A 114640-nucleotide genomic window follows, 5' to 3' on the forward strand; every position below is an offset into this window, starting at 1 on the left:
TTTCTACTTTCTTTGCTGGTTTCGGTCTGTACGGAAACTGGGTCTGCACATGCTTCCACTCTTCTTTCGAATGCTTCGTATTATCTTTTATGCAGTCCAGCCAAATGCATGTTTTGGTTAGGCTACCTGCGTTTTCTGGTCTACCTGTTCCACCTGTTTAAGTGCTCGTTTGTCACTCGTCATAGTGAATCAAGACCCATATAAACCCATGAAATATTTGGGGGATATAATTAAAGACCACGAAATACGTATTCAAGTAACTACTCATGCACCTCAATAACCTTGCACCGTGCACTTTCGTTTATTCACATTACCCTCCTTGACCAACTTCTTATTTCAACCCTTAAATTTTCTCCTAATCGAAAAAAAGGACATAAGAATGTTTATGTTCTACAATATTACCATTACTGTCAATGTTGTTTTACAAATAGTTCATTAAACCAGGTTTAGAAACGGCCAAAAAATGAGATGTATGATGGATTTTGATTTACCCATCAAGCCACATAATAAAAATCTGTTTTGTACCCTTGTCTTAACAGACAAACTTTGTTTTGAGTTAATTATGGATAAGGTTTACACCAGGACGATATTTCTAGAATGTTTTCTGTTCGATGATATATGAAGATTCAGTTTACAACGGAGAACATCTATCCATTCCTAACGATCGAGATTCTCACCCAAATACCTTACGTTCATCTGATATCATATTAGTAGCCATGAATAAGAATTTCCAGAAGAAAAATAGAAAAAATCTCGTTGACGTGGATTTTGGGACTCGGGACTCGAGAGCCGGAATCTAAACGAGCTACACAACTCGTGCTGCGGCTGATGGTCAGATACTCTGGTGCTGGAACACACTAAGTACGTTCTTCAATTCTGTCGTTCCTCAATTTGTCACAGGCTTGGGACAGTTACTGAAATATGTCCTCATTCACGTGTATTATTAATAATGTTATATTGATTTTTTTTTCTTTGGAGTGGGTGTACATGATTTGTTTACGGAACGGCGTCATTACAATCAAAACCCAACACGAAGAAAGGAAAATATTAAACCTTGCTGATACACAGTATTGATACTCTGTGCATGTCATGTATTTTGCACGGGAATGAGTTATGGAAGGTGCAGTCGATCATGGCAACGGTTATCTTTAATGAGAAATGCCTGCAGCTTGAAAATTAATGACTAAGATAATTCTTTAATGGCGCAATGGTTTTAATCTTAGCCATGAATTCGTTATCATGTGCAGAAACTCGTTTATATGTGCAGTGGTCGCTATAAAGAATGTTTGATTTCATGATTTCGAATTACCTTTCTGATGTTTGTTCAGGAGTATTAGGTTCAAATTTATTTTTCCATTGATTAGATTGTACGAACGAATCAACCAAGTTATTTAACATTCCTTGATGTGATTATTGCAAGTCTAATGAGATCTGTTAATGGCAAGGAATCCAAGGATGGATTTTTTTGTTGTTGATCATGATGTTAAAATTGCTGCATCCACAGATGAGAAGAAACCTAGTTATTATGCCAACTGGTCGGCAAAATATACTCATCACAGTTTGCTTACTTGTCGGTAACCTAACCTTTAACTCTAGTGTCGAATATATGGCATAATTGGTTGAAACACTATTTTGCGAACTAGTCTGCATCTATGTCAAACGTTATATTATTAATGCATGCAGTACAATAATGCTTCCCATCATCACTTTTCCTCTAGCTGAACTGGACATAATATGAGTTGAGTTGTGGGTAATTCATTAGAGAGTAGGACTTTTAATTAGTGGGAAATTATGGAATAAAATGATTTTGTGCTGAGTGCTTAAATGTCATGTTATTTCATAGACGTTTCATAATGATTTTATGGGAAAGAAAATATTTGTAACAAATAATTGTCTTCTCCCATCTTTGCCCTATAAAAACAAATTCCAGTTCCTGTTGGATGTTCTATACATTCAAAAAGAAGTTATTTCATATCAGTATAAAACCAGCATCAGATTACAAAGAAATAAAGGCGTCAGGATCTATTTGAAAGGGTACACATGGTAATAAGAGAGATGTCAGCCCTTATAACACTGGTCAGTTTGTCTGTGTTTTGCTCTTAAAACCCATGATGTTTAGTCACCCACAAGATTTTATTAACATGAGCATGTTTGCCTGCATATTGCAAATTTTGTCATCTTCATATTATTTTTTTTTTTTTTTTTTTTTTTATACTTTGTCGCTGTCTCCCGCGTTTGCGAGGTAGCGCAAGGAAACAGACGAAAGAAATGGCCCCCCCCCCCCCCCCCCCCCATACACATGTACATACATCCACACACGCAAATATACATACCTACACAGCTTTCCATGGTTTACCCCGGACGCTTCACATGCCTTGATTCAATCCACTGACAGCACGTCAACCCCTGTATACCACATCGCTCCAATTCACTCTATTCCTTGCCCTCCTTTCACCCTCCTGCATGTTCAGGCCCCGATCACACAAAATCTTTTTCACTCCATCTTTCCACCTCCAATTTGGTCTCCCTCTTCTCCTCGTTCCCTCCACCTCCGACACATATATCCTCTTGGTCAATCTTTCCTCACTCATTCTCTCCATGTGCCCAAACCATTTCAAAACACCCTCTTCTGCTCTCTCAACCACGCTCTTTTTATTTCCACACATCTCTCTTACCCTTACGTTACTTACTCGATCAAACCACCTCACACCACACATTGTCCTCAAACATCTCATTTCCAGCACATCCATCCTCCTGCGCACATCTCTATCCATAGCCCACGCCTCGCAACCATACAACATTGTTGGAACCACTATTCCTTCAAACATACCCATTTTTGCTTTCCGAGATAATGTTCTCGACTTCCACACATTTTTCAAGGCTCCCAAAATTTTCGCCCCCTCCCCCACCCTATGATCCACTTCCGCTTCCATGGTTCCATCCGCTGACAGATCCACTCCCAGATATCTAAAACACTTCACTTCCTCCAGTTTTTCTCCATTCAAACTCACCTCCCAATTGACTTGACCCTCACCCCTACTGTACCTAATAACCTTGCTCTTATTCACATTTACTCTTAACTTTCTTCTTCCACACACTTTACCAAACTCAGTCACCAGCTTCTGCAGTTTCTCACATGAATCAGCCACCAGCGCTGTATCATCAGCGAACAACAACTGACTCACTTCCCAAGCTCTCTCATCCCCAACAGACTTCATACTTGCCCCTCTTTCCAGGACTCTTGCATTTACCTCCCTAACAACCCCATCCATAAACAAATTAAACAACCAAGGAGACATCACACACCCCTGCCGCAAACCTACATTCACTGAGAACCAATCACTTTCCTCTCTTCCTACACGTACACATGCCTTACATCCTCGATAAAAACTTTTCACTGCTTCTAACAACTTTCCTCCCACACCATATATTCTTAATACCTTCCACAGAGCATCTCTATCAACTCTATCATATGCCTTCTCCAGATCCATAAATGCTACATACAAATCCATTTGCTTTTCTAAGTATTTCTCACATACATTCTTCAAAGCAAACACCTGATCCACACATCCTCTACCACTTCTGAAACCGCACTGCTCTTCCCCAATCTGATGCTCTGTACATGCCTTCACCCTCTCAATCAATACCCTCCCATATAATTTACCAGGAATACTCAACAAACTTATACCTCTGTAATTTGAGCACTCACTCTTATCCCCTTTGCCTTTGTACAATGGCACTATGCACGCATTCCGCCAATCCTCAGGCACCTCACCATGAGTCATACATACATTAAATAACCTTACCAACCAGTCAACAATACAGTCACCCCCTTTTTTAATAAATTCCACTGCAATACCATCCAAACCTGCTGCCTTGCCGGCTTTCATCTTCCGCAAAGCTTTTACTACCTCTTCTCTGTTTACCAAATCATTTTCCCTAACCCTCTCACTTTGCACACCACCTCGACCAAAACACCCTATATCTGCCACTCTGTCATCAGACACATTCAACAAACCTTCAAAATACTCATTCCATCTCCTTCTCACATCACCGCTACTTGTTATCACCTCCCCATTTACGCCCTTCACTGAAGTTCCCATTTGCTCCCTTGTCTTACGCACCCTATTTACCTCCTTCCAGAACATCTTTTTATTCTCCCTAAAATTTACTGATAGTCTCTCACCCCATATATATATATTATATATATATATATATATATATATATATATATATATATAGTGTGGTTGAGAGAGCAGAAGAGGGTGTATTGAAATGGTTTGGTCACATGGAGAGAATGAGTAAGGAAAGATTGACAAAGAGGATATATGTGTCAGAGGTGGAAGGAATGAGAAGTGGGTGACCAAATTGGAGGTGGAAGGATGGAGTGAAAAAGATTTTGAGCGATTGGGACCGAAACATACAGGAGGGTGAAAGGCGTGCAAGGAATACAGTGAATTGGAATGATATGGTATACCGGGGTCGATGTGCTGTCAATGGATTGAACCAGGCATGTGAAGCGTCTGGAGTAAACCATGGAAAGTTTTGTGGGGCATGGATGTGGAAAAGGAGCTGTGGTTTCGGTGCATTACACGTAACAGCTAGAGACCAAGTGTGAACGAATGTGGCCTTTGTCGTCCTTTCCTAGCGCTACCTTGCTCATGTGCGGGGGGAGGGGGGTGCCGTTTCATGTGTGGCGGGGTGGCGACAAGAATGAATGAAGGCAGAAAGTATGAATATGTACATGTGTATATATGTATATGTCTATGTATGTATGTGTTGAAATGTATAGGTAAGTGTATATGTGTGGAACCTTGATATGTGTGACAGTGGCATGATGTTGCTTTTTGGCCAGACACATATGATACTGTATGATACTGCGTGGTACATCTGTATCTTTTTGCAGCAAATATATCCTCTTTTTCTTCAGGTTAGCAGTCCTTAATCTCCACAGACATGGCAGGGAATATGATGCCAGAAGATGTGAAGAGGCTTCAATGGTTTATTAATGCATGCCGTTCATCCCCTGAGATTCTGCATCTTCCTCAGTTATCATTTTTCAAGTAGGTATTCATTATAACAGTAGACATACTGTGAACTCTGGTTATGATGTCATTAATTGTTGTGAAATCACATACAGATATGAAGCTAGGGATAACTGAAAGTGAATATCGTCAGTGTTTTGCATGAAGTGTCGTCATATGTTTGCCTCCTATTTGCTTTGCATTTTGACTTGATAGTCTGTAGGTCACTACTGTGTTATTTATTATTTCTTGACCAGCAATGTACTATCCTCTTCCCACACTTTTATCCTTCCACTGGTTATACTTTCTGAGATTATTATCCTTATTAATGCATTGCTTTTTATCCTAGGGTAGATTGTTGTAGTAGCCAAAGTAACTTGCAAAATGAGTTGGGAAATAATTCCAGCATTCTTTTTTACCCCAGTGTTAACTAAATTATGTGTGATAGATATTGCATGACATCATGTGAATGAGGAGGATGACATCCATTTCGGATTTTAATGGGTAGTAACATTAACCATAGATAGTATTTTCCTGTATTCATCTTTGATACACTGAATTCATATGATATTGGTTAGGGACTTGAAAACTTTGAGTTACAGCATATTGCATGAAAGTTAGTTTGTTGTGAGTTTTATTGGGAATATAGCTAGGTTGGGACCAGAGGCCAAGAAATGGAAAAGAAATAAACATAACACACATTGTTCAAAAGTAGTTATCTGTAAAGGGAAAAGGATTCTATAGTTAAAAATTAAATAGAGTTGTCAGACTCTACACCAGAGAGGGTGTTGTAACTCCAGACTGCTCTTATAGGCTTCCAGTTTCACTGCTACCACTTATTGAAATTGAAATTAGAGCAAAATGTTTTTGTTAAATAGGCTCACTTTGTATGAAGTCATGCACAAAAAACAATGTTAACTCACACCTACATCTGGTTTTGTTATGCCTACTTGCTTTTGTCACCTTTCCACTCTGTACCTTTTCTTCCCAACAAAATTTAAACATCTCATTAAGGCTTCCTTTCTTACTCTCATAATTCACATTTTTCAGATTTAAAAATGTATTTAACTTGAAGATTACAAAGATATCAATATGGGGAAAAAAATTAGTATAATCATTCATTACTTTCATTCTGATTGTGTGTAGAAGTTTTGTAAATGATTTAGCTTGGTTCGAGAGTAAGGCCTGTGTGTCACTTGCTCTTATTTTGCATGTTTTATTCTCTAATGTAACCCAAACAATACAGAAATAATTCTTATTGACAATTAGCCTTCTAGCATCCAGATTTTATCTCTACTTTTTTCTTTTTTACTACCTATGGTCGGGCTACTACTTCACTACCATCAAAGATAAGATTGGACAGCAATGCTTTCAATAACCAATTTGTACAATTTATTACATAATCATATGACATTAGAATTTAGGTTGTGTTGCCATAAGAAGCAGCAGAGGAACAATTGAACGGAGAGGTTCATTTGTTCCCCCACTACTTATGATGTCAGTACAATTGGAATTCTTACTTGTTAATGTGTATATTTTTGTTTGAAAACATATCTGCTGCCTCATGAATGATCTTGTATATATTCTCCGCATTTACAGTTGATGAAAATAATGATTTATGGCACAAAAACTAAACCAGTCCCATAAATTAGATTTACAACATTTGTGGAGACATTGCTGGCAGAAAAGGTGGGAGACGGCTAATGATCTATTCTTTTCCTTTGATAGTATATTATCTTTACGTAAAGAGGGTATGATAAGGCTTCTTGTTTATGTATGTTTTAATGATGGCAGAGTGAAATATTTATGTATCACACCAGCAATGATGAAGGGAATTAAGATCTTAATGTTTTGCTCAGGATTTGGTGGAAAGACAAGAGCACCTATGTCCGAAGGTGCCAGTTTTTAGGCACATTTTGGCCTTAAAAAAAGGGCAAGGCATAATTTAATAATCAGAAAAAGGTTGCCTTCCAACCTGAAACAATTCATCCATTTTCCAATTCAAGCATGTTTTGGTGTTTGTTTACAGCATGAAATAGGATTGCAATGGTCATTTACAGTGTTAGACCTACAGTGTTAGCCCCTCCAAAGTACAGTAAACTCTTGTAGATTTATCTGGTACATGGCACTGTCGATACAGTAGCCTTTTTCAAAATTTCCATGGACTTCTCTGGTGAATTTGAAACTGGTGATATTCGGTAAATTGATTGAGACAAAGCTATAACTTATTATAATCAGATGATCTCCCTACGAGTATTCACATCTTAATCTGGTGATCTCGCTGCAAGTATTCCATATCTAATCTTTCACAATTTCTAGTGCCTTATCCTTGTGCCATTTTCAAATTGTAGTTTGTGAGAACATTATTATGATGTAAATATAACCAGTGTATCCTTATCTGAAAAATCTGCACATCTCTCGATATTTTTTTTTTTACTTATGTAATCTTATAAGCTATTTTGTCAAAAGTTTTCCATTATACATTTGGCAGATTTATGCTTACCTGTGCAGTATTTTAGGACAACTTTTAGAATTGCTCTCACTATAGTATGAAAGTGGTGAATAGTAAGTTTTCCTTTTTTCAGTTTTAGTTGTTACTTGGTCCCCTCTTGAAGACTTCACAAGCAATGCAAAATCACGTAATCTAAATGAGGTGTAATGCATGCCATGTGAATGAACTTGTATTGAGAATATTCTGACATTCTCACATATGTAAATTTGTTAGGGAATATCTGCTGAGTCTGGGTGCTACTATTCCTACCCCTGAGGCAAGTTTTAAAGCCCCGTCTTCAACCAAGGAAGAGCCTATGCAAGAGCCCACACCAGAACCAGAACCGGAGGAGGAGGAGGAGAGTGATGTTGAATTGGATAATCAAGGGGTGATTGGTTAGTGTTTTTTCTATAAAAATCAGTCTTATCTTTAGAATGTGAGAGTAGATTGAGATAGTGAAATGATACAGTATTTTAGTAATGTTATTATTACTTGTTTTAGTTGTCACAGGGCTCACTTTGGACAGTTTTAACAGCTTGCTGACTGGCTTCAAATACTAGTAACCTGCTTAGTGAAATTTTATTAAGAAAAGCCTTAAGTTCTGTGATAATTAGTAATCTAGATTATACTTTGTTAAACTTAGGAAGTACAGAAGTTATACTTCATAGCACCCAGGTTTAGGTTTTTTCTTGAAGTATGTACCTGAATATCTCCCGAACTTTTAGGTTACTATTTGGTGCAAACTATTTTTGCTTGTAAAAGTAAACCCAGTAGCTTCATCTCTTTATGTGATGAAAACTGTAGTGATGTATATGTGTATGTACATTTTTTTTTATATAATTTTGTTAATAGTTGCTCTAAAATTAAACTAATCTGTTACAGAATTTGAGGGAGAGGCCCCTCCTGAAATGGGAGACACCAGCAAGGTGCCAACAGAAGAGGACATGGATGCAGCTGAAGAAAAACGTTCTGAGGCAATGATGGGCATGTCTGATGGTGACTTTCAAAAAGCTGTTGACTGCTTCACACAGGCTATAAAACTTAACCCAGGTATGATGGATTAAAATCATCATTGTTATACCGGGTACTTTTGTTTTATTAACATGATATAGTTAATGATGTTTTAAGAGATAAGAATGTTGACATATATGTGGAACTTCTGACTGAAACATCTTGACATTAACTAGAATCACTTTCAACCTATCCTTTATAAACCCTAGCCATTAATGTCTCATTATCCTCACATGAAGTTTTGAATGATGGACTTTTGTTGCATGTAAACAGAGGAAATTCCCTATACTTTATAACAAATGTGCTCATACACGCATTGGTCTTGTTCATGCAATGGTCAGAGGTGAAACCCACCTGTCTCACAGTTTGAGTCCAGTAAAGTAGCTCCCAGCTGTTCATCTTGCTCTGTGTGGTTGTTCATTGAGTAAATAGTACTAAGCATAAGATGGGATATATACCTTAACCTTGCAACTCTTTTTGGGGGCTCCTGCAGTTCTCAGGAAGTTGGTCAAATCTGGTTCGGACCAAAGCTCACGAAGTATTGGGGTGGTATGTGCTTGTTTAGGAAGGATAAGTATGGGGCATTTGAGTCATAGTTGTTTGGTGTCTTTAATATGGAAATTGCATCTTAGGTATGAGGGATCCTGTGATATGTTGAATAAATGTTTGTAGTGTTGAAGAGATGGGTTCTGTCTACATTAGTGATAGAAAGCTGAACTTCTGTTTACCCAAGGAGCGAACTTTCAGATGCGTGTGTCTGATGGATTAGAGATCAGAACTTAGTTGGGGGAATGATTTTTTAGTATTTGTTGAGTCATACACACATACACATATGTATTCCAGGATTCGTATGATTTATTGGCTTTATGTAAGTATTGGTTTAGGCTGCTGTTAAGCAAGCAGCTTAGTGAGGAGTTTTAATTTTTTGTTTGGTTTTTCTTTAGCATAGTGATATTTTATTGTGGTGATTTGTGTTACTTTTTGTTGTCCACTGGTTACCTTATTGTGAGGACTGGATCATGACAGTTTTAATCTCTTGATTTTTTATTTGATATAGGTTACTCATGTATTTTATATAAATGTCTTTGTAGTTGATCTTTTTTAGACTTTTTCATATGTTTGTCATTTCCCACATCAGCAAGGTAGTGCTGGGTATAGACAAAGAAACAGCCTCATTTGCTCATATCCACACACAAGCTGTTATGTGTAATGCACTGAAACCAGAACCCCCTATCCACAACCACACCCCACAGACCCTTCTTTGGTTTCCCCCAACATCTTCATATGTCCAGGTTCAGCCCATTGACATTATGTTATTCCCTGTACAACACATCACTCCAGTTTGCTCTGTCCCTGCCCTGAACCTTCAAAGCATCTTTCACTCTATCCTTTCAACTCTCCTTTCTTTCCCTCATTTCCTTATTCTTTCAACTTCTGAGATGTATATACCTTCTTAGTCATCCTTTCCATATGTTCAGGTTCTTTCAACTCACCCTTTTCATATCTTTCATTTACACTCCTCTCACACTTGATTATTTCTTATTTGATCAACCCTCCTTGCACTACATCCTATCCTCTAACATTTCATTTCCAACACAGTCATCATCTTTACATTTTTGCACAAGGCCCAGGACCTTTGTCCTCTCATCCTTCCTCTGGCTCACTTTAGGTCCCATTTTCTGTCATATCCATTCCAAGGTATCTGAAACTTTCAGCTAAGTCCAGGGTCTCTCCATTCAAACTCACACTCCAAATAACCTATTCCCTTCCCTCCCAAACCCAATAACCATGCTTTTACTCAGTTACTTCCTTGTTTTTCATAGGGTCTGCTATGTTATATGCCAAGCGTGCAAATGCACTTCTGAAGCAAAAAAGAGTAAAGGCAGTTATCAGGGACTGTGATGAAGCTCTCAAATTTAATCCCGACTCAGCAGCAGCTTACAAGTACAGAGGACGAGCACACAGGTAATAGCAAACTTTTTATTTCACTGACCTTGAGTGGTTCCAGGTGAAGGTGGGTTTGTAGCATGGTTGTTTGATATCACTATGGCTCTTTAATTTGTTTATAGGTCGGGTGATGAGGGAGGTTAATGGAAGAGTCTTGGATTGAGGAGCAGGTCTGCAGTCTGTCAAGGGTTAGGGAGCCTGGGAGGTGAATTTGTTTTTTTGTTGATGACTGTGTGCCTGTGGCAGATTTGAGTGAAATAACCTGAAGAAGTGTGAGATGTTGAAAGGCATATCCTTATCAGGTTGACAGTTGCCCTACTAGTCTTCCAAGATGGACAAGACCCAGCTTTTCAGGGAAAGATGAATCTAGAAGGAAGCCTAAACAAATGTGTGGATGATGGACTTGACCTTGTTTTATAGCTAAATACCTTGCTTGCAGACATATTTTCTTGCTAATTAGCAAGAATATAGGCATGTTCTTTCTTGTACAGCTTCCTAGGACCCATGATTAGTTAATGGTAGAGGAAAAATATTATCCAGAACAGATATAGCAAAAATATCACTAAACACAAGGATCCAGGGTTAGTTAATTGTAGAGGAAACATATTACCCAGAACAGAAATAGCTATCATTAAACAGAAGGACACAGAGCTAAAGGTGCATCTGTCCACTCCCAATAACATATGGTAATTGAGGTGGCTGATCATGTTCAGCTGACTTTAGAGACTGTATTAAGATCCTTTTTCATACAGCATCCCTACCAGAAATGAGTAAATGGATTTGTTTCTGTTTGAAAATCTTATTCGACAATCACTGGATTTTTTTAAGACTACTTGTTACTCAAGTAGTTTGGCTGAAATTAAATGGATATAGAGCAATATATCCCTGGGGATAGGGGAGAAAGAATACTTCCCACGTATTCCCTGCGTGTCGTAGAAGGTGACTAAAAGGGGAGGGAGCGGGGGGCTGGAAATCCTCCCCTCACTTTTTTTTTTAATTTTCCAAAAGAGGGAACAGAGAAGGGGCCCAGGTGAGGATATTCCCTCAAGGGCCCAGTCCTCTGTTCTCAACGCTACCTCGCTAATGCGGGAAATGGCGAATAGTATGAAAGAAAAGAAAAGAGCAATATATGAACAAAAATGTGGGTCTGGTAGTCTATTGAAATACATTAGCTTGTGGATGTTCAGAATTTTTGATCCAGTAATTCTTCTCTGTGATATGTAAAACATTTGTAAATTCAGATTGTTGCTGTAGTGTCACATTGCTTTATCATTTGATGAAATTATTTGAACATTTTCATAGATCATATTTTTTTAATTGAGATTTCTCCTTATAGGGGAGTCATATTTTGGTAATGCTATATCTTTTTCCCATTTAAGTCGTGGTGATAGCTATGTATATTTAGGTTTATTTTTTATATATCTTGTAAATTTTGATAGGCTGTTGGGCAACTGGTTGGAAGCAGCAAAGGATCTGAGGCTGGCCTGTAAACTAGATTTCGATGAACAAACAGATGAGTGGCTAAAAGAGGTGCAGCCAAATGTAAGTATTTCTTAAACTATATTCAGTACTTGTAAAATTGCTTAAAGATGTCTTCATCACCAACACTGCGACCTTTGGTAATTCTGGTATTATTTTACATCTGTTGACATTTATGTGGATAGTTTTGAAGTGAAAATTTTGAGTCACAGCCTCAATTTGGTAGAAATATACAATGCAGTAAGAAAAAAAAACTGTCCATTTGTAAGTTCACTCATTCATATCTGTTGATGTAATTTCTGATGTCTTCAGATTAAATATTCATTGTGTAAATGCCTAGTGCTAGGTTTTCACTTGCGATGCTGTTGTTATCACTTCCAATGACAGTGCTGTCATTTCAACTTTCAAGGTCCTTGTGTGGGCATTAGGAAATTAAATGTGATTTATGGGCACTCTGCCACGAGATATTCAAAAGGATCATTTTATTGCAACATCTGCTCACAGATAACATTACTAGATGATGTCATTGTCACCAGGTAGTAACTTGAACTTCCTTTGGGAAAATATGGGATACTTTGCTATGAGACAGAGTTGAATTATGCTCCAGTCCCATCCACTTCACTTCCTAAAAGTAGGAACAGTAGAAGGTACAGGTGAGGATTTCTACTCCAAGGCTCAGTTGTTTGTTTTGGATGTTGCTTTGCAAAGGAGGAAAATGTCAAGTTGGTATTGAGGACAATATATGGTGTGAGGTGGTTTGGTTAAGTAATGAAAGGGTGAGAGAGATGTGTGGAAATAAAAAGAGTGTGGTTGAGAGAGCAGAAGAGTGTATTGAAATGGTTTGGACATATTGAGAGAATGAGTGAGGAAAGGTTGAGAAAGAGGATTTTTGTTTGGTCTCCCCTTATCATTGTCCCCTCCACTTCTGACACACATTTCCTATGTCAACCTCTCTCCACATCCTCAACACACACACACACACACACACACACACCCCACCCACCCACAAGTCTCTCAGCCATACTTCTTCCACCACCACGTCTCTCCTCCACCCCATCACACTTAGTCATCTAGTCATCACCCCCCTTACACCACACACCATCTTCGAATATTTATTTTATATCTTTTCCATACATTCTTATCCATAGCCCACACTGTACATCTATTCAGCACTGTCAGGACTACCATACATTCAATCACACCCATTTTTTGCCCTCCCAGATAGTGACCTCTCTTTCCTCACATTACTAAATGCTGTAGTATCCCCTATGACTCATATTAGCCTCAGTGGTTTACAAGTTTTTTTTCTAGGCCACAAAACTGGAAGAGCACAACCGGAAATATGAACGTCAGCGAAAGGATAAGGAGATGAGAGAAAAAAGGGAGCGTGTACATAAAGCTCAGGAGGAAGCACGGAAGGTGTGTCTTTTTATAATGTTTTACTTTTATCCGTATCTTTGACCTTTCTTTAAGGCAATCGAATTGCCCAGTGACATTCTGTGTGTGGTATATTTTCATGTATTCTAAAAACACATCTCCCATAGTTTATTATTATGATTAAATGCAGTTTTCAAAATTAAAAGGTAATCAGCTCAACTTGGTAAAATTATTCGTGTCTGTTATGCATCATTTAATGTATTGTGCTTTGTTGTTGGGCATATGAAGTATTGTTCAGGAAAACAACACAAAATATATTTCATGTTTTAAAAAAATTTCAGGCACAAGCTGAGCAGGAGAAATCGCAAGGATCCTCATTCTTCATGGGAGGTGGTGGTCCTGATGATATGGCGGGTATAGGAAACTTGTTCAAAGACCCAGAAATTTTGGCAGCAATGCAGGTGAGTTTAATCTTTGGTTATCAATATTATTTGTTAGTTTGTGACACTTAAGTGAATTATTGTTAGGTGTAAGATACTATAACTGATGTTCTCTTGAAGTATATAGGTGATGCCATTGCACTTGAAAACTAGTCGGTTACCATGATCCTTAACTCTTTTTTTGCCATCATTGTTTAATGAGAACAGCTTAGAGGCCTTAGTAACTTTTAAGTAAGAATGAGGCTAGTTGTGCACAGTTTTTAGGGATATACCATGGGTGATACTTGTCTGTAACTTGTATTGTATTCATATCTGCCTAGTTTGCCCTCCTCATAGGGTAAGTCATGCCCCCATTTTCCATTCTTGTTTTCCAATGCCAGTTTCATAATGAAATGAACAAAATTAAGAAATGGCTTCATACACTCACATTCACTCTGAAGCTTTCATGTATAATGCACCAAAACCAGAGCCACTATGCACAACCAGGCCTTGTATACCTTGCTATGGTGTACCCTGACTGCTTCATATTCCTTGTTTCAGCCCTTTGACAGCATGCCCCTTGTATATCAGATAGCCTCAAATTGCTTTATCCCTTGCATCCTCCATGGTTTCCCTCTTCATTGTTCCCTCCATTTCTGACATAGATATGTTGGTCACCCTCTCTATAGGGGCAGAATGTTTTGGCACACCCTTTTCAGTACTCATACATACTCTTCTTTCTGGCACTACTCTCTCATACCATATTTTTCATACCCTATTTCTTACTTGATCAACCTTCCTGACACTGCATATTGTTTTCAAATACTTCATTTCCAACACTTTTAACCTCTTCTGTTTTTTGTCATGTAGAATCCACACCTTGCAGCCACATAACACCATTAGGACTCTTGTGACATCAGTTATACCCATCTTTTCACTGACAGATGGTAACCTCTCTCTCTCTCTTCATATATTCCTCAATGTGCTTGGGACTTTCACCCCGTCAACCACCATAAGGGTCACTTTTCAGTTCATTCTTTGTGTCACTCCCAGGTATCTAAAACACTTTACTTCCAAGCTCTCTTCATTCCAACCCATGGTCCAAATAACCTGCCTCTATTTTATGGTAAATCTAATAAGCCCTGCTTTTATGCGCATTTATTTTCTGTTTTCACTCACAATCCCAAACCAAATACAGTTTCTCACCTGAATCTTCTCATTCACTGTTCTCACCTCCCCGAATATAAATAGATTGAATAGCCAGATAGCATCACGCAGCCCTCATGACTTTTTTAATATTGTTTTTTTTTCATTATACTCAATCACCGTCTCCCACATCAGCAAGGTAGCACAAGGAAACAGATGATGAATGGCCCAACCCACCCACATACACATGTATATACATAAACGCCCATACACGCACATATACATACATATACATTTCAATATATACATACACAGACATATACATATATACATATGTACATATTAATACTTGCTGCCTTCGTCCATTCCTGTCACCACCCCACCACACATGAAATAGCATCCCCCCTCCAGCAAGGACATGTCAGGAAGACAAAAAAGGCCATGTTCGTTCACGCTCAGCCTCTACCTGTCATGTGTAATGCATTTTTTAATATATCCTTGTCTTTTCATTTGTCTACCCTGGTATTTGTATCTTGTGTTCCTTCTTTTATAGGACCCAGAGGTTGCTGCTGCATTCCAGGATGTCTCTTCCAATCCATCTAACATCTTCAAGTATCAATCTAACCCCAAAGTTGCATCTGTTATTAACAAATTGGTCTCAAAATTAGGTGGTGGTAGTTGTGGAGGTATGCCTGGTGGGATGGGGGGATTTCCTAATATGGATAGCTTCCCTGGAGGACCTCCCAGTCAGAGTGGTGGTGATGACCTTGATTAAAGCTTGATGGAACAATACAGTTTTGAAATGTGATATTTGATGGAAGACCATTACATGCCAAAAGTGTTTGTGGGATTCAGTGAAACATGAGTTTTCAAGACTTACCTGGCACTAGGTATTGCTTAGAATATATATAGGTTATATGCTACATCTCATACAAGTTCAGATATTAGTGAAATCTAAATGATAATATATTTTAGGTGGGTTAAATTAAGCTGTTGCGGGCCTGGTTATATAAGATGAAATTAGTGTAATGGCTCATGAGGTTTTATTATAATACCATTATTTTTAAATTCTGTGGAGAAGCATATTTTTTTCTGTAAGTAATGAAAATCTGATGGTGAATTTGTTTCCTATGTTGCACTGAGATTCCTTCCTCAGAGGTGTTATGAAGAATACAGTTTGAATTTTCCCCCTTATACCACACAGTGTATGAAAGCAGCCATAATGAAGAATTATCATCTTTGTAATGAAAATCTTTTGTGTATAGAAGTTATCACTGAACGTTATTGTTTTTTTTTAAAAGGTATTGCTTTTCTATTTTTTTTTTTTTTTTTTTTTTTTTTTTTTTTTTTTTTTTTTTATACTTTGTCGCTGTCTCCCGCGTTTGCGAGGTAGCGCGAGGAAACAGACGAAAGAAATGGCCCAACCCCCATACACACGTACATACACACGTCCACACACGCAAATATACATACCTACACAGCTTTCCATGGTTTACCCCAGACGCTTCACATGCCTTGATTCAATCCACTGACAGCACGTCAACCCCTGTATACCACATCGCTCCAATTCACTCTATTCCTTGCCCTCCTTTCACCCTCCTGCATGTTCAGGCCCCGATCACACAAAATCTTTTTCACTCCATCTTTCCACCTCCAATTTGGTCTCCCTCTTCTCCTCGTTCCCTCCACCTCCGACACATATATCCTCTTGGTCAATCTTTCCTCACTCATTCTCTCCATGTGCCCAAACCATTTCAAAACACCCTCTTCTGCTCTCTCAACCACGCTCTTTTTATTTCCACACATCTCTCTTACCCTTACGTTACTTACTCGATCAAACCACCTCACACCACACATTGTCCTCAAACATCTCATTTCCAGCACATCCATCCTCCTGCGCACAACTCTATCCATAGCCCACGCCTCGCAACCATACAACATTGTTGGAACCACTATTCCTTCAAACATACCCATTTTTGCTTTCCGAGATAATGTTCTCGACTTCCACACATTTTTCAAGGCTCCCAAAATTTTCGCCCCCTCCCCCACCCTATGATCCACTTCCGCTTCCATGGTTCCATCCGCTGACAGATCCACTCCCAGATATCTAAAACACTTCACTTCCTCCAGTTTTTCTCCATTCAAACTCACCTCCCAATTGACTTGACCCTCAACCCTACTGTACCTAATAACCTTGCTCTTATTCACATTTACTCTTAACTTTCTTCTTCCACACACTTTACCAAACTCAGTCACCAGCTTCTGCAGTTTCTCACATGAATCAGCCACCAGCGCTGTATCATCAGCGAACAACAACTGACTCACTTCCCAAGCTCTCTCATCCCCAACAGACTTCATACTTGCCCCTCTTTCCAGGACTCTTGCATTTACCTCCCTAACAACCCCATCCATAAACAAATTAAACAACCATGGAGACATCACACACCCCTGCCGCAAACCTACATTCACTGAGAACCAATCACTTTCCTCTCTTCCTACACGTACACATGCCTTACATCCTCGATAAAAACTTTTCACTGCTTCTAACAACTTGCCTCCCACACCATATATTCTTAATACCTTCCACAGAGCATCTCTATCAACTCTATCATATGCCTTCTCCAGATCCATAAATGCTACATACAAATCCATTTGCTTTTCTAAGTATTTCTCACATACATTCTTCAAAGCAAACACCTGATCCACACATCCTCTACCACTTCTGAAACCGCACTGCTCTTCCCCAATCTGATGCTCTGTACATGCCTTCACCCTCTCAATCAATACCCTCCCATATAGTTTACCAGGAATACTCAACAAACTTATACCTCTGTAATTTGAGCACTCACTCTTATCCCCTTTGCCTTTGTACAATGGCACTATGCACGCATTCCGCCAATCCTCAGGCACCTCACCATGAGTCATACATACATTAAATAACCTTACCAACCAGTCAACAATACAGTCACCCCCTTTTTTAATAAATTCCACTGCAATACCATCCAAACCTGCTGCCTTGCCGGCTTTCATCTTCCGCAAAGCTTTTACTACCTCTTCTCTGTTTACCAAATCATTTTCCCTAACCCTCTCACTTTGCACACCACCACGACCAAAACACCCTATATCTGCCACTCTGTCATCAGACACATTCAACAAACCTTCAAAATACTCATTCCATCTCCTTCTCACATCACCACTACTTGTTATCACCTCCCCATTTACGCCCTTCACTGAAGTTCCCATTTGCTCCCTTGTCTTACGCACCCTATTTACCTCCTTCCAGAACATCTTTTTATTCTCCCTAAAATTTACTGATAGTCTCTCACCCCAACTCTCATTTGCCCTTTTTTTCACCTCTTGCACCTTTCTCTTGACCTCCTGTCTCTTTCTTTTATACTTCTCCCACTCAATTGCATTTTTTCCCTGCAAAAATCGTCCAAATGCCTCTCTCTTCTCTTTCACTAATACTCTTACTTCTTCATCCCACCACTCACTACCCTTTCTAAACAGCCCACCTCCCACTCTTCTCATGCCACAAGCATCTTTTGCGCAATCCATCACTGATTCCCTAAATACATCCCATTCCTCCCCCACTCCCCTTACTTCCACTGTTCTCACCTTTTTCCATTCTGTACACAGTCTCTCCTGGTACTTCCCCACACAGGTCTCCTTCCCAAGCTCACTTACTCTCACCACCTTCTTCACCCCAACATTTTTTTTTTTGCCTATTTTTATTTCTCTAGAAAAGTAAAATTCAGAAAATAATAGCGATGAGATTTTTTAACTCGGAAAAGGTGATCTCTCGCCACCTTTCCACTAATCGGTGAATTCAGAACTAGAGAAGTTGTCAGCTAGATTGACTTCTGAACTAATTCTAACCTTGACATTTAGAAAAAATTGCGGTAATAAAGATTTCACTTCGTACGTTTACTTCACCTTAGTTTACTATATTGTTGCTGGCAGTGGAACAGTTGTCTTTAATGCAATCAAGACTTAATTATGAAGTGTTGAAAAAGCAGTGCTTTCATTGGCCTCTTTTGTATGATTGATTTCTTTTCATCGTTTGCATTGTATTCCCATGTATAGCATAAAAACTTGTTCCATTTTGCAGTGTACTATATTCTTGTTTTTGTCCTTTTAGTTATGTTTGAACCTTATGTTAAATGGTTACCATATTTAAAAAAGTAAAGTACCAGCCTTTGATAGACTTGTAGGCCTGTTAGTAAGAACCATGCCACTTAACATTTACACCCTCATTTAAATAGTTGAATTTCAAGCTTTTAGGTGGCTAGGCTTGTCTTAGCTGTGGTACTTTACTCCTACCAAAGTTGGTACCCATTTATCTACACTGTACACTGTCAGTTCATAACAGGGATTGAACATGGGCCAGTGGATTAACAGTTGAGATAATCACAAAAGACCTTCCAGTGATTAAACATTTGGTTGAAAATATTATAATATGGATCAGTAATGCAATTCAGAACTATTGCTATTTGCTTGCACCTTTAGAAAAAATAACGAAATTGTTCCATATGAAAGTAAGCCTACATGAATAAAAAGGCTTGCCTGAAAAGTCAGGCTTTTAGTGAAGACAGTGTCAGGGAATGTGTTGCAAGTTACAAGCAGGGCTTGCATTTTCAAATTATAAGAACAAAAACTCCGACGCTGTTTTGATAAAAATGTTACTTTTATATCCTTAAATACATGCCTTTTTCTGCAGTTTGACCAACGTGATACGTCCAGAATATTCTCCCATACAGCTTTGAAACTGACCATGTCCACATTTACAAGTGTTGAAGACCTAACTGCAACACAGAACCCCCATTCAATAATTGTGTATATTGGTTTGGCTATCACTTAAATAAAATGGGCTCAATGAGTTTACAGTAACAAGCTTGAATGTGCAATGATCATGAGGGTTTCCTCAGCAAGTACACATAAGAGATGAAAGTAAAAATAGATAAAGATAGATGGATATATATGAAATGTTGAGAAAAATAAGAAGTGGGGAAAATAAGAATATGAAGGATAGCAGTTTTATACTTCAAATAGTGTTTTGAGAGGCTGATACTGCTAGTTTCATATATATACATACAATATATATATATATATATATATATATATATATATATATATATATATATATATATATATATTATACAAATTCCCCATTTCCCGCATTAGCGAGGTAGCATTAAGAACAGAAGACTGAGCCTTAGAGGGAATATCCTCACTTGGCCCCTTCTCTGTTCCATCTTTTGGAAAAGTAAAAACAGGAGGGGAGGATTTCCAGCCATATATATATATATATATGCTACATAATGATTATACCAGTTTCTGAATTTTGCTAATACCCTGAGTTTCCAAAAGTGGCATTATCATTTCTAATAGGAAATATTCAAGAATTTTCTGAATTTTGATATAATAACTTAAAAAAGTACCCATTTTGCTTAACAAAGGGTAGCATAGAGTGAAATATTTATATTTAGCAAACTCTGATACATGATTATGAACGAATGGGATGCAAGGAAATGCCCTCTGAAAAGTCGATGCAGACTTTACATTGAGTGTGCATGTAATAGGCTTCACCTGAAGTTCATATGATTTTGGCTTGACGAATATGAAAAAAAAAAATCACTATGAAGCATCCACAAGGCAGTTCATGGTGTGCGGCATCATTATATCTGATGTAATAAACATCCTAAGGAGAGAAAAGAAATTTTGATCTTGTATTAAATAGCGCTTATGCTGCATCCTTGTTTAAACCAATGTAGTTATTTGTAATGAGACTTTTATTTGATTTTTCTGCTTCAACGCACTCTTATTGATAAGCTCTTAATTTACTGATAACTAATTCAAAATGGTGTCTGATGAGAAAACCAGTAACAGTTTAATATTTGGAGATAATGGTGCTCTACACCATTTGTTAAGAAGCTAATATAAACAAACATACAGTTTTTTATATTAATGATTTAAAGAGGTAAATTATAAGCTTGTTTATATTTCATTTAATGTAATAATGAAATAAAATCTGCCCAGCTGGTTATGTGTGCACAGGTACATTTACTGATGTCACACCACTGTCATCAACTCTATGTTTGGGAGGTCATCCACAAAGATTTAGAAATGTACTCAAGCCCTGTATGCTCGATCATTCATATGATTTGACAAATGGTCTGCTCGCATGTGGCAGACCTTATACTAGCAGATCCTGAATTATGAAACTGCTGAAAACCCATCTTTTGTGTTTCACCCAGTTTAGCTTCCAAGTTCTTCATTTATTCCCTCACCAATAGCATGTAAAACAAAAGGACCTAATTAGGAATCTCTGTTTAGTGGAATCATGATGTCAGTTTCAAGGGATGAAACATTGTTTTCACTACTTTACACAATTTGTGGGGGAGAAAGAAAAAACAGTGGTGTTTGTCATTGCGATCAAAATTCTGTGGAAGAAACTCATTATGTTTACTGATTAAGTTTAAGTTGGCATGTCAATACAGCTATCTGCAACCACCAATTTTCACATATTTAACTTGAGGAAGAAAGGTTTTATTTGATGATACTAGAGAATGACAAAAATGAACCATTTAGAAACCAGAATTGTATGTAAGCATGTACTTTTAGCAATTCTGGACTCTATGATTAATAATTGTATCACTACCAAGGTCATCAAAAGGTTTGTAAGGGCCTTATCAAAGTTGGCAGTTTTTTTAAATGGATTATTGAATAGTTATATGAAAAAGGAATGTGCAGGGCTAAATTATGATGTATGGAAGCCTAGAAATAACTGCTTTGCTGTGTTATGGAAGGAGGCGCATTATGTAAATGCTGTAGAGGCCAGCCAGGTACTGTGGGGATTGCATTTGATGATAATCAGGTAAGAATAATTAAACATTTTTTTCTAAAGAATGGTTGAAATTTATCATCAGATGAATAATACCCAAATTTATTTCCCTCCCAGATTGGTTGAGATTTATTTTTGGAAATTTTAAGAACTTGTCATATCCTGGAATCTTGCAAACATATCAGAAAGAATACAAAGAAATATTGCATGGTTTGTTTCCATGTGTGTAAATTAAACTGATCTTGTGAAGGCACCTTTCCCAGGTTATACTTAATGCATTAGAATAGGTAATCCTATGATAAAACTAGTGTGGAGTTGTGGTTATTAATGAATACTAATTGATTATTGAACATTCCTGGTTGTTGCTTATTGTTTTAAAGGAGAAGTTCCAGTATTAATCATGAAAGGTGCGCCTATAAAATCCGTTAAATAAAAACAGCCATATGCAAGGGTCTAATGAAAGTGCACTTGAAAGTGAAAAGTAAGCAATTACACCAATTTGTTTGTCCTAACCCTAGAGGAGTCCAGCTCTCAGGTTAGAACCTTTTTTTTTATTTTAGCTTTGCTAACCATTGAAAAAAAGTTTTTGTGCTGTTATTCTGTTGTTAAAACAGCCATCATTTATTTTTTTTGTCCATAATTATTTAGTAATACAGTATAGTGTTAAATATAAGTCTGATCAGAAAGTAGTGGCCCTTGAAAATATTGGTGTATCCAGTACAAAATGCATGAAAGTGGTGCATATAATTTACCAAGTCTTAAGTAGTGTTAGAAATATAAAAGTGATTTTAATTTACTCTTTCTTTTTGATAAATGGCCTAACTTGTCAATTCGGAAATATTTTGCAGTTTTATATTTTTATACCATGTAAACCATATCCTCACATTCAAACCAAGTGAAACCTATGAAAAATTCAATACTTTGTCATCAGCATGTGTTGAAACCAAACACTACTAATAGCACAGAAAATTTGCGTGTTGGTAATTGTTTGCAAACTGTGTCATTTTGGTGTAAAATGTGAGATAAACTAAATTCTTTTGCTTTATCTTTATGTTGTTTTCCTATTTTATTTGATGTTGTACTGACAGAGTGAACTGTGGGTGCTGATTGTAATGAGTCCATATTGCTGTATTTAAGATCAGCAAAATATATTGAATAATAATTGCTGCTGTTATCCTTTCATTAGATGTGTGATTTAATTCTGGAAATAACATAATAGGTTTTTTGTATCCCATTTCTCACTATGCTTTGTCCTTTTATCAAGATATGTATATTTACTCAGCAGCTTTACAAATGGTGTTAGTTTGTTTTGCTTTGTAAGTTTTGTAATAGAATATAGGTCTGGCAGTCCTGTTGAATCTTTGAATACAAGTGGAATCCAGTGTAATTTGAATGGATTTTATGACGTGGTAATTTGCCCAGCTTTTTGAAATTGCTATAGGAGATAATGTTAATAGGCATGTATGTACTTGTAAATAAAAAAAAACAATGTCTTCCTCTGGGATTTTTTATTTTTTGGAGGAAACCTCTCCCATATTTTACCTGTAAAGGCCAAAACTTATTTTTGTCTTTTTAAGGTGGAAAATCTGAGAGCAAGATGATTCAGAGATCTATCTCTGTTATGGAGTCAACAAGAACATTTGCAACATTTAATGCTACAACAGTAATTAATTACACATGATACTGCAACAGTAATGTCTACTGCAGATGCTGCTGCATTAGTACTCTGCTGAAGATAATGCTACATCAATACTGTCCTCTGGACATGATGTTGCATCAGTACTATTATTACAGATGGTGCTTTACCAGTAATGTTTACTACTGATGGTAATGCATCAGCAATGCTCTTGGACATGCTGCACTAGTACTCTCAACCGCATACTATGCATTAGTAATGTCTACTGCAAATGATGCAGCATCAATGCTGTTTACTGTACATAGTGTTCCATTAGTAGTCGACTGTGTGGTACTGCATCAGTACTCTCTCCTGTATGTGGTGCTGCATTGGTAATTTATTACACTGCTGCAACTCAACTGCCAAATGTACTTGAAGCTGCATCACTGCAGCCAACTGCAAATGATGTTGCATTAGCATTTTCTACAGCACATGATGCTGCATGTAATGTGTAAAAGACAATGCAGTTTATTGACCTGTTTGTTAGGTTAAACGGCCAGCGACCCAAAGTATGAAGGTCTTTAGGCCTGCTTCCTTGCACAGTAACTACCGGTTTCACATGGTTGACCTTCATATTAGCACCGTGCGTCAAGAAAGCTTTATTTATTTTTTTTATTTTTCAACGAGTTAATTGTTAAAGTTAATGAAAAGGGTTCGGCAGTAATGATACCCTGAGGTGAAAATGATTAAGAATTTATCTAAACAAAGATTTTTTTTTAACCAAATCATGGTAAATAAGTCCTAAAACGATCACCCATTTATCACTGTTTTCACGGTACTTTTACAGTACTGCTGACATAGTGTAGGAGGCCTATCTCTACGTTGTCCGTCATTTCGCCGCACAGCTATTCACAGTTGTGTGAACTCTCGATCCCGAACGTGGTCGACCACCATCCACATAGCAACTATCATTACACTAAAGGTAACGCGTCAGAAATGTCAAGACTTTGGAACACTCAGCGGAAGACCTTCCATTCGGATTTTGTTTAAATATGGATAATGTAACCCAACCGTGTCGTCTGGGGTTGAACGAGCAGGGAGCTAACGATGTGTGTAACATGAGCTCGAAGATACACGGAGACCAACAATTTAGTGTAGTGTGTGCAGTGCACCCGGGTCAAACGCCGATCCAAGTTTTTCAGTTAGCACCTCACTCATGTTCATAATGTTCCACTTGCAACTTACGACAGTGAAGGCGGTGCTATGGAGAGAAGAAAAGACTACACCAGAGAACAATGAATTCACAGCACTAGTGGAAAGCCAGGAAATTCTTTGTTACCAAAATGGAAAGAAGAAGGATTTAAGATGAATTTGCTCTTGTTTTATAACCATGCAATCCTCAGCCTCCACCGGCAAGAGACGGCGAGCTAATTTCGGTGTCGGTGGTGATAGTTCTAATTCAAGAAGTGGTCATTTAGGGTAATTATTTTTTTTTGTAAGATAATAAAGAGTCAACGCCATCCTGACTCACCATTATTCAAGATGATGCTAATAAATCTATCTTATAAAATCATTTACATAACATGAGATGAAGGTCATAGGTTACATATGCAGCTGTCTCCATAATTAGTACTTCAATAATGTACGAGGCAACTTTCGAAGCCAAAGGCTATTTTATTAGAGGGTGCCATGAATGAAGATAAGAAAATATTAATCGAAAAAAAAATCTAAAATCACTTTCAACTGTCAACTACACATACGTTGGAAATTCACATTCTCTGCATCAGCTGCAAATAAATTTATAGAATATTATGTAATTCTCGAAGCGTGAAATGTTTGTGTAAGGTCCTCAGGGTTACATCATTACGACCGACCCTTTGCCAGCCCAAATGTGCGAGACACGGCCTTTGCCAAGATAGCCCACGTTTCCGTCTTAGAATGCGGTAGACGGTGATACGTGCACTTATCCCTCGCCGGGGGAAAAACACTGAACCAGCCAGAGGGCTCACATTCACAAGTGTCTTCCATTAGGTCCATTAGGTAAACTAAGCCAACGTCAGGAGCGCCAAGCGAAGTGTTTGCTGGAGTTACAACAATGTTCAGCCAACTTTAGGAATGCTAGGCGAAGTGTTTGCGTGAGTCACAGCAATGTTTTGGAAAAGGCTGTACCAATGGAATAATAAAACTAATATCGCCGACGATGTTATCTATCTATCCACCTAAATTTACCCCACGACCAGAGATCTCTCTTGAAAGAGTCCTGGTGTAAGTTCAGGATCCCTTTTCCAAGGGCTCTTGCAGGCTCCAAGGCTGCACTGCTTCCAGTATCAGAGAAATGATGGACTCCTTTGGGATCAAAAATTCTTCAACGAGACTGTACCGAGTTTTGTCAACAACTACAGTGGAGGCTCGCAGTCACGGATGAAAGTTCGTATCAAGGCCGGGCCTTAGCTGAAATCTAAAGAGGTTCGAAAAAGGAGAGAGAGAGAGAGAGAGAGAGAGAGAGAGAGAGAGAGAGAGAGAGAGAGAGAGAGAGAGAGAGAGAGAGAGAGGAAAAGTACTTACGAACTTTGGAGGAAGTGAAAAGACATGTCTGTAAATTGCTAGGTAACAGTTGCTGGGAGAGACATGAAACAGTATAGAGTTTCCAAGGTTTGAGGTGTAGATAATTTTTTTTTTTATCCAAACGGCCCATATATATATATATATATATATATATATATATATATATATATATATATATATATATATATATATATATATACTCGTATGTATACAGGTGCATATATTTCCATCCTAGATGCAGAATGCAGACATGCATTGCTAAATAACACAGTATTACACCGCTGACGGAATACTGTGATAAACATATTATCTAGTTAACTAACTATGCACAGCAAACATAACGTAAACATAACTAAACCAAGGTGGCTCCGATTTTGGTGTGCCAGAATACAGGGGTGTCAAGAGGGTGCTGATACCTCCGGAAACTAGACAAAAATATATGAATTTTGGTGAATCTTGGGCAAGGCAAGATAGTCATTAGAGACACGAAAGCTTGAATTATTCATGACGAAACATGAGACTTGAGTCTCGCATAATGTTGACAGTAATGTTGAAAAGCACGAAAATGTTTGCTTAAGAAATTGGAATGATGGGTGATACGGCAGGCATGTCATGATGGTGCATGAAGCTAGGGGTGAAGGAGGAGCCGCAACCCTCTCGCTACCACGGCATCAGCAGGTTACCAACACCAACGCCGGTCGAGACCTGTGGCTTCCCTCCCTGGACGAACTCGGACGCAAATTTACGCCAGGGTCACGGGGCGGTGTGTACAGGAACTTCCCAGTCCGTGAGGGTGTCGTTTTCATAAGGGCTCGAACCTGTGAACGTGTAGTGGAAAACCACTGCTTAAATCCCAGGTGAAACCATGTAAACAAATGATAGCGGAGGAGGGGCTCTGAGAAGTTGAAGGTGAGAGTACAGTAGAGGGATTATGATGGGGGTGAGTGTAGGAGGGAAAGAGAGGTGACACTTTAGGTGAGAGAGAGAGAGAGAGAGAGAGAGAGAGAGAGAGAGAGAGAGAGAGAGAGAGAGAGAGAGAGAGAGAGAGAGAGAGAGAGAGAGAGACTTGGGGGTTAGTAAAAGAGGCAGGGATGACTTCCATGTCAGATTTTTACCTCAGTGATGTACTCTCTACCAACCCTTTCCCATCACGAAGGCTTTACATCTTCTAAGTTTAAATCTGCTGCAGCTTGTGTACGTCCCTGTCAAGCATTTCGAACTTTTCCCATCATTTTAGCTTCAGCAAGCATACGAAGGTATGGGCCCCTCTCTTATGGCAAATATTTTCCTGTACAGTTTAGGAATGTGATCACCTATTTGCACTGTACGGCGAGGGAGTTTTACACTCGTGGGGCTCCATCTCGTAATCCTTCTCTGTTACCACACAACTTTTTAAACTACCGTATTCTGTCTGCATTTACTATTTCTTCGGTCATTTTATTCCACTCATCCACCACTGTTATACCATAAAAACACTTCTTCACATCTTTTCTAACAAGTTCCTTGCGATATTTCACGTTATGTCCTTTGGTTGCTTAATGCCCCACATCCTTCCAGAAACTCTTCACCGCTTTTGTATCATCAATCTGGTTTAAAGGTTGTGATCAGGTCACGCCTCACTCTTCTCTCAAGAGTTCTATGGTGGGGGATATATCTGAGGCTTTCTCTTGATTCTGGTATCATCTTGGTAGCCCTCTTTTAGACCTTCTCCTTTAGCATTTTGTGCTTCCCTAGCTGCGGAGACCAAATTTAAGAAGCACGTTCCTGTTTTGACCTAATGCAGGACGTGAACGGTGGTTTTTTTTTTTATTAATATTTCTTTATTGGTGAACTTATATATGCAATTCTAATATCTGCCTGCAGACAGTTGGTCTCCTTGAATGTTCTCCAAAAGGTGGAACTTTAAAGACAGGTTAGGGACGATGTTGGCTCCCAAGTGTCTCTAACACACGGATTCCTGCAGCTCATTTCCTGCTAGATGGTGTGTGTGTGTGTGTGTGTGTGTGTGTGTGTGTGTGTGTGTGTGTGTGAGGTAAGTGTGTCTGGGTGGTGGCGGCGGTGGTGGTGGTGGAGAGGTCAACGCACATGACTAAAAGGACAGAGGATGGGCCCCTCCCCCCCCTCACAAATCTAACCAACCAACCCCACCATACCCCAGCACAACCCCCCCCCCCCGGCCGCCCCCCCCCCTCCCGACACCCCCAAGTGATTCGCATCCTCATAACACGTGCGCACGTAACTTCGTGGCGTGCTACGTTGACACGGTGCCGTGACGAGCACCGTAAGGAGGTTACGACGCCCTGCTGCTATAGATAGTGCGGGACAGGAACACGTGAAAAGTGCATTACGTATGGGAATCAGATTCCAATGGGGTCCAGATTCCTCGAGAGAGAGAGAGAGAGAGAGAGAGAGAGAGAGAGAGAGAGAGAGAGAGAGAGAGAGAGAGAGAGAGAGAGAGAGAGAGAGAGCACCCACCTGAACTGTCCGGTGACATCTCCCCCTCCCTCCCCCCAGCAAATGGTAATAGAGCCATAGAGCCAAGACCTCTCTTGTCCGCGTCATTTTGGAAGTCACTAAAGTCTGGTCGAGCAATTATATATATACATTTACTTATTTCTGATGGAATTAACTCGAATGACCTCTGTAGGTTACATTAGATTAGATTATATCTGAAGGTAACATTAGATTAGGTTAGACTCGTAGGTTACAATGGGTCAGGTTACAGCCGTAGGTTACATTAGGTTACAGCCGTAGGTTACATTAAATTAGGTTACATCCGTAGGTTACACTGGACCAGGTTACAGCCGTAGGTTACATTAGATCAGGTTACATCCGTAGGTTACATTAGATCAGGTTGCATTCGTAGGTTACATTAGATTAGTTTACAGCCGTAGGTTACATTGGATTTGGTTTGGTTACTAAGGACCACCAAAACTCACGATTCACTTTACGTTGTCCTTAAACTCAGTCCGACTCGGCCAGACTCCCGGAGATCTATAAAACTGACACTACTGCCCAAGGGATGACATGAACCACGAAACTATCGAAGGTCACAACGGACGAAACGTTTCATTTTGTATGAAGCTTCGATATTTTGAAGATGAAACAGCGAAGAGTTTCGATCTCCTTAATAACAATAATAATGATAATAATGATAATAACATAAACATATAAATGTATGATATTTACTTATAACTCTACTGACTTCGTAAATTTTTTTTTTTTTTTTTTTTTTTTTTTTTCCAAAAGAAGGAACAGAGAATTGGGCCAGGTGAGGGTATTCCCTCAAGGCCCAGTCCTCTGTTCTTAACGCTACCTCGCTAATGCGGGAAATGGCGAATAGTTTGAAAGAAAAAGAAATATATATATATATATATATATATATATATATATATATATATATATATATATATATATATATATATATATATATGAAAATCAATAACGATGTTCGGCTCTTACATAAAACCATTTAGTCATAATTACATAAATGAGATTCATAAATATGGGTAGGTCACTCGGTAACAGTCTACAAGACGTAAATATACACATCATGAAAGATCTTTCCTCTTATTTTACGGACAAGACGCAAAACGTGTGTCTATGATGGTGGCCAGGGTCCTGGACACTGGCTGGCTAGGTTGAGGACGACCAACATCAGGTCACTGAGGACTTCAGGCTGGCTGCCCAGCGTAGATCGTTGGTCCCCTCACACATACGGCTCCGACCCAGTGCCACATATTTTCGACGCCGAGAGTTACGTAAAGGAAAATAAAAAAAAAACGAAGTTTCCAGCACAGTGACGCGGGGGGAAAAATTACAATATCGCTTGTTATACAACATGCTGCCGCCTGGGAGAATGGAGTTTACCACATACCCGCTAAAATCATTCACTGATTTCATTCGGTTATGTCAAGTTATTACGCAATGAGCTAAATATCAGTCCAACTCATGGGACTTGCATTTACTGCAGTCGCTGCTTAGATAATGGGAGTAGATAACAAGGCGGGTAAAACCTGAGGGGATTGTTCAATGACTTTTGTGTAACGCGTGAGCGGCATGCTTGCCCCCTGAAAGTACGGGTCTTCCCGCACGGTGATGGGGATCTAAGAGCCTCAGAATATGAGTTTTAATGGGGTCGGATCGAACCTATATGGAGGATCGAACAGTGAGTGACGGCTTGCCGTGCGGGTAAAACGCAAAGTAAGGGTCGGTGAGGAGAGGCAGGTGTGGCGGCGTCGGCGGAGGTGAGCGCAGGGAGCCACCAAGGCTCGCCATACCACCGGTGGTGAGTCCCAGCGGGCCTGGTGACGTAATGGTGCTGGCAGGGTAGTGCCGGCACCGGTGCCAAGAAAAGGTGGAAGGTGCCTGGGGTAGGCGGGCAGGCGCTAGGAGCGGGCCACTTACAGTAGTGGCGGGTGTGTGATTGTGTGCGGAGCGAGGGGCATCATCGTAGCTTCCTCCTTCTCCACGACTGCCGCATCTTAGCCAGCAGTTGCCACGTCAGCAGGTCAGTGTCATCCCCTGGGTGCTCTACGCCTTGGATGTCTGAGCTTTTATCTGTCGTCAGGAAGGTGTGCGTGTCTTACCCTAGGACAAGTCCGGTACAGCAAGTTGGTGGTCACCCTGGATGTGTACATCCACTTGAGATGTTAGCAGTGTCCACTAGTACAAGCACACAATGTCCACTGGTCCAAGCACACAATGTCCATTGGTAAAGACACACAATGTCCACTGGTCCAAGCACACAATGTCCATTGGTAAAGACACAAAATGTCCACTGGTACAGGAACACAATATCCAATGGTACAACCACACAATGTCCAACAGTACAGACACATAATGTCCACCGGTACAGACACACAGACCCCAAGAGATGGTGACAACCATTGCCAAGTCTGCCATTCCATCTTCCACTGCACTCCCTCATCCACCCTATTACTCACAAACATATAAAAAAGGAAACATATTTATCTCATAGTTTTCGCCAGAACCAATTTATCATTTTCTTATCTGCATCTCCTTATGCTGTCATATTTGTAAGTAGTTTAGCTACTGAGGTCGGGGTGATGACGTAAAAACAAAAAATAAGTAGATAAGAACAAAAGATCCAGGTTTTAAATTCAAACAATTTTCAAAAAACTGGTGCATCAGTTGGTGTAGTAATTAGGAGAGTTTCCATATTCCCTTACCAGATGGCACTGAAAATTCCTCGACCATCATCCCTCTCCAAACACCCTCACTAACACTTTTTCATTTCTTAAGGACCAGGAAGTCCTGCCTATATTTTTCCTTCCCATAATCAAGACCGTTTTCTTTTTTCCTATGTCGGCGATCACACAATAAATATGTGACCAAAATCATCAGCAATCAACACTGTTCCCATCCAGTGCCAGCGACTGCATATGACCCCCAGCCCTTTCCAAGGGCACATACTTTAATACTATTTTCACAGGAAGTCTACATTTCCTTATGCCATCCATTGTGAATTATGCTTTTGAAAAAGTCGCGTATTTCTGTTGAGACGAAGCCTCTCTCTCTCTCTCTCTCTCTCTCTCTCTCTCTCTCTCTCTCTCTCTCTCTCTCTCTCTCTCTCATACGGCCTAACTCCAAGGTGTTTAACACAACGTTCAGTAAGGAATAGGAATTAGATTAGTGATCATAATTACCGTCGTGCGTACAATGATAAGCCGAGGGAACCATTTGGTTCTCACGAAGAACCATATCTGAACCAGAGGGAAGCCCTTGGCTCATACCAGACCTACACCCTGAGATTCTACAGTTCGAAGTTGATGTCATATGAAGAAATTTCTTTCGCGAGCAGAAGGGCATGACCGAAGGCAGGGCCTGGCCCAGAATGCCCTCTCGTCAAGACAAGACCCCAATACATGGTAGAGTCCTCGGGGCTGACCCCGTCCCAGGACACACACGCTGAAAGCACCGAACTTAAATAAGATATATCCTCAGTTGACAATAATCTGGCTAGCTACCGTGATGCTTGGCACGGACGCTCCTCTTGAACCTGGCTAACCACAATTGATGCCTGGCATGGACGAACCTCATGTTGAGAGAGTCAAATGTATCACGATGAAGCGCGACCACATAATGGCTACGGGCTGGGTCAGAAACACCGGTGAGAATACCATTTCCACAACGCCATAACAAGACTGTATGTAATCTGCCTCATACGAGCACCCTGGTACCTGAAACAAGACTGTATGTAATCTGCCTCATACGAGCACCCTGGTACCTGAAACAATATTCTTTATTCTAAGACCGAGTTGTTGAGATTCACGTGAAAGATACCCGTTTCTGAACGGACGAAGCGAATTCCAAGTTGGGCCATCATGACGTCAGAGGAATCAAGTTGTTTTCTTTTTTTTCACAGAAGTCTTTCGAATCACCAATGATCTCAACCCCCCACCACCCTCCTCCTCCTCGTATATAGGGCACCTTGTTTAATCTATACTTGCAGTGGAGATTCGAGGATCCCTCAGAGGGCACCTAATTCAATACACACTTACACTGGAGATTCGAAAATGTTCGCTCCTTCAGCATAAAGGAATCAGCTGCACCAACCAATACCTGGCATGGAGCATCACCTCCCCTGCCCCATCGATAAGGTTCCGCTTATTTCATTTATATCTACTGACTCGCTTTGCATAACCTGACGTTTAAGCATTCGACCTCTGGTATGTCTCTCAAGGAAAGAGCTGCAGCCTTGTGGGTATTCTGCCTTACCTTCCTTGCCCCGACAGCCGTGCCAACTGAGGGGGTTTCTCGTACATTCCCTGCCCACAGCCAAGCCAGGGGCTCTCCTGACGTTCATTACTGACGCACAGGTCAAATGAGAGACTAAGCTCGGCGTTGGGGAAGATAGAATAAGAAAACATAGTTTCTTCCCATAGTTAAGTTACTTTACTTTCTTACATTTCCCGTCGATATCCAAGCTAGTATCTCCTTACATTCCTTGCCCATACCCAGTATCACCTGAGGGTTACCTTCATATATCCTACAAATAAGCAAGTTAACTTAGGGTTGTCTTACATTACATGTCCATCATGTTTTGTACCAACGAATTCGCTTACGTAACCATACAACGGTCATGCCTTACTATGCTTCCCACGGATCTTACCATCGCCAGCCACACCGTATATAATATATATATATATATATATATATATATATATATATATATATATATATATATATATATTTATATTACTAAACGAAATCCCGGGATCCTGGGATTGCATGAGTCTGAAATCCCGTTGTACACTGAGATGGGGAACGACCGGGATATCTCGATGAACCTCTAACTCGGACCCGGGCCTGTTAGATTTGTAGGTCGGTCGCTGTCCACTGCAGCTCGGAGTGTGTGTGTGTGTGTGTGTGTGTGTGTGTGTGTGTGTGTGTGTGTGTGTGTGTGTGTGTGTTCAGTCTACAGCTGGAGGTAAATCTGAGCGAGGTAACATATAAACTACTGTCCAAACACGAAGCGCAGAGATTAGGCAGTGACCCTTCGCCCAACAGACGCACGCCATATATATATCCATAAACGACCGAAATGCAAACGAAATATACGAAGTTCAGACCTACACCGGAGGTTAAGGCAACGGGAAATACAAGCGATAGCTCGTAAATGCGAGCAGCGGACGCGTTCACTGCTGGCATGGATTCAACGCTGTGCAACGGGGGGTGGTGGTTCAAGACATGCACGGGGACTAGGCTACAAATCATACTTACTTCCTGCTCTTCACGATCCTCCTCCTCCTCTTGTGGTGCGTCCCTTGCGGAACGAGTCCCGCTCATTACAAACAAGATAATAATGCCAATCAAATTACACACTACTAAACAACAAGTTTATAAAGTACAAAAGTTGGGGACTGACCTTTCATCAGTACGGGACACCACTGTGCGATACCGTCACCTGGAAAAAAAAAAGTAATAATTTAGAAAAAAAAAACTCGTCTGTTTACGGGTCCGTAAAGAATGATCAATACATGAATGGTACTACAGACAGTACTGCTTCTCAGTACCCTTCGCTCCCTCCCTCAAATAACCAATATGCATTTATCTTTATGGCAATATAAGCCAATGGATATCCCTAGGCCACCATTTACAGGCATATGGGACTGGGTAAACCCCACTCCTTCCGCTGTACAACTCGTGCTTCTGTGAAGATGCTGATAATTCTGGAGGATCGCTATAGCAAAGTTTGTAGACACACAATATATAACCGGGGAAGTTGTGTTTAGTCTGTTCCTGTTGTGATACTCTCATGTGGCCAGCCAGAGTGGCATGTTGGAATACAATCATAATTATTATTCTTATTACATTATTACTATTATATTATCATGTAAACCCAGGAGCCCTTCTCCTGGGGTATCATGCAGCTTCAAGGCTGCCCTACAATACGCAGCAGAGAAAGGATGAACTCCACTGGAGCGAGAAGTCCCCCAAAGGAGACTGTACTTTGATGACACGACTTCGCCCAAGGTGACTCTTCACTCACGGCGTAACCACAAGCAGGTTGAGTCCAGTAACGTCTGGTCGAGTCGTGTAGTACATGGGATTACAATACCCGAGAGCTACGAGTGTACCCTCTGCTGGACTGTTAGTGAAGCACCCACGTGCAACGTTGTATAATCATCATTCCTCGCAGCGTAGAGCTCTTGACCACAGCACAAGGCAGGGCTAAACCACGTGTCTGGGCCGCAGCACAAGACTGGGTCTCTCCTTAAACCACATGCCATATAATACTTCACACCTGCCACTATACGAATGCATAAAAAAAAATCAAGGTGCCACATACGTTATGAATACATTAAGGACCAATATCATGAAGGGGAAAATCAGAGACAAAAAAAAAAAGAAAAAAAAGAAAAAAGAATCTAGCCATTCTATATGAAAAATAAATATCTGAAGGATGAAAATGTTAAAAACAAACCTTTGCTGGATAAAAATGAACGGAAAATGGAAGCATAAACGTGTTCAGCGCAAACATCAAATGTGATATGAACTTCGTTAACCATGCAGATTATATACACTATGGAACGAACGCCTAGCGCAACAAAAATACGAGCTATCACTAGAGACGAGGACACAACGAGGGTAGATTTGAAAGCTCTCTTGCACGAGGCATAAAATCCTGGATGGCAAACACACAAACACCGTCAGCACAGAAATTCTTGGCCGAGGGTGTGGAAAGAGGCAGCTGCTCCCACATGCTGGCCTAATCTGTCCCCTCCCATCACTCTGCTCTTGCACCTCTCACACTGTCTGAGGCATAACAATCTTGCGGCAGTGTAGGCTGGAGGTGGTCACCACGGGAGAACGTGACGCACGCGGACGGGCTATGTGTGTGGGTGTGGGTGTGTGTAGCGAAGACCTCTCCCGTGGCCGTCAGTGCTTCGAGTGCAAGACAATAGCCATCAGGGCTTCCAGTGCACAACCGAAAAAGGGAAGGTTAAAACTAACTACAAATCACGTCCATGATTTTGAATATAGGCAACTGGATGTTTAAGTTACGACCAAGTCGACGATCGAAATCAATGCTATCAAATTTGAACGGAGCACCGCAAAATGATACGAGAACTGACGAAAGTGAAGGCCAAAGCCAGGGTAAGGGAGAGGCATCGAGCGGTTCGTCCCACGCTAACAAGACTTCGTCTGAGGAACTGTAACTTGTTTACGACCGTCGCAACAGCATCCTCCGGTAACAATGATCATTCTGGTGTCTGCAAATGTCAGCCTGGAGGTAAACTGCTACATAATGATTGTTGTTGAACGGGGTCCTACCTCTTAAGGTCTGTAGAGCAGGCAGGATCTTATGCTTGGGTTATAACAGCTGCACCACCATCTACCTCCTCCCCCAGGTAGATATGATGGACGTGCAAAAAGCAGCAGCAGTTGATTACGACAGCTGGAACACACCTCTGAGGTTTGTGTCGCTAACACTGTTCACTGGAACGTAATTATCAATACAGGACACTGGCATGAGGCTGGAACACGTTTATGATCGGACTTTGATGCGAACTGCGAAGGTCAAGACCCAAGGTATGATAGACTGAGGTCAAACCATATCTTCAGTGCCATTTAAAAGAAAGTGGTGGTCTCAACTGCTCTATGGGGAAATGGGGTGTCCTTCACCTTCCTGGTGACTGCCTACTTAAATGTCCTGGTCTGAGAGGCTGTGTCTGCGAGGAAGTCTCCGTGGCAGCTGTGGCTAGCACCAAACATCGGCAAGCAACAGGAGCAGAACCGTGCTTAAAGGACGACCAGGAGCGGGGCCTTACCCACAGGAGGAAGAGAAGCCCGGATTGGAGGGGGGGCCCACCCAACGGAGGATGAGGGGCGGGGTCTTACCCAACGGAGGATCAAGGAGCGGCGTATTACCCAACGGAGGTGGCGGTGAAAGGTAGAGACAGTAGCAGTGGCAGCAGACGGTGGGCGGCGGGTGTTGGCAGGCGTGCCGACCCGCCGCCCTGCCGCCCACCTGCTCCTGATGATCCTGTTGCTTGACAGTACCAGCTGAGCAGTGTGGCGCACAGGCTGATGCCTGACAGTAACAGTTCTATGGTCCACACCACGACTAAGACCGCTATCTGTCCCGCGCCTCCTTAAAAACACCTCTCTCCTCTGTGGGGGTATAATGACCCCGACTGCTGTACATCAACCATAATTACAAAAATATGTGGACTTAATGGATTGCCATACGAGACACAGTGGGCAATATCCGAGCTGGAGCAATTAAACCTCTCCAATGCAGAGCGTCGTTTAATTTGGGACTAGGCGTGAGCTACCACGCGCGGCAGTGGGTGTGAGTTACTACACGTGGCATAGGACGTGAGTTACCACAACACGTGGCAGAGGGCGAGATATCGCACGTGGTAGAGGGCGTGCGTTACTGCGGCTGGCAGAGGGCGTAAGTTACCACACGTGGCAGAGGGCGTGAGTTACCGCATGTGGCATAGGGCGTGCGTTACCGCAAGGAGGGTGACCAATATTAGTGAGTAGGGATGGTTGGTAGCGGGTGACGGTGCGACCTGGGTCGGCCGGAGGGTAGAGGGCGCCGGCGGGCCACAAATACCCTGGCACGGGAGCGGCCAGGGCCGGCCACCTCCGCCACCGTTGCTATGCACGCCACAAACCTCGGCAACCCACCGCAACATCCACACTCACTCTACGAACACCCTACCACACACGAAACAAACAAGTGTGAAGAGTCCTCTTTATCCTCTGAGACACAATGCTTTTTTACAGAGCGCTCGACGTAACAGCAAAAAACAAACTCGTTTACGATAATAAACCTTATAGACACCAGAGAGAACTATGATATAAATAACACGAAGACAAACGAGAGGCATTACGCAAAGGATTTGAATAAAACAGACGCCAGAAAACTGAATCTAAAGAAATCAGATGTGGTCATGTACTAGATCAAGTGAACTAGAAGTCGTAATGTCACATAACATAAATCTATGATTAAATCAATGATTAAAGTCTTCATGGAACAAATAGTATGAGAAATATCAAACAGTTCCAAAGAAAAATAGAAGATATAACATTGAAATATTCCTACCCCATCGAACACATATTACGGTTCGAGACGCCCTTCTATTAATTCCAACTTGGACAAGAGTGCCTGGGGGTTCCATCATGATCAGCGGGTGTGCTGCTCCTGTCATGCAGAGAACGTTCCCAAGCTGTCGACACCTGGCACGGTAGCCAGATGTGGCGACACCACCACCAGCACACCGGACATGACTCACACACCTGACGCCTCTGTTTACGCATGTAATTCGACCGTGGTCGGATGAACACGTGTTCTAACAGTACAGATGTTGAACCATGGCGGTGTTCCGCTGTTCACGACCCCGTCGCTACGATCCTTGAGCACGACGGTACGATCCTTGAGCACGACGGTACGATCCTTGAGCACAACGGTGCAAACCTTGAGCACGACGGTGCGATCCTTGAGCACGACGGTGCTGTCTTTAAGCATGCAGGCTGTACAACCTCTAGGGTATGAAGAATTGACTTCTGACCTTCTAAGAGTTAGGTCAAAAGTCAGGGCAGCATATCCAAGGGCAGTGCTGCCCTGTTCACATAGGTCAACCTGTGTCACAGATCACATGAAAATTCGTAATACTGTCTCCAACAACGTGAGCATCACAACGGCAACAGGAGGGAGGTCACCGACTATAGTAATACTCTTGACTTTTTTCCCTATAATTTCCACTGGAGTCTAAGTGATCCTGAGGGCTGGGCAGGTCAGGTTACAATCACGTTCAGAAAATGTATGATATTTGGTCTTCAAAACAGATCGGTCGGTGTCAATTTCCCTAAAGCGCCAAGAATCGCAAGGTTCTCTCCACCACATTGCTGAAGTCAATTATGTATAAAGAGCAGGAGTGACTAACGTCTCCCACGTCTCCTGTGTATCTCCTGACGCTGGTCTCCTTGTGTTCAGCTTTCAAGGGCGTCCCGTGTAGACAGCGGCTACACTGCTCGCTCGGGAAGGCAACCCGGAATAACACGGTAAAATGTTTTGATAACAAGATGTTGTTTTCGCCGTTGCTGGTGGAGGCTTTCGTGCGAACCCAATGCTATTCTATTGAGAAATATTTCATCGTCATATGTACGTATATGTTCTTTCCTCCGTCAGGCGACGCATGTATTGAGGCCATCGTGAAAATGACGTCGGTATTGACCGACAACCAAGAGAAGTGCTGCATGTTCTATATTCCAATCGTCAACCAATCCACAGAGGCTCTGCGGGTATTAAGCAAAATGAAAATCAGTCATTGGCTGATACAAGTCTTAAGGTTTGCCAGTAGTCAATACGGGTTTGGCATTAGACTTATAACAATCTTAGACGAAGACTTTAAAACTCGCTGAGAGATGAGGAATATTTGCAAATAGCTTAAGTTCTTTCAGTCGCTTCCAATATTCATACAGGAAGTTTCATACGGTGCAAGCCTTCATCGCCCGTCGCAGCACGCCGCAAGCGGCCGCTACCAGCTCTGAGCACCATAACCCCTATACAATATCCTCGACACTAATCCGATGATAATTATGGTGGTGATGAGTCTGGGGGGAGGGAGACGGCGTTGTGTGTGCGCCAGATATGGCGTGAGCTGGGATGTTGGCGCGCGCCCAGCAACGTCCGCCTACCCCCTCCCAAACTCCACAGCCCTCACCAACCCCGCCTCTCACAGAGACATCTCCAGCTTCCTGCTGTATCATCTGGTGTTGTTTCTCCCACTTCTCATAAGTTATAATTCAGATATGAAAGATTATGGTATCATTTAGTTATGATAATTATGATAAATGGGCGCTTCCGGACTCCGCCTATCAGCGGTTACACCGCGAGTGAAAAGTCGCCTTCGTTTAGGCTATATCGTCGTCTCTAAAGGGGGTCCATCATTACCCTGCTACTGGAGGTAACGCAGCCTTGAAGCTGCATAGCAATTATGATGATAATAATAATGATGATGATGATAATTATAATAACAATGAATTAACTTAAATCGTATTTCATTCCAATGTTGTGACTGGGCAACTCGGTCGCCTCACCCACACACACACACACACACACCTCCCGTAACTGTAGTACAGCACCACACACACTGTGGCACGTAACATGCATGACTTATACATATAATCTGAACATTATGTTTTACGCCAGCACGACCGACATTCGTGCCCAGAGCAGACAGACACACGTCGGGGTGCGGTTTGTGTGTGTGTGTGTGTGAGAAGAGATAGATAGATAGATAGATATAGGTAGATAGATAGATAGATAGATAGATAGATAGATAGAGAGAGAGAGAGAGAGAGAGAGAGAGAGAGAGAGAGAGAGAGAGAGAGAGAGAGAGAGAGAGAGAGAGAGAGAGAGAGAGAGAGAGAGAGAGTCAAGTGGACAAAAATCTGACGAGGGAGTGAACAAAATTGCCTTTCCCATTGCAAGAGGCTCCGCTCAGCAGTAACCATCAGCACAAGACGCCTTATGTTTCGGACGAACAGTTGAGAAGAATCTCCCTATTTGGCATGGAAGCCCAGGAAAGGGCCACAGGTGATCTCAGGGGCGTGGCCCCTCACCTCTGGCCCTGGAGAGGGCCATAATGACCCCTAGGAACACGAGTTAACATACAAGACTCCCTGTGTAACAAGGGAAAAGCTTCGTGGTACACCTCAGTGCATGTGATCACATACCACGATCCTTTAAAAGAACTTATAGAAAACCGAAGACGAGCTGCGCCCTAAGAAGAGTTTATACAATGTGTCTATCCAACCTGGGACTACGTAGATACTCATCATTTACAAAAGTCGGTTGAACTGGGAACGGGAACAAAAGTGACCCTCCTGACGAAGAGGACGTTTCCATGCTACGCTCGGTGACTTCTCATCAGGTCATTGTGCAGAAGCAACGGATGCATATCTGATGGTGGCCTAATCTTCATAGGAAAGACTTCGATCACCTGTGTCTTTATCAACCTATGAAAAAGCCTTAGTCACTCAACACCTTCTTTTCTTACCTGTGACGTGAAATACGTAATGCATTAGCGAATATGGTCGGTGGTAGACTTGTTTAGTATTTCTTCGACCAGGTTGCCAGTGTTATGTTTTCCTTATACTAATGAGAGGCTTTCCGAGTGGTCGGCTCCAATAATGACAATATTAATACCGGAGGATAACCGAGCCGAGATACGAGCAAAGGTGGTCAACACAAGAGGGAGGCAGAAGGCCCGACTGCTGGTTGGTCTGACGCAAGCGTCCTCAGGTGGTGCAGGTCAGGATTATGGTACCGTCATGCCTAGGGTCCTCAGGCGGTGCAAGTCAGGAACATCGTACCGTCATACCACCAGCGTCCTCTGGTAGAGCAGGTCAGGAGCCCAATTCCGTCACGCCACCGCTACCGCCAGCAACAACATCCAAGTCCCACCCCAGTATGGGTAAGGCCTCCTCAGATTCCTCAGTCCCTGTACAGCAGGAGGAGAGGGCCGTGGGAGGAGATGCTAGCACTTCAGACCCTCCTTCTACAGCTCCAGGCTCGCAGGAGCTCTTAAGTCTTGTACCATGTGTACATCTGGGACGTACAACTCCGGCCTCTGCAATCTTTCACCCCTGTTGCCACTGATCTGATCACAATTACTGCACAACGTTGAAGGCATCGTTCCTTCATACACCATATACGTGTTGCCACCGGGCACAACCCACTGTAACGAGTGGCGGGAGAGATCGCCACGCGCTACCTAGTGTAGTAACCAATACACCCACAGACAGACCCCCCTGGAGGTGTGGCATCGTACAGGAAGTTGTAGAGAAAGAAAAAAACAATGTTTCTACGGCTTGCGTAATTACTGGGCAGCCGGGGTTGATCTGGACTAACATGGTGGATCCAGCTTTGCCAGTAGACAGGTGGCGATGGTGATGTTGGCGGAGGGAGGTGCAGAGGGAGTAAGTCTCCACGTCCACGGTTGGGAAGTATGTTCTGTGATGCAACCACATCTTCCTCCCTCCTCCACACCCCTCGGGACTAAATTTGTAGAGGTGGTGAGTGTGGCGTGAGAGGTGACCCTGGTATAGAGGTCACACCGTTGCTAGGGGAGACATGTCTTCTCCCCCCACACACTCCCGACATTCCCCAGCGTTACCTAACAAGCTGCTAATACCTTAAGCACGCAGGCACAGGTCGCCCCTGCCCCCCTCTCACCCCCGCGCGCGCCTCCCTCTTTCCCCAGCCGCTATTTACGAGAGTAGGACACGTGGAGACGTTGGCGGGACTGTATCCTGACACATGACGTGCCACACGCGATTACCGATTTTGTCTCTCGCGGTGGTCTTCACGCCCACCTACCGCGGCCAATATATCCAACGACACCAGTACCACCGACCCAGCCCACGCCCTGCCGTATGCCTCAAGATTCTGTCGGAGTTTTAGAATACCCAGGACCACCTGAGCCACACCCTCGTCAGAACAGGCGACGACCACACGCACGTGGGACCAGCAAACGAAGTTTTCAGCGGAGGTGGACATGGACGCGACATACCACCAATCACTGAACACACACACACACACACACACACACACACACACACACACACACACACACACATGTTATAGCGGTGAGACTGCCGCTGGCCGGGTCAGCAAAGGGCGGGTCCACTGCCAAAATATACCCACTTAGCGCGCCGTTTACCGCACACGTCGCCTCCCTCCTGGGAATTTGGACAACTATGCAAAAGTAAAACACGAGAGAGAGAGAGAGAGAGAGAGAGAGAGAGAGAGAGAGAGAGAGAGAGAGAGAGAGAGAGAGAGATCGTTACCGAACAGGAAGCTGTACGTACACGTAGGCAAACCTAACACAGAGAGGCTGACCCCCATCAGATCATTATTACGTACACTTGGGCCTTCAATACCGAATTACATATACTGTTATACAACCTCTGGATCCCTCGTCCCCCAGCCAACAACTGCACTTGGTCGTAAGGAGAGGAAGAACTGCCCTGAAGAGAGAAATTCTCTGACGACACAGTATTCTGTTTGGCCAACTGTCACCAAAGGTGACCTTTCACTCGCGATGCAACCACAAGCAGTCCGGTAACATCAACACACACACACACACACACACACACACGCACACACACACACACACACACACACACACTCAGAGCCAACGGGGGAGTCCATGGCTCATGACTTCCACGTAAACCCAGTAAGCTTACGGAAATTCGTATTCTCTGAACAGCTTAACTGATCGTACCCACCGTGTGTGTGTGTGTGTGCGTGTGCGTGTTGGGGGATCAATTCATCCTCCGTACTTCATCAACCTCTCATGCCGGGGGAGGCCAAAAGTATCTCACTGTGATGAAATTAGTACAGGCTTAATTTATCTCCAGGTAGTCATTAGACATATTTCAGGTACGATCGGTGAGGTGTGTTCACACCAGCGAATGCCATTCCTTCCTCCTGACTAACGTGAGGTCATGTTCTTCTCTTCCTCCAGTGGTTGTGGGTCGTGACCTGCGGCTCGGGGCAAGATGATGCGCCGTGGTCTGGGGCTGGCGCTGGTGGCGGCGCTGCTCCTGGCCGCCACGCTCCTCGTAACTGGTGAGTCTTTGTCGACGACGACGCTCCCTCCTCCCTTCCCTTCATCCACCATGCTCCTGCGGTACTACGTGCACGCCCCCCTCATCCACCACTACGTGCACGCTCCCCTCATCCGCCATTACGTGCACGCTCCCCCTCATCCACCACTACGTGCACGCTCCCCTCATCCGCCACACTCCTGCACTATAACGTGCACGCTCCCCTCATCCACCACGTTCCTGCATTAGTACGTGCACTCTCCCCTCATCCACCATGCTCCTTCATTACTATGTGCACGCTCCAATCATCCGCTATTATCCAAGAAGAACTACTGTTAACCCAACGGTTATCTTTATCACCCGTTATGTCCAATGTGTTTCATGTAATTCCATCCATAACTCTAATTATGATAATAACGCCATGTAAACTGTGAATCTCCACATCAACGCCACACCGTCACAAACGTCCACATCAACGCCACACCGTCACAAACGTCCACATCAACGCCACACCGTCACAAACGTCCACATCAACGCCACACCGTCAAAAACGTCCACATCAACGCCACACCGTCACAAACGTCCATATCAACGCCACCACCGCACTAGGCCTCCGCTAGCCCACAGTAACATACAAACAGTGAACACGTCTTTCTGTGAGGCGTCGGAACACAAGTGCCGGTGATGGTCCAAGTTTCTGCTTCTATAGTTTTAATATATATATATATATATATATATATATATATATATATATATATATATATATATATATATATATATATATATATTTATATATATATATAGTTGTCTGGACTACGAACCTAAACTACGAACTCCCATTATCGTCCACGACTGTGACGAACTAGATTTTCTCTGTGAATGAAAGACAAACTGGGATGGTCGCTGTGATGAGAAAGATGACGGAAGGGGAATTACCGTATCTTAGCTTCTGGTGCCCAGAGGCGTCAAGGTTTGCCAAGCAATCCTCATACATCTGATCCCGGCTGGTGTTACTGGGACTACGGGCAAATCTGAAGGAAGCCTCAGACAGCCCTGGTGGGGACAGTGGTCTGGGACGTTTCCTACAAAGGGACGAAAGTAAGCCGTTAAGCAATCAAAATGATCCTTCACTATTCGGTAAAAACCCAAACTGAAATCGTGTAAAACTTTACCCATCTTCCTATGTGATCCAACACTTCCACAATGCGTTATGTTTTTGTTTGTTGTGTCCACGATGACAACTGGCCAAGCCTCTATGTATATTACAAAGAACATCCACAGCAAAGACAAATAAAAACTACTATTCCCTCGATCCAGTTTCAACCAAATATTTCTTCTGCCGCCGATACTGGGGGAGGTGGGGGGCCACACCTGGAATAACACTCACCCTAACAAGTTTCCAACGTTGTACCATCCTGTACAGGGAGGTGGAACACCCCCACCCCTGAGGTCTGCTCTCAAGCCAAGCCCTGCCAGTGTTCCTTCCACAAGACAGCATGGGAACAGCTGCAGAGTGAGGAGGCATCTGAGGCCAGCCTTCTCACTATCTCACTTCATGTCTTGTACCTCGTTTATAATTGTACTGTCGCGCACACACACACTCTCTAATATATATATATATATATATATATATATATATATATATATATATATATATATATATATATATATATATATATACACATCGTGTTCAAAACTTATCTTTCGACGAGAATCATTAGGACCGTTTTCTTAACATACACTGATAACTGTTCAGCGATGGTTTAGCAATGCGCCGATAGAATGGAGAAGATGCCATCGTTTCGAAACATGGCGAGCGAGGAACAAAAGGGACGACAGAGGGGAGCGGAAGGCGATGCCCGTGTATAGTGCTCGCTCACTACACTACACACAATAGCCTGTGACTAACTGACGAGAAAGACATACCAAGCGCTGTGTGACCCGCCTCTCCTACGCACCTGAGCATCACTCAAAGCCACTGTCCAGTAAAAAAAGACGTGGACACCATGGGCGATTCATCATCCCCTCCCATCACCTCTGTAAGAGCCATGATATATGTGCTGGAGACAACACCAAGTAACTGAGGCCAACAGGTGCGGCGCGGTGGCAGTGTAGCAACACTGCGAATTCTGGCAAGGCGAAAATTCAAGATGAAAATGACTTGAGTTAGGCCCGAGTGAGGAATCTTGGGGTGTCTTGATCAAATATCTCATCTTGGCATCAGTTGGTCTGTTGTTCACTGTATGAAGAACACCTTGTGGACCCTGAGCACTGGTGTGTAACCTACTAATGGCCATAGGTATTATCACAGAAAAACATAAGAATAACGACAGCCGATAATATAATCCCGTTCCCTTTTCTTCAGAAAAAAAAAGGTTAAAGGATATTTAGAAGTAACTGTGACCTGAAGCAGCAACTTGGCCACACTCACCAGGAACCAAGAGCGCAACGTAACATTCCTGACACATTCACACAACGTTTCATTTGCCTTCCAACTCACGCAAGTCTTCTTAATATCAAGGAAGTGAAGTGACGCTCATTTTCTTGGGAGGCTGGGTTTTTTGGGGGGATGAATATCTTGCTCAACAGTGGGGAGGCTCGACCAGTGAGTCCCGGTACCTGACGCTCCAGCTGCTCCCACTCAACAACCACTGGATCCAGAGCCAACCAGTGGGTGCAAATATTCTCCCTGTAGACACTGTTGTGGATGTCCGCCCTCCTAATTAACCAGGTGGGTTAGTCAGGACCTTCACCAGTGGTGTGTGGGTTGGTAGGCAAGGTGGTGGGTGTACGCCCTCATAGTTAACCAGGTGGGCCAATCATGACCTCCCTACAACTCGTGTGTGCGGGTCGCCATCCGCCAACCACAAGGCAGCAATATACCTCACTCTCGAGTCTTTAATACCTCAGTACCATACACTCCAGCAGCAGCTGGGCTCCAGTGGTACTACCTCTCTAACTTTAGTGTGCACATAAAGTTCTCTGGAAGCAGCAGCTGGGCTCCACCGGTACTACCTCTCTAACTTTAGTGTGCACATAAAAGTTCTCTGGAAAGCGAAGATTAGAATGTTGTTGGAATATATTCAAAGTATCATATAAGCCATTAAATGTATACTTACAAGATATGAGAGTATGTGATTTAGCAGCAGATATGTGGTACATATTCACCAAATGTGCTATATAACATATGACGAAAAATCAAATACACTACACGTCATCTAATATCAAAGTTGTCTCACGTAAAGCTTAATAGAAGTGTTACGTATATTTACCACAAGAAAACTGCACATCTTATTTCGTTCACGTACAGTCACGAAATGAGACCGTCATGGCCTCCGAGATATTAGTAAAATCAATGTGATATTCAGTATAATAATACAATGATGGTGTAATACACCGACGCTTATAATACTCTCGAACACTAGTGTGGTCTTGCCGTGGTTCCCCCACGAATATTCGACATGTATACCGACCCGTGGAAAGATTTCGCAGTTCGAGCACAGATCTCTGAAAAACAGTTAATCGCGAAACTTTGTAACACAAAACAAACGGATCGGTGCCGCGGGCAGCGCATGGGCTCAGTTTTCAAAAAAATCCTGAATGGTGAAAATAGCAGTTACTTGTTAACCAATGGCATCTTAGATTCGTCTCTTTCCTGAATATCAACTACTGTTCTAAGTCTTCTATTTCCCCTGACGATGTGATCATTACACGAAAGTGCACTTGGGAACTTATCGCGTTTCATTTTCCAGATGGTTATCAGCAAACACACAACCACACACACACCCATATATATATATATATATATATATATATATATATATATATATATATATATATATATATATATATATATATATATATATCACACTGGAGAAATAAAAGAATAATTCTGGAAGCTCTATATTTCGGCCCATAACCTTGAACCCTCTTCAGGAGAGACAGTGACAAAAATCAGATACATCAAAAGTTTGGCAAGAAAAAAGTGACTCTAGGTTGGCAACATCTCACTAGATCACATGACCCAACATATGGGGGCTGGACGGAGATGGCACCTGGCATAATCCTCTTACTGGCTGTTAGCTTTATGACATCTAGCATCCACACTGACCGAGTGAAAGATTCATATTTTCTCTACAGGCCATAGATGCGGGATTCTACATTTTCCTTTGGTAACTACAGTTCGGTTCATAAAACACCGAGGCATTACTCCAGTTCGCTGTATTGTCTTCCGTGCGGATACGATTGAAAATATTGTTTTCTTGGTCGCTTTTAAATGATCTCTTGTGTTTGGAAGACCTAGTATCTAAATCACACATACTTTGGTCAATGTCTGCCTTGTTACTCTGCTTATAAAGAATTCTATAAACCCCAGGATTACTTGCATGGGATGTCAAAGGCCAGTTGACAGGTCCGCCGACCTGTCTACCTTTCTGGAATAGATTGGTGTCTGTTCCATGCACTGTACTGCAGCCGCTGTACAAAAACTATACAGACAATGTATAGACTCGAAGCTCCCAGAGCCGAGGTAGGATACATCCCTAATCAATGATGCTAATGTTAGGTTAGTAAACTGTACTTGACCCAGGTTCGGCCCTGCATTACGGCAAAGACAAATAATACTTGAAAAATGCAAAGTGAAGCCTAAAGAATCATACATGATTCTCTAAGGACCAGTGAACAGCTCAAAATGCAGAAAGAATTAGGTTTACCCAGCGTGGGGAACACAGAATATCTTAAAATTCAATTTCATGACTGGACTGAAGCTTCAAGTTTAATGATCAAGGTGAAGTGGTCTGTGATGAACTGTCAGACCATCTACACCATAACGCGAGCGACTCTCAGTGGATCCATGATAACCGCCACGTACTGGACGATGTTTGGTGTACACTTGATGTACAACATTAGGAAGAAACTGCAACTTCCGCTGCCCTGGCAGACAGCTCCCTCTGAGATCACTATACCTACCTTCCCGGTTAGGTTGAGAGACTAACGACTCAAAAGTCTCACCTTCAACACTATGCCAAGACCAGCGCTCCTGAGAGAGAGAGAGAGAGAGAGAGAGAGAGAGAGAGAGAGAGAGAGAGAGAGAGAGAGAGAGAGAGAGAGAGAGAGAGGACTCTTCAGACTAATAACCTGACGCAGTATAAACTAAACTGACACGATTCCCTCAGCTCTGCCGCTGAGAGAGCTGGAAGCGCTGTCGTTGAAGTTCAACACAGCAGTACTGGAACAGAGAAGAATGATAGGATGAATAACAGAATCTACCTTGCAAACTGATCCGTCCGCCACAATCGTCGCCCTTGAACTAGCCAAGGACTACAACCACAGACGGCTACAATCATCTCTAACTACACCCTCATTACCTGCCACTACTGACCAGGGACTAGAATGCAACACGCTTTTCCCGTGAAGCCAGATGCAAATATGCCAGCATAACTGGTAAAGGGATCCAAGCCAAACTATTAGTGGATTCCCTATCCCGTAGATCTCCGACGGCATGATAAAAGTTGATGCCGATGCCAAACTTACACTAGATCAAAGGACTGGTGATCAAGGGCAACGTTTTAAGTTAAAGAGTGCAAGCAGGTACAAGCAGATCCATTTTCTATCATAATAAAACCTATCAAGTAAGTCATGTGTCTATGGAGAAGGCAACTACGTACAGCAGCAGGCTACAAAATGTTGTCACCGCCTCGATTAAGGCTAGGCTACGTCTACCAATGGCGCTTTATCTTTGGATTTGTGAGTCATATGAACTGTAAAGCGTGCTGGCAGGGGATATGGACACACACACACACAAACACACACACACACACATACAACAGCGATGTATCTTACACTAGGAGAAAATCAAATATTTCAGAGACATGTCTAGAAAACATAAAACTTCAAGAGATGGTCCAACACCTCATTGTTAAAGCACGAGACCTGAAATTTCTGCGACTTTATCCACTATGGGGATCTAGCATGTGTGCTAACTTTATGAAAAGACTGTAGGTTAATACAGAAAGCCAGTTGACTTTGCATCATCTAGTGTTTAAATCTTGTAGCGGCGGGAGTCTGACGAAGACACACACTTTGTTGATCTCAACAGTCCTCTTGCGCTACCTCGCACACGTCGAGAGAGGCCGCTACAGTCGACTAGCCGGTGTTTGCGGCAAAACTGACTTGCGAACTAACCGGTCTGTTACCTCCCCACCGGATGATGTGTGACCTGGTGACACAGTCGACCAGCCGACTCCTGCACCAGGTAATGTGTGACCTGGTGACACAGTCGGCCTGCCAACCCCAGAAGCACCAGGTAATGTGTGACCTGGTGAAACAGTCGGCCTGCCAACCCCAGAAGCACCAGGTAATGTGTGACCTGGTGACACACTCGGCCCGCCAACCCCAGAGGCACCAGGTAATGTGTGACCTGGTGACACATTCGGCCTGCCAACCCCAGAAGCACCAGGTAATGTGTGACCTGGTGACACACTCGGCCTGCCAACCCCAGAAGCACCAGGTAATGTGTGACCTGGTGACACACTCGGCCTGCCAACCCCAGAAGCACCAGGTAATGTGTGACCTGGTGACACACTCGGCCTGCCAACTCGCGGAGCAAGAGCGATGGGGTGGCGTCGGCCAGGGCGAGGCAGGGGTTCCGGGGGTAGGTTGGCCACCTGCCACCCACCTGCTCCCTGGCTAGGCCAAAACCCCTCCAGCTTCACAACCAACGACATTCCCACCCAGTACAGCAGCATAACCTTCCTGGACTTCACTGCTACTGTGCATGGCAATGTCTAAAATCTCTCTGGTACTGCAAGTGATAATCAGATCATTACGCGCCGCCAGGAGAGTACTGCCGGGGGTGTCTGCCGGTGGTGTGGAGGGTGGGTGGGTGGGTGGTGTGGCAGCAGTGTGGGGCTATATTCTGCGGCGGGGAACTCTACAACGCCCACTTGCTCGGCTCCACCACATACTTGGACGGTGTGTGTGTGTGTGTGTGTGTGTGTGTGTGTTTCCCGGGGTTTGCCCTACTCGCTCCGTGCCAGCCCTCTCCACCATCATCTCCACTTGGCCCACGCACAGTAATCTGACTCCTCCTCACGACAATTAGCACTCAGTCCTTAGGACATTTATCTCTATATATCAGGACTGGGGAGGCCAGACACCCTTCCGGGCAGTGTCAGAGGTCAGAGAGTGAGCCGATCGAGCAACTCTAGAACCAACCTCCCCTTCAGTGACCAAAACAAACGTACTCCAGTTTTCTGTAGAGAAAGCGAAACAGAAACTTACATCGTAACACTTTTGTTGCGTTTTTAGTAAACGTTTACGCCGAGTTTTCGTTCGAACGGTGGCCGCACGAACAACGAACGTTCTAGGTGAGAAGATACCACAGGCAGCACGACACAGGAACAGCAGACGAAAGTTGGGAGCAGCCAAGATAACGATCAGCTTCTAACCTGGACACTGTACCCGACCATCGAGTCGCAGGTTGCATGACTACGACACTTCACGTACGACGTTAAAAGTTAACTCTTACGAAAACTGGTGACAACAGTTCGCCAGTCCCCCGTTGCCATCAAGGCATGGTAACGGTGGACACGGAAACTATCCTCAATACTATGGTCTCACAAGCTTGGCTTATCTCTGACGAACCCCATCCGACCAACATTTAAGCTCTCCCGGGGCACGATATTCCCTTTATAAAAGCAAAGTTCGAAGCCCCACCCAAGCCAGATTCTAACCCTCAACCGGGCAAGCAAGATTCGAGTCATCACGTGTCAGGATGTGTCATGCCAAGGAGCGAACTCATCCTCAACAAGATATGATTCAAATCCATCTCAAGCAAGTTTTAAACCTCGTCCGAGAACTGCTCGATCACACCTCTCCAGTACGAGTCCACGAGTGAGTTTGAAGCAGCTCATGAGTTTTAAAAAAGGAAAAGAAAAGGGAAAAGAGAAACTATAAGAAATAGTTATATTCACAAGCCTTTACATTATGTTATTCAACGGAAATTAAACAACTATGTATCACTATGAAAACCCTGTCTCCAAGGAAAATCTTATCAGCCATGTCCGCTCAACCTCGTATCCTAGCACGACAGTATCCTTTACATATACACTTACTTCACTTATCTACCTATCTATCATAATTGCCATTAGCGTTTCATAACGGTGGCGTATGAAGCTTTTCTTAAAGGGTGACTTCTTATGTCCATGAGAGTTCTTCGAAAACGCCCGCTACAGCCATCATCACCACCATCATCATATGCACGGCAGTCAATAGTAGCTCCGTCCGCACTCATGATGAAAACATCAGCGGCTGGTGGTGCTGCTTCACGCTCGGCGGCCTCAAAGCTGCGTGCCAACACCAGTCATCTTGGCACACCATGGCTGCCTGCAATACCAGGGGGATCGTCCGCCCTCCTCACTCAGTCTACTGATTCCTTGAATCTGCTGTTTACAAACTCCGGGTAACGCTGTCAGGTTCACGCAACACACGAATTCAGGGTTAATGTGACGGTCTGACGGTCAATGCTTTGATTGTTCTCATTTTTTTTTTCTACTAAACATAAAGAGAGAGAGAGAGAGAGAGAGAGAGAGAGAGAGAGAGAGAGAGAGAGAGAGAGAGAGAGAGAGAGCTAGGTTTGAGCCTATCACGACCATGATTCTCAAACATGCCGCTCAAAGTTCCTCACGGTGCAGAAACAAACATTATCCTGGTCCTTCGACTTACGCCTCGAGCTGTATAGAACGTAACATACCTAGTAGTTAGCAAACATCCCAGTCCCGCGTTCAGCTGCACCTCAGCTGGTGAGGGAGGAGCTCCTCATATTCGTCAGCTGTCATGGCAGGTATTTTGGGTTGCGACGGTGCCACTGGCTCCTGCCAACCACAACAACGACACGCCTTATTTGTTGCTTCGCCTTCCACCCAACCCCGGGTCACACAGCTGTGTCGTGGAACAACTTTACTCAAACAATCCTCAATCCTGCATCAGTGAATCGTCGTTCTGACCACAGTTGGTGATTCATCATTACCAATAGATACGAAAGCAAAGCCACTGGGGCATCTCATGTTATCTTGAACAACCACAACGACCGCTCTCGATGACGAAACATTCCTTAGGTTCTTTGCTCCTGCACGCGATCAAGTAATACATAAACAAATGATGAGAAATGTCTCGAGGTGTTGAACCTTACTTGTTACTAGCTATCGCCAGACTAACAACCCTCCTTTCCACTACGAACCGTTATTTACAGTTTCCTAGACCCGCGTCTCGTACAACGCTACTATTTAAGACGACTTTAACCTCCTAAATTGCTAGAAAACATTACCCAGAAAAAACAGTGTATAATATAAACATACTGATACATACAAATGTCTCGTCTATTCGGATCTGGTTCAAGCTAACTGTTTCACTGGTTTGATGACCTTAAACGCCAGCCACCGTGACACAGGCCTGTGATAAAAACCTAAGCTGTCCTTCGCTGCTTATCAGTAAATAGCGCCCTACCTGTGCGACATCTGGTGAACGATATGAATCTAAGATCTTGTCTGCTCTGCTCCACACCTTGTTTACAGAACGATCCGTCTACACCACCACCTGCTTAACCACCATCATCCATATACCTTTTTTTTTTTCATACATGAAAAAAAAAGAAATATGGAAATGCGAACTTCTAATCTGATGACAGGAGCCCTTGATATCAAGATGAAGCATCTCTAGAGACAGCACCAGGTCAACCTATTTCAAATGAGAGATCGACTTGGGGGGGTATCATGTTTCCTCGGTACATATACGTACGTACGTCAGCAGCATTGGAGTGCCGGGAGCAGCTCGCTCCCCCTAACCCAGCCTGGCGTTCTAGAATAGCTGCAATAATGACAGCACATGATTTTGTCCTACGGTGGATTGTTACAATTTTTAGTCATGCGGACTGAACTAGACAATAGATTGAAACTCAAAAATGCTAACTGCTGACGTATATCGGAGGGGAAATGATATAACTTACCATTGCTCCAATATATCCTGAATCGAGGTTACGCTTACATGACTTTTACATCCAAACTCCTGACATCAATAACATGTTTTTATGTTTCAAGTGACCGATGGAAACGTCCGTTAATGCACGTCATTTGAAAAGGAGTCTCAAACGATACACAAGTTTCTTTTGAACTAAATCTATCACATGCTGCAGTTAGAATGACACACATACCTTTCTTGAAGTCGAGAAAATGAATGACTGCAGGAAGAACAGAGGTAAGCTGCGTTCCAGTATCATGATCACGGTCGGATCACTCCGAAGCCTCGAGCACAATATTGTTGTGGTAACTCGTCCGAATGTGCTCCACAGTTGCGAGTAGTTCTGTTTTTATTTTTTTTTTTTTTTACTTTTAAACAAATTGCACAAAACTCGGTTAGGTTATGAACGTCATTTTAGATGAAGTGATCGTTTTCTTTGTTATGCTATGAGGATATCAAATTTCAAGTATTTCAAAGTGAGTGCTGAACACACAGGGGGTTAATCCTAATCATCAGATTCGCTGGGCGGCGCTGGCTTAAGCTCCGGCACACAGTAAAACTACACAGGGTTACGCCCAATTTCGACATTTAATTTGTGACTCCGTGAAGGATGCATTAAATGGATATGTCATCCACAGAATCCTTGAACGGATGTTTACTTGCTTTCCAATTCAACTGGCCAAATTCAGCATATATATGTAACACGATAAGTTCCCAAGTGCACTTTCGTGTAATAATCACATCATCATGTGATTATTACACGAAAGTGCACTTGGGAACTAATCGTGTTTCATTTTCCCCGTGGACTCATAGGAATATCTTGATCACGCGCAAAATTGTGATCCTTCCAATATATATATATATATATATATATATATATATATATATATATATATATATATATATATATATATATATATACCAGCAACCGCAAACATTAACTCTAAACTAAAAGAAGAACAAAAGAGAAAATATATATACATATTCTCCAGAGTCTTTTTCAACTCTTACCAGATCTTTCTCACGGCTGTGGAGTGTTTCTAGACTGTCCAGCCAGCCTCCTCAATGGACGACCATTCAGAGGAGTTTCTAACGCCAGTTCCCAAAGAAAACTTTCTAAAGGACTACACAGACTCTCGAGAACCCGCCGTGAAAAAAGAGGAAAAGAAAAGAAAGAAAACATTTATCATTTTCCCCGAATTACCTATTATCTATTGTGTCCTGGACTGGGAGGGGTTGGTGCTTTGTTGACGGAAGAAATCAATAACGAGGATTCTTTAAGTAACAGAAGAGAGCAGCTTGGTAATCTTCCAAGGAAGACATATATAATGCACGACGTAAAAATACGAATCAATGAAAGACAAAGGCGGCTTCTTCCTCCCTCCCTCCTTGCCTCCATTCCTCCCTCCCCCGTCACTACAAGGGAACGCTCCTGTCATGTCACACCCGCCTCAACCGCTCTGGTAAATGTTGCCTTACACACGCACTAGCTAGTGCTGCCTTACACACACACTAGCTAGTGCTGCCTTACACGGACACTAGCTAGTGCTGCCTTACACAGACACTAGCTAGTGCTGCCTTACACAGACACTAGCTAGTGCTGCCTTACACAGACACTAGCTAGTGCTGCCTTACACAAACACTAGCTAGTGCTGCCTTAAACAGACACACGTTGATGGTGATTTACGCTGCAAGATGTATTTTCCCTTTTGCCATCTGAAGAAAACACCCCACTAGCGCTTTTAGGAGAACGTTTCTCTACCCTCTGAAGTAAAACTTACACGCGTGAATGCTTGTCCTAGGTACAAAAACTTTGCAGCCATTTTATGGACGAAGCTTTAATGAAATCTTCAACAACAACAACAACAAGACTGCCTCAAACTAAAACCATCTCAGGGAGAAGCACTTCGATAATGAATCATGTACAACATGATCCTGCCCCTGTGTATCAATCATGCCGCCTGGAAATACGTTTAGATGCTCCTCCTTAGCAAAGACAATGTAATGGTTCCTTAGTAGTATGATACGACCTTTGATCACGATGGTACAAGAGACCAGTTATTCATACTGAAGGGTCGTGTTCAAGGGATGCAGCGTCTTGCTCAAGGCTCGTATCGTCGTGCTTAAGGCTCGTACCGTCGTGCTGAAGGGCCGTATCGTCCTGCCGGAGTCGTATCGTCGTGCTGAAAAGTCGTCCGGTCGCGCTCACGGCTCGTCCCGTCGTGCCGTAATAGTGTCATCTCAAGCAAAGACACAAACCTCATCCCTAATGTAAACTCGCCTCTCTCACCTCACACTTTTAGATCTGATCACTTCCTGACACGTAAAAATGAAGTTAAATAATGCGTGAAGAACATCAGAGGAAGGTACTTTTAAATAGCCCCATCTCAAGACCTCATATGACCGCTTATTTAAACCCCGGCAGCATACTACCACTTATGTGACCCAAGGCAGCTTATATAAACCAAAGCAGCATACTGCTGCCCATATGAACCAAGGCAGCATACTGCTGCTCATGTAAACTACGGCAGCATACTGCTGCTCATGTAAACTAAGGCAGCATACTGCTGCTCATATGAACCAAGGCAGCATACTGCTGCTCATGTGAGCCAAGGCAGCATACTGCTGCTCATGTGAGCCAAGGCTGCATACTGCTGCTCATGTGAACCAAGGCAGCATACTGCTGCTCATGTGAGCCAAGGCAGCATACAACTACTACCACTTACGTCATCCAAGGCAGCTTATGACTATTACCACTTACGTCATTTGAGGCAGCATACTACTAATACCACTAACGTCATCCGAGGCAGCATACCACTACTTATGAAAACCAAAGCAGCATACCACTTCCCATGCAATCGAAGGCAAGCATCTCACTGCCTGTGTGAACCAAGACAGCATACTACTGTTCATATTACACAAATACAGTTTTCCCCCTGATATATTCCGGCCAAGGTCATGCAATGGTCCGCAACACACCCTTCTGCACACAGCTACTGTGTCTGGCCTCATCCTCAGCTCAGCATGAGATGGGGAGGAAACACACACACACACAAAAAAAAAGCTTCAGTTGTTTTTATTGCTGCGTTGGAATAACAAATGATCTGGTGTCCAGGTAAACAAGATGACTAACGTCAATAAACAGCAGGTGGAGCCACCCTCCTCTGTTACTACTACTACTACTGCTACCTCCAAAAAAGACGAACAAACAAATAAACACCAACCACACACATATGTCCACAAACAAGTACATACATACGAACAAACACATACATACAAGGTTAAGAGACCGGGGGGCTGTGTAGATCTCCCCCCCCCCTCCCTTCTCCCCCTCTTCACACACACACACACACACACATACACACGTACACAAACAGGGAGCGAGGCACAAACACACGCCGCTCCTCCTCCTGACAACATTTCAGGCGAAATTACCATCATTATCGCCTTGCTCCCCCGTGAGTTGTCGCCAGCGATGATGACGTACTCGCCTGTAGTAGGGAGGAGAACCTGGCGCTCGGCAACCCTGTCAACACCTCGAAAGCAGGTGGAAAGCAATTACACTTCACGTGGTAAAGGAGTTGAAGATCATGATATCAAAATGAGAAGTTATGGATGGCCAGAAAAAAAAATATATATATATGTACAATAATATATATATATATATATATATATATATATATATATATATATATATATATATATATATATATATATATATATATATATATATATATATATATATATATATATATATATATATATATATATGTATATATATATATATATATAATAAAATGAACTCCAAAGGCGGGACTGACCTGGGTAACCATATGCTCCCCAGAGTCACATCTCACCTGAAGGTGGATGGGTTGACAAGTAAAGCATACATTACGCCTGGGTTATGTCAGAGTGTACGTGCAGTGGTTGGCACTTGTTAATAACACTGTAGGACGTGTTCAGTCATACCACTCTTCCCTGTATGATGGGGACGCGTGTCGCTCCACCCGAACGTTGCAGTTTACCGAACCAGCGCACTGTACAACGAAGGCTTAGGTAGCAGCAACTGTGGCTGGTCTACATGGGAGTACGCCGGTGGCCATTAGTAACCTGGCCATCAGACCTAACGCTCCAAGTGAGGAGATATAATAACTATGAGGAGTAGAGCGAGGAGAGTATGGTGTGGCCCAGCGACGGGTGGAGGGCCCTGGCAGCCCAGTTCCCGGCTGACGTCAACACTGCACCTTTTTCTTGTGCTGAGTCTTTATTTTTAGGTCTTGGCTGAATACGTGAGGAGCCGAGCATCATAGCCAAGCAGGCAGGAGGCGAACACCGCCCCACCGCCGCCCGCCCCGGGGGCTCCACAATGAACACCTCGGGCGAAGCGGGACCAGTGGAGAATGCGCCTACACACGTTATATAGGAATGACGCACACGATCCGCCTACGATGTTCTGAATGGAACATTCCCGCCGGATCATACAAGCAACAACAGCCCAGGCAAAGCAACCACAGAGGGTTGGGTTCTGACCAAACAGACAACACAGCGCAGCCTAATGATGGGACGGACGCCTCACCCGTGAGAGATGTGAACACTAAACACACACGAAACCAAATAAGTGCATCGGGAAATATGATCTGTCTCCACTGCCGTTATCGATGTAGATATATAAGAATTTTTTTCTCATTGCATCTCAGAATATCTAAGGTGTCCATCATGTTGGCCAGCAGGACCCGGCTCATTAACAGCATAGGTTCGCAAGGTACCTACCCAGCTAGTCCGACACGTCCCACCACTCTAACTGTGTCGAGATACATGCGCATCACACGCGTGCACGACGATACAACCTTTGATGACGTGATCATTACTCTGAAGTTCAAAGTGATAAGGAACGTGCGTAACATTCACACGTACAACACCTTACGTCTGCCGGAGACTTGGGAGAGGACATTCTGATAGGGACCAGTTTCCTCACCAACTTAAAGTTTATTGTTGCTTTTATGAGCTCTTTAATATACATATATGTTGTGTCGGGGCGTAGCGTTGGGGAGAGGATGCTAGGGAGGGGCCTCCAAGGCAACTGGTGCCGTCTATGAGCGCCGCTCACACTCGACTCCTCCTCCCACTGTCTTGACGGGAACTAATCACCAGTACCTGACCTACACCTTCGGCAACTGACACCGTCGAGCGTCATGTGTCATTATGGTTCAGCAAGACACCAGGGACACAGAGTCGTCTATACAGCATACACACGGTGGTGGCAGCCGCACCCTGGTGGTCAGGTAGCTACAGGGGAAGGTGTTGTACACCTTGGGTATATCACGTCTACACCTGCGTCACCATAACTGGTGTCGCTCCTTACAAGGGGCACCGCCTCACCCGCGTCTGTGGTAGTACCCACTTTAACAAGGGGCTGAGATGCACATATTTTGCCTTCTTGGTGCACAACACCGACGATGGTCATGGCTAAAGTTACTATGGTGTACTAACACACTATTCTCTCGCTTAGTTAATGCTAATACGAACTAAATCTAACCAAGATTAAGTTGGGGTTTCGCTACCGTGCAGTGTGGCCAGTAAAACGTTGGAGGGCTGATTTCACTCCTGGCGTGCACCAGGCCAACACACCCGAGCACGACTGTCCTCCATACCACCACGAAGGCACGACTCCCATATCACCGTCAGACCGAACAGCGACGGTATGGTTCGGTGGAACTCCTTCAGCACGAAGGCACGACCCTTTAACGTGTACCTACGTAGTCAGGGTCACACCGTCATGATCAAGGGTCGTACCCTCGTGCTCAAAGGTTAGACAGTCGAGTTCCAAGGGTCGTGCAGCGGACGCACCTCATTCCTGCATGTGCTACAGATGTCTTGCCAGATAATGAGAGAGAACAGAGATAAATGACTGGCTCACGGGTGAGAAGAAGGCTTACCTGCTCTGACCTGCATTCTGAGCCAAGGCTTAAACATACATGAAATGCCACTAGTGCCACACTGCAATGTTCATAAAACGACACTGGTGCCACACTGCAATGTACATAAAACGACACTGGTGCCACACTGCAATGTACATAAAACGACACTGGTGCCATACTGTAACTCACATAAAAAGACACTGGTTCCACGGTGTTGCTTACATAAACCGGCACTGGTGCCTCAATGTGGCTTACACACAAAAAGAAAAAAAAAAACAGAGCCATTATTTTGCTCGTGTGTTGCATAAACTGCCGCTGGCGCCACAGAGAGTAGGTGAGGCTCCTGTTGCCATGTGATGCCAGCCCGAGTATAATTTCTGTTTACTTCACACCCCGGCTTCCGTCATTCCTAGCAGACAAAGATGTAGTAGCGAGCCACGCAGCTGGTGCGTCCCTCGCTCCCTGCCAATACAGTACCTACCGCGTCCACCGGCCACAACCGATCACTCTTACGCAACATACGTTCACTAACTGTGTGCCGTACGGTTCAGCTGTCCGATGCCGTGGGAACATAACGCTGTCCACTGACGTAACATGTTCTTGAGACACTGTTCTGAGATTGAGATTGAGATTGAGAGAGAGAGAGAGAGAGAGAGAGAGAGAGAGAGAGAGAGAGAGAGAGAGAGAGAGAGAGAGAGAGAGAGTGTGTGTGTGTGTGTGTGTGTGTGTGTGTGTGTGTGTGTGTGTGTGTGTGTGTGTACGTCCTCCGTCGTCCGATAATCATCAACAATTCACCTTGTCCAAGTGTTATAAAGGTTCCCTTTATTACTGAAATCTTGTCAAAACGTATTAGCGACTTTTTCATTGACTATCTAAAGACACACAGACCCTGCATCGCCACTCTCGTACAAGACATTACTACATATTTCCTTTTTCCTACACTATGTGAATTTTTTGACTTGCAAGACGAATTTGATATACTACTCTCCAGCACACGTACACACTCTTTCTCTCGTGTCCTAATGAATCGTGTCGTCTTTACAGCGTTACCTGGACTCCTGCCACACGTCTGTAGTTATAATCGTAAAATAAAAGTCATGTAACATTCCCCGCCTGTGTTACGACAGATCTCATCCACGGTTTCATATTTCAAGCTCTTAAGTTGCTGCCTGCCTCCCTACCCCCTGCGTGCTGTACCTCACGCGCAGTGTCTGAAACTTGGGGAAGAATGCAGACTTCACCAGGTTCTCTGGATGTTTAGTGTCCTGGTACATGAGAGCAGGCAGGGCGTCGCTGCTGGCTGGCCAGGATGACCTTCCTGTGTCCCAAGGACACATTCACGATGCACGTCTATGGGACTCGTTTGTTTACCCTATACCTGGCTGGCCAACGTCAACGCACAGTCCTGGAGTTTCCCTCCTGAAGCCAATTGTCGAACAGAGGGACAGATCAGCGTATTTTATTATACCTTTAAAGTCACCTACATCTGACGGGTGGGTGGTTAAAGGTGGTGCATCATTTGTTATGGTGCGTGCGTGTGTGTGTGTGTCCATGGCAGCACCTCCGCCGCTGGCGGCCACTTGCTTTAGTGGTGGGAATGGGTGAGTATTGTGAGGAGGCGGGAGGCCGGCACCCGCGGACTGTGTACCCTGCAGCTGTGGTTCCTCATCAAGCCTAGCGCACTCTTCATACAAAACCGCGATGATCAAGGCTCTGGTCTTCATGCACTGGCAGCAGCCACAGTATCACCATTATTTTTAACCTGACATCGTAGTCTCACTGGGAGTGAATTCAATACTAGGAACTTGGCAGGTGCTGAGCGGGCCGAGGTAACAACTCGTACATCATGTCCCGACGGCACGGGCTCTCACCGCGCTGGTCGCGACCGACCAACACGTGGGTGTGGTGGAGTTGATGCCTCGCCAGTCCTCCTCCACTCCACCCTCACCGAGCTGGGTCCAGTACAGCACTGACCAACTCCACCAGTTCATCCTGGGTCATCCCAGTTCGCCTGTAACGGTCCCCAGTGCACGTGTCATGACACAGTAACCCCAGAACTGTTCGGTGTAGCGCGCCTCACACCACTCTCTCTTGGCTGTGTCCTGGAGCTGTGTGCACCACACCTCTCGGTGTTAATCTAAAGGGATCACGTCCCGTCCTCTCTCTCCGTGCAGCATGTATCGCTTCCTATGTATCTAGCGAGTCTTGGGACCTTCTATATGTCCAGGGGCCTCTAAGGAGGAGGTGAGGAATTGCCACTCAGCCCCACTCCCTCGGTCCTGCCGCATCCTCCACTCCCTTCCTGATCTACACGTACATTAACGATTCCCTCACACGGGTCCACGACCACAGCTCCTCCATCCAGCCAGCAGTATACATTTCCAGTTTAATCTGGAGGCCAGGGACAGATCCGGTGGCACACCGGTGTTTTCATTCCCGGGTGGTTGGCTCTGGTGGAAACTTTAGAGAGTATACCTGACGTGTTGGTGTTGGGAGTGTGGATGTGAGTGGTGTGGGGGTGTGCAAGAACCAGCGGAGGCCGAGATGCTTGCCAGGCTGCCTGTGACCGTTCACCAGGAAACACACACACACACACACACACACACACACACACACACACACACACACACACACCTCGCAAACAACGGTCTAACTAATTAGCTGGATGGTGTCTGAGATGTGACAGCGTATCGATGGTAAAGCCCTCTGGCACCAGTCTATAAAGCGAAATAATATTTTTGAGCGAAATAAGATATATTCTAAGATAATCAGCAAACTACAGGAAATTCCGACTATCACTATATACACATAGTTTAACAAAGACAACACAGTTTGATAGTAAACGTTATCTTCTCCGTATAATATAAATGAAAACGATTAATAGAAAATTTATGCCGAGGCCTAAGAAAAAGTATCTGCACTCAAAAGTTATCTTTTAGATAAGAAAATCGAGCAATGCGTTTGGGCGGAAAGGGCCGGACGCTGTCCTGTCTCACCAGAGCAGCGCGGTCTTGCCGGGTGGCTGCGTCACTCCCCTCCCTCACCATACCCAACATCACCTCACTGAACACTGCAAAACGTGCGAAGGGAATCGAACCGGAGACTCGTTAGCAGCGCTCCATGACCGTCGAGAGAGAGAGAGAGAGAGAGAGAGAGAGAGGGGGGGGGGGGGAAGGAGGTCGTCGATGAGCTTCAGGGGCGAAGAGAACCAGACTTAATGCCGTTGCGGTCGTCCAGATGGCACTGACGTCACTGTTGACCGTCACGCACCAGCCATCAAGGGTCTGGCTGGGGGTAGTACACCTGACGCTGTCCCGTAACTGAGCACACTGTAAAGGCAGTCCTACCGTGAGCGCCTCCTGTGTCCAGGCGCTTGGGGATATCGGGATCCTGGCCAATGACACGACTTCCCAAGTCGAAAGTATTACATCATAATAATGTCTGGTCACGCCTCAGAAATAAGGATGAGATAAGCGAGAGTGGAGGTGGAGCTTTGTGCTGTGGGGGCAAACTGACCGACCTTAAACTCGGTGGGTGAAAATAGTGATCCGGACGACTGCCACCCGACCTTACAGCAACGAACGAGACATTCCGGGCGAGGCTGGGGACCAGGTGACGTGCTGAAGGTACACTTACACTCTGGTGTTCCGGGTCCATACGACACACTGAGCGTACCCTCTGTTGCACTGTCGTCGATCACGCTGTACACTGCACCTGTGCCAGCACACCGCCCCTGGCGAGTATCATTATTTCGTGATGCTGAAGAGTACATGAAGCGGTGAAATGTCTAATGCTGAGAGAACATCGCTTTCTTTTGATTCACAAAAGGAGGAGGATCAACGTTAGCAGATTAACGACAGGAGAAAGGCCACTTTTGACCACAGTGGCCAGCATAGAACGATCGACAACATAGCCAGCGTAACATGGATGGAGGAACATGATCAACAGCAATATGGCCAACGCAAAATGATTGTTAGCATGGCCAGAACAGCAGGCATCGCCCACAGATTGCCATAAATATTGATATGGTTAACAACAGCTGGGATGGGGGATGTTCTGGATGGTCTTTATGAGGTTGTGGTGTCCAAATGCAACCCGGGGACGAGGGATCTCTGACGGCAGGAGGTGATGGTGACGAGAATGGTGTAGTAGCTTCTCGTACTGCCAGAAGAGGTTTAGGTGATGATCTGAGTGAGAGAGGGGGGGGGGGGGGGACGAGTGTATTATGCGCCTCTAAATAGGCGGTGTAAGATGGATCGAGGATGCTCTTGCGTGCCCCGTTTTGTGCCATTTCTGGTAGTCTTTGTGGTGTGATTGTTGGGGAAGAATCGCACAAATGGGAAGCTTATGCGCGTGTGAGAAGAATGAAAGTTATGCAGAAGTTCTTGAGTTCAGACGCTGGGAGTCCAAGTGACTCGATTCCACGAATGATAGAGAGACACCTGCTGAGGATTTGATGATGGCCCTGACTTGTTCTTGCCAGCTTAGTTTATCGTTTAGAAACCGGACTGACCGAACAACCCCGGTCGGGGTGCCTGCTGAGAGAGGAATTCGTGGGGCAGGGTTGGCAGCACGGTTAATGTGCATGACTCCGGGCTCAGCCTGGTTGTTGGCAGCGGTCTAGCTATGGAGGCTGTTGAGGGAGTCAGAGGGCGGCATGGTCAGGAAAGCAGTACAGCTGTCCACGTTCAGAACTTCCATCGACCTGGCGCACGAGTGAAGACATCATACATATGGGTGAGGGATGGTCCCATCTTTGTTCCCAGTGGGACGGCAAAGCCAGAAGCTGGAGATGGCTTCTGCCTGACGACACTCACTGAGAGAGAGTATGTAAAGCACGTCGGAAATATATATATACGGAACACCTCATTACACGATGGAATGAGCGTGAAGTATGTGGGTGGACAAGGCGTGGGCGACGCTACGCCTTGGGGTCCCACTAGACTGACTCCCCTCAGCACCAGCGAACACGTCAGCGATCGCTGGTAAGGTTGTGCGCCGGAAATATCAACAGGCGTTATTCCTGGGGGAGTATTCACTGGCAATAACGGCGGCGGTGGGGCGTTGTGGGGTACCTTCCACACGGACGTGGGCAGCGAGGCTCACCAAATTCCACCTTACTCATGGCAACAAATTTTGTTAACCAAGATATTAGCGAACTAAAGATCAGCTGGTAAATCATTAATCTAGGACAAAGATTATATAAAAATAATCATACGCTATAAATATAAGCTGAACGGAAGTGAGGTAAGGGTGTTGGCAGGTCCGGCGTGACCTCACCGTCCATCTCACCAGCAGCTTCCTCCACCCACTCACAGTTCTGTTCTCTCACGCAGCTCAGGATATGCTGACTTAAATGATTCTCATTCGCTGAATATCATTGAATGATCGACAGGCTACGCAGTCACCAACTGAAAACCAAAAACAGATATTTTTTTTTCCTTATCATTTCCGTTCTAAACTTGGCTGACAATACTAATTATCCGACTACACAGTCTACCAAACTGGCCAGTACAGACGAAACGAGTGTATACAGAGTGGCGGGTTTTGTCCATCCCACACCTTCACGCCTCCCTGTGGCTGGTATGCAACACCTCCCGTCGACTCGTGGGCTACATCATGACCAGGGTCCTACCGTGACTGTACTTCCCATATACCAGAGAACTGCTCACAGGGAGATCCCCTCAACGAAAACTGAGAGGAAATTAGAATAAACGAAAGGGTCAAGTAACCTCAAACAGCGATTTCGATGTTCCTCAGTGAATATCTAGACTCTGGTGAGGAGTCCTCCTCCAGTGGTGTGTGGTACAGGTTGGTAGCGTTACTCGGTGGTGGCATGACGCGCAGCTGGGTGTCCAGGTGAAGATTAACCACAGGGAATCGTACGGACTGCATAATCAAACTGCAACTCCAAAAGTCTATACATACTGCAGGACATTCTTTGTCATTTCCTGAGTGCTGCGCTTTAGTTCATAATGTATTACGTATAAAGTGATGATGGTTGGGACCACTGGACTGAGAATTCTTGACGTCCAAATACAAAATCACAGTACAGTTAGGGTAGGTTACAGCTACCTCCTGCCAAAGTGAACGCGAGTGAGGTTATTATATTACTGCGATCAGCTGATGGCACCGGGGCAGATGGTCCGGCCAGCCGGCTCTGCCAGCACCACCTGGTATGGGCGAGTCTCACGAGGGACGGATCCTGGCACACCTCATGACCACAGTACGTACCCCCAGGGTCCACACCTCATGACCACATTGGGGAAGTACCTGCCCGGCCTCTGGCACGCATCCCAGCTGCTGGTAACCGACCCAGCCTTAAACATGGCGTGATAAACTCATGTTTCAAAACATTTGCTCCTTCACTTCAGGATGGGAAATGAAGTATCATTAATCTCCTACGTGAATGAGATTGTATCCGCTGTCCAGCTGGGGTAATCATGCACACACTGCCCGCGTCCCACTACCCAGATGAGGGAGTCATGCACACACACACACTCCCCTCCCCCACGCCCCCCCACGACTAACACCACACTCTCCCTGTGTCAACATGGCTCTCATCCGGGCCCCACCTCACCTCTGGCCTCACCTCACACTCCCCTCCGTCCGTCCTGCCTCTCACCGACCTTCGCCTCACCTGATACTCTCTTCCCCCACCATCGCCACGTCCAGCCATTCCATGTGATCATTCCCTGACACAACTCCATCCTTTACCAAGCAATACCTTTCCTTTAACTGCCCACCACACACTCCCAACGTGATACTGCGCTATCGCTGCCCATTTTCTCCCTCCTCCTCCTCCTCCTTCGACAGTCCACCTCTATCACCGGTATGTATCTCCTGGTCTTCAATATCCTGCCCCCTAATCATCCTGGCACACAGGGACGTGGATGAGGAATGGTTATAACCAGCATCAAATCACCTGTAAACTCACCCTCTTGTTCCTCATATTTCACACGGCAGCAACAGCTAGGAACCATCAACCTGTCAACACTCCCTTTAGTATCTCACCGTCCGCTCCATCATCCTCACTGCAAACTCTCCAACAGGTGCTCTCCTCACCTGTATGCAATACTGGTCCCTCACTAACCTCCCATCGTCGTACGAAGACGATCTGTGTGACGGTCCACATCGGCATCTAAGGCTATGACTGTCACCTGCTACACTCACATACCCAACTCCCTCCACTTCACTTATCAACACAGTATTGTCTATGTCAGCGTCACCATCCTCCGTTACCTGTCACACTTGTGCCTCCACCATCCTTACGTCTTCATCTCATGGGCAGTAAACAAACCTAGACTAGCCTCTCTCCAGTGCTAAACCTAGTAAACAGTGCTTTAACTCATATCTTCTCTCAACTTTTTTCCACTCCCAAACTCAGAGACCAACTTCTGCAGTTTCTCACTCCAATCCGTCACCAGCAAATGAAAACTGATTCACCCAGTACCCAGGTATCCCCCACCCAAGACAGACTGCAGATCTGCTCTTCTCTAGCAGATCCTTACATCAACCTCCCTCACCACCCCATCTATAAACAGATCAAACGGCCATGGTACCATCTCACACCCCTGCAGAAGACGCACCTTCACGTGCAACCATTCACACATACATATTCATACACATCTTAATTTACTGTGATCTAAAGACGGCCAATAGATAAGACTGATAAACATTATATGTGTATCTAATGAAGTGACAGATAAATATATATATATATAGCACATGCATTTGCCACAATTTACCATAATTGAATAATATAACGTGTGTTTGATATCCATTTAACTCCCCCCAAAATAAGAAATTTAATTAAATACGCAGATGTTGCATTTGCCATGTTAACTCCCCCTCTCCCGGGTCATGTGATGTTATCTTCCCCTGCCTGTTGCACTGCTCGCCCCCCCCCCCCCCAAGTCATGACAGTGCTCCTTGCTAGACACTTGTCCCCCCCCAACACCCCCCTCCCCACCACCAGCACAGAGGCCCTTTAATCAGCCCGCATGATCTGACCCTAGACCTTCTTCCCCACACAGGTGAGAGCCCGACCTACTCAGAATGCCGGCCCTACATTGATGCCACCATCCGTGACCTGGCGGCGAAAGCCATCGTCTCCGGGGAGGTTCCTTCCAAGAGCCTGCGGCTGAAGGACTACGGTACGATGTCGGGGGAGATGAGCAAGGGGGGTTTCGTGCGAATGGTGGTGTGAACGACGGTGGCGATGGGAGCCAGTGATGGGAGATGCTATATTGCTAGGTGTGCCAGGCTGCTGGACTGACCGAGTGGTTGTGTTGAGTGATGATGATGGATGCTGGTGGTGCAAGAGTACGTGGTGTGACCCGGTGAACTGTTGAGACGCTGGGTGGTAGTGGGGAGCGACGAGATGTGTTTGATTGATACAAGAAAGGGAAGCGGGATAACAATGATGATGTCTAAGGATAGAAAGAAGATGTATTGTTCTGAAGAAGAGGTCTGTCATGAGGAAGGCATACGTAATGTCTGCTGACCAGCAACCCTAGGGAGGTGAGCGGTGCCCGAGCCGCTCTCGTGAGCGCCTCGCCCAAATGAACTTGGTAGGAAGCGGTGGGCAGGTGAGGGTGATCGTGCAGGCCGAGATGGAACTTTATAAGTAGAAACGTGTTTCCCCTTAGGTGGTGGTGGTGAAGGGGAAGAGGAGGTAAGTTGTGTGTTGGCATGAGGAGTGATATTGTGTGTCGGACTGATGGATCACATGTTGTGGGATCAATGGGACATGTTACATTTGAGGGGGAGCCTCCCTATTCTGGTGGAAGACGTCAAAAAATGGGGCCTTATGAATCTGTGACACAGTTTCCGATATCCTGTGGTAGGTGCACGTCGGTGCTCCTTTCTCACCGCCTTAATGCCTCTGATTTTCATCACTCAAGAGATTTTGATACAACTGCGACCAGTGATCGCCTGTCGCGGACTGTGACGCATCTTAAAGTGTTGGGTCGGAGGAAATGTCCATCTGCAGGAACACCCCATGTTGGCCACAGCGTCAATCCGACACGTGAACGGCTGGCCGCCTGGCCTCACATGGTAACCCTGGACATGAACCGGCTAGCCTGCCCTGCATGGTGACCCTGGACTTGTGCTAAGCGTCCTGCCCTACAGGATGACCCTTGAGTGGGTGGTTTCACCTGAATGATGACCCTGGACACGTAATGAGTGGCCTCCCCTTTATGATGACCCTGGACACGAACCAGCTGGCCAAACCTACCTACACCATAACCCTGGACACGAACAAGCTGACCTGACCACCATGATGACCCAGGACACGCACTGGCTGACCTGGCCGACATGATGACCGTGGACGGAAACCGGCTGACTTGGCTACCATGATGACCCTGGACAATTACCGGCTGACCTGGCCACCATGATGACCCTGGACAAATACCGGCTGACTTACCCACCATGATGACCCTGGACACGCACCGGCTGACCTGGCCACCATGATGACCCAGGACTTGTCTACGGAGCATCAACATACCAGCACTAACTACGACTAAAGACTTGACGTCAACTATGATGATCGTCAACCTCATACTCTCGGCGGCTTCAGCCATAAAACAAATCTACCCTCACATTTAGTACCATTTACTGCTAACAGTATTCACCAAATTTTGAAACGTAACGACAGACTTATGAAGACTTCGGTATTCAGTGATTGGTGTGAATTTAATACCTATGGATATAATAGAGTGATACATTTACTGCATCAAATCACTCTGGTTGTCAACAAGTGTAGTATGTATCCTTTCCCTAATAACTGAGTGCGAAGGTAACAAAATTATAATTTTCCTCTCGTCGAAAGATCCTTGCACAGGATTATGATGTTGTGATTGGCTTGTACTACCCTCGGCAGAATTGATTTTGCATCTGAACGAATAAACTGCCTTTTCCTGAAGGGAATCGAGATCTGTGCTTGGAAGGTGTGCCGCTCGATCCTCACCACATCCCTTCAACGAACAGTCCTGTGCACAGAGCCTGCCCGCGGGTGTATACTTCATGAACCTGTCTCGTTCATTTGTGCATGTTCCTGCAGCCCTGTGACCAAACTGGATGTATTGAGTTGCACCTCCGTCGCATCAGAGACGTCCCTACTCCCAGGCCTCCTCACACGATGTACAGACCCTCTCCATGTTAACATGTACCCATAACACTTTAACCGTTCACTATTTTTTGTTTCCCCCAGTAACTTCACGTTGTGTACCCCTACCATGTGGCTTCCCCATTACTGTGTAATTCCTCCTGAGTGAATGTCAACCCCTGCGCTAACTAACCCTCCAGTGAGGACGACCCAGGCGAGTTTTGTTACCTTATGCGAACCAATATTCGCGTCTGACCTCCACGACCTCGAACACGCTGATGACACCGAGGTTCCCCAAACCCTTCAGCCTCACCCACTCGACGGTATGTGTTGTGTGTCTCTCTAACTCCTGCGGGTGCCGCCGGCGGTGTGTTAACCAACCGAACTGAGCCTCATATACATGATCGTTTTCCCTCACCCCTTCCTGACGTACTGTATGTGCCTTTCCAACCCTCCGAGCGCCGCCAGTCTTGATCTCTTCTCCAATGATGAAAGATAACTAAGTACGAACGACTGCTCACTGGGACACCGTCCTCAGGCCCACACCCCGTTGCCAGCGTCTCCGTGCGCGATTCAAACGAACACTCGTTGCGCGATCCTGACTACGGCGCTGCCTCCGTAGATGAGAAAAAAAAAAATCTCTTTCGGTGACAGGTATTCGTTCGGGAAAACTCGTACGCGACGATTCCATCAGTCACGACCCCATTAATGACTCGGTCTTTGATTCTTAACCCCACACCCCAAAAGTAAGACATTACCTGCCATGTAATCCGGCAAACCTCCTCACCCTCCCCAGGTCTGACAGCCGAGAGCGCTGAGCCGCCTCCCAAAGAACCCTTACCAGGCGAGCATGATAAACCACCTGCAGAGCCAGCAGGTGCCGGCCAGCCTGACGTGCCTGCTGGGCCCCCGGCCGCTCCAGAGGTGAAGGTGGAACGGGTACCACAGGAGGAAGTTACAGGTAAAGGGAAGGGCACCATGAACGTGGTGGTGTCCCCAAAAAAGAGAAATAGATGAAAAAAAAAAAAAAACACCAACCCCCCCTGACTGTGACCCTCATAACTACTAGTGTCATAAAACAATGTGGACAGTAGTTCTAAAATATCATTAAAAATTCTTGACGTGTTCTCCGGCCAGAAGGCACATCTCTCACCTTCTGTGGCTGCAACGCCAACACACCATTTCTTTGGCAAAAAAAAAGAAAAAAGAGAAAAAAAAGGAAAATCAAGATCTTCAGTTGTGTTGCAGCAGGAGATGTGCCCCACTAGCTGGAAAAATAAAATGGTCTTATAAACATTCATATGCTTGTATAAAAATATCTCCGCTCAGTTGCAGTTTGACGTATTCCAGACATCATACATATATATATATATATATATATATATATATATATATATATATATATATATATATATATATATATATATATATATATATTCCAAAAGAAAAATAAATTCGGGTGCGTTCAGCCTCATGCTTGTAATGGGTCAGTAGGTCAATATGGCACTGGTGGTATCGGGGAGCTTAAAGCAAACATTTCTAACTCAGAAATGAATTCCTCAAGTTCACGTTAGCGAGCGACGCTCTCGACCTCACCGTAACATCCAGAGGGCTTTGATGGGAACATGTCCTCCTCAGCCTTCGGGTGCGCACGTCCCTCGCGGTGTTAACGCCCTGCGGTTGAAACCATTGTATTCTTTTTCCCCTATCCCACACGGTCCGCCTTGCAATTAGACCATATGATCTGTTATAGAAGAGGTGGGACTCATGCTCTCCGAAGCAATGATGGAAAAAAAAAAAAAGAATAATTAAGGTCAAGAGCTGCCACTGAGAGAGGAACAGACTGGGGAAGCCACGAAATTATTTGGTCACGATGCTTCCTTCATCTTCATTTCATCAGCAATCTGAGTTCAAAATCCTTCTAGACCGCATATGAATGTTCTATACGACGTGTTCTATACCGTATTATTGTCTCCCATTATAGCCAACTATACCGTTATAATCAAGTAACCTTTAATGGTTGTTGAATTCCTTGCATGGTAAAACATTTCTTAAAACCTTTCATAGGCAACCACGTACTGTATACTACTTATTGTCAAGCAATTTTATTACTTTAGAGTTTAACACTAGGTTACAGTTCTTATTAATAATTAATAAGTATTCACATTAACCCTCTAGATGTTGTCCCTCTAATTTTAAGTTATATACCAGGGCCAGACTTACCATGATCTATTGTAGAATTACTGTCAATTCTTATCTTGTTGCCAGCCGAGGTTCAGGAAGAAGAGGTAGACAAGTTAAAGGCTCAAGAGGAAGCTGACGAAGACGAAGGAATAATATCGAAATTTATCACATCATTGATGACGAGTGTGGGGAAAGGGAAAATAGAAATGGGTGAACATGAGGAAGCTGCTGAGGACGAAGGTATTATACCCGATCACGAAGAGGAAGTAGAAAAGGTTGAGGACAGGAAAGAAGAGGACGAAGGATTGCTCATGAAAATTTTCGATGTACTCCTCAAGATCATGAGTCACAGACAGGTGGCAACAGGTGATGATAAGGAGGAGGATGTAAAGATGGTCACGAAGGATGAAGAAAAGCAAGAGGGATTAATGATGAAGATTGTGAAGTTGATAATGGGCATAGGCCAAGACATGACAGAGAAACGTGAGAAGCATCAGCAGGAGGAGGAGGATCAAGAAGAAGCGCGGTTAACCAACCAGACGGAAGTGGAGGAAGGCCTGGACGAGGAGAGAGTGGACCAAGACGATGCCAGGGGCAAACCTGAGGAATACGAGGGGGAGGAGATGAAGATCCAGGAGCTCAAGGTGGCACCCCAAGAATTCGAGGAGCAGCAGCAGCAGCAGCAGTCTGTCGCAGCCGGAGATCATGGCGAGGAGGTTGAAGATGATCGCAAGGATGACAGGAAAGTTAAAGACGAAAAGGAAGTAGTCGACGAGGAGGGCATCCACAAAGAACATATGGCTCAAGCGGAGGATGCCCAAGGAGAAATGGTTACGGTTGACCTGAATGTAACTGAAGATGTGGAAAAGGAAGAGATGGCTGAAGACAAGAGAGTCGAGGTCTTGGAGGAGGGAGATGGATTCATGGTTAAAGTTATGAGAATCCTGTCTGAGGGTATAGGTCAAGATAAGACACAAATACCAGATCTAGAAGGCCTAGAGATACCTCTCAAGGACCAAGAAAAGGCTAAAGACGATGCAGAAGAGGACGAGGGAGTAATACCCACAGCCATAAACTATCTGACTAAGATATGGGGTCTAGATACGCCAGAAAGGCGTGAAAAAGAGGAAGTTGAGCAAGAAATGGATGTAGTCGAGAAGGCTCAAGAAGGCAAAGAGAGGGAGGAAGTTGAGGAGGATAAGAAAACTGGGAAGGAAAAGGATGCGGAAAAAGTTGAAGAGAAAATGGAACCTGGGATGGATAAAATGAAAGCGGAAGCTGAAGAGCACGAAGAGAAAGACACTAGAGAGACTATGGAAGAGGAGAAAGATGAAGGGAAAGCAGACAAAGGGAAAGTAGCTGAGTCTGAGGAAAAGCTGAAGGAAGACAAAGTTACAGAGGAAGCAAAGAAGTATGAGGAGAAGGTTGATGAGAGAGATGAGCCTAAGGTTGAAGTAAGCCGTGAAGACAGAGCCGAAGAGAAAGCAGATGAACTGTACATAGATAAAGATGACGCCGAAATAACTGAGAAAGATAAAGACGTGGAGGAACTCGAGGTAATGGCCATATGCAAGGAAGAGAAAGAGGTGGAAAAGGAGGAGACGCTTAAGGAGAAAGTAACAGATGAAAAGGGAGAGGGAATAATGCTTAAAGTTCTTGAAATATTCAATGGCATTATTAGTCAGCTGAAGGAAAGGAAAGAAGAAAAAGAGTATAAAGAAGACGTGGAGGTCCAAGATATAAAGGATGAAGAAAAGGACGAAGGAATGTTCATCAAAATGTCCAAATTCCTCACGAGCATTCTGGGTCAAGGTCCACAAGAAAGACCTGAAGAAGACGGCTCAGCCACGGCAACTGCTGACAGAGATGGAGTTGAGAAAACTGAACAGGACAAGAGGAGGAGGAGAGGAAGGAGGATGTTAAGACTGAAGAAGACAAGGTACAAGTAGAGGTGTATGAGGACAAGGGGGAAGCTGGAACCGAGGATGTACACGATAGGGAGGACAGAGTTGAAAAGCACGTGGAGGCAGCCTTCGTGGCTGAACAGCCTGAACGCGAGGAAAAAGCCGGAGAGGTTGAGGGCGAGGCGATCGCTGAAGAGCACAAGGAGAAAGAGGCGGTATCCGAAGTTGAGCCCAAGGAGGAAAAGGAGAGTAAAGATTTAGTCGAGGAGAAAATCCGAGGTGAGGAGGGTGTTCCTGCTGCAGACGGACGTGAGATCGAGGAAGGACAAGACGTGGCAGTAGTGGACAAGGATGTTGATGAAGGCAAAAGAGAAGAGGAGAAGGTTGAGGAGGAAGGCCATGAGGATGCTGGAATAATAACGAGAGCTACTGAAGCCATCATGTCGATCATTGCTCCAACGGAGAGAGACGGATGTGAGGGTGGTCGAGAAGGATGTGGCTGAAGACGAAGAACTGGAGAAGGTTGAAGGCGAAGAAAGGAAGGATGAGGGAGTTATGGATAGATTTGTTCACATGTTCAAATCGACCTTTGGTCTGGGTAAGACAGATCTCGAACTTGAGGATGAAAAAGTAGTGATTGTTGACATGGGAGAAGTCGAGGACACTGATGACGACAGGAAGGAGCAAGATCTTGTCGGAGAGAAAGACAAGGAGAAGGCTGAGGAATATCAGGAGGAGCAGCTAGGTGATACGGTAGAAGAAAAGGAGACTCTTAAAGAGTATAAGAAGGAGGAAAAAATTGATGAAGTTGAAAGAAAGGAGACAGTTGAGGAGTATCAGGAAGTAGAGAAACTTGATAAGGAGGAAGACAAGAAGGAAGTTGTAGAGCCTAAGGACGAAAAAGTTGCAAGAAAGGAGACAGTTGAGGAGTATCAGGAAGTAGAGAAACTTGATAAGGAGGAAGACAAGAAGGAAGTTCTAGAGCCTAAGGACGAAAAAGAAACTGAACGTGAGCGAGATGCCGTTGAGACAGTTGAGGTAACTCAAAAAGACCAAGATATGAAAGTACTGGAAAAAGACGCAGTGAAAGATAAGGAAGAAGAAACAGAGAAAGTCAGGGACGTAGAAGAAGGAGTATTTGGTAAATTCATTAATATGTTTAACACCATTATTCGTCCCAAGGAGGTAAAACATGATGACGAGGAAGTTGAAACAGAAGTGGAAGTTACTGACAAACATGAGGCTGAGGAACGTGAGGAAGCCAAGGTCAGTGAGGATGTTGAGGAGGATAAAGATAAGGTGGAAAGTGACAAGTATGAGATGGGTAAGGACACTGAGGAGAAACATGATAAATATGAAAAAGAGATAACTGAAGATAAAGAGAGGACAGTTGATAAAGAGCTAGCTAAAGAACATGAGGCAAAGAAGGAGGATGTCAAAGATGAAGTCAAAGAGTATGAGGAAGAGGTGCCAGTTCATATGAGTGAGGACCATAAGAGAGTTGAGGAGCACAAGGATGTAAAGATGGTTATTGATGAACAGCCAGAAAAAGCTCAGGAATATGAGGCTCAAGAGAAAGTTGAAGAAGAAATTGAACACGAAGAAGACGATGTTCAGACATCAACTCCCGAAGAACAACACAAGGAAGTACTTGAGGGAGACATAGTTGAAATTAAAGAAGAAGAAACAGAGAAAGTTAAGGATGTGGAGGAGGAAGAAGGGGTATTTGCAAAATTTGTTGACATGTTTACCAGCATTATTCATCCCAAGGAGGTAAAACATGAAGATGAGGAAGTTAAAACAGAAGTGGAAATAGACGACAAATATGAGGCCCAGGAAGGTCAAGAGGTCAAGGTCAGTGAGGATGTTGAGGAGGATAAAGATAAGGTGAGGCGTGAGGAGTATGAGATGGAGGAAGATACTGATAAGGAGGAACATGAGAATATGAAAGAGAGATAACTGAAGTGCTTAAGGAGAGAAGGCGGAGAGAGTTGATGAGGGTGAATATAAGGAGATAACAGAAGAGCATGAGCTCAAGGAAGAAGTTGAAAAGGTTGAGGAGAAGGAGGAAGTTGAAGTGATCTTGGAAAAGCAGGAAGAGAGCAAGGTAGAAGTTAAGGAGCATGAGGAAGGAGTAAAGAAAGTGGATGAAGCTGAAAGAAAGAAGACTGTTGAGGAGTATCAGGAAGAAGAGAAACCTGATAAGGAGGAAGACAAGGAGGAAGTCCAAGTGTCTAAGGACGGCGATGTTAGGCCAGTTGAGATAACTCCCAAAGAGCAAGACATGGAAATCCTCGAGGAAGACGAAACTGAAGACAAAGTCAAAGATGCAGAGAAAGAAGGAATATTTGGTAGATTTATCAGCATGTTTACCAGCATTATTCATGCCAAGGAGGTAAAACATGAGGATGAGGAAGTTGAAATAGATGTGGAAGTTACTGACAAACATGAGGTCGAGGAAGATGAAGAGGCCAAGGTCAGTGAGGATGTTGAGGAGGATAAAGATAAGGTGGAAGGTGAGGAGTATCAGGTTAAAGTTACTGAGGAGGAATATGAAAAAGAGATACCTGAGGAGCAAGAGAGGAGAGTTGATGAGGATGAACATAAGGAGTCAGCTAAAGAATATGAGGTAAAGGAGGAAGCTATCAAGGATGAAGTCAAAGAGTATGAGGAAGAGGTGCCAGTTCATGTGAGTGAGGACCATAAGAGAGTTGAGGAACACAAGGATGTAAAGATGGTTATTGATGAACAGCCAGAAAAAGTTCAGGAATATGAGGCTCAAGAGAAAGTTGAAGAAGAAATTGAACACGAAGATGTTAAGACGGTAACCCCCGAAGAACAAGACAAAGAACTACTTGAGGAAGACATAGTTGAAGTTAGAGAAGAAGAAACGGAGAAAGTTAAGGATGTGGAGGAGGAAGAAGGAGTATTTGCTAAATTTGTTAACATTTTTACTACCATTATTCATCCCAAGGAGGTAAAACATGAGGATGAGGAAGTTGAAATAGATGTGGAAATTACCGACGAATATGAAGCCGAGAAGGACAAAGAGGCCAAGGGCAGTGAGGATGTTAAGGAGGATAGAGATGAAGTGGAAGAAGCGGAGTATGAGACGGAGAAAGAAACTGACACGGAAAGACATGAGGAATATGAGAAAGAGATAACTGAGGTGTATGAGGGGCAGGTGGAGACAACAGAGGAGTATGGCCTGAAGCAAGAAGTCGAAAAGGATGAAGTGAAGGAGAAAGCTGAAGTGAGTTTGGATAAGGAGGATAGGAAGGATAAAGTTAAAGAGTATGAGGAAGAAAAGAAAGTTGTTGAAGCTAAAAGAAAGGAAACAGTTGAGGAGTATCAGAAAGAAGAGAAACTTGATAAGGAGGAACACAAGAAGATAGTTCAAGAACCTAAGGACGAAGATGAAACTGAACGTGAGCGAGAAGCTGTTGAGACAGTTGAGATAACTCCCGAAGAACAAGATATGAAAGTACTTGAGAAAGACGTAGTTGAGGATAAGGAAGAACCAACAGAGAAAGTCAGGGATGTAGAGGAGGAAGTCAGGTATGTAGAAGATGAAGTCAAGGATGTAGGAGGGGAAAAAGGAGTATTTGGTAAATTCATCAATATGTTTGCCAGCATCATTCATCCCAAGGAGGTAAAACATGAGGATGAGGAAGTTGAAACAGAAGTGGAAGTTACTGACAAACATGAGGCTGAGGAACGTGAGGAGACCAAGGTCAGTGAGGATCTTGAGGAGGATAAAGATAAGGTGGAAAGTGACGAGTATGAGATGGTTAAAGACACTGAGGAGAAACATGAGGAATACGAAAAAGAGATAACTGAAGATAAAGAGAGGACAGTTGATACGGATGAATATAAAGAGCTAGCTAAAGAACATGAGGTAAAGGAGGAGGATGTCAAGGATGAAGTCAAAGAGTATGAGGAAGAGGTGCCAGTTCATGTGAGTGAGGACCATAAGAGAGTTGAGAGCACAAGGATGTAAAGATGGTTATTGATGAACAGCCAGAAAAAGTTCAGGAATATGAGGCTCAAGAGAAAGTTGAAGAAGAAATTGAACACGAAGAAGACGATGTTCAGACATTAACTCCCGAAGAACAACACAAGGAAGTACTTGAGGAAGACATAGTTGAAGTTAAAGGAAGACGAAACAGAGAAAGTTAAGGATGTGGACGAGGAAGAAGGAGTATTTGCAAAATTTGTTAACATGTTTACCAGCATTACTCACACCAAGGAGGTAAAACATGAGGAAGAGGAAGTTGAAACAGAAGTGGAAGTTACTGACAAACATGAGGCTGACGAACGTGAGGAGGTCAAGGTCAGTGAGGATGTTGAGGAGGATAAAGATAAGGTGAGGCGTGAGGAGTATGAGATGGAGGAAGATACTGATCAGGAGAAACATGAGGAATATGAAAGAGAGATAACTGAAGTGCTTAAGGAGGAGAAGGAGGAGAAAGCTGATGAAGGTGAATACAAGGAGATAACAGAAGAGCAAGAGCTCAAGGAAGAAGTTGAAAAGGTTGAGGAGAAGGAGGAAGTTGAAGTGATCTTAGACATGCAGGAGAGCAAGGAAGAAGTAAAGAAAGTGGATGAAGCTGAAAGAAAGAAGACTGTTGAGGAGTATCAGGAAGAAGAGAAACCTGATAAGGAGGAAGACAAGGAGGAAGTTCAAGTGTCTAAGGACGAAGAAGAAACTGAACGTGAGGAAGACGATGTTAAGCCAGTTGAGATAACTCCCGAAGAGCAAGGTATGGAAATGCTTGAGGAAGACGTAGTTGAAGATAAAGTTAAGGATACAGAGAAAGAAGAAGGAGTATTTAGTAGATTTATCAGCATGTTTACCGGCATTATTCATGCCAAGGAGGTAAAACATGAGGAAGAGAAGTTGAAATAGATGTGGAAGTTACTGACAAACATGAGGTCGAGGAAGAAGAAGAGGCCAAGGTCAGTGAGGGTGTTCAGGAGGATCAGGTTGTGGGTGAGGAGTATGAGATGGAAGAGGAAACTGAAGCGGAGAAACATGAGGAATATGAGAAAGAGATAACTGAAGTACATGAGGAGCGGGAGGAGACAACAGAGGAGTATGGGCTCAAGGAAAAAGTCGAAAAGGATGAAGTGAAGGAGAAAACTGAAGTGAGTTTGGACAAGGAGGAAGATAGGAAGGATGAAGTTTATGAGGAAGAAAAGAAAGTTGATGAAGCTAAAATAAAGGAGACAGTTGAGGAGTATCAGGAAGCAGATAAACCTGATGAGGAGAAAGACAAGATTGAAATTCAAGAGCCTGAGGACGAAGATGAAACTGAACGTGAGCGAGATGCTGTTGAGACAGTTGAGATAGCTCCCGAAGAACAAGATATGGAAGTACTTGAGAAAGACGTAGTTGAAGATATGGAAGAAGAAACAGAGAAAGTCAGGGATGTAGAAGAGGAAGTCAGGGATGAAGAAGAGGAAACAGAAGGAATATTTGCTAAATTCATTAACATGTTTACCACCGTTGTTCATCCCAAGGAGGTAAAACATGAGGAAGAGAAAGTTGAAATAGATGTTGAAGTTACTGACAAACATGAGGCTGAGGAAGATGAGGAGGCCAAGGTCAGTGAGGATGTTGAGGAGGATAAAGATAAGGTGAGGCGTGAGGAGTATGAGGTGGAGGAAGATACTGATAAGGAGAAACATGAGGAATATGAAAGAGAGATAACTGAAGTGCTTCAGGAGGAGAAGGAGGAGAAAGCTGATGAAGGTGAATACAAGGAGATAACAGAAGAGCATGAGCTCAAGGAAGAAGTTGAAAAGGTTGAGGAGAAGGAGGAAGTTGAAGTGATCTTAGACATGCAGGAGGAGAGCAAGGAAGAAGTTAAGGAGCCTGAGGAAGAAGTAAAGAAAGTGGATGAAGCTGAAAGAAAGAAGACTGTTGAGGCGTATCAGGAAGAAGAGAAACCTGATAAGGAGGAAGACAAGGAGGAAGTTCAAGTGTCTAAGGACGAAGAAGAAACTGAAAGTGAGGAAGACGATGTTAAGACAGTTGAGATAACACCCGAAGAGCAAGGTATGGAAATGCTTGAGGAAGACGTAGTTGAAGATAAAGTCAAGGATACAGAGAAAGAAGAAGGAGTATTTAGTAGATTTATCAGCATGTTTACCGGCATTATTCATGCCAAGGAGGTAAAACATGAGGAAGAGAAAGTTGAAATAGATGTGGAAGTTACTGACAAACATGAGGTCGAGGAAGGTGAAGAGGCCAAGGTCAGTGAGGATGTTGAGGAGGATAAAGATAAGGTGGAAGGTGAGGAGTTTGAAATGGAGGAGGAAACTGAAATGGAGAAACATGAGGAATATGAGAAAGAGGTAACTGAAGTGTATGAGGAGGAGGGTGATGAGGTAAAGGAGACGACAGAGGAGTATGGGCTTAAGGAAGTAGACGATAAAGATGAAGTGACGGAGAAGGTTGAAGTGAGTTTGGACAAGGAGGAAGATAGGAAGGATGAGGTTAAGGAGTATGAGGAAGTTGTTGAAGCTGAAAGAAAAGAGACAGTTGAGGAGTATCGGGAAGCAGAGAAACCTGATGAGGAGGAAGACAAGGAGGAAGCTCAGGAGTCTCAGGTCCAAGAGGAAATTGAAGCCAAAATGACTCCCGCAGAGCAAGACATGGAAGTACTTGAGGCGGACTTGGTCGAAGATAAGGAAATTGAGAGAGAAGAAGTTGAAGCTGATGTATTGGCCAGTACTGTTGAAGATGACGAGGTGCTTGTGGAGGTAGTTGACGTGCGTGAGGCTGAGGGAGAGGAAAAAGATAAAGTTGAGGGTGAGGAGGAGTTTGAGGAAGTCAAATATATACCTGAAGCTGGACATAGTGAGGAAGCCGAGGAAGAGGAAGACAAAGATGTTCCCCAAGATGACATGGACGATGAACGTGAAAAATTGGCCGAGGCAGAAGATGCGGCTGGTGAGGACAAGGAGGCACAGGATTTGGGGTCTTTTGTTGGTGATGGTAGTGTAGTTGTTACTCTTCATGATGAACCGCATAAGGGAGCTGTACACCACCTGCGGGCAGCTGGGTCTTTGTACTGGGTTTTTGTGTCATCTTTCTGAACTATGGCAAACCCCCTCTCATCTACAAGCTCGGGACCTTGATCTCCTTCATTATACCCCGCAACATTACACGTTGGGGAACTGCTTGGATCAATGTGTGTGTGTGTGTGTGTGTGTGTGTGTGTGTGTGTGTGTGTGTGTGTGTGTGTTGATGGGCGACAGTTCTTGGTCCGGGGAGGGAGTTCTACACTCGATGTGGGAGTCCCACCTCTTGGTTTTTCTCTGCAATCATGCAACTGTCTACATTAACTGTTTTACCACTTAGCTCAATCCAATCTTCACTGTGATACTACAAGAGCACTTCTGTACATCTTCTCTAACAACCTTCTTGCATGATTTCTTGATATGACTCTGGGTCAGCGCAGTTCGCAATCTCCTTCCTTAAAGATGGGCACGACACTAACTTTCTTGCACTCTCCTGGCACGAACATTCTCTTCTTACGATCGTCTCTTCGGAAAATAACATTTAAAACGTCGCTTCAAGTTTTCTTTGCATTCCTTCAATGACTATGGGAAGGCTTCACCAGGACCACGGGCTCTCTATATGGGATCAAGTACCCTTCAGTAGTCTATTGATGCCTTTTTCTTCACCGGTGTCTGAGTGCTTTTCAAGACCTCCTCCCGATCCCACCGCCCCAACCCAGCGTTGGCAAGGTGGTGTCCTCCATAGTGATCATACTTTTGAATTTATTACCGAGTTCCTCGCATATTTCACTCTCGTCTTCAACGGTTCTATCCGCTGAATCCCTCAGCATGAGGGATAAAATCTACTGATATGATTTATGGACCAGTTTTCGATGTGCCCCTCCTCTGTTCGCGATATATTTTCTATTCTCCTTTTCGTTTCTCTTCTCCTCTTTCCTCACCTGTCTATACTCGTGCCTCCTAAACAGCGCCCATAGCCGGTTGAATTCTGTGCCACCTGTATACCTTCTCCACACTACGTCCCCATTTACTTGATGTCATTCAGCCATAAGTCTCTTTTAGCATCCTCTCTCTCTCTCTCTCTCTCTCTCTCTCTCTCTCTCTCTCTCTCTCTCTCTCTCTCTCTCGTTCCTCTTTTAATCTATCCACTCTGACGAATACCTGACTGATTTCCTCATTCTCAAAACTATGTGTATGTGTCTGTGTGTGTCTGTGCTTGTGTGTGTGTGTGTGTGTGTGTGTGTGTGTGTGTGTGTGTGTGTGTGTGTGTGTGTGTGTGTGTGTGTGTGTGTGTGTGTGTGTGCATGAGGTTGGTTGTGCGTAATCTCTCAGTCTGTCTGTCTGTCTGTTGAAAAATTAACACAAAAGCTACTGAAAACTTTTTTTTCCCCCCCGCCCTTCCTTCAAACTGTGTGAATCTGCAAGGAGATGACCCACAACGTCCCCCCACAATGGTACCTTTAAGACCGGAGAATCCAGTCTCACGCCTCCTTACGCCGAGTATGGAAAAAAAAATATTACCTCCTTAGGAGACCATCCTAAGTCATCCTCCACGCTTACGGAGGAGCATTTTTCCAATGACTTACGGGGAGAAACGTTCGCGTGATCCTTCAAACGTTGCTGTGACGGGGGAATGCACTCAGTGCATGCCTCTTGGTTGATTTTGTTTCCAGTCGACCGAACACTGCCAGTTCTTCAGTGTTGCCTCACTTAAAATTTTTTTTTCTCTCTCTTTATCTTTTAAGTGTTCCCATTTCATCCCTTGTACCCTTAGCATTTTACAGGTTTTGAGACTTGATAGTATTTATACTCTGATTATTTGATGTTATTTGCATTATATTTCTTATCCTCTTATGAAACATAACTTCTCAATTTCATGTTTTGATTTGTTTACAGATTTTTCAACTGTTCCTCAAACACTGTTAAGTATTTAGTTATTATATCAGTAGGTTTGATTTATCATTATCTTTTTTTTCTTTCAAAATCTAGTTTCTGATATCGTTTTATCTATCACTCGCCAGCTGCATCAGCTGAGGAACCACCTTGTGCTCCAGTCGAGGAAGGACCTGCTGTTCCAGCCGGGCCTCCTGCTCCAGCCGAGGAAGAACCTGCTGCTCCAGTAGAGGTAAAACCTCCTGCTCCAGGTAAGAAAGAACCTGTTTCTCTCGTTGAGGAAGAACCTGCTCCTCCAGCTGAGGAAGAACCTGCTCCTCCAGTTGAGGAAGAACCTGCTCCTCCAGTTGTAGAAGAACCTGCCGCTCCAGTTGAGGAAGAACCTACTCCTCCAGTTGAGGAGGAACCTGCTGTTCCAGTAGAGGAAGAACATGCCGCTCCAGAAGAAGAACCTGCTCCTCCAGTTGTAGAGGAACCTGCCGCTCCAATTGTAGAAGAACCTGCCGCTCCAGTAGAAGAACCCGCTCCTCCCATCGAAGAACCTGCTCCTCCAGCTGTAGAAGAACCTGCAGCTCCAGTTGTAGAAGAACCTGCTCCTCCAGTTGTAGAAGAACCTGCTCCTCCAGTTGTAGAAAAAACTGCCGCTCCAGTAGAGGAAGAACCTGCTGCACCAGTCGAAATTCCGAAACCAAAAGAAGCACCAAAGGCAAAGGAAGGAGACAGAATCCTTAATATATTTGACAAGTTCGTCGACCTCGTCTTCGGCCTACCCAAAGTTAAGCGCGAGGCAAAGTGGGCGCAACCCTGGCAAACACACAAGGAGTTCAAGAAGAAGCCCGTTGAGGAACCCGCGGCCAAACCCGTGGCCAAAGTCGTGAAGTCGGAGGACGGAATCTTCCACAAGTTCATCACTTTCATCTTCGGAGAGCCGGCCGCGAAACGCGAAGAAAAGTGGGCCCAGCCATGGCAGACCCACAAGGAGCACAAGAAGGAGCCGCAGAAACAGGAGCCGCAGAAACAGGAGCCCGCGCCCAAAGAGAAAGTAGACACCTCGGGAGGGATTGTGGACAAGTTCGTCTCCATGATCTTTGGAAAGCCTGAGGGCAAGCGCGAAGATAAGTGGGCTGAACCCTGGCAGACTCACAAAGAACATCAAAAGAAGGCGAAGGAAGAAGTAGTGCAAGAGAAGAAAGTGCCTGTCGCTACTTCTGGTGGTATTTTGGATTCTTTTGTTAAACTCATCTTCACAACAACTGAAGACAACGTCAAACGCGATCCTAAATGGTCCAAGCCTTGGCAGACTCACCCAGAATTTTCTAAGAAGAGCGAAAAGGTTGAGAAGGTTGAAAAGCCTAAAGAGAAGGAGAAAGTTGGTACAACCGGTGGAATGCTCGATTCCCTTGTCCATCTTATTTTCACTACTCAGCCGGAAGGAGCTGAGCGTGATCCCAAGTGGGCTCAGCCGTGGCAGAAACACCCAGAACATGACAAGAAGACTGAGAAGGTTGAGGAACCAGTGAAGAAGAAAGAAGTAGTGGAAGAAAAAGGAGGTGGGCTTATAGACTCATTTGTCAGGCTTGTTTTCACTACTCTTCCTGAAGGTAGTAAGCGTGACCCCAAGTGGGCCCAGCCGTGGCAGACACACAAGGAACACGCTAAGAAACCTGTGAAGGTTGAGGAGCCAAAAGAAGAGAAGACGAAAGTAGTGGTGGAAGAAAAGGGAGGTGGATTACTAGACTCATTTGTCAAGCTCCTTTTCACTACTCTCCCTGAGGAGTCGAAGCGTGACCAGAAGTGGGCCCAGCCGTGGCAGACGCACAAGGAGCACGCTAAGAAAGAAGCGAAGGCTGAGGAGCCAGTGAAGAAGAAAGTAGTGGTGGAAGAAAAAGGAGGTGGATTAATAGATTCACTTGTCAAGCTCCTTTTCACTACTCTCCCTGAAGGGTCAAAACGTGATCCAAAGTGGGCCCAACCATGGCAGACGCATAAGGAACATGCAAAGGGTAAAGCCCCCGCTCCTGCCCCTGAGCCTAAGGTTGTTCCTGAGCCAAAACCAGCAGCAGCTCCTGCTCCAACCCCAGAGCCTGAGGTTGTTACCGAACCAGAGCCAGCGGAAGCTCTTGCCCCTGAGCCAGAACCAGAAGTTGCTGCTCCTGCTCCAGAGCCTATCACCGAGCCAGAACCAGAGGTAGCCCCTGCCCCTGAGCCCAAAGCGAAACCCACTCCTACGCCCGAACCTGCCCCAGTCTCAGAACCGGAACCAGAACCTGTGGTCGAGGAACCCACTGTGGTGGAGGCAACATTTCGTGGTGAGGAAGCGGAAGGTAGGTGACAGTACTGTTTCAGGATCGCCTATGGGCAGTGTGCCTGTATGGCCGATCCTCACGTAAACTTACATGTAACACCTTGGTGCCTCGTTAGCTCCTTCTCTGGTTTAGATTTCCGTGAGTTTCTATACCCATATGTAAATATCGGTCATAAACTTCGAGAGAAGATTTCAGCACGATTATGAAGCATCTACGGGCATTACACTGCTAAGATATCTTGGGTACAATGCAACTAAAAAGGAAAGTCATTGGATAAGGGCTAACCCAGTATGATGTTAAAATGGAACCGGTTTGACATTCCATAAAGAGTTTTTGAATACGTGCCGTACAAAGCTGGCATCTTATCATTTCCTGAAAATACTATAATCAGGTTCTTATCTTTCATAGAGAGTATTATCTCCTCAGTCAATTTGTTTTCTATGTGCCTCACTTACACGTGATTCACTGGCATCCAGTCCACCAGTCCACAAACTCATCACACACTCTCCAATCTCTCTCATAATGACTCTTGATGACACGTAACTCACACTCACTTTCTACCTTAGGTTTTCCTCTCCTCGCACTCACAACCACGGCGGTACGCAGACCACATGATTCCCCGGTGCCGGATCAGAACAGCACCACTGGTAGAGGAGGGCTGGATGGCTCCCAGGTCCACTATGACAAAAGTCAAGAAACTGGGACCACACTTCTCTCCTAACACTGCTCTTAAACCTGGCTCTCTCTCTCTCTCTCTCTCTCTCTCTCTCTCTCTCTCTCTCTCTCTCTCTCTCTCTCTCTCTCTCTCTCTCTTTCTCTTCCTGTTCATTTCTGCAATGCTAGTTTAGCCCAGTCGTCGGCTGAGTCCTGCAGTATATGTCCACATCGACGTCCCGGTAACTTCGTAAAATCTGTCCTCTCACCTTCATCCACCGACTGTGATCACTCAGCACCTCCCTGAATATGCATTTACAAACCTCACATACTTTCCTGATACTCATGTCTCCGGCAGAGTACGTGATCCCTCTTCACTGTCTCGCATAATAAATCCATAACGTCTCACTGTTTCGATCACCTCCTCAGATCTCAGATCCTCATCTTCGAAAGTGAAATCTTCTGCCTCTCCTCCTCAACCCGATGATAGTTTCCTGATCTGTGCCTTCTATACTCCTCTCGAACAGTCATCATTCTCTGTGCTATTCTGGGTTACTTTCTCTGATCCGTTGTTTCTGGGTGTACCAGAGAGGACCCAGTTGATCCTTCTCTCTGGCCGTTATCAGCAATACATATAATCTCTTTGCCTTTTTATCTTACTTCCCTAAAAACACCCTAATATTCTTCCATTCTATTCTTCAGTTTCCCATTTTCTTCATCTACGAGGTGTATTTTTTTTTCATCCTGCATCTCTATCATTCCTGGTTGTTTCATTGCCATTGAGGTCCTAGCTGCTCCGTCCTCAACTCCTCTCGAATCTTTTCTCTTCGAGTTGCACAGTCCTCAAAATCTTCATCCATCTCCTTTTCAGATCTAAATCTGGTGTCAATTTCATGCTCAAGGGAGCTTTTCCACTCTAGTCCTATGCCTCCGTATTCATATTAGTCATGTATAGGAGCAAATAACAATAATCCTCTCCAGTTCCTGTTTCAGTACTATAACAGTCATCACAAAACCGTCAGTCCAACACTCTTTCCCAGAGTATCTTCAAAATGTAGGCAGCCAAGTTCCTGTAACGTAAATGCTAGAATGTGTTCAAGAATTGTGAAGTGAATCTGGCCAAACGTTTTTGTTTATTGTATTAAACTTCTCTATAAGTATCTCTTCTCACATATACTTCATACCATCCTAAATTCCAGTCCAGTCAGAGTGGGTATGGTCTTACAATAATAATCTTGAACACCTGAAGAAGTTGTACAAGATTTTTCCGTTGGTGGATGTAGCTTACGTTGACGGCCTTAATGACCTTGGGAACTGATTGGTCAAACAACCAACCAACCAACCCACTAACTTCCAACTTGATCTTGAGTTTCACAAGTCTGCCTAGGCACCTCCTAACCTAACCTAACCATAGCCGGTCGTTCCCTTACGTCTTGGTTATAACCACCAATTCCTTTGTCACATAAATTACGTCTCTCAATTTCAACAGCCTCTGCTAACTTTTAATGACCATTTCCTCCTTCTCTCTCTCTCTCTCTCTCTCTCTCTCTCTCTCTCTCTCTCTCTCTCTCTCTCTCCTCTTTATCATTACATGATGTATGATGATCTGTTCCAAAAATGATAATAATTGATCTACGTCTGTCAACCGCCTGGTTTACTAGTCATGACAGATTTTGGTGCTACCCATTTTAAGGCTAAATCGCTGTGTTGATCCATGAACCCCTGCGTCTTTGACTTTATCATCCTTGGTTTTTGCTTACAAGTACCGACCTTGTATATTCTTCACTTTTCTTCATTTCTCATCCACGGTATTATAGATTTTCTCCAACAGCGCATGTCATTCTTTCTCCAGCTTCACTCAATTTCCTCTGCACTTTCAGTGTTCCCAGGTTTCTGTCCTACCGCATCAGTCGTCGCGCTCTGAGTCTACTTACGAACCCAAGAAACTGTTCCTGCAGCCCCCCTTAGTCTACTCTCTTGAAATGTATCTGTTCATAGTATCACTGACACTTCACCTTACTCAGCAGCCTCCAGGACATCTAATATAGACCCTTCTGTCCCCCCCCCTTTTTTTTCCACTCCAGTAATTCCTTCCTGGTTTCCTCTGGTTGCATTTTTGTCAAATACCCTGAACTGAATTGATTCTATGTTCAAGCCTTTTGACATTTTCTAAGACCTTGGGTTCATCTCCCATCTGATGACACATTACAAGGGCTTTGTTATGACTTCTCAACTTCCTTATCTCCTCCTTCAACTGTATTAATCTCAGATCCTGCCACTCTATAATTTCTTTTAACTTCTCCAACATTTTGGTCTTTGTTGACCCATCCTTTACCTCTTGCAGGGCCTTCTCTTTCTCGTGTGTGTGTGTGTGTGTGTGTGTGTGTGTGTGTGTGTGTGTGTGTGTGTGTGTGTGTGTGTGTGTGTGTGCGTGTGTGTGTGTGTGTGTGTGAATGTGTGTGTGTGTGTGTGTGTGTGTGTGTGTGTGTGTGTGTGTGTGTGTGTTTCCAAAACTAAAATCTTTATGGAAAACCCAGAGAGATATTTAGCATTGTCCGTACCCTAATATTCTAATTCATCCGGTTGGAGGCAAACCACGGAAATCTAATGCTATACTTTGCTATGTTCAATCACAATAACCCAAACACCGCTTTCATAACATAGGTATAAGGCCAAAATCTATATATGTTTTGCAATATATGCCTTGATAAGGACCACAGTATTGCATCATATGTAGAGTTTACACAACATTCAAACACTTACTATTTTAAGCATTAATTTTAATTGCAAACGCTTCAGAGCTTTCAAAGCTTAAGAGCTTACAGCGTCCTTAGGAAAGCAGTAATCCCTAACTCAAAAGTAAACTTAGAATTATCATCATTACCGCATGGACTGTTTGTTGCTACTTTCTGACTCACGCATTATGAGCAAATTTTGAGGTAAACTGTGTTGGTGATGTGGCAATCCTGAGGACGCAGAGCAGTTTCACGAGCCAGGATGGTCTTCCCAATAAGGCCGGCTCATCTGTCTATTCTAACTTTCTTAACCACTTCTTCGTAACTCAAAGGTGAAGACGAAGATGACGGCGACACCCGTGAAGGTGAGGACGAAGACGAAATATCCGATGATGCTGCTGAACAGAAAATTGACGAAACTGAGGGCGAAGAGGAACTTGAGGGAGACAAAGATGTCGAAGACACTGATGAGACTACTCTTCAGAAGGAACCTGAGGAACTCGAAGACGCCGTTGAAAGCACTGTGGAAGAGAAAGCAGAGGAACTCGAAGATGTTTCTGAAAGTGTCGGAGAAGAGGAAGCTGAAGAACTCGAAGACGCTGCTGAGAGTACTCTTGAAGAGGAAGTTGACGAAATCGAGGACGCTTTTGAGAGTGCTGGAGAAGAGGAAGTTGAGGAACCCGAAGACTCTGCTGAGAGTACCCTTGAAGAGAAGGCTGAGGAAATCGAAGACGCTGTTGAGAGTGCTGGAGAAGAGGAAGTTGAGGAACTCGAGGACATTGTTGAGAGCAGTGAAGAAGCTGGAGAACTTGAAGACACTGTTGAGAGCACTCTTGAAGAGGAAGCTGAGGAACATGAAGACGCTGTTGAGAGTACTTTTGAAGCTGATGAACTCGAAGACGTTGTTGAGAGTATCGGAGAAGAGGAAGCTGACGATCTCGAAGACGCTGCTGAGAGCGCTGGAGAAGAGGAAGCTGAGGAACTCGAAGACGCTGCTGAGAATACTCTTGAAGAGGAAACTGAGGAACTCGAAGACGCTATTGAGAATGTCGGAGAAGAGGAAGCAGAGGAACTCGAAGACGCTGCCGAGAATCCCGGAGAAGAGGAAGCTGAGGATCTCGATGCTGCTGCTGAGAATACTCTTGAAGACGAAACTGAGGAACTCGAAGACGCTGTTGAGGAACTGGACACAGACGCGGATGAAGACGCTGCTGAAGACACTAAACAAGAAGAAGCAGTTGAGGAAGTTGAAACTATCGTTGATGAAGCTGAAGCAGAAAGTGTTGATGCTGGAAAAGATGAAGAAGGTCATGATGATAAAGCTGAAGACGCTGATAATGAAAGAGAAGCAAGTGAAAGCGTTAACGAGACTGAAACAAAAGACGAATACGAAGATGAAGACACTAGAGCAGACGAACCAGACGCTGGTGACGAGGAAGATGATGACAGAGCAAGACTCAGCCCAGATGACGAAGGTGTGATGAGCACCCAATAACCCCCGTGGCTCTCTGCTTGCAGCCACTTTGCCTTGGATGTTGTCTCTTCTTCAGTAACTTGCCTGACTATTCTTGGATGGTTTGCAGTGAGGAGTCGATTAGCATTACACTGTGGGTTCTCAAGGAGACAGAATCTCACCATGATCTCAAACACACTTGTTAGTGCAAGTTCTTCAGGCTCTTCAAATTTGAAGTCCATAATTTTCTCTCCTGCATTCACTGCTGTTTTACACTACCATGCAACCGTTTATATGTGAAAGTACATATAAAAAGTTAAATGTTCTTGTGCGTCCATCAATTTCTGTTGGGCTTCTAAAAGCTGCATTGCTATGCCTTTTTGTTTAGGTAGTTCCAACACACTTTTCCCATAGTATCATTTTCCTTCCCCTGCCACACCAACACGTAAACAGCACTACGGTGCAAAGGAGAGGCATGTGTTGAGGAGGTGCTCACATCATAGCCATTACTCGCAGACAATGCATTCCCTCCCATCAGCCGATGCACGTATGTTGACACTAATGTTTTATATTTGCGGCACCGTTTTCTTTTACTGGAAGTATTTTCACAAAGACTTCCGTAGTCGTTCATGGGTATTTACGGCTCTCTTGTTTCCTCTTGGGGTAATGTGAGTGTCTGCCGGGTTTTGGCAAAACAAGTCATGCAAATGATACGACCTTGTAAAGTCATGGCAGACCTGGACATGCTGTGGGTGCCTTCCTCTGCCATCCTCAATACAGGTCGAGCTTCGGGCAGCAGAGATTTGCATTTTGGAGTTTTCGTATATGATATCTGCCTTACAGAGACTATATATATATATATATATATATATATATATATATATATATATATATATATATATATATATATATACTAGACAGATTTTTCTTGCAAGAGAATCCAGGTACAAATCATTTAACACAGTATCATCCTGTCTGGCTAGCAAAAGGCAGCATACATAACCTAACCTACACGTAGATGTTGATTAAAAAGAAAGTCTCCCCCAACATGGTCCATCTAATACTTTCAATACATATCCTTTACTCGTGGTTCTTGTTGACGATGACCAGAGCAAGAGTAAAGCCACGTTGCCCCTGGATGTTCCCACTGCACTTGTAACTTTTGAGTGGGACCAACTCACTCCCTCCCTCCCCACAGACCCTACCACGCCATCACTACTGGCGGAGGATTGAGTTATCGTACCTTCCCTGGTCTCTTCCCTCATCATCATCATCACATTGCCTGACGCCTCTCATACTGGAGTATTAGATGAATCATGAAGCTTAATCTGATAGACAAAAAGACGAGATGGAAGTACGATTGTTAAAGTAGTGGTAGTTAGTAGTCCAGGAAACAGCAGTGAATTTAGATGTGCATCATGATATGTGTCGCATGTGGTCTACTGTGAACCCGACGAACGTCTGTTGTGTCGTCTACTTCACAGGCTGTGGATGTGTCCAACGTCCTAACCTCAGTCACTGTTTACTGTCATGCGCATCTTGTTGCCTGTTTTGCAACTCATTCTGTGTAAGTTTTCAGTCAGGAGAAATCAAAGAGAAAAACACAAATGGCTTTTCATGTGCGGCGCAGCTGGAACGTTCGGGTTGATCGACTCCTGAACAAACGGGGAACGCTGACCCTGCTACCAGCCAGAGCGACGACAGAACCCCAGTCACTCTCCCAACACTCGATCTGATGACTATGCAAACATGTCTGGATCACTAGCTCTGACATCATCAGGTGTCACTGAATCAATACATACGGTCTTATGGTGAATGACGTAGCGAACCACCGTACGCCCATAACAGAGGCAGTCAGGCGACTGCATCAATGCACAACACAACGTAGCTTGTCTGATGTTTATTTCACTATACAACGGATATGTTCTTTCTTTTTTAAGGTTCCTTGTCGTGTCCGACATTACCGTGTGTTTTCAGCATGCCCTGATGGTCAGTTGCAGCTCAGGTGACTAATGATGGCATGTATTTGGTCCCTCCAGATACAGATGAAGCTCCAGCGGCAGCCCCAGCTGATGCCCAGCCGGTGGCTGATGCCCCCGAAGCCTCCGACCAGCAGGTACTGGTGGAGGAAGCACCGGCACAACAGGTTCCTGCGCCAGCTAAACCAAAGGAGGAGGAGGAGGAACAGGTATGACGGTGATCCAAGAGCAACATGACAATGATGAACAAACGCTATTGTGTATATATATATATATATATATATATATATATATATATATATATATATATATATATATATACATATATATATATATATATATATATGGAGGTTGAATACAGTTTTGTGATTTGATTTTTTCTGATATGTAAATAAGGAGAAACTACATTATGAAGGACGCAAAATGAAATGTAAACATATGTCTACAGATACTGGTAGTCCCTACCGCCGTCCGCTCCCGAGACCGTCTGGAAGCCATCTTGGGCCTAGATGAGTCCTCTCAAGACGCCGCCTCCCGGACAGACCCCGTAGCTGAAGCCACACTCAAGGAACTCAAGAACATACACGAGCATACCATAAAGCCCATGGAAGTGCTCTACAAGTACCACGACATCTCCAACCGCCACGTGTCCGATGCTGAGCTCTTCGGCAAGCCGCTGATCCTCTTGGTCGGCCCGTACTCCACCGGCAAGTCTACCTTCATCAACTACCTTCTTGGAGTCGAGTACACCAAGCGAGCCCTTAAGACAGGTCAGTGTCAACAGTGTTGGTTTTTCCCCCCGGTAAGATCTATACCATTGTACATACACCTTTTACTTGCCTTAAGGACATCCTCTTCTGTTTGGAATCTTTAAAGTTGTCAGACTGGGCTGTTTAAATACGATCTTATCATAATAATGAAGAATTTTACTTCTTACGTGGAGTTATATGATTCCAGACTATAGTATGTACATTGTACATTTTCTTGGTACAACCACCATCTAAGCAGCCTGCCCTGTTCTGACATGTAAAGGTAATTTAGTGACATAATGAAACTCACTGTGATTCAAAGGGCTGTTACCCCTCATATTAATTGTCTCTGTCATAGCTACTTTTAGTATACCTGTTCTCTGTCATATACAAATCTTGCTGCTGTTCATGAAGTCTCTACCTGCTGTCATGCCGTGATACGGAACCGTACACAGATAACCCAGGAACACAGGGGTGATTTACCGAGAACCGTCGTCAAGACTGAGTACTGTGAGGGGAGGCAATTTCTCATCTTGCCATCAGCCGAGGCTGAAGTGTGACACACTGTTTCTGTGTCTGTCTGAAAGTGACACGGTACTTGTGAGTGATTGACCAGGTTTGCTTAGGGATGAGCCACTGAGGTGTCGAAGCCAGAGAGCTTCTGCAAATCTGTGAGTGTGTTTAGAGGATGTCATCTGAGGCCACTCCCTTACAATGCTGCCGACGTGGCACTATGGCGGGGAGATCTGGAGTGGAGATTAGCAGTACAGGGAAGGGAAGAGGTAGAGAAGGCTGTGTCACAGACGGCCATGGTAATGGTCGCGCTTTGATGTGGTAGTAGTAGTCGTGTGAGAGAAAAATAATGGTGATGATGGGACAGTGTGAGACACAGCAGTGGTGGTGTGCCAGGGCGAGACAGAACAATGGTGCTGGGAGATTGGCAGTGGGAAAGTGGTGGGGGGTAATGGTAAAACAGTGGTGGTGGGTGATGGTGGGACAGTCGTGGTGGTGGTTGTGGTGGTGACGGGGCCAGCAGGACAGCGAGGGTAGAGCAGTAGTGGTGGTGTTACAGGGACCCCGCCCAGCCATGGAGTGTTCCGTGTGGTGCAGTACGGGGACTCCGACGGCGAACTGACGGGTACCGACCTCAGCGCCCACTGGTCATTCGCATCACTCCAGAAGTTCGGACAGAACTTCGTTGACCAGCTTCATGGCAAGGCTTTGAACTGCCCTCTCCTTAAGAAGGTAAGGTCCCACCGTTACAACCAGCTTCATTAGCTTTTGCTTACTATATTTCCCAAGTGTTGTAGAATGCATGCGCAATCTTCGTCTTTCATGGTGTGTGCATTTGTGATACCTTTACTACAAAATCATATTTCTGCCGTAGGAATTTGAGATATCTTTATGTCAGTCAAGGTCGATATATTTTGATGCCCAGATTGTTCTATCACTGTAAATTAACGAGGTAACTTATGGGATATGTTTTGGTTAAACGAGGAAAGTTAAAGTTTCACGTGAGGCGGTGGGATCTCCTTGTCCCGGTTATGAATGACTAGATCTCCTGGAAAGACTGGAAGGAGACTGGAGTGAATGACGGCATAATCATATGCAGTACGTACCACCGTCTCATCACGGGGGATGTAATCACGAATAAAGTGTGTTATAATTAGAAAAGAGATACTAGGGGATGAGAGAGGTTGTGGTAGGGTAACTTGCTGGCTCCATCCTAAGATGACCAGTCCACCTGGAGTGACTGACTACTCGAAGCTAACACAACACCTACCTGGAGGAACCATCCCAAGGGTCACTTCCCGACTGTCGACCCAGCAACCTAGGGAATAATCCAGCAGATGGAGATGATTTCACGTCTTTCATGAACATGCCTGAAGCTTCACTATGATGGTACCCTTCGTGGCTTCAGGTTTACGCTGCCATCCGGGTGCATCAATGGCCAGTGTTTGAGGCCAGGTAACTAGGGCGTAGAGGCCCCAGTGTCGCATTGGGTTGTATCACAGCAAACAATAGCCAACACAGCTAGCGTGAGAGGTTCCAGCCTGGCGTGAATGCCTCTACAACAATGACTCAGTGCGAGGGACACATGCTCCTGGGTGCCCAGCCCTACGTCCGACATTACTGTGTAACAAGCTTACACCGTCCTTCCCCGGGGACCATGTCTGTGACACTTGCCACTGCTTGCTCGGCTTGTAAATGGTCGCATGTGGTTCCAAATGGCGTTCACACACACCTGCTCCGGCACTAGTGTGGACATACAGGCGCCCAAGATATGTCAGGAGGACAGTAAACATTATTACAGTCATGGGGGGTAAGTGGCAATGCAGCCTCTGCCCTCCACACACTGACTCTCAAGGCAAATGAAATCTTTCAAGTCATTCAAATAAAACCAGATTATGCATCATTCTGCTAAAGCAAAAGAAAAAAAAAGGTTATATATGAGTTTTAACAAGGCCGAGACAAAAATTCCTTTTCGTGATTTAAACAGACATGGCAATCAAAATAACACATAAGATACCACTGCTGTCCAGGCTACAGCCTATGGATTTATACATCAGTGTGTGTGTGGAGACTCCATCGGTGAAGCACAGCCAGTACCTGTGAGGGGTGAGCGTCTTCTATTGGCTGACCAAGAGACAAAGGCCTCCTGTCGCACAAGACAGTTTCATTACCATTATCCTCAACGAGAAAATGACTAAAGGCTACAGGCAGAGAAAGAGAGAGAGAGAGAGAGAATGAAAACAAAAGGAGTTGGCAGGAGGCACCCAAAGAAAACGAAGACCCCCAGCAGGACAATCGTGCTCAGGACGATGTCCTGTAATGTGACTATACCGGGATGACGAGTCGTTCCTTGAGCAGCACGACAACACGGGTGAAATGTTCACACAGCCAACGGAGGAAGAGCGTCAGGTTAGAGTGAGTGTCCACCGTCTGTGGAAGATTAAGGGGCTTCGTTGCCCATTAAGAACATCTGGAAATGACCAGAGTCATGTCGGGACTCCGCGTGAAGGACGGAGGAGCATCAGTAACGTGCAGGATTCATCCCCCACGGGATGATATTAACCTATGTTCTCAAGGATTAACGTAAGAGTAAGAAGTATGCATTAACACGAGCGTTCACCCTCAGGACTCTTCTCACAGAGGACTTCGGGGCGCGCATGCCTAATTGGTTGCTGAGGAAGGTGAATTGGCAGGCTTCTCCAGTAGCCTGTTAGGCATGTGCGCTCTGTTTACTCTCCACAGACACCCTCAACACCCGGCAAAACCCTCGGCCAAGCTGGTCGCCTTGTACCCACTTGTTGATCACGGCTCTTACAGCCACCTCACCCATGTTGGACTTAGTCTAAATGGTTCGAGTAGTTCCGGACTGTTAGAAGAGTTAGCCCTGGAGGTTGTATTTTCTGTCAATGCCCAAATTGTGTTCAATGTTGTTTCTGATGCGATCTTTTTCCCTTCATATTCCCTCCCTCCCTCCTGTTCATCATCTTTCTCTCCTTCCTCCCTCTCTCTCCCCCCGAGTCAGCTTCCCGGGTCTAATAACCTAATGTAAATTAATGCCATTAATGTTTAAGTCATCCTTCACTTCTTCCCACTCTCTCCCCTCTCCCGCTCGTGTTTAATGATCAAAAATTAACATTTACCATCAATTTTTGGTCCTCTCTCTCTCTCTCTCTCTCTCTCTCTCCTTCCTCTGCCGCCTCCCTCTCGCGTTTAATGATCTAAATATCAAATATTTATTTTCCAGCCACCTCGCTCTCGCTCTCTCTAGTGCCTGAGTAGTTGTTAAGTTTGATGTTTATCATGACTCTTTACTCTCTCTCTCTCTCTCTCTCTCTCTCTCTCTCTCTCTCTCTCTCTCTCTCTCTCTCTCTCTTTCCTCTGCGACTACCACCTCCCTCAGGCGCGAGTAAGAATGTGATGATCCTCTGTGCGACAGGTGACGTTCGTGGAGGCCCCAGGAATCCTGGAGATGCGTCGCCCCGGGGAGCGACTGTACCCGTTCAACGACGTCGTCCAGTGGGTTATCGACCGCGCCGACCTCATCCTCGTCATGTTCGACTACACCAAACTCGACGCCGGCTACGAGCTGGAGGCCATCTTGGACCAGCTGAAGGGACGCGAGGCCCAAGTGAGTGTGGCGCACACATCAGGTGACCTAAATTCTAGATAAGGAATGAGGTATCTTTACCATGACAGACTTGCTAGGGAGGGCGAGGGCACCGTGTGTCACAGCTGAAGGTCGTGTGACATAGATCATTAGGCTGAGGGTGAGGCAGAGTAGTGATGGCGGCCGATGTTACCACAACGATGGCACAGTCCTCTGTGGCACAGAGGAGGGGAGCTCTGTCGAGTGTGTGTGGCCAGCGAATGGTGGTGTCTGACGGCTGGGTCTGAGTGAGACGTATCAGATTTTCCAGGCAAAGATAGATAGATAGATAGATAGATAGATAGATAGATAGATAGGTAGCTAGATAGAGATAGATAGATATATAGATAGATAGAGGGGAGAGAGAGAGAGAGAGAGAGAGAGAGAGAGAGAGAGAGAGAGAGAGAGAGAGAGATTATATTTTGAGATAAAAAAAAAAAAAAAATCTGCCGCCAATCAATACAGTCGATATAATAAGCGCCATCTGTGTCCAGACCCGCATCCTGCTGAACAAGGCTGACCAAGTGCCGGCTGAAGAGCTGATCAAGGTACAGGGGAGCCTCTTCTGGAACCTGAGTCCCCTGCTGGGGGTGTCCTCGCCACCTACAGTCTACGCTGGCTCCTTCGCCTCCAGACCGTACCGCACCGGCTCCCCGGCCAAACTCTTCCAGGTTTTTCAACCTTGTCCTTACACCATTTTGTGACCCATAATGGCACATGCATGCGTCGGTAGACTGAGCCTTGCATATCCGGTATCATAGCATGAGTAGCCTCAACACTGAGACGATCATGTTTGTGTCCTTGCAGGCCCAGGAGGAGGCTCTACTCCGAGATGTTGCCCGAGCCGTCAACGCCCGCGTCGACAACCGCATCGCCATCGGCCGCCGACATGCGGTTAGTATTACAGCCACCACACACCCATGTCTAACCACTGAACCCTCCCACTACACACACATTACACTCCTCCAACACACCACTGAACCCTCCCACTACACACACATTACACTCCTCCCACAACACACACATTACACTCCTCCAACACACCACTGAACCCTCCCACTACACACACATTACACTCCTCCCACAACACACACATTACACTCCTCCAACACACCACTGAACCCTCCCACTACACACACATTACACCCCTCCAACACACCACTGAATCCTCCCACTACACACACATTACACTCCTCCCACAACACACTCATTACACTCCTCCAACACACCACTGAACCCTCCCACTACACACACATTAAACTCCTCCAACACACCACTGAACCCTCCCACTACACATACACTGTTTTTGACGCAGGGTCTTCTGACACAATCTTCTCTAAAATATCTAGCTTCAGTTTAACACCCTTGTAATCTGGTCAAGTACTACAGTGCAAAAAATCCAACATTTCCTTATATCTCATATTCTTAAATTTCACCCTCGTAATAACACAAACAGCTTGTCTATAACCGCATCCTCCACTCTATCCAAGAAACTCCACATACCGACCATGACAAAATGTGTTTCCCCAAAAGCTTGGGATGTTGTGTAGGTGCGGTAATCATTTCTGGGGTAGCTATCTCATATAGGGGTTTTATTCGTCCCAGGATGAAGTAAGTTTTCCGTCAGTGTTAAATACTTTTCTATTAATAGATAATGAACCAGTGGCTAGATCAGTGGCTGCCTTATACATTTCACTTTAACAGAGAGTCATGATATATACAAACTGCTAATTGCTAATATCAAGCTGATAATGACCAAGTTATGACGTTATCATAACCTGCGCGTGTGTGTGGATGGTCCCTGGTGGTGGGGTGGAGCAGGTTCGAGTGAGGAATCACGCCCAGATGGTGGACACTTACCTGACGACCTACTACAAGAACAAGGGCTTCCTCACCAGCAAGCACAAGCTGGCTGAGGACATCGTCGAGAACCCCCACGCCTACAACATCTACGAGGGTATGAGCCTCCTCACCAATATCTCCCGATACGACCTTCCCGACCCAGAGATCTACAGGGACTTCTTCAGGTAGGTGGTATGCCCGTGTGATCCTGTGTGACCATCAGAAATATTAACTGTATCAGATATTCACGAAATCATTTTTCATGAAGAGAAAACTTTAAGAGTTCTCAAGAAACCTTGCTAAGCATTTTAGTTAACAGCCCACACTGTTGCCTCTCCTGCATTAGAGTAACAATCAGGGTGAGGATGGCGCGTGCGCGTTCAGACATACCCTCTCCCTTCCGAGGGGCGTTGTGTGCCTGCTAACATACTCCTTCTCTTGCCAGGGTGCACAACCTGTTCGACTTCCCGACCCTGCGGCAGACGTGTTCGTTCTTCCGTGGTTGCCCCATCACGAAGATCGACGCCGCCATTAGCAACGACCTGCCTGAGCTACTGGAGCGCCACCGTCGTCTTCTGGAAGCCGCGGTGGCTGCCCCAGGACCAAAATCGAAGGGCGCCGCCCCTGTGCCCGCCCCTGCGGTCCGAGGCTCCGTGCCCGCCGCTGCCACTGTCCACACCTCCTGAGCATCTTCAAGTCACGCCCCCGCGCACGCCGGCAGCCCGTACAGAGTGGCGGGGGCGAAGTACAGCTGACCTCAGTGTGATAGTGTGACTGGAGACGCGACTGCCCACCGAGCCGCCGTGACCCAGCAAAACGCACGCGGGAGTACGGCGGGGTCACTCAGGTCACGCCCCCGCCGTACCCTCGCGGTACCAATGCAGCAGGTGGATCAATCCACGCTGATTACCTACTGGAGACTTCCTGTGCTGCCACTCCTGGTTCCCGGGCGAGCGAGGCTGGCCGCCTCCTACGCCCGAGCGGCAACAGGTCAAGCAGCTACACCCCTGCATTCCCACCACAACCTCATGGTCCACACACTCGCCGATGCTCTACAAGTTTTGTCTCTTTTCTCTCTCTGTCTGTCCCTCCTGTCGTCTCTCGCTTGACAGTCCTCGCGACGACCCTCAGCTGACCTGCAGGTGGGGTGCGGGGAGGCCGGCGAGGCAGGTCAAACCCCCCGTCTAAGAGCTCCTCCTCTGGCATTTCCAGTGCCCGCGGACAACCTCTTGTGCGGGGAGCTCTGGGCTGCTCCTGGCTGCCCTACAGCATTATATGGAGACGCACTCTTCATCTCGACACACACACACATCACGTTACCATAGGAATCACGCGACATACCTCCTCGTCTTACAGCATTCCAGTTCCGTAGATGGCGACTTTACGAGAGGTCTTCCTATGTTTACAAGATTCTGGTGATTACTCTCACCCTACGTACCGAAGGTGTCGCTAGCCCGCCAGGTCTCTGTGGCCTTTGTACGACACACGTCTTCCACCTGTCAATAGGTCTTCGACATGTTGTGTACACCAGACATTCATGTACATCAGTATCTCACTCACTATGAGACTGGAGGTAAACACCTCATCTATCATGCCGGATGTTTATACATTTAACGTGTGAGATTATCGTCTCACATACGTCAGTCTTTGGTCGTACTCGCAGAAGTGTCCAGACCTGAAGTCAGCGGCAGCGGCACCTTGGTGGCAAAACATTATTTAGACTTAAGGATTTTCTATGCGGATGAGTACAATCTAGTCACTATTCTCACTCATGATGGGACGCAGTCTTCTCCGGACGCTCCCTCCTGTATGGTTGTTACACTGAATTTTCAGTCGCAAGGCCGCTCTGCTCTGCACCTTCCAGTATCCTTAGTGCGTCATGTTACCGGACTAACGATGGTATATTATGTCCGTCAGATGGCGGCAACTGTCTTCCGAACATGGCATGTCTAATAAATGTATCAAGAGAATGGTGTCTGTGAGCGGGTCTTGCTCAAGAGGTGTGATTCTCATTGGCTGCTACAGATGTGGAACTGATGTGCCTCGAGTGCTACGGCTTATAAAGGATAATGACCACTAGTTTTACACCTGTTTAAGATATGGTGAGGGGAGAGCCTATGAGTGTCGTAGAACACACACACACACTATCTCTCCCACATTCTGTACAAAAACAGTGGATGACAATGAGGTCCCCAGGCAGCCGCCTCCCCCGGCCTTGATGCAGGCACTTGTCAGGCCACCGCTACGTGGAGGCTACAAGAGCTTGTAGCAAGAGAGCTGCAGTCTCAGAATAAGTCACCACGACTACAGATGGTGTGGAACACGCGACGAGACGGTGTTGGTGTGGTCCCATGGCGGCCACACCCGCCTCGCTCCAGCCGGCCCGGCACGACTGTAGCAGCCCACACACATATAATCAATACGATGTATCATTTCATCTAGTTTTTTTTTTTCTCTCTCTCTGCTGTGAGTGGATTATCTGCAATGTATAAAGGAATTTGTATATTACTGTATATGTTCGTGTCGTGTTGACGTCTTTGTGCCGAGTCCTGTCTGTATAGATGCCGCTGTCGGACCCTCGCGGGGTGACCCGCCTCACACCATGTGTAAGCAGCTGCCGGGAACACATGGTGTCGTCACGGGTAACAAAGACGTTATTCCCCAGTTGTTTTCTACTTGCATAAAGTGTCTGGGGATAATACATACATGCATCTGTAAGATACATCTGTCATACTGTTTTTTTTTTTCATTTATTTTTATTTTTTTGGTGCGTGTAAGGTATCACCGAAGGGCTGTGGCACTCCTCAGCTCTCTGGGTGACCCCGTGTCTGTGATTGGTGAATGTATAGATTGGCTCTTGTGATATGCTTCATATCTTAACTCCACATCATAACATAAAGATATAGGGAGTGTTGTAATAAACTTGTGTACACCAACTGTGTTTCTCTGTGGCCTCGACCCTGGTAGGGACATCCACTAACGTCACGTCATGTTGAACAACGATGGTATACACGGCTGTGGCTCATAATTCACCAATACTATGCAACAAAGGAATCTTATCACAATGGAGGATATAAGAAAATATTGTAGAAACTTTAGACAATGAGGTCAATGTACAAAACTGACGAACGTCTTCAAGGAAGCCAAAAATATGTAATTTCTCTGTAAATAGTTTTAACCATTAGGTACCATCGCTTTTAAGTATTCCACAAATCAATCTTCAGTTACCTCAGACTTCATTTGTACTTGCTCTATAATCTACAACTACTGTTACTTCTACTACTACTACTACACGACTACTGAAGCAGGTTCCTATTACAACAATTAGCATCTTTATAAAGTACTACCAGTACTGCTCCAGGAGGTAACGCTCCTACAGCAGGAGTTTGGCGTGCCACAGCCACGCCTCTTAAATTCATGGCGTGGCTCCCGGTGATCCTTCTGGTTTGGGAACGGCATTTCTCTCGTGAATGATGCGTTCCTTCTTCCTCACGCTACTGCATTCGTTCCTTGCCGCCTTCCCTCCACCTTTCCACAACCTTCGTAACTGTAGTGTCTTGTATATCCTCACCGGTGTAGGTCTCTGATCTCTCTTGCCCGCTGGAATCTAGCATTTTTTTTTCCCCCATTTACCCGACCTCCTCTCGCTCTGCCCATACAAATAGTATTCACAAACCATTTGTTTCCTTGTAGATTTCACGAACTATACTGCAGCGCTCCTTACATACCAAAGCGTGCGGGAACCCTTGTGCCCACGCACGTGTGTGTGTGTGTGTGTGTGTGTGTGTGTGTGTGTGTGTGTGTGTGTGTGTGTACGTTATGTGTGTGCCCGTGTGATTACTATTTACATGTATGTGTAGGGTTGAGGGCTGGCGGCACGTGTGGTGCACCGTCATTAACGCCTCCAGCAATTAACTTACACATGCAAACATCCTGTTTAGTTGTGTGGACCAGTTACCTTCCCTCACGTTCATCACGTTCTCCCTTCCCCAGCCACACGTTCACCATTTCCTCATTTTCATGTCAAAGGTTCATCATTTTCCCAGGCACACGTTCACCAGTCCCTACCTCCTCACCTGCCACACGTTTACCGTTCTCTCCGTCTTCCCTCAGCACATTCAGCGGTCTTCTCTTCCCTACCACACGTTCACCATTCTCCCTCTTTCCCAGCTACACGTTCACCAGTCCTCTTCTCTCCCTTGCCGCACGTGCAACAGTCCTCTTCTCTCCCTCACCACACGTTCACCGCTACCGTCACCTCCCTCACTCTCCCATGTTAACAGTCCTCTTCCGCTGATGCCGCCAGCATTTCCTTTACCACGGTCCTCTGGTGCTACTCTGTCTTAATCATCTGCCATATTCCTTTTCCACGCTATGATGATTATGATTCTGGTTGGTGATGTATTCACCAGAAAGCTCTTGTAATACACCCAAAGCTCTTCCATCACTCTCGCATAGTCTCACCAACCGCTTTATGTGATCCCGAACGTCAAGGCTTTGCACCTGTATACTCTGTGCGAGAGAGTCTGTAGTGTCAGGGATAAAGCCGACTCACACGGCCGAGAATATGATACTCAGCCTGGGGTACAACAACATCGCACGTTGGGTATGAAGGCTGCAGGCTTGACGACTCTGGTGTTGGTGATAATTTTGTCTCCCAGGAAGCTTGATGAAATGAGCAGGACATGTGTACACGGCTGCTCCTCCTTGATTTGCTGCACCTCTAGCGTCCTCCCGTTACGGTGTCCATTCTTCATTGTCAACATTTTGTCCTTTCTCCTCCGTGCACGTATTCATATACGCACATGCATCAAGAAACACACACGTGCACCTACATTATATCTATCTATCTATCTATCTATCTATCTATCTATCTATCTATCTCTCTCTCTCTCTCTCTCTCTCTCTCTCTCTCTCTCTCTCTCTCTCTCTCTATATATATATATATATATATATATATATATGTATATATATATATATATATATATATATATATATATATATATATATATATATATACTCAAGACTATGGCGCCTCAGAGGAGCATAATGGCTTCTTTGCGTGACAAGTGTCTATACCTGGGGCAGCCGCAGAGGAGAGCGGCCTGGGCCACACTCCCTTACAATCACCAGCGGTGTATGCCTACCGAGGCTTGAGGCAGCTAGGTAAGGATGCGGCCCGCATGTGTAACGGGATGAGTGCCATCACTAGATGACACTTTGTTTACCAAACTCTTACAATGATGCCAGTCGCTCTCTGTGTGGAGTACCCTCAAGCTATCATCTCTAAAGTTCCCATCCACTTCCCGAGCACCGTGGTTCGATCCTTGAGCACGACGATACGACCTTCGGGTTAGGATGAGGACGTAACCTTTGACCTGAAGTTGAAAGGTCGCGTTATCCCACCCATGGGTCGTACCGTCGCGCTCGGGGAGTTTGACCTGAGATCGTCGCTAGTCACGTGTTACAGCCACGACCACCACTCCTCCTCACGGTTGTAGTTTACACGAACCCGAGCATTTGTACGTAAGTTTATAGAGTTGTGTACATGGCTGGTTTACCGTGGAGGGTGGTGGGAGGGAGGGAAAGAAGGGAGGGTGGTATGGGAGGAATAGAGGGAGGGAAAGAAGGGAGGGTGGTATGGGAGGAAGTGAGGGAGGGAGGGTGATGTGGGATGAGGGCAGTGATGAGCCAGTCAGGATGGCCTTGGTGGCGCCGGCCTCCAGCCCCCGCCACCCTTCATAACGCCGCCGCCGCCGCTGCTCTCATGTATTATTCATCCCCTCCAGATTACGCTGGCTATAGGGCCGGCCACCGCTGCCTCACAGCTTCGCTATGCCGTAGGCACAGTCTAAAGACGGTGCCCGGGACGCTCACTCCCGAGCGAGCGGACCTTAATTTGTGGAGGCCATCTTAAACATGAGTAAATACCTATCATGATACCACACGTCTTTTCATATTCGAACATTTCCTTGAATGATCTTGCCCCTAAACGCTCCTTTAAATGCCTCTCCATAACGCAAGGACGGAGCGACGTACGGAAGACAGGGAACGGGGATGTTGGCCCAACATTCTATGGTAGATAACACTCATGATGGCTCCACTTGCTAGCGGGTAACATGCATGTTGGCTCCACATGCCGGGAGATATTCTACGCATTACAACTGTGTACCTTGCTGAGCTAAGTCTAGCTTAGGGGACATGTCATCCATCGGCCTGACCAGTGGGGGGTCATCCACTGCCGAGTCTATCCAGGGGGAGCACGTCATCCACCTGCCTGACCGGAGAAGGTCACCCAACGCTGACCGCCGCTGCTCCCTCCGGCCTCTCATGCAACGGACCCTGGAGTGTAGAACCTGAAGGACTTGACCACGAGAGAGTTTTTGCCTTATGGGCCACAAATATACTTCCCGGCGGCAAGACGCGTCTCGGAGACGACCACCGTAAAACAGCATCGCATCGTCAATGGTATTTTACGAAGCATTTCCTCCCGTGGCTCTCTACAATTCTGCTTTTCTATCTCTTTCTTAACGCTGTTGTCACGTCTGTCGCGTGTTAAACAACTGGCATACCCAGCTCTCTCTACTGACCAAGGATTTCGATCAGGAAATGAGTAGGACGGAGGAGACACGAAGGATATCATCTATTTAAATCTGTTCTTAAGTTATCAGAACGATTCGCTGTCATCGTCTCCTTGGGAGAAATCATGAGTCACTCTTAAATCCACTCAAGCTTCCATGATGTCTATCAAGGGGATACAGTCTTGGGAGTTTGATCCACATGTGTCCTAAACTTAGGTTCAGTGTGCTGAACACAGTCCCTCCTCATTATCATGAGCGCTTCTGATTTTTCCCTTGGCTTACAGAACAGCGTCATCGAGTGAGATGAGTGCAACCATTCACGCCTCTAGCCTCACACACACACACACACACACACACACACACACACACACACACACACACATATATATATATATATATATATATATATATATATATATATATATATATATATATATATATATATATACCCCATGGACGCCTTTAATTGGATCCCTGCAGCTTCCCAAGACGCTCCTCTCCTTCAGACTCAGAGCACATCCTCTCAGCCGGATGACATTTTTCTCGCAATAAATTTCTAGTTCTCATCTCGTACAGGAGTCTTCATAACTGTCCGAGCTGCAGGGAACACAGCCGTGTCTTCTCTGACGCGGGAAGCGTTGAGGGTGAGACCTGACGAGGCTGACGCTTCGTTCGTGTCAGTACGGAGTGCCCTCAGGGCCTCGCGGTAAGCATATGAGCCAAGGCATTCAGTGTGTTGAGGGTCGGGGGACAAAACAAACAAGCCCAGTTCAAAGCAGCAAGTATGCCTATGGTGAGGAGAGGCGCGACGTAAACCCGGCGTAAATGTTGGGTTAACTGTGTCGGAGATGACTGTGTAGTGTGAGGCGTGGGACCCGGCACACACAAGTCCTCGGGTCCTGGATTTACACACACACACACACACACACACACACATACCTCATCTTTTTTTTTCTAAGTTTTACATTATATGTAATAAGTTTTGTAGCTGGGGTTGCATGTAAGCTGCACACACAAGACCAGCAGCTTACAGCCACACGCCGTGACCTCGTCTGTACTAAGTAATCATAATGCCTTTATTAAACACGTCCTCGCTTTTCTATCTATCGGTAAGACAAAGGTGCCTCCCTGGCTGTGTCCAGCCCCGGCAGTCTTACCTCCAGATCCACACCTCTGCAGCACACCTAACTAACCCTCACTCAGCTGAGCCTGGCACCAGAGACAATGTGACGATCCCTGGTGCAGGAATGAATGACGGACGATATGGATTTGCAGCAGAGGATCAAGAGGTTAAGGGGAAATCACTAAACTACAAACGACTGCCTGCGAGAGACACGGGTTCAGGTATGTGCGAGTGTGTGGAGGCACGTGATGCGTGTGTGTGTGGTGGCCGGATCACATTTCTCGCAGGGTCGGGCTAATCTGAATACCTGAAAGCTACATATATTCAGAGGTGAGGCAGAGGGTCTAGTGTCGGTTGCTGAGGAGGGTCGCTCTCTCCTCATCCTACTCTCTCTCCCTCTCTCTCTCTCTCTCTCTCTCTCTCTCTCTCTCTCTCTCTCTCTCTCTCTCTCTCTCTCTCTCCCTGTCCAACATTCTGGATCGTCCTGACACAAGCTCTCAGTAAACTGTCCAACTAGTGGCGAACAAAGTTGTTGGATGACGCTGGCATCACTGGTGAGCGAGCACCCGGCCAGTCACAGCCTGGCCCGCCCCTGACACGGCTGCCACGTACCTCATGACCGGGCCCCACCAACGAGGTCGTACGTCGAATTGAATGGGAGCGCATCGGCCAGTACGACCCCTAACTGATCACCATCATGGAGACTCTGGTCATATATCTGACCCAACTTGTGCGGAGAACAAAATTCGACCTCAGGAAAAATATCACTTCGTGGTGAGCTATAAGACACGCGTCCGGCTCTCCCGTTGAACAGGCTCCTTCTGCGCCGTCACACCTACAGAGCAGGCAGACAGCACCGGCGCGCCGTTCAGTGTAAACACATCAGAGTCCAGTATGGAAAGGCCGGCCCTATGTCTGAGTCTCGTCTTGAGGCTTCGGTCTATTTTCGGTCTCGGGACCGTCCTGGGTCTGCAAGCGTCCATATCTTACCGCTGGAAACCCGAAGCTCTGACACGATTTCAGTCTTGGGAGCTTTTCTGATCTCCATAACCCCCGAGAGCCCCTCACTGAGACGTGAGGCTCAGCCATGTCCTTAACGTCGTCTCTGACCCAAGCCTAAGTCAAACAAAGGCATTCTGGGCGAGGCAGAGGCAACAACTACGTTGAACATGTCCATGTCGGCCCTCAGTGGACACAGGTACTACAGTCGCCACGTCACGTCTGGAACAACAGCAACCGAAAGAATCCTCTAAGTTTTCGGATATAGATGACTGAATCCTTTCGAATCTCCGTCGAAAATGTTTATTCCGCGTGACGTGTAGGCAAGCCATGCAACCCAGAGGCAACGCTCTCAGGGCGAAGTGAATCACTTCAGGTACGCAAAACAATGAGGCCATTAACGGAGATGAGTAACTGAATACCTGAGGTGAACAGAAGAGCTGAGTGAGTGAGGAAATGTAAAGGGACAGACAACGGTGTGGTTGGCGGAGGAGTAGCGGGTGGGTAATGAGACAAATAACTTTAAAGTGAACTGTAATTCGCAAATGGAAATGAGGCAAAACACACAACCTAAGGATCGCTTTATGGAGGGTTGTGTGGCAGAGATCTGGATGGCTGGTGCGAGGAGGCGGAATCCTGGGGATATTCTGATAGGAGCAATCTGGACGTGACCTGGGTGACCCACACACTGAATAGAGAGCGGGTCGAGGCAGCAGGCAGGGAGGAGTGGCCGAGGCAGAGGAGATGGCTGAGCAGTGTGTGTGTGTGTGTGTGTGTGTGTGTGTGTGTGTGTGTGTGTGTGTGTGTGTGTCCGGGGAGGGTAAGGAACAAGGTAATATGAGCTGTAGCGGCAGGAGGTGGTGGCGGGGGAGGAGTAACTCACCGACCCTCACCGCCATCACACAAGTTAAAACCCTCGTCAGAAAGTTAGGATGTACCACCGGGGATGAGGCCGCCCCTCTCCCTCACACCGCCTCACACCTGGGCCAAGCCGCTACCTCACCACCAGGCTGTGATCTACGACCCGTATATTCATTAACGCGCAAAAATTTTTCATATTTGACGAAAATTCGCTTTGTTTGGGCGTATCTAACCTTGAAGTCAGAAAGATACAGCATGAGGGATGGGGCAAGGGGAAGCATTAATCTCTGACACGAGACCAGACGATGCAATGAACACGCTGCTGCAAGTACACCGGGCGTCGGGAGGCACGGGGAAGTAACCCACTCGCCAGGAGAAGACCTTCGTCGAATATCTATTTTTCCGGGGGCACAGTTACACTGTTATGTCCCCAGAGTGGCTCAGGCAAATGACAATTCCTCCTCTGGCCAAGGAAGGGGTCACGAGATATGACAAATCCTGTTGAAAAAGGTCACCGCTTTTCTCGGGTAAGCAGAAGGCGGAAGGATGAATGATGACGAGATATGAGAGAGAGAGAGAGAGAGAGAGAGAGAGAGAGAGAGAGAGAGAGAGAGAGAGAGAGAGAGAGAGAGAGAGAGAGAGAGAGAGAGAGAATGTCAAGACATATATCAAAAAAAAAGGTGGAAGGGAGACAGACGTATGATAAATGGGGTAATGAAAACAGAAAGACATGAAAGGTTGGAGACCAAATAAGAGACGAACGAAGGTGAATAATCGAAGAATGTACGGAAGAGAGGAACACAAAGAAAGACTAGAAGGTATGATCAAAGACTTGGGGGAATAAATGGGGAAGACAAGATATATGGTGGAGAAAGTGGACGTGTACAAAATAAAGATGATAATAAGAGGGGGAGAAATGAGTCGGCCACAGGCAAGAGGGTGAGTAAGATGATCAGAGAAGACAAAGAAAGAGAGGAGAGAAGAGTCAGAGAGAGAGAGAGAGAGAGAGAGAGAGAGAGAGAGAGAGAGAGAGAGAGAGAGAGAGAGAGACGTACTAAAGGTCAAAATACGAGAGATATGAAAGTAAGAGACATATTCGAGAGACGGGAGACGAATGAGCAAAATGAAAAAAAGGAAATATGAAAATATGATACGACAGACATAAACAATGCAAGTGAAGACATAGACATTACATAGAGACATAAGATGAAAGGCACAGACCTGGGGAGGATATATATACATATATATATATATATATATATATATATATATATATATATATATATATATATATATATATATATATATATACATATAAAGTCAATAACATCTGGATGAAAAGCGAAGATGACAAAGATTGTGGGGTAAACAGAGATAATGAGAGAATGTCGAGGGAGCACCAGAGTCGCGCCCATCACAGCCACACCCGCCCGCCCGTCACCCACACGCGGTAATTACTCGCTGAAAATAGCTTGGCAGTCCTTCACTTGGGACACCGGGCTTACCCCGACACACGCCCGCACCGAAAGGGGGTGACGACGCCCTAGTGCTCTCTACCCAACACCGCCGCCGCGTCACTCGTGGTGGTGGTGTGAGGTGGGGGGGCGGCTCCTTCCCTCCCTCCCATCTGCTGGCCCTCGCTCGAGAGCATGGTGAAATATCAATCAACATTTGATTCAGAGTATGTCATGTAACAAATGCCAGTCGTGACCGTGAGGGAGGGGAAGAGCTGCCCTGATTGGCATATTGTAGAGGCGAGCCAACAGCCCCATCACAGCCAGGGCTGGTGGAAATATTCATCATGTTGGTTCTGACATTATTTTTCTTCGTGTGTCTGATTTTGAGAGAGACTGTCAGTGGTTCAATCGTGGAAGTTTCACAAGTTTATCATGATTTTGGTCTTTTTTTTTTTTTCGTTCATAATGCATTACGTCACTCCGTCTAACTGTTCAACGTCACAATGCTGTACTTAAGCTTCGAATATTGTTTCATGGTATATTTCCGTGGTTCTTATGGAGGGAAATTACGGTATCATGAGTTCTGAAGGTTCGTGTGGACCAGAGGCCAACCACAACTCCTTCATCTCATTATTCCAAGTCTCAGTTTAACGTTATTAACATTATTACTTTCTTGCTTTATCTCTAACACGAACGGTTCTTTTTTTTCTATGTTGATATCGCTCGCATTTTGGGTTCCACGGGAGAGCAGGTTAGACCCGGAGGTCTCGTACTTACGTTTCTGTCATGAGCTATACTTCTTAATACGTCGTGAAGACGGCGGGGGAACCCCAACTGCAAGAAGAAAAAAAAAAAAAGGAGAGGTTTAGGCACGTCCGCGTGAGTCAGAACACCCGGGTCATGAGGAGGAGGAAGAGGAGGAGGAGGAGGAGGAGGAGGAGGAGGAGGAGGAGGAGGAGAGGAGGAGGAGGAGTCACCACACACCCCCAAGCAGCCAGGATTCAGGGCCCAGGGGGTCCTGGCCCACCCGGGCCGCACCACCACGCAAGGAATCTCAAGTATGCTCCCAACTTCCCCGAGATGTCTCATGGAGGGGAAAAAAAGTTCTATATTGCACAGCCCAACGATTAATACCGGCAAAGGCACGCACTCGGTGCCCCTAATGTGAGAACACAATGGAAATTCATGTATGCTAAAGCCGGGGAGGCGATTTTTTTTCTTTTATGGGACACAACGAGGGATTAGCTCCAGATGAGGCCTCTGTCCCGGGACGAGAGGCACTCTGGCACCCCAGGCATGAGATGGACGCTCGGGAATCCCTCGACTGAAGGCCATACGAAGGGGGGAAAATGTATATTGCTTGAGTCAAAAGGCCGTATCAAGGCCATCTTATCTCTTGTGCCTTTAACGCCAGCAGGAGCAGCAGCAACGGAGCAGGTGTCGTCAACAGGATCACCTCACCAACAGATGCCAAGGTCCTCTCTAAGACTCTCCCAAAACACTTACTTCAGTAACGTGTTCACACCATCCGTAAACAGATTCCATCACGTGCCTTTACACACCTGAAGTAGAGAACGCGGTCTCGAGATCAGCAGCAGTTCCTTCCCCGGCACCGAGGTGCTCCTCCTGCTGGTGGTGCTCCTCCTGCTGGTGGCGGTGTTGGCGGCGGTAATAACTGTAATCTTGATGCGCTCTGGGGAATCTCAAAGCCTCAAAACTGGCAGGTTATAACTTAGCTTTACGAGGGTTGCGGGGCCTCGACGCACGTCCGGTAATGAGAAGCGTGCTTAAGTACCTCCTCCTACAAACGTATTATTCTAATTTCTATCTTCACACTGCCTACTTAAACCCCGCCTTTCAACAAAACTGAAATGCTTAGACAAACTGAATATATATATATATATATATATATATATATATATATATATATATATATATATATATATATATATATATATATATATATATATATATATATGGGAGAAAGAATACTTCCCACGTATTTCTTGCGTGTCGTAGAAGGCGACTAAAAGGGGAGGGAGCGGGGGCTGGAAATCCTCCCCTCTTGTTTTTTTTAATTTTCCAAAAAAAGGAACAGAGAAGGGGGCCAGGTGAGGATATTCCCTCAGAGGCCCAGTCCTCTGTTCATAACGCTACCTTGCTAATGCGGGAAATGGCGAATAGTTTAAAAAAAAAACATATATATATATATATATATATATATATATATATATATATATATATATATATATATATATATATATATATATATATATATATCGCCTGCTTGAGGTTACGCCGCGAGTGAAAAGTCACCTTTGGCGAGGCTTTATCATCGTCAGTTGACGAAATATTGTCTGGTCAAGCTTGTCATGACTTCACTTCAGAGGAATCGATCCTCTCCCTGCTACTGAGCGTGGCGCAGCCCTCGAGCTGCAGAAGCCCCTAGAAAAATGGGCTCTGGGGGTAACAACAGGTCCCTTTCTGGAAGGGGTCCTGGAATGATAGATATAAAACAAATAGAGAGAGAGAGAGAGAGAGAGAGAGAGAGAGAGAGAGAGAGAGAGAGAGAGAGAGAGAGAGCGCACAAAAAGAGAATGTAAGCAAACAGAATAATATCTCTTGACAGCAATAACTGCTGTGTTGCAATGAGCCACTTCCCCTCATCTTGCGCATTAATGCCTTCATCGTTTTGTGAGCAGCTACGCGGGGGCCGCTGGCAGCCTTTGCTTAAACGCTCTCTCTCTCTCTCTCTCTCTCTCTCTCTCTCTCTCTCTCTCTCTCTCTCTCTCTCTCCGGCGACATCACTTTAACGTTAAAGTGTCATGGGCAAGGAAGGATCCGCCGCTCCACGTAAAACTGTTCCATTATTTTCCACTCCTGGGAAAGACTGCTTGAGTCACGGGCAGTCTGAAGGAAATATGAAATTTAATCACAAACAAATTACGAAGAAAATCCCGGGAAGATCAGATTTCTTTTTTTCTCCTCTTATTCTTTTTTCTTTTTTTTTTTTCCACCGACCCGAGCCTAAGGCTGTGATACGCAACCTGTTGCTGCTTATAAGAAAATGTGTAGACCGGAGGCGAGAATTTATGTTAAACTCTTGGTCTAACTTGACGACTGTAAAAGTCTTTAATATTAAAAAGATTCTTTCGTGTGTGTTACCGAGTCTCTAGCTGGGAGTTTTTTTTTTTGTTTGTTTCCGCCTTACATCTTCTACGTCTTCTCTCTCTCTCTCTCTCTCTCTCTCTCTCTCTCTCTCTCTCTCTCTCTCTCTCTCTCTCTCTTGGGAGAACTCCCCCACGCTAGAGGACCCATCATTTCCCAGCCACTGATTGCAGTGCGACCTTGGCGTTGCAAGAGCCCTCCTGCCAGAGGAGTCCTAAGGTTATGTACCTGACGGCGGCCTAGCACTTCGATCTCCACCAGCCTCAGGAACCTTCCTCAGCCTCCGTTTAAGATGTCCCCGTCTCCCTCAACCCCAGGAGCCCTGACCTAGCCATACTGCGGATACATTACCAGTCCCACCCACACTGTAGGAGGTACCCAGAGTTTCCACTCAAGCTTCGGGAGCCTCTTCTGTTCCCCTTACCCAATACACCACTGCCTGCCCTATTCACTGCAGGAGAGGCCATCCTTTTTCCTCACCATAAGGGCTCCTGCCTTCCCCGCCCCTCCAGTAGTCCTCATCCCCTCCCACACATCCTGAGGGGCTTCTGCCTTCCTCCGGCCCCTCCAGCAGCCCTCACGCCTCCCTGACCCTTCCAGCGGGCCCCTCACGCCCACCCCCCTGCCACCTTCAAAGAGTCAAGGGCTCTTGCCTCAAGAGACAGAAGACGCACTTTACTATATAACTCACCAGGGAGGCACAAGTTGCGCTGCTCCTGAACCTACGGAAAACTGATGGAATTACGGGAGTCAGTGAGGTGCTCAAGCCACCACAGACACATCAGCTTTAACAAGATATGCTGCTGGCTTACCACTCACACTCATGTTTGTGCCCCTCATGCTGAGCTGTGTGTGTGTGTGTGTGTGTGTGTGTGTGTGTGTGTGTGTGTGTGTGTTTAATTAGTTATTCATGTTCACAAGAGGAATTTTAACAGTCGTGGGTCCCTGTCTCTTTACCTTTCATTTCTGTGAAAGAATTTCCTCATTTATTCAGTGGTCGCTCCACTAGCCCACGACCCTGTCGCTGTATAAGCATTCCCTCACATCTTTCCCGACTCTCCTTGTTTGCTTGCTTTCCTCTTGTCTCCCCCTGTGTATGGAAGGTCCTCCTTGCTCTCTAAAGACCTGCTCTACGTCAAAATCAAGTCCACAGAGGAACACTGAATCTGTCATACCTCACCTCTCACCTCGTCCTTTTCCTCCTTTTCCTTTAACATGGGTAAGGTCTACAGCTACTGTTCTCAGCTTCTGGAGTTCAGGCACCAGCTTTTGTCTCCCACGGTTGGCCTTATGTACGCCTCTTAAGTAAGGGGACCTGACAAGTCGAGCTCACTTTAGTCCGGGTCATATATATGTGTTGTATACATCCTCTTGAGCATTTCTCTGTCTATTCCCTCGAACATATTCTTGTTGCTGGCTAGTAATCAGGTCGTCCCCTCCATTTCTCATCTAATATCGCTTTCCTTTGACAGGTTATGGTCGAAATCAACTCCCGAGTCCCACCTACACGTACAGTATTATGATTCATTGTGTCCCGTCTTCACTGTCTTTGTCTGGGCTGAATTTTATTCACCATGTGAGTGATCAATGGTGAGATTTCTTCTAAGTAAATTCTGGAATTTTTTCTGCTCCTTGCTCGTCTCAAACGTTCAGCACCCACCATCCGCACACGATTCAAGTTCCTCCGGCAACAATTACACGGATGGGGAGTAACAGCGTCTCCACGACAGTCCTTCATCCTCCTCAGTCCTCCGCACACTGGCCCCACGCCGCTGCTAACTTTTGTCTGGCTTGAAAAAGCACCTCTGACAGGCGTCCTTTGTTCCTAATCTCCCTTTCACTCATGTGTCCTCCGTCATATAGAAAGAGCCTTCCGGTTATATCTGGCAAGAATTCTAGTTCTTTGTTTCTCGGTTAGTTTCTTGAGGAGACCACAGCAAATGCCTTCTGGCGGCCCAAAAAAATAATCCCACAGTTCAACCACCCATTCCCCTTCCCAGCCTAGGTCGGTGTTTACTCTGTCATAGAAGACGTCTAGTGGATTTGTAATTCATGACCTCCTCTTCCTCATCCCTGGCTGTCTCTGACGTAAGTGGTTTTTACGACCAAGAATTCATCAGTTTGTTTCCTCGTTATGATTTCCGGCGAGTTACGGATAACCAATGTTAGTGATATATGTCTGTCGTTTGGCACATTTCCCTCGTCTCCTTTCTTAGAAGTGGGCACATCTGCTGCTCTCCATTCCCCCTTGTACCGATCCCTCCTCTATCAAGTTTCTCAGCAATGGCTACAGATGTTTTCCAAGAGTCTCGGGTAAACTTGAGGCAAGGAAGGCGAGTCACCATCATGTTGCAAAGAGGTAGGTACTCATGCTGGTCGCACAGCAGATGCTAACGACAGCGGTCACTGGATTAGCAGAGGTGTTGAGTGAGGTGGTAGCAGCTGCGGTAGTAATAGTGGTGGTGGTGGTAGTAACCAGCACATCGCTACCTGTCAAAGCGAGGGA

General features: G+C 45.0%; 2 protein-coding genes across 6 annotated transcripts; both read left to right on the forward strand.

Annotated features, from left to right (window-relative positions):
- The first annotated feature begins 682 nt into the window (after positions 1 to 682).
- Positions 683 to 23235, forward strand: LOC139762450 (hsc70-interacting protein-like). 5 transcript variants are annotated; one of them, XR_011715724.1, is made up of 10 exons: positions 704 to 861; positions 4931 to 5063; positions 7750 to 7910; positions 8398 to 8565; positions 10350 to 10491; positions 11913 to 12015; positions 13264 to 13371; positions 13671 to 13790; positions 15448 to 16208; positions 18606 to 23235. XR_011715724.1 is itself a non-coding variant. In XM_071687344.1 (9 exons), exons 2-9 carry the CDS (start codon positions 4957 to 4959, stop codon positions 15667 to 15669), a joined length of 1131 nt encoding a protein of 376 aa, XP_071543445.1. In that variant the 5' UTR covers positions 698 to 861; positions 4955 to 4956; the 3' UTR covers positions 15670 to 16233. The 5 variants fall into 5 exon arrangements, 4 of the variants coding, with proteins under 4 accessions (XP_071543447.1, XP_071543446.1, XP_071543445.1 ...); XM_071687344.1 differs by lacking the exon at positions 18606 to 23235 and having other exon boundaries at positions 698 to 861; positions 4955 to 5063; positions 15448 to 16233; XM_071687343.1 differs by lacking the exon at positions 18606 to 23235 and having other exon boundaries at positions 15448 to 16233.
- Positions 23236 to 30263: 7028 nt separating this feature from the next.
- Positions 30264 to 100881, forward strand: LOC139762562 (uncharacterized). Its single transcript, XM_071687592.1, is given in 21 exon segments — positions 30264 to 30428; positions 42934 to 43037; positions 66984 to 67103; positions 69855 to 70019; positions 71327 to 73181; positions 73241 to 73529; positions 73639 to 75109; positions 75111 to 77092; positions 77191 to 77320; positions 77415 to 77909; positions 78038 to 80104; positions 82197 to 84392; positions 88096 to 89238; positions 91256 to 91404; positions 91644 to 91965; positions 93017 to 93189; positions 95894 to 96085; positions 96598 to 96774; positions 96911 to 96997; positions 97925 to 98130; positions 98391 to 100881. Coding segments are annotated over 20 exon segments (13530 nt in total). The 5' UTR covers positions 30264 to 30428; positions 42934 to 42967; the 3' UTR covers positions 98632 to 100881.
- Positions 100882 to 114640: the final 13759 nt, after the last annotated feature.

This window comes from Panulirus ornatus, chromosome 43 (assembly GCF_036320965.1).
Source record: "Panulirus ornatus isolate Po-2019 chromosome 43, ASM3632096v1, whole genome shotgun sequence".
Lineage (NCBI taxonomy): Eukaryota > Metazoa > Arthropoda > Malacostraca > Decapoda > Palinuridae > Panulirus > Panulirus ornatus.

Coding starts and splice junctions, on each gene's coding strand:
- LOC139762450 (XM_071687344.1), top strand. CDS start 4,957: ATGGCAGGGAATATGATGCCAGAAGATGTGAAGAGGCTTCAATGGTTT. Junction 5,064..7,749: donor CCTCAGTTATCATTTTTCAA/GTAGGTATTCAT, acceptor TAAATTTGTTAG/GGAATATCTGCTGAGTCTGG. Junction 10,492..11,912: donor TACAGAGGACGAGCACACAG/GTAATAGCAAAC, acceptor AAATTTTGATAG/GCTGTTGGGCAACTGGTTGG.